Genomic DNA, 123,768 nt, shown 5'->3' with positions numbered 1-123,768 from the left:
CAAACCAACACAAAGGTGTTCTACATTTTCTCCCATATAATGCCTCATAAGGTGTCATACCTATGCTACAATGAAAACTATTATTATAAGTGAACTCAATCAAAGGCAGACATCGATCCCAACTACCAGAATCTTCTAATACACAAACTCTCAATAAATCTTCTAAAGATTGGATTGTTCTTTCTGATTGTCCATCAGTTTGGGGATGATATGTTGAGTTATGATGGAGTTTAGTCCCCTAGGCCTGATATAAGCTTCCCTAAAACTTAGAAGTAAATCTAGGATCCCTATCAGATACAATACTTGTTGGAACTCCATGCAACCTCACAATTTCTCTTATGTACAATTCAATCAATTTCTCCAATGAATACCTGATGTTAATGGGTAAGAAGTGAGCAGACTTGGTTAATCTATCCACAATAACCCATATGGAATCAAATTTTTGAATGGTTCGTGGCAAGCCAACTGCAAAATCCATTGTTATACTCTCCCATTTCCATTCAGGTATATCTAAGGATTATAGCATTCTCATTGGCTTTTGATGTTCTATTTTAGCTTTTTGACACACTAGACATTTTGCTACATATTGTGCCACTTCCCTTTTCATTTTGGGCCACCAATACATTTTCTTGAGATCTTGATACATTTTTGTTGTGCCCGGATCCATGCTTAATTTGCTTTTATGTGCTTCCTCTAGAATAATTTTCTTAATCCCTTCATTGTTGGGTACACACATTCTATCCTTAAATCTCAAATTTCTTATTTTATCTATGCCAAAATTCTCCCCACCCCTCTGACCTATCAATTTCTTTTTCTTATTAATGAACTCATCACTTTCTTATGCCTCATGGATTTGCTTTTGTAAATTGTTAGTTATCTGAATGGAGTTTAATTGCATTTTATCATGGCTTAAGGTGACCGATAAATTCATGTCTCTAATTTTTTCTAACAAATTCATCTTATGAATCATCAGTGAGGAGATATGTAATGCTTAAAGCATCTGCCGCTACATTTTCCTTACCTGGATGATACTGTAATTCAAAATCATAATCTTTCAGAAATTCATCCATCTCCTTTGTCACATATTTAATTCCTTTTGGTCAAATTAAGTATTTGAGACTCTTATGATCACTAAAAACTTCGAACTTACCACCATAAACATAATGTCTCCATATCTTAAGTGCAAAAACAATGGCAGCTAGTTCTAAATCATGGGTTGGGTAATTTTTCTCATGTGTTCTTAATTGTCTAGAAGCATATGCCACTACCCTTCTATCTTGCATAAGAACACAACCTAATCTCATTTTGGAAGCACCACAAAATATAACAAAGTGCCCAATAGGATCAGGTAATGGTAAAACAAGAGAAGTGGTTAATCTTTTCTTGAGTTCTTGAAAACTATTCTCACATTTTTCCGTCTACATAAAAGATTAGCCCTTTTTGGTGAATTGAGTTAAAGGCACAACTATTTTAGAAAATCCCTCAATGAATCTTCTATAAGATCCTGCCAAACCGAGAAAACTGCAAATCTCAGTCACTGCTTTTGGTGGCTCCCATTGTAGAACTGCTTCTACTTTGGCCGGATCTACTGACACTCCCTTATTGGAAATCACATGTCCTAAGAATTTTACTTTCTCTAACCAGAATTCACACTTAGACAATTTAGCATAAAATTTCTTTTCTCTCAAGATTTTCAAGACAATCTGAAGGTGTTCCTCATGTTCCTCAAGAGTCTTAGAATAAATAAGAATGTCATCTATAAAAACAACCACAAATTGATCTAAAAGGGATGGAAGATCCTATTCATATAATCCATAAATATTTTAGGAGCATTGGTCACACTAAAAGGCATCACTTGATATTCATAATGGCCATACCTAGTTCTAAAAGCAATTTTTTGTATGTCTTCTGCTTTTACTCTAATTTGATGATATCCTGGCCTTAAATATATCTTAGAAAATACAGAGGCTCCTCTCAATTGGTCCATCAAGTCATCTATTCTAGGAAGAGGGTATTTAATCTTTATGGTGAATTTATTTAATTGACGGTAATCTATGCACAACCTAAAACTTCCATCTTTCTTTTTAACTAACAAAACTGGGGCTCCCCAAGGTGACACACTAGGACAAATGAACTGTTTTTCAAGTAACTCTTCTAATTGTTTCTTCAATTCTGTTAATTCAGAGGGTGACATCCTATATGGTGCCATAGAGATTGGTCCAACTCTAGGCATCAGATATATGGAAAATTCAATCTCTGTGTTAGGTGGTAAACCAGGGATATCATTGGGAAAGACTTCAGGAAAATTTTGAACAACTGCAATATTTTTCAACTCAACTTCCTCTTTTATTTCCATAGAAGATAATAACAATTACCCTTGAATTTCATTCCTTAAAGGTTCAATTTTTTAATTGGTAGATGATTTTAGAAGATTATCAGAGTTTGGAAATATCACTGATTTCTTAGCACAATTCAAAAGGACTTGATTGGAAGATAGCCAGTCCATACCTAAGATTACATCTAATTGAGATAAAGGTAGACATATTAAATTTACAAGGAATTTTCTATTCTCAATGAACAGTGGACAGTCTAAACAAACTCTATTGGTGATTACCGAGTCATTTGTGGGAGTTGAAACGACCAAACTAGTTTTTAGAAAAGAAGTCAACATATTAAGATGTTGAACACAATAATTACAAATGAATGAGTGAGTTGCACTTGAGTCATACAATACATTTAAAGTTTTTCCTTTAATAAAACACATACCTTGAATTAGATCATGGTTTTCAGCAGCTTTAGCTCCAGTCATGGTGTACACTCTTCCTGTTGTGGTAGGTCTTGTCTTGGTTGCAATTGGATTGAAATGTGGCTTCTGTCCACACTCAGAGAATAGGTGACCAGGTTTCCCACACTTGAAACAGACTGGTCCCTTAAGATGACAATCTTTAGCAGGATGACCTTGTCCGCATTTAAGGCATATGATATGATCATATACAAGTCTCCTAGAATTTCTTGATGAAGATTGGTTGGATTGGGTCCTCCATTGTGGGCGATTGTAAGGTTTTCCCTCAATACGTTTATTTTTATTTGTCTGGGGTCCAAAATACTTTGGTTTGATATTTTGGTTGTTCTCAAAATCTTCCAAAAATCTACACTTGTGAATAAGCGTATGAAAATCAGCAATTTCTAGTATTCCTACTGCTTTTCTCAGTTCATCCCTAAGCCCATTTTCAAATTTTATACATTTCATCCTTTCTTCTGGGTGATAAAAGAAGGTAGAGTATTTTCCTAATTCTGCAAACTTGGAAGCGTATTCCCCTACTGTCTTACACATACTTCCTTACTTCAACTGTATAAACTCTATTTCTTTTGCTCTCCTTACATCATTAGGGAAATATTTTTCTAAAAACTTTGTTCTAAATACATCCTAGGTAATAATTATTCTTCCTCCTTCAAGTAATCTCCTAGTACCATCCCACCAATATTCAGCTTCTCCTATTAACATAAATACAACATAATTCACCTTTTGGTTGTCAACACAGTTCATAACTTATGGATTATATTTTCTTCATCTCCTTAATCCATAATTCAACCTTTTCTGGATTATATCCTCCAGAAAATTGTGGGGGTTTGTTTCTCCTAAATTCAGCTAAACCTTGTGATTCAAGGCTTCCTTCATATCTTTGATTCTTTATTAGAGCAGTAGCCATGTCTCTGATAGCTTACATTGCTTCAGTTAATTCATGGTTCCTCCTATTGTTTGCCATTTGAAATCGTATGAGTTAGTAAAAAAAATATATAATGAGCACATTTCACAGATCTCGCATGAAACATCGCTCTGATACCATCTAATGTGACGAAAAAAAATTCTTTTTATTTAATTATTATTATTATTATTTCCTACAATAAAATTTAAAGGCAAAATTATACGATGATATCTAATTATTAATTATACTTAAAATATTCACACACACACACACACACACACACACATATATATATATATATATATATATATATATATATATATATACATATTTACAATACTGTATGCATCTTATATCTACACTGTTTAATACCTCTTATATTTCCTACACTAGAAGAGGAAAGAGTGTTATTTATTTACAGTTTCCCCCTCATATACTAGTTTTCAAATAGGTGGAGGGAAAAAGTTATGGATGGGGTTTACTTGGACTGTTGGGGGTAAATAGAAGGTAACTCCGATTTGTCCTTCGATGATAATCAGTGCGTTTGGAGCAAAGAGAAAAGTAATGGTGAAGTTTCCGGTTCCCTGAAATGTTACAGAATTATTCACTGCATTGGTTTGTCATGCATTCCCCGGAAAAACAGTCACAATGTCGGCGAAGAAGGGATCAGGCATGTTGGGAGCAACCATCTATGATGAGGTTATACATTTTGTTTTTCGCACGTAATCATAAAATAGGGAAGTGAGACAATGATCAAAAAAATATACAACATATCATAATAAGATAAAATGAAATGAAAATTCTCCCAAATCCATAAAACTGATTTTATCATACTTTATATTGATTAATTTTGTAGTGACTAGTCAGGATAAATGAGCTCATGGCCAACAAAGTAACTCAAGAGCATCTCATCTTGAGTAATACTAACTCATTTAAATCCCCAAGGTCATATCTCCAACTACAATAATCAAATTTTTATTTGTCATAAATTTTATTTAAATATTAAATCATATAATTATATAAATAAATAGATAGGATCAATGAATAATTAAAATAAATATAAACTAATAAAAAGAACCAGTACGAAACTGGAGATAAATATAAATTGAATAAATAGGACCAGTGCATAACTGGAGCTGAATATAATTAAATAAATAAATAGGAACGAGAAATAAATATAAATTAGAATGAGGTTAGGGAGGTAAGTATAAAAAAATAATTATGAGGAGATAAGAAAAATAAAAGTCAAAAGATAGAATGATAAATGTCTCCTTCCCTTACCTTAGATATTGAAAAAGGTATGAATAAATGCACGATTCAACTCTTATTTCTCCTTTGAGTCTCACGGTTTCGTTTCCCTTTTTCTGATGTGTCTCTCTAACTCTCAAATTTCTCTTTTTTTTTTCTCTCGTTGCTTTTCTTAGCATGGCTTTCAGTGCACCATCTCTTTATATAGAGGCTTGAAAATTCACTCATTAAATTCATCTAATCTTTTCTTAGATTTGCAGTACATGAATAAATTATTATTAATTGAAACTCTATCTCCTTCTGAATGTTGTACTTGCACTATTTATTTTAAAGATAAACTTGTATTATACTTGTAAACATAATCTATTATTATATAATGTTTATCTGATATATGATATTTATAATATTATGATATTAAATAATATATATATATATATATATATATATATATTTAAATATTACGTACATATATTTAAATATATTTAAATATTACGTACACATGTTCTTATATATAATATTTATAACATTATGATATTAAATAATATATATATATATATATATATATATATATATATATTTATAACTTAAAAAAATTATTATAACTATTTAATTTTTTTTATACCAAAAATATTGTGGTATAAATTTTGAGATGTTACAATAAGTAGAATGAATTATTGGATATTATTTTCAAACTAAGTAGAATGAATTATATTACGGTTAAGTATGTTTTTAGTCCCTGAACTTTGACCCAAAATTGGAATTCGTCCCTAGCCGAAACTTGGATAAATTTTGGTCCCTAAACTTTAAAAATAAATGAATATAGTCATTTTAACCCAATTTTGTTAATTTTTTTTTAAGTTTCGAACGCATTTCTCAGTAAATATTGAGCCGAGAATGTGTCAAACGGGATAAACAACTCCAATATTAACATTAAACACATTCGACATGTTGAAAAAAGTTAACATAATTGGGTTAAAAGGACTATATTCATTCCTTTTTAAAGTTTAGGGACCAAAATTTATCAAAGTTTCGACTAGGGACGAATTTCAATTTTTGACCAAAGTTCAGGGACTAAAAACATACTTAACCCATTATATTATTTAAGTAAACAAATGAAATTTGCTAGTTTTGCATAATACCATAGCATACACTTATGCTACTAAATTCCATACTTCCCATTCCATCATCCACAGAATAAATAGTTAAAATAAATACTAGTTGCCTATATCAAATGACAAAAAAAGGTAAAATGTGATTTCCAAGCAAAACACACTTGATAAATAGTTTGTAAATGAAACTTACTGAACTGGGAAGAAATAATTCGTCGCATATGATTCTGTAAGAGCTTTGGAATCTTCACAAAAAGACCTCATAGCAAAACAATTTACTACTTTCAATGTTTGCAGGGACGGAAATTCACACATGGAAGGAAAGACAACAAAGAGCTTCGATATATTTGCACGAGAAATAGCCTTCAATTCAAGAAAATATAATAATATAACTTATAAATTAAATGAAGTTGGAGTTGTTAATATATTATTTTCTTTTTAAACGTGTGTGTAATAATGTGTAAGCTGTTTGGGTAATGACAAATTCTCACATTTAAATTAACCTTGGTCTTCCCGTCGAAGCCAATTTTTGCCAGTGCATAGTCTCTCTGGAAAAATGAAGATAAGCCATCCTCACTTCAAATCAAACAATAAAAGTTTAGTTAGTAATTTAGTTTTTATATCATAAAGTTTTCATTTGTTTTTATTTTTATATTTCTTTAGTCAGTGAATTTAGTTAGTGAAGGTAAGCCATCATGAATTTAGTTAGAAATTCATTGTGATTCTCCCGTTCAATTCACGTGTATAATGATGGATCTTGATAAAAAAAATAGTAAGAGGTCAAAATAATATACTTAAATTTTATATATTTAATTATTATTACTAATATAATAAAAATATATATATAATTTAGTATTGAAATTCTCGTATATTTTTTTCTTAAAAAAATTATAGTTTTGAAATTATATTTGATATGAAACTTATTTTAAATAAATTTTTCTAATTTCATCTCTTTTCCATGAATATTTCCATATTTGATAACGTTTTCTTATAATATAAGTTCCAAAAAATTAATATAAAACATTTTGTTTATAATTCAAAAGAATTAATATGAAACTTTCCACTTATAAGTCTTTGAATATTAAGAAATAGTTCTCTAATTCAACAATTGAATCCTACTATCATGCTTGAAAATAGGTGTAGAAGTAAATCTGTATTGTTTTTATCTTCAAGGTATCTTCCGTTTTATCACTTTAAAAAAGAATGAATTTGTTCCTGCGGAGAACAAATAAGAGATGTCAGACACAAACGTTACCTTAACTCAATCCGCAATCTCCTCAGTAGGTTTCCTTTCGGCTGAGGATGAGAAGTGTTAGTGTGTTTTGTTACGCCGGCTAAGTGTATTACAAAATCTATTATTTTATTTTTCATCAATATACCTATTTAAAAAACAATTAAGACTAAAAAATAATTTATCAAAATCTAATAAAAAATTTAAAAACATAATTACTAAAAAAAATATGATAATCAGGTCACATTTAAGAAATGATTATGAGAAAACATACAGTACATAACTTTTCTTTTTATATTTATAAAAAAATAAATATACAAAAAAACTCAAAAGATGGAAAAGAAACTAAATATCAAACTAAGATTTATCTATTAACAATTATTTATGTCTAACTTTCTATTTATTTTTTAAAACAAAAAACAAAAGAAGTGATGCAAGAGTGAAAAAAAATTAAAATAAATATATATGAAAGATGATAATTTTAAAATTGTAAAGCTTAAAAATATTAAAAGTTGTAATTTCCTGGAGTATATCACTACAAAAAAAACACTAATTACCGACGGACACATTCCCTTCGTAAAGCATAATATCCGTCGGTAATTTAGTTTTACCGACGGAATTTCGACGGACAAATATCTGTCAGTAAAAGGTCTAATGGTTATCGACGAATTTTACATCTGTCGGTAATTACCGACGGACACAAATCCGTCGGTAAAGATTACCGAAGGATATTCCGTCGGTAATTCCTTCGGAAATGGACTCATGAAAATGTTGTATTGTGCACATTACCGACAGATATATCCGTCGGTATATTCTCCGAATATTACCGACGGATATATCCATCGGTAAATCCTTCGATTAGAAAAGACCAGCACTGTAGTGTCATTTGTATAATCCGATTTACCACACCAATTTAACTAATCAGACCTGCTAATTCAACACAATTAGACCTGCCAATTCAACACAATCAAACCTACCAATTCAGTACAAACCTGCATATTTACAAATCACTCATATAGACTATATAAATTCATACAAGATGTCTAATGAGAAACTTCCAAATTCAAAATAAACAATCAAACATAACCTCTGGTCCACAACACAGTGTCAAATGTACACTAACTTTAAACATAAATGTCAGAAGTCATAAACTCTAATAATCTACATAGTCATCAGAATCAGTAGGGTCTTCAGGGTCTGGAATTAGGTTGGGTTGCACTTGGCTGGGGTGCACTTGGTCGGGCTGCTCAGTGCTTGGTTGGATTGTTGTAGGTTGTACAGGTGCAGGTGCATGTTGTTGCTGAGACTGTGTTAGGTTGGATACAGCCTGTCGAAGGACTTGTTGGTCAGGAGGTAGAAGTGTGAGGAGTATATTCTGTAACGACTAAAATTGACCCTTCAATTCTGCATAAGCCTGATCATTTGCTTGCAATCGTTGATCAGTTGCTTTTAGTTTTTCATCAGTCTCTTATAGTCGTTGTTTGAGGAAGGTAACTTCTTCAGCACTGGAAGTGGATGCAGTACATTGGGGCTTCATGCCACTGCTTCCACCTGCAAGTTGTCTTGTCCCATATATTCTTCCTTTATTCTTACCCCCGAAAACCTCAACCCAACACTTTGTCCTAATCGTATCATCTGCAGCAGGATCATCAATGATATCTTTTGATCCACCAGCACATGAGCCTTGTTCTAATCTGACCTGTGAAAGTCTATTCTCAAATTGTTCCTATATTAAATAAAATAATGAGAAGTTAGTTAAATAAGATAAAAATTAAAGTTTTGTTATAATAAATTTGAAGTGTTTGCTTACATATGTCCTCCGAGATCTTTCATCAACAAACTGGTCAGTTCCTTTGCGCATATGAGTTTGTTGAAACACCTCATCAATAGGAGCAGCTCGTCCTAACTCCTTTGCCTGTAACAAAAAAGATACATATACAGAAATTCTAAAAATGATACAATTCCAATAACTTAAGAATGGAGGTTTGTTTACCATACGAATGGCATGCTCATGGGTGGTAATGGAACCCCCAGTGTGTAGGCTTCCACCCTTTTCGGAACCTCGGTTCCTTTGGGCTGTCACACACTTATTGCGGTACGCAGGAGAATTCCAATGTGCCAGCAAATTATTCCAAACATCATCCCCAAGCCAGTAAGGCCGTTGACCTGCATTTCTAGTCTCTCTAAACATCTCAGATAGTCTCTGAGATGCTTTACTGTGAAAATTTTTATGAATTTTTGCTTCATGCTCCGGTTTCCACTGCACCTTCCTCTATGACAATGAATAAAGTGCAAATCACCAATAATAGTGAAAAGACAGTTCAATGTTAACCTACATAAGGAATGAGAAGAGAATAAGTGTGATGATGTGTTACCTTAAAACGTTGCCAGAAATGTTCTTTGTCTTTTGGAGGTATTGCTCCCCATGACGGCCAAGCTATCATAAATTGTTGCTTAATAGACCGTGTGATTGCCTGGGAAGAAACTCTAGAAGGAAGAAACCTGCATATTCATTAAACAAAAGTCATACAAAAGAACACAAGTTGTAATGAAATAAATCTTTAACTTGATAGAAAGTATTACCCTCGATTAAACGGTTCAATCATAGTTCGCTCATGAAGAGGAGGGTCAACATCAACAGCATCAATAGTATTTGAGGTGCCAACAATATTAGGAGAAGGGATTGATGATGGGGAAGGTATAGCAATATTGTGCAAAGCACCAGACAATGAGGGAGAAGGTTGTTGTAGATGAAAGGTGGGTGGTGGTGTGGGTACCACAGGAGGAGGTGGTGTGGGTACCACAGGAGGGGGTGGTGTGGGTACCATTAGAGGGGGTGGTTTGGGTACCACAGGAGGGGGTGATGTGGGTACCACAGGAGGGGGTGGTGTGGGTAACACAAGAGGTGTAGATGGGGATGGTGATGGTACAACAGCTGGAGAGGGGGACTGTATGGGTGCACTATGGGTCCCAGTGGCAGGGGGTGGAATGGATGTGATCCTACAATGCCAGGAATCCTCAGAACATAGCGGGCCTTTTTTGGTGCCCTCTTTTCTTTACGTTTAACTATCTCCTTACCTTTATCAGGATTAGATGAACCTCCGGATGTCATTGAAAACTAAGTGAAATTTAAACTATGAGAATATGCTAAAGAAGTGAAAAGCTTAATAATGTATCAATAAAATTATAATCTAAAATTTGCAAGAAAATGAAAAGCATCATAAATATTTAACTAATACACTTGTCATTAAATTGTCATAATACAACTCTAATTTTCAATGCAAATGGCTTTAATCACTTCTTTAATCATCACCTTCATCATAATTTTCATCATCATCATCATTGTCTTCTTCTTCATCATCATCATCTTCTTCTTCCTCTTCTTCTTCTTCTTCATCATCATCTTCTTCTTCTTCTTCTCCATCTTCATTATCATATTCGTCTTCATCTTCTTGTTTAGGTCCTTCCAATTCTTCAGGATCACCATCAAAGTCATGCAACCCAAACACACCTTCTACTTGAATTATTTCATTGGCATGTGACATTTGATCAACTTGGTAGGCGATATCCTCTTCTACCTCATTTGAATCAATTCGACACCTAGGTTTGGTTTGTATTGCAACACACCACCCACGTTTATCAATGCGAAATGCTGGATATGGCACATAATACACTTGTCTAACATTATTTGCAAGAATGAATGGATCAAATGGTTGGTATCTTGAACTTATTTGAAGTTCAACAATATTATACCTAGGATCTACTCTTGTACCTCTTCTTGAAGGATCAAACCATTCACAATAAAAAACAACAACTCTCTTTGGAGAAGTACAAGTGTTGTACTCTAACTCATATATTTTAAGAATGGTCCCATAAAAATCATCACAACCACCCTCAGTGAGGCCCTTGACGTACACACCACAATTAATTGTTTTCTTTCCGTTCGACCACGCTTTAGTGTGGAACTTGTACCCATTGACAAAGTATGTGTGCCATTCTTTGACGCATCTCATGGGCCAATTTTCCAAATCCCTTAGCTCTTGATTTCTTAGACTTAATGGCTCGTTATAAACCTACAAATATTTGACAATAGAGAGTTAAATCAAGTTAACCAAGTTGGTTTCATTAATTAACAGGACCATACTAACTTGATTTCTGAACCAATGAGGAAACTTTGAATGTATGTTGGCAGGAGCATTTGCTTAAGGTATTTGCTCAGCCACAAGGAAAGAACTGTTAAGAGGAATCATTACAATACGTATACAAGTTGCTTAAAATCATTACAAAACTGGTGACGTTGTAAAAAATTAGATTAGAACATACTCAAGATAAGATTTAACTTCAGTGCAATTGATCAACACATGAACATGAGCAGAGTTCAATTCAACATCAGTTAACCAATGAGTGGCCTCCTTGCCTGCGTGACGACCAAATTGTTGAAACACTGATAATGTTGATTCAGATGTTTCACTTTGCCATTGTGTATCATTCCTACGATTTCTTGGTAACAACATGAAGTTTTTAAAATAATGAGAACAAAAGTATGTGGTCTCACGATGCAAGTAAGCTGCACAAATTGATCCTTCTACTCTGGCTTCGTTTTTTACAGAACATTTTGATTCCCCCATAAATCTATATGAACAAAAGGAATACGTTAGGGAAAGACATGAACACGATATACAAAATATAGTAATCATATCACCTTTCAAACGGATACATCCACCTATATTGCACTGGTCCGCCAAGCCATGCTTCGTATAGAAGATGAATAGGTAGATGCTCCATTGAATCAAAGAATCCTGGAGGGAATATTCTTTCCAATTTACAAAGAATAAGTGGAATATTTTCCTCCAATCTTCTTATTGAATCCCCTTTTAATACCGTTGAGCACAAATCTTTAAGGAAGTGACTAATTTCTATTAGAGGATTTAACACATGCATTGGTAATGAGCTAAACGCAATAGGAAGTAATGTCTCCATGAAGACATGACAATCATGACTTTTCATACCATGAATACTACCTTTTTCAGTATCTACACATCTAGCCAAGTTAGAACAATAACCATCTGGCATTCTAAGCTCTTTGATCCAACGACAAACTATTTTAGCTTCATCTTTTGTTAAGGTGTAATTTGCTTTTGGCTTCAGCAACTTCCCGTTAGTATGTGATTGCAACTGCAAGTCTCTCCGCCGACAATACAAAGCTATATCTCTTCTTGCCTTGTCATTATCTTTTGTCTTGCCACTTACATTCATCACCGTGTTGAAGATGCTGTCAAAAAAAAAAATTCTATGTGCATCACATCAAGATTATGTCTTAGCAAGTTATCTTTCCAATAAGGAAGATCCCAGAAGATGCTTCTTTTAGTTCAATTATGCCATTCTCCATACCCATCCATCCTTGTCACACCACTTTCAGTCACTTTTGGAAAATCTTTGACTCTTCGCCATACTTGTGATGGGGTCAACTTCGGAGGTGGCCCATCCTTTTCAACTTCCCCTTTCCGAAATGCCTTATTGTTTCTCCTAAACTGATGCTCTATGGGTAAGAATCGACGATGACAATCAAACCAACAACTTTTCCGACCATATATTAATGTGAATGACTTAGTGTGCTCCATACAATGCGGACAAGCTAATCTACCGTGTGTGCTCCAACCGGATAACATCCCATATGCAGGGAAATCATTAATAGTCCACATCAAAGTTGCCCTCATTAGAAAATTTTGCTTCCTTGAAACATCATACGTCCAAATACCACTCCACAACTTATTCAAACCATCAATCAAGGGCTCTAGATAAACATCTATAGATGTCTTTGGATTAGATGGACCTGGTATAAGACATGTTAAAAACATATAAGGCTTAGTCATACACATCTCAGGTGGAAGATTATATGGAGTAACAATCACTGGCCAACAAGAATAAGGAGATGACGATGCCTGAATGTATGGATTAAATCCATCCGTACATAGACCAAGTCGAACATTACAGGGATCACTAGTGAAAGATGGATGCTTTCGATCAAAGTGATTCCAAGCTTCCCCATCAGATGGATGACGCAACATGCCTTCTGTTTTGTTCTCATAATGCCATGTCCTATGTTGTGCTGTTTGTATTGAAGCAAACATTCTTTGCAGTCTTGGAATTATAGGCAAGTAAAACATGGACTTCAATGGTATTGGGTTTTTTTTGCCTTTATTCTGGATGTTTTGTGCGGTATCGTGGTTGCCCACAATATTTGCATTGTAGCAAGGATGCATCATTTTTTCCATTATCATTATCATAAAAAAGCATACAGTCATTCACACAACAATCAATCTTCTTAGATTCCAATCCCAACTTTGAAACTAATTTCTTTGCTTCATAATAATTGTTGGGCAAAGGATTATTTGGTGGTGTTAGATCTAAAATTAATTTTGCCATTTGGTCCAATGCTTGGTTGGGAATGTTCCAGTTCGATTTGAAGGCCAGAAGTCTAATGCATACAGACAACTTTGACTCCCTTACCCCTTCAAAGACAGGTTCATTTGCCTCTGCCAATAAATTGTAAAACCTCTGAGTAAGTTCATTTAGAGTTTCTTCTAAACAACTATCGTTATATTGTTCAAATGAAGCATGTTGGCCAGGAGCATTATGCAACATCTCTTGCATATACATTACTTGATTCATCTCAGAGGTAAGTACAACCGTGCTTGAACTAGGAAGACGTCTTTCATGTTCACCCAAATAAACAGATGGCACCTCTTCACCGTGAAATGTCCAAATCCAATAATCTAGCATGAATCCTTTTTTGTATAGATGAACTTTAACTTCTTCGTCTTTCAAAATTCAAGTACATTCACACTTGATGCATGGACATCGAATCCCTCCCTCAAGAGCATAATATTTATATTGACGAGCCGTCTGGATAAACTCTTCAACTCCTATCACAAAAGATTCCTTCAAGCCTCTCCTACCACTGTAACAACGATCATACACCCAACGACGGTGGTTGGGAACTTCGCCCATGTCCTGTGACAAGGCAAAGATAGACAGTGTTACATTTGTGATAGTGGAGACATATATGTCCCCATCTATTGCTTATGATCATGACATTGTGGGGATATATCTCACTAATTAAGTAAGATATCCAAATACTAACCAAACTACAATGTCCTAATTGGAATGCAATTCCCATGACTATGCAGACCATTTGCTTGTTACTGTGAAATTAAAATCTGCCTACTCAAACCCTCCAAAATGAACTACAAATTGTCAAAATGAGCTAATACATCCCAAATCAGCAAAGGAAATATGAAACAATTGAACAAACACATTGTAATTGGTATATGAATGATGAAAATAAATGTAAAAGTTTGGAATAACATGTTGCACGAAAATTGATGTGTGGAGACCCAAAATTTAACAATTCCAAATAGAAAATGTGCATGAAACAAGCATGGGTAGAACTACCACTAAACTACCTAGACAGGGTTAAAATGAGATAAGAAAATTTCAACCTCTATAAGTCACTTTTTATGGAGAGTTGACCCAATGGTTTACTTTTCAAATCAAAGCTCCAACTCAAGGTTTGAGCATCCTAACATCTTGGTTTAGTGATTTGAAACATGTTTGAGCCATCAATTATTTGATTCCAAACATTTTATAAGTTTTGAGTGTGATATGCTCATTTTAGGTTTTCTAGACTACTTACAATTAGGATTTTTAATCTCCACTAGTTCTTTAGGAAATTCACTGTTTTACTAACTCATTACCATCATATTAACCATGTCTAGATGGTAGAATTATGCATTTGCACACTGCTACACGTTTTGACCCTTCATCACACAAGCATGTGCATGATTACCTTACTTTTCTTACTTGAAAGTGGGGTTTGGATAGTGATTTCGTGAACCTATGATTGTTGCTTTCCATTTACTAACAACTAACCCTTAATATGCTTTTTTAGACACTTACTTAACATTTTCATTGACTACATTAATATAGTTCTTAGTTTTTGGCCTGGTTTAGTTTTTAATTGTTCTAATTCTTAGCATCTAGCTTAGTTGATAATTAGAGTCAGTTTTTATATATTGTAACATGCCTGTATAGTTTTAAATTTGCATAGTTCTAGATAGATAACTTAAAGATATAGTGCAGGCTGCAATCAAAATGAAAGTTCAATTGAAAGTACAAAATTCAATTTCATATGTTTTTCAGGCAGGTTTATTGGTGCAGCCATGGTTTTCTTTCTTCTTTTCCCTCATTTTATGGTGAATATGTAACTTCTCTTTCTTTTAGGTGCAGATGTACACGATTGACACCCACTTCTCTCTGTCTTTCCCTATTAGACTGATCAACTAATATATTTTAGGTGTTGGTTATCTTTTACAAGAGTTTTTATTGTCTTGCGGTCTTTCACTTTGGTGTTTTCTTAAGCATTTAAGTGTTTTAGACCTTCAAGGACATTAGAATGGACTTGTACGATGTTGATTCAATGTAGAGGATTAACCAATTCTACCAAATTCAAGATCTGAATCATTGGAGCCAAGTGGAAATGTTGAAAGTTGACCAAAGTTTGACTTTTTGTTTTGAAGCTCACATACAAATACAAGTGGATGGAGACTATTTAAGGCACTTAATCACACGTGTTAAAGCCAAAATTGACCATTGGAATGGATCTAACAAGTTTCATAGTGTTCTAGGTGGAAAATCCTTGAGTTGGAGAAGTTTTTATTTAAGCTTTTTGTTCATGTTGGGGGCTAGTCCAACAAGGCATAACCAATTTATATTCTTTTCCTAATGGTGTTAAAACCTAGTAGCTTTTAATGGGATAGGAATTAATGTCAGGCCTGACAATTGAAACTGCAAAGTGCAAAATGCTTTGCTAAAAATCATAATGGAAATAGGAATACAGAAAGACAACATCATTTCATAATCAGCAGCACTTTTTATACCATGACAACAATAAAACATCACTTAAATCAGAAGCATGATAATACTTAGTCAAAACCACATCAGGTGGAAAGAAATTATACCTCACAAAAGGTACTACGCAACCTTTTAGGGAAATCCTTCCTTGCTACTGTGATTTACCTCCAGATCCACCCTCACCCTTTCCTCCCCCTATCATAGTGCACAAATAAATATTAGACTTCATGCAAATGAATATATCAAAACAAGCATAACATCTACCCAAATTTTACAACTTTAGAAATGCAAATAAACAAGCATAAGCAATAACATGAGTGTGTGTGTGTGTGTGTGTGTGTTGAACAACATAGAAGTAATTTAGAACGTGTTTTCTGTTTCCCTCTCACTCAACACAACGTTAATAAACATTCTAAAGCAAAAACTAATAAAGTTTGTAAGCCAAACTAAATACTAAGGAACTGTAATATAACTATTCTAACCAGTTTATAATGGTAAAAAATGACTACAAAACACCTCACACTGCTAAAAATAAGTAGAACTAAAAATCTAGGTACCTATACAGTTTAAGTAAATATAATTATGCTAAAACTGACCAAATATAGACTTGAAGTAAAGTACTACATAAAACTTTTATAAACACCCTTGGACAACTTTTAATTACCAAAAGAAATGTGGAGAAGACATCACAAAACAGAATTTGGAAGGAAATTCCAATCTGCCTAGTGAAAACCCACAAAATCAACTACAAATTGGTCATCACCAAAGGAAATGTTGAGGAATGATACAAAAACAATGTATTCAGTATATGAAAGATGAAAACTAAGCTAAAAGTGAGCAATATCAAGGAAAACGAAAACTGATGTGGAGACTTACTTGTATGGCTAGTTTATGAATCTCTAGTCTAGTTAAATACCTAACTTAATTATTTTTTCATTGAATTAGTATGACTAAGTTGTGTGGCCTATTTTTATGCAGAAAAAGTAAACTAAGGACAGAAAAACTAACAAAAAAAAAGAAAGAATGTAGTAACTTGACTGAAAAGATGAAAAGTTGACCAAGAGTTTACTTTTTGCCATTTTCCTATAATGTGAAATCTATGATGCGAAATTGGTATAAAGAGCACCAAGGAACTACTCAACACTGAAATCCTACCTAAAACTCACAATTTCACTACCTAAAACCTCTAAAAACACACTAAAGCTAGGTTAAAACTAAGTTTATGCTAAAGCATGGCTAGAACTACCACTACACTACCTAGACAAGGTTCAAATGACTTAAGAAAACTTAATCCTAAGTCACAAACTATCTCCTAAATGATATACCAAAAATCACTACCTAAAACCAAAACTAGTCTATAAAATTAACCCAAATGCATATGCATGTACTAAGCTAACCTATGCAATTGTAATCCAACTATCCTAACAAGTTTCTATTGGCAAAAGATGACTACAAAACAGCTTTCACTGAGGAAACTAACTAGAATTGAAAATGTAGCTACCTAAGACCTTAAAGTACCACTAAAGTACACTAAAACTGCAAAAATTTAGAACTAGGGATAACTACTACATAAAAATGTTATAAAACTACTTGGAGAACAAATCACAAATCAAGATTAACATGGGAATTAAACAGAATCAAACATAATCAAGAGATGCAATTGTTTGGGTAAATTGAAGGGATGCAATTGTTTGTTGTATTTGTTGTATTGGGCGCCAAGGAACGCTATGTCAGAATCAAACAAAATCACGAAAGCACAAAACATCATTCTCCTAATACAACAGAATCAAACAAAATCAAGGGATGCAATTCGTACCTCTCCACCTCGACGGAGTGGCACTGAAACCGGTAGACCTCCGATGGCCCGTGCTTCCACTACACACGGCGGCGTCCCTCCACGACAGAATTGAATCTTCCGCTACCCACGACGGCGAGCTCCCGCAGCGACACTCAGGCGATGAACCATACGACAGGCGACAAACCACGACTCTGATCGGACTCGCTGGGCAGTGGAAATGGCAAGGTCGTTGATTGGCACGGTGGGGGGGAGTGGACCGGCGAAGAGAGCAAAGAAGAGAAGAGAGAACTGAGACGAGAAGGGGGAAATGAAAACGGGAAAAAGGGAATCCCAATTCTTATTTCATCGACTACATTACCGACGTCGCATATCCGTCGGTAAATCCGTCGGTGCACTTGAAAAGGATATTACCGACGGCTCAGATCCGTCGGTAAATTACCAAATGAACATCTGTCGATAAACACATCCAACAACTTAATTGTCTACTTTATCGACGGAATACGTCCGTCAGTAAGTTCAACATTAATATCCGTCAAAAATTTCGTCGGTAATTGATAATTACCGACGGATCTGTATCCGTCGAAATATATCTATCAGTAATTAACATTTTTCTGGTAGTGTATGAGCACCATTTCCTTTGCTTTTGAACTGCAGAAGAAAGATAATTAGACACATGCAGAAGAAAAAGTGAACATTTATTAACATCCACTTAAGAATGAAAGATATATTATTTTCTTTATCCTTTCAAAATGCTTTGAATGTTAGTGTTCCTCTCATCTAGAAAAGTGAAAAAGTAAGTTCCCTTAAATTCTTTCCTAAAAATCTAGGTTTTAGTAATTCTTTACTTAAATCTAACGCTAGAATAAAAATGTCACAAACTTTGTAGACAAATCTAATGTGAGCATTCCACACAAGAAAAGTAAGACAAATCTAATGTATACAAACATTATACTTCTTTTAAAAATGTTATTCTTTTTCTTCTATTATATATATATATATATATATATATATATATATATATATATATATATATATATATATATATATATATAGAATGAGACCAACATAATCTAACATTTTATCAATTTCAAAGTTTACAAGTTTATATACACAATTATTTGGTTCACAAAAAAAAACTGAGTAACTTTATAAGTTTCATAATATTACAATTCTTCATGTATCTACATCAGTTCAAGATATCTCAGTAGTCAAAATAACACTCATAATTTTAACGTATAAAGAATTTTGAATTTTCATATAAAAAGTGAAAATAATTGATAAAATTATATTGAAAAAGAGGTAATTATATATTGATAAAGTTAGTATTCTACAGTTCTCAAAAGTTTTTGATGTGATCTTGTATTTTTTTTTCTTTCTGATTGTAAGATTGGGTAGGATTTCCAAGTTGATTATGTGATAGGGTTTCACATTCACTAGTCTAAGGTCTTGTAGGGTTTTAGATCCTAGTTCTTAATTACGTGTTTTCTTTCTTATTTTTTAATAGATTTATAAAAATACCAGAAAATTTAGTGGATAAGTCAATCTTTGAACAAGAAACCGAAACAAAAAACAAGCCCATCACTATGGTGTAAACATTTTCTGAACAAAACAACAATAAACTTATGACCTGCCTGTTTTTAAAATAACTGTTATAATTTATTTTTAAAAATTCATTCATTTGCATGTTTATACCAACTTTAAAACAAATATTGTAATGTCCCATTTAATAAATAAACTTATTTAAATGACAAGTTACACAATATAATATTATGAGTAAATATTCGGATTATAGAATCACTCCTTAAAGATATTCAAGAATTCATAAAAGGAAATTCTAAGGCACACCAAGATGCCAATACAAGACAGGGTACAAAATCCAACAGCGATCAAACTAAGATTAAAAGGCAAGCCAAATACATGGGCCATAGCCCAAAAAGAAAAGTCCAATAAGTGGAATCCAGCCCAGGTGGGCTACGCAGCGGAGTCACCATTCCCCTGTTGACCACGAGTGTTTCTCACATCTGCTCACATCAATAAATTGATGATTATCGCAAAAAGAAAAAGCCACACCAGACAGAACATACAATAACAAAAGGGTAAGCTAGAGCCGAAAAGTGGTTTATCATACAGTTACATACAATTTCATAGTTCAAGATACAAATGTCAACCAATAATGTTATAACTTGCAAACAATACACTAAGACTCAGACACGACTCATCCGGATACATATAATTAGTCAGATTCAGCAGATGTTTGCACTTGTGGTGGACTTCCCTGCTCTACCGAGCTAATTGTTACAATGTCACATCCCTCACACACAAGGTTAGCCCTTAATGAGTTTCAGGCCTCTTGCTACTCTCACCACTAGAGTCAGTAAACTCTATGTGAGACTAACTGACTCTTTAGAGTGTCAGGATGCAACTTTATCTTGAATCCTTACTAAATTATATAGATGGGGCACCACCATGAACTTCCACTAACAGGGGTCATGGAATTACGTCCCGACCAACTGGAGGCACCACCATGAGGTCTCACCTAGAGGCTCATGGAATTACGTCCTAACCACATACAAATCATATCCCACATCCAATTATGTAATCGTTACGCATACCGATCTCTTATCAACATTTATAACCAACCTTTATCTGTGTCCCATACCAAAACCATACCAACAACATGTTCCATTTATCAATAATAACATTCATTCTCATACCAATCTCATGTCACTTTAATAACCAACCATTCCATACTTAGTTCATGCCAAAATCATATTAACTCCACATTTCAGTCTATAAAATCATATCTCACATGTATATTCATATACTTCATACTTAAAATAGGGTAACACAAGCCAAGCATATAATTAACAACCAAGAACATGGAAAGAACAGTCATGGAGTAAAACCTCGCACCAGTCTCGCTCAAGCTAAGAAGCCTCGCTCAGGCGAAAAGGATCTCTCACTCAAGCTACAGGTTCTCGTTTAGGCGAGACTACCAATAGAGAACCATGCAAGAGTCGCGAGTTCTCGCTTAGGCGAGCCCTCCTCGCCTGAGCGAGGCCATCCCTCGCCCAAAGGTGAGGTTCCTTGCCTGAGCCACACTTGTAGTGACTTGCCTCAAACTACCACGCATCCTCGCTTAGGCGAGCCCCTCTCGCCTGAGCAAGATAGTACCTCGCTCAAAACGAGAGCTCTTCTCCTGAGCGAGAGCTCGAGTGTGAGTCTGGGCCTGTTCTTGCAAGTCTCACCTAGGCGAGACAGGTTCGCTTGGGCAAAAACATCGGGTCTCGCCACTGTTCTCCCTGCAACAGCCATACATACATATCCAAACAATAAAACCAGACATCCCAAGCATTCACAGGAGCACTCAAGCTTAGAAATCGTGAAACAATAGCAATACAAGCAACAATCGCGTTAACCAAATAAGTTCTAGCTTCCCTTACCTGGAAGGAGCTAGTACAGAACCTCGACACCGAACTATGTAGCACAGAAGCTTTAGGAATAGGCTTAGAAGCTGGAAAACAGCGAAATATTAAAGGAACGGGGTTACTATGGAACCCTAACTGTAAAGGCGAAAGTATGCTTTAAGGAAGATTGGTATAAGCTTGAGAATCACTTACATGGAGTGAAAAACGAAACTGAGCTTGAACAACCCTGACCAAGATCGGAGTTAAACCCTAGCAGAAAGTTCGCAGCTGCTCTAGGAGGAAGTAAGGGAAACTATTTTCTGAAAAGTGAATGAAATGAGGGTGTTAGGGCAGATTAGGGTCTGGATTCCCTTTGGGCCAACTCTAGGCCCAACTAATTTGGGACAAACCTTTTAAAATAAGGGCAACAATGTAAGTGAGCCTTACAAATATAGGGAACGTGGTCTATATTTGATTTGATTGATTTTCAGTTGATTTAACAATATAAATAACAAGAAAAAAAATATAAAATGTATTCACAGTACTTCATTCTTGATGTCAATGAAGTTATTAAAATTGAAAAAAATACATCATAAGTGTAACATGAAGGAATAAGTTGTTTAAGAAATTATATTTGAAAAATACATCACAATTCTACTATTTTATGAAGGACGAGATTCACTCAATATCAATTTCTTGATAAAAGTTTTTTTCCTACAGCGTCAGCTTCCTGCAAATTCAAAAAGGAAAAACTTAAATAAGAAGAACTTAGAGTCACCATATATTTAAACATGTTGTATAATTATTACATTATAATATTTAAATATTTGTGTACAATAGAAATATTTAGTACCTGGATTGTGATGCATATACGATATGGTGTTGTTCAAGCTTCCAAACCATATTTTTTTAACAAATGTTACATAAATTGATCTTAAAAGTGATGTGACGAGTATGCCTCTTGAAAATGATTTCATTTTTGGAAGATTACTCATCCTCACTATTTTCAACTTAGACAAAGATAAAGTTGAACTTTGGTTGTAGAAACAAGCCAACATTGGAAGATCCTTCATTACAAGACATTCTAGTTTGGGAAAAATGATGGACACATTTTCATCTTCAGATATATCACTAGATATGACCTCTTCCATTTTTTCACATTTACACAATCTGAGTATTTTGAGTTTCCGAAGATTTTTGACCGAAGAAAGTGAGAATAAACTTTGGAGGTTGTCACATTGGAAAATGTAAATTGACACCAAATTTGAGAAAAATGAAACTTGAGGTTCCTTATTCCAAACATACTTCAATTTGATTAGATTAATCAATGCTAACGCCTCGAGTTGAGGAAGTATTTCATGAATTTTATGATCAAGATTGTCATCTTCAAAATCAAATACCTCTGTCAATAATTCACATTTGCTCAAAGTTAATTTTCTCAAATTCTTGAATCTCATGATCATGCTTGAGGAGATAGCACTCAACAATTTGTTGTTGTTGGCCAAAATTAGATTTTCCAGTTCACAAAATGATTTGGACGGATAATTCCAGTGCCAAAGCTTCTCTACATTCATATTGATCACATAAAGTATCTTCAATTTTTCCACCAACAACTGCAAGAAGCAAGTGGTAATTTAAGCTTGTAGGCCTATGCATGAATTCAAAACTAAGTAGAATGAAGTACATGTTGATAGTTTTTCATAATACCATGTTATGCACTTATATTATTGAATTCCATACTTTTATTCCATCATCAGTACAATAAGGAATTAAAATAAATACTAGTTAACTATATCAAACTATATCAAATGACAAGAAAGAAAACATGTGATTTCCATGCAAAATACACTTGATAAATAGTTTGTAATGGAAACTTACTGAACTTGGGAAGAAGCAATTTGTTGTAGATGATTCTTCAAGAGCTTTGGAATCTTCAATAAAAGAAATCATGGTACAACAATTTGCTACTTTTAATGTTTGTAGGGAAGGAAATTCAGATATAGAGGGAAAGACAACACAGAGACTTGGTAGATTTTCAAGAGAAACATCCTTCAATTCATGAAAGGTGAGTTTCCCTCTCATGCCCTCCACTTCTTCTTCTTCTTCTTCTTCGGAGATAATAATTGTATCCAACACATCACAATCATAAATTTCCAGATTTGTTAGTTTCAGAGGAACTTGAAGCATATTAAGAGACTTACATTGCTTGACTTGTAGGAGTTTTAGGTTTTGATAGAACCTGGAAATATCTTTGTTAATAATGCAAGTTAACTTTGGAAGATCAATCAAAGTTAGTTCACACAGTTGTTGTAAAAGATGTGTGGAACAAGATATTTCTTTATGAATGTTGAATATGGTTTTTAATTCCTTACAATGACTCACAAAGAGTTTCTTCAAGCTGGTCAACTCTTGTAATGTCTCAGAGGAAATGACACAAACCAAGTTGTCATAACTGTCAAACACAATCTCATTCAATTCAAAGAAAGACTTCCCATCAGTTGTAAGCATTTCATGTGAATCTGCAAATCCGGTTGTGAATTTTTCCAATAATGGACATTTTTCTATGATCAAAGATTTTAGATTTGGAAATTCCAAATGACCACTATAGATTTGTCTCAAGTTTGGGAGAGATTTAAACTCCACCTTTCTCAATAATGGGAGCTTAGTTCTTGGTCTAACTTTATCAAGATAGTCCTTAAAGATGGTAGATAATGCCTCACATGCCTCTATAATTAATTCCTTTAGTTGGTTTAACTTCTCTGCTTGATCAAAAGAAACTATGTATTCGAGAGAGGGAACATCTTTGATGTGTAAAATTTGAAGGTTTCCAAGGTCAATAACATTTGGACGATCATCGTACCATAAATATCGTATGCCATATACTTTTGATAATTTTACTTCCTTTAACTGAGTGAAATTTATGAAACCTCCACCTCCCTTTGCAGAAAAGTAAGAGTTGTGAAATAGGTTAAAAATTAACGATTCCCATTGCTCAATGTTGATAACTTCAAGTTTGTGTGACCTCCTAATCAAGTTAAACAAAAAAATATCCAACGAATCCTTACAGTTTTTTGCTCGAAGAATTTGAAGGTTAGTGAAGTGGGAAAGGTGAAGATTAGCCAGTGTCTTGCGTATTTCTTCATCACTATTGATAGTGTACTCGGTAATTTTTGATAATTTGTCATCCTACATTAATATTCTGCCCTTGTTATCCCATCGTACAAATAATGAATACATAATAACATCACACATTTTTTTATTTATTATCTATTGCGATGAAAAATGTTTGAGAACTAACCCGGAAAAGATATGCAAGGTTGGTGTGAGGGTGAATATGCACTTCATCATTTTGTGTTATTAGTATCGATTTTAACTGTGATTCTTTTATCATTCCCAACCCAAACTTCTTGATGTTGGGACAATGGTTGAGCACCAAGTTCTCTAAAGATGGCCATTCAACAATGTCTCCCGAGGAAAAACTTCTTAGATTGGGTAAGTCTTCAACATGCATTCTCTTCATTTCACAATATTCAATTGCAACTGTGGCGTTTCCCTCATTAACAAGATCACTACTTATATACTGTCCATAAATAAAATCTCCACAAAGTTTCAGTTGTAAATAGAAATACTAAAAACTAAATACTACTTTTTGAGGAGCACCCTCTGTTAAAATTATTATTATATATGTCAAAAATATTTATTCTATCCGCTTAATTTTATATATTTGAACTTACTGGGTGCTTCTTTATAACAAATCTGCATGTAGTTAAAAGTATACAAATACATTTTTTAACTTTTTCCATTAACTTAGTTCTTAAATTATTCATCACTAATAGTGATTAATTATTTTTTATTACTAATTATTATTTAAGAATTTTTTATAATCAATTGTATAATAATTTTATTATAAAAATATAATAATATATAACTTATAAATTAAATGAAGTTGGAGTTGTTAATATATTATTTTCTTTTTAAACGTGTGTGTAATAATGTGTAAGCTGTTTGGGTAATGACAAATTCTCACATTTAAATTATCCTTGGTCTTCCCGTCGAAGCCAATTTTTGCCAGTGCATCGTCTCTCTGGAAAAATGAAGAGAAGCCATCCTCACTTCAAATCAAACAATCAAAATTTAGTTAACAATTTAGTTTTTATATCATAAAGTTTTTATTTGTTTTTATTTTTATATCTTTTTTATGACTAGAGTTTATATTTTCTTTAAGAAATACATTGTGTTTCTTCCGTTCAATTCATGTGTACAAAGGCAAATCTTGATCAAAAAGTTTTAAGAGATTAAAATAATATACTCAAATTTTATATATTTAATTATTATTATTATTATTAATATAACAAAACAATATATAATTTAGTATTGAAATCCTTGTATGTTTTTTTCTTAAAAAAATTATAGTTTTGAAATTAGATTTGATATGAAAGTCATTTTAAATAAATTTTTCTAATTTCATCTCTTTTCCTAAATATTTTCATATTTGATAACATTTTTTTGTAATAAGCTCAAAAGAATTAATATGAAACATTTCGCCTATAAAAGAATTAATATGAAATTTCTCACTTATAATTCTTTGAATATTAAGAAATAGTTCTCTAATTCAACAATTGAATTCCTATTATCATGTTTGAAAGTGTAGAAGTAAATGTGATTGTTTTCATCTTCAAGGTATCTTCCTTTTATCACTTTAGAAAAATAATGAATCTATTATTTTATTTTTCATCAATATACCTATTTAAAAAAATTAAGACTAAAAAATATTTATAAAAATCTAATCGAAAATTGAGAAACGTAATTATTAAAAAAAAATTGTGATAATCAAGCTACATTTAAGAAATGATTATGAGGAAACATATAATACATAACTTTTCTTTTTATATTCATAAAAAGTTAAATATACAAAAAATTCAGAAGATGAAATAAAAACTAAATATCAAACTAATATTTACCTATGAGAAAGAATGGATGAGAACTCAGAGTGAGAAAACGAATTTATGTCTAACTTTCTATTTATTTTTTAAAACAAAAAACAAAAGAAATGATGCAAGAGTGATAAATGAATATAGTACGGGAGAAACTTAGAAGAAAAAAGAAAAAAAAATATCTCAATAAATTTTATTATTCTTTAATATGTTTAATTCTTTTTTATTATTTATTAATATTAAATATTATATTTTATAAAAAATAAAAATCAATCTAAATTCTTTTAAAAAAAATTAAAAATATTTTAAAAATCTTAGGCCATGATCCGCCACTTCATGTGTATGCCGTATAAAAGGTTATCTCTTTTACTTTATCAAATGTCAAAATCAGAAAAAAAAAATATATCTAAATTTTAATATGTGACCGTTAATATCAATTTTGGCAAAAATTATCACACTAGCTCCTTTTTAAAAAAAACCCTATTAAATGAAAAATAAAAACTATAAAAGCAGACCAACTAAACAACTAAAAGTCCTAATAGAAAAACAAAATCATTAACTAAATCAGCGGCAGATCTTCGACCAATATTTTGAGAATGTCAAAATTTTGGTTAAATTACTCTTTTGTTTCATTTTTTGTTAAAAATGTCAAGTTGGTCTTCAATTTTTTTAGCCTCAATTTTGTCTGATTTTTTTAAAATTGATGCAATTTAATTATTTTCGTTAATTTTCTTGAAGCGGAACAATGATTTTTTATCATCACTGACTCTAAGATTAGGTTAGTTACACAAACAAAGTAAGTCATCTTTATTCACAACTTCAATTTTGATTAAAAAATCTTAATCTGATTCAGAAATTTAACAAAAAATGACCAAATTGTATCATTTTTTCAAAAATCGAGATCAAATTAGGACTAAAAAATATTAGAAGACTAACTTCACATTTTTGAAAGAAAAAAAAAATAAAAATTAAAAGATTAATTTCAAAATATTTATATAAACTGATAAAAACATTGTATTTACTTTTTTTAAGATAATAAAAAATAATAAAATTATAATTATTGTTATCATTATAATTATAAAATAAATACAAATAATTTTTATAATTTTACTATAATTAATTTTCATTTATAATAGTTAAGTTTCAAATAAAAATAGTCAAATAAAAAATGATTAAATTAAATAAGTGATCACTTGAAAGATAATGTTAATAAAATAATTAGTTTTATTTTTAAAAATATTAAAAAGGTAAAATTGAAAATGTGAAAAAAAAAGAATAGAAATATATTAAATATAGATATATAAAAAATTTTAAAATATTAAATATATTAAAAATATTAATTTTTAAATAAATATTTAAAATTATATATTAATTAAATTACGTAGATATAAAAATTTTGGGGACTATGGCCCCTATGTCTCTTCATAGATCCGTTTCTAAACTAAATCAATGGCAAATGAATGATGTAACATACTCTCATTCGAGTTCTGATTTCTCGGCTTTTCATTTAATAATTTTTTTAGGAATATATTTTTAACAAATTATTTCAATGCACTCCTTTTCATAATTTTGTTTTATTTTCTTATTGTTAGAAAAAGATTGTGTTTCGTATAACTTCTTTTATGCTATACATGTAACACGAAATACTCTTGACACCTAAACACTTGTTTTATTTAAAAATCACATAAGACCTTATATGTCATTTATTGCACACTTTACTTTTAGAAATGCATATTAATGATATCAATTTTATATAATTTCTAAAATAAAAAGTATTATTAAATTTATAAAAATATGATCATAAATAATTATTTTTAAAATTTTATTGTGGATAGCTTTTTCTTTATGGTGAATAGTTAATTATGTTTTAGAAATAGCTCCAAAACCTAGAAGTTAAACAGAAAGATTTGTCTACACCAAAAATAACTAAAGGAAAAGTCTCTTTATGAAGGGTAGAAATAAGTTTCACTATATTCTTTCATGTCCTTCAATTAAAAATGTCATACACGTTTTTTGGTTAATTTAAATAAGAAATTTGTGCTTTATTCCTATTTTCCTATTCTAAATATTAATTAAATATATTTTTTATAAAAAAATTAAAACATGATATTATTAATGATTCAATGTACAAATGGTAAATTTTATTTTCAATAACAAATATTAAAAAATTTACATAAATATTTAAATAAAGTAAAAGATAATAATTGCATAAATATCAAAATAATTATAAAAAATCATTAAATAATCAAACACAATTAAAATTTTATAACAACTACATAGATATTATTGTGCAAATATTGAGAGGAATAATACATTTAAAATTCCAGTGAACTTGATGGATATCATGTGGAATAATTAAGAAAAAAACGAAAAGAATTTTTTGAATGAAATAAAACTAATAACTAAAAATAACAACGTGAATAAGTTTTTTATTACTTAATAAATAAAAGTATATATTAATAATTTAAATTAAAATTGGATATGAGATTAAACATGCATATACATATATGTTTCTGTCTTTGTATGAAATTTTAAAAAAAAATATTATTTGTAGTTGTACCAATTTTGTTAAGGCTTATTTAAAATGATTGAAAATTTTAATTATAGTTTACTTGTTATCATTGTTAGCATTGAAATTGAGCATTGTAATAAGATATGATGACACTATTCTGTCAGGTATGGATAATGTCTATTTACTACTCAATCTATAAAAGAAATTTAATATGTTATCTCATTGTCTACTTGTTGGATACCTATTTAAAAAATATCAATCGATTTTTTTAAAGTCCACATGTATTCATGGATATCTGTGAATATTTAAAAAAAATATATAATTTTTTGAAATAAAATATAAAGAAAATTACAAAAAAAATATATAATATAATATAAATTGAATTAAATTAAATATAAATTGAATTTAACTAAATAAAATATAAATTAAATTTAACTTAATAAAATATAATTCTATTTTTATTTTTATTTTTTTGTAGATAACGAATATCTGCGAGTATAGATAATATGATAGCTGCATTCAATTTGTTTATAAATGGATATTAAAATACTCGTTGCGGGTAACAACACTTCACTTGTGATTTTATGTGCAAATACCCGCAAGTTCATGTATTTTTGTTACCTAATTATAAGGAAGATAAAGAAGTCATTTCATAATTATTTGTTATGGGGAAATATAAATATGTATGAAAGATGATAATTTTAAAATTGCAAAGCTTAGAAATATTAAATGTTGTAATTACCTTGGGATTATTATGACCACCATTTCCTTTGCTTTTGAACTGCAGAAGAAAGATAACTGGACACATGCAGAAGAAAATGAACATCTATTAATATCCACTTAAGAATGAAAGTTATATTCTTTTCTTTATCCCTTCAAAATGCTTTGAATGTTAGTGCTCCTCTCATCTAGGAAAGTAAAAAAGTAAGATTCTTGGAGTTCCCCTAAATTCTTTCCTAAAAATCTAGGTTTTAGTAATTTCTTACTTAAATCTAACGCCAGAATAAGAATGTCACAAACTATAACATGTAGACAAATCTAATGTGAGCATTCCACACAAGGAAAGTAAGGCATTTTTTCTTAATGAGACTCACTTTTTTGTTAAATAATTATCTAATGAAGTACAAAAACATAAGTGAAAACTATAGATGGCCTATAGCACTTATTTGTGAAAGACACTTAGCGATTTGTGAAAGACACCTAGTAATATACACATCTTATTGAGCATTGGTTAATCTTTGCCTTAGTAAAAAAAAGCAAAGAATAAATGAAAAGCTCATCTAATCTTTTTTTTCTCTCTCTCTCCCACCGCCTTAACAAGGCATCTCCTACCCTCTCTTCTCTTAAATTCACTTTCAATCTTAGTCTATTTTAGAATTTGAATGCACTCTATCATAGTAGATGAGTTGAGGAACATTTTGAACAAGTTGTGATAAGAGTTAATTTTGTAGCTTTTAGAAAGCAAGGTGTTTGTATCTATGTTGTTTAAGAAAGTCTCAAGAAAATTTCCATTGAACATTAAAATAACATGGTTATCATGTGAAAGTCCATTTCATAGAGACTCCAAAAGAAAGAAGAGATGATAGATTCTAATTAACAAGAGAAAACAACTAAACAAAAGAACACATAACAAAAATATAAGTTTAAAATGGAAGCAAAAGATGAGAAGAGAAGGGGATGTAAGAAATATGGAGGTGGCACGCCACTTGGGGATGGTCCATCCCAAGATGAGTTGTGGTTACCGCTAGTAAAACCAAGGTTCAAGATAAGACTAAAGAAAAACACACTTTAGAAAAGAGAGACTCACAAATACACACAGTGTTTTAAATTCAACATTTAGCAATCCTTTACAAATGAAGAGGAGAATTTCTTAAATAGGTGACATCCTAACAATAAAACAAAGATGAAGGATACATTAGCAAAATCACAAATATCTTCCATATTATTATACGCTAGGTTTTTTGAAGTAGAAAAATATAAAGGCTACATCAGACTTATATCTTACAACTAAGAACAAAAAGAATTGTAATTTGGGAGGTGTGAAAAATTTATTCTATACCAAAACTCGGTAATGCTAAAATAGAAATTGGTAAAAAAGAGGAACATTTGTGTTCTTGCTCACCATCCTTTCCTATTTCATATGCAAACTTATTTTCTACCCTTAATAACTTATTTTTCTCGGTTTGTATTGTATGATTAATATCCTTTTAACTCCCCATACTTTTTTAGTTTCAAACTTGAAATAAATCATGTCTTAAACTTTTAATATATTTTATTCTAATTTAAAAAAAATATATAATAATTTTAACCTAATTGGCACAATTCATTTTAAATGTGGGTCCATAAAATCTTTTAACACCTACAGAAAATATATTCAGTTTTTTTTAAGTTTAATACCAAAATATACTAAAATTATAGATGAATTTTAATTTTACTTTAAAGATTAAGAAGTAAAAATATTTTTAATCCCATTCTTTACAACTTAGTTATTGAATGACGTTTAAGATATAGATTAATCGCTTTGAGTGCGAGGATTATCTATAATTTTGAATGTACAAACAAATTGACCTTTCAAAAAGCACATTTACCAAATCCAAAACCTAAATCCCCAATCAGGTGAGCCCCATTGTCGTCGATGGTGAAGGAGGTGAATAGTGGTGCCATGTAACCAAAGCTTTGAAGAATTGCTCCATTGTGGCGCCTTGAAGCAGTTACCTCCTGTTCTCCTACTAGAAAAACGAAGTTAACTAGGTTTGAGGGTGTGGGAATGTAAACTTGAGTTTACGAGTTGATTAGTGATTTTGATAAACATGCTCTCACTTCCTTTTTTATTTGGTAATTCTGGTTTTCAATTCAATGATGAATGCACTCATTTGTATGTTTTTAAGTGTGTTAGTGAATGTAGTTATCGGTACCTGTTATGGTTGAATGTGATATTAAAAGAAACAGAGTATGCATTTTTCTAGAGCATTTGTTATCAGTTTAACTGTATTTGAAGGAACGCGACATGGAAAGTCCCCACTCTGTGAACAGTTCAAGAAGAACTCTCCGTCTGTCAAAGCAGCGAAGGGCAACTGTGTCCTTTTTTTGACCCTGATGACAAAACCTCTGGCTTTGGATGTCTGGCGATCATGGCCCTAAGCCATCTGAAGTTTATGGTTTTTTAGGTTCTATTATTACCACTGTTGTTGCCACAGGTCTTCTTCCCCCTTTTATTCTGCTCTTCAGAATTTTAACCCTTTTCTGTCTTTTTTCTATTATAAGTGCCTTTCCATGCGCAATATTATATTTGATGATTGTAACTTTTAGTTAGCCACCAAGTTTTTCGTGACGCTCATATGGGAATTTTGACATATTGTATTTTAATATTTTCCTTTGTGAATAGTTATTTTCTTCATATGGGCATGTGTTCCAGAATCATGGCAACAATCTGCTGGCATCTCGTACTATCCTAGAGGTTAGATATCTTTGAACCTATGGAAAGTATCAGATGTAATTGTTTGGGTGCACAAAACAAGAATTTTTTGTCGAGAATACCTGAAGTGAGAATTTATGGAGTGTTAATTTTAAGGTTTACAAATGTAAACTCAGTCATGGTGCATGAAGTGTATTGATTTTGTCAATTTAGGTGTTAAGTAGGGCTTTTGGGAAGGGATGGAGGTTTTTAAGCCAAACTTCTTCCTTTAGAGACTTTAATTGTGAATATATATAGAAAGAGGATTTCAAATCAACAGTTTATGTAAACAATGTTAGCATCAGTTTTTGCTTTCAAGATAATGGAATGGAGAACGCAGTTCGCATATGTAGGAAAACAAATTATTTTCAGATATTGGGCTTTTCAGACTGTTTGTGTGACAAAAGGTTAGCAAAACAACTTCTGACTTTTCAGATATTGGGCTCTAGCAGTACCAACATATGTGATGGTGGCCATTCTTCTGATGCTGGGATTCTACATTGGCCATAACTTCATATCAACCCCTTCCCCTGCTCATTTAAACGCAGTTTTTGGTGAGTTTGATGCCAAATTCTCCAGTTACACGTGTGCTTAATTTTGATTGCTACATGTTAGTAAACAACACAAGTTTGATGCCAAATTCATTTGGATTTTCCTTTTCTTGATGCTGTGCTATAAGTTATGATCCAAAATCGAAAGCATTGCTTTTAAGTTCTGTTAACTGATATGGACTTCTCTTTGTTCAGATGAAGTCAGCAGAAATCCTTCGAGTAGCGAGTGTTCTCTAGAAGATGAGAAACCCATAGATCCCATTTCAGATATTGGCCTTGACAGAATCAATGATATCATATTCATTAATCCAATGTTGTCACGGTGGGAATTGCTGCCAAACAAGTGCTGCTAATTTTGGTTGTTGTCGGGGAGGTTATAGCTACGCAGGTAAAATTTCAATCGAGAATATAATGACAAATTTTAATTGAGAATGAGGATTTATATAATTTACGCCCAACAAATTTATTACAGTTTTCTGCGATAACATTCTTTACTATATAATTATAAACAAGAAGACTCTCTTGATAGTTAAAGCAAGTAGTTTAGTGAAGTGGAAACAAGCCTAAAAAGCGAATCATGCATATAAGTATGGTATAATTTTTTTTTTTCATTAAAGTAGTGTTTTGTGAAGAACAGGAGTGGAGTTTCTTTTCTCTTGTTAAGCTATGTCTAAGATTTGTCCAAAATGGTTTGTCTAATTACAAAAATGAATATTTTATTATATATAAATGGACAATTCTCCCTATTATAACCTTTGTTTTTGACAATAAGAACATTTTCTTTTAGTAATTTTTGCTATGAGTGATTCCTTTTATTATGAATATAATTAGTAATTGGTATTTTTGATCATTTGGGGTCAGGGATGAAATTTGGTCTCGGTAAACCAATAATCTTCATTTCGATCAATATGAAATTGATCTTTTTGTAGATGTTGTATAGATTATGCACTTGGTCAACATCATCAATTGTAAAATACAGCGGTAACAAACCATAATAATGTGACAAAAGTTTGAAACTTTCCGCAATCACATCACTAATAATTTAATTTATGCATGACATTTCAATCAAGTCAGAGAGTGGATATCTCCAGAGCATTGAAATCCAAAATTTTCACAATTATACTTTTTGACATGACATATGACTCATTATTGTTTACTTTTTTCGAAAAAGACAATAATATCTCCAGGATAGTGAAGGTGGGTCGTATCATGCACTAATTGAATTAGTTTAACAGACAAAATTTTGTGGAAAAGGTAGGAGGCTATCAATTATATATGTTTTAATCAAGTTGATGTTCTATAAGTTTAGTGTCATAGAGATATTTCCAATTCATTTAGTGAAGAGGGTATGATGGTTATTATTTTGAAACCTTAGTGTGTAGTTTTCATATGATTATCTTTCTGTGATGTTTTATTTGTATATTGGTTAAAACAGTATTCTTTTTATATCTATAGTTCTTTTTAATAAAAAAACTAAATTTAAACATTTATTTTTCATATAAAACACAGGCTATTTCATGATGATTGTAAAAAAAGAAGAAAGAAATAGACTTCATGTAAAGATTTTTATATTTCCAAAATTATGAAATGACAACCCAAATCAATGTTCAGAAATATTACATATCTAAAAGTCAATTATATGTTTTTTTTTTTCACTTTTTTTTTAGTGTTTGTATAAATTTTAAGGTATTCCTTATACCGTAGTTTATGTAATGTCTTTTCCTTGTAAAAGAATGGGAGATATTTTTAATAACTAATAATTAATTTCAAATAAAAATAACCACAACATTTTTGTATATGGGAAATCACTTCAGCAACCTTTACACGGACAATGAAAATTCAAATTCATACATACACAACTTTAGTTTGAAGTTAAGAACGAATGAAATTTACAAGTTAAGGTTGATACTATTGTTCAAGCACCTACATATTCAAATATTCTTCCAAATATTTTTTCATTTTTCTTCCGTGTTCAATACGTGCGTTACCTGATAATCCAGGAAGGCCAGCATACCATTCTTCCTCGAATTTTTTCTTCAAGGCTTCAAATCCTGTGGTAACACACACATACTCCAATTTGGGAAGACCAGTTAAAGTTATTTCGATCATTGGAAAGCTCAATTGAAGCCCTGGTTTTGTGCTATCTTGCCTCATCACAGTGAAAATGCTTGTCATTGAACTACAATTTCTAACCTCTAACATCTTCAAATTATCAAGATTTTTGGAAAGATTAACTGGAAAAACAGTTCTCAATTTCTCACAACCTTTGATATTTACGTTTTTCAGTTTCCAAAATGAATTTTCAGCATCATACTCCTCATTCCATATTGTTGTCAATTCACTAACCTGGGAAATCACCATTGTCTCCAGATTAGGGCAAGAAACCTGCATAAATCATATGACATTAATCAATACTATTAGCAGTTTTTTATCACATGATTGTTACTGCTGTAATTATCTAAGGGTTTCTGTATTTGTTTGGTTTTTTATACTTACATCATTGCTATGCTTTGGTTAAGTATTTATAAAAAGGTTTAAGTACTATACTTAATCTTGCTATGTTTTGGTTGATAAACTACATGATTTAATACCTTGTCATGGAAAAGTGTAGCTGTATTATCAGTGGAAGAAGAGGATCCTTCACTTGAGCAGAAACTGATTAATGCTGGGAGTCCTTGTAAGGTTAGAGAGCATAATTCAGGAAATTCTATGGGATGATTCTCTGCACCTTCAAATAGCACAATTGTCTTTATGGATGTGCACTGTGAAACTTTCAAAGTAGCAATATGAGGAAGACCATTGATCATTGATTTTGAGAAGAGACAGCCCATTGCATTGCACTTCTCTACTTTGATGACTCTCAGTTTGAAGAAAGATTTCTCAGATAAAGGACCACCATGGCATATGTACTCCAAATTGCTTAGAATGGTGAGAGACAGTGACTCCAAGTTCGGAAAAGTATCAAGAGAATCATTACCTGACCCTGTGGATAAGCATTTGACTTCAGCATTGTGTTGAATGAAGAGAGACTGCACTTGTGGAAAGCCATCACACTCCATATCATTAACAACATTCTGGACACCATTCAGTGTATCCAAGTACAAAACCTGAACTTCTTTCAGCATCTTTTTTATTCCATTCTCTGATTGAAACCTCCTGTTCAGCTTCAGTTTCAATGTCTTCAATTCATGATCACCATAATGTGCTCGGTCCCACCCGTTACCAATGAAAATTGTATATGATCTTAGGTTTCCAAAGAACAAGTCCACAGGCCATGCCTGCGGATCAGGAACATACATGTCTTCTATGTATGCCAAGTGTTCCAAGTCTGTAAGCTCTTTCAAGCTTGCGTTCTTGTTTTCACTGCTAGACATTTCAATCTTCCAATTACAGAAGGAGTTTCTCAAATATAATTCTTCCAAGCTTGTCAATTTGGATAGGACATTGGGTGGAATCACTTGGAGATTTGTGTCTCTTAAATCCAAGAATAGCAACTTCTCAAGCTTTACAATTTGCGCAGGTAATTGTTGGATCCTACTTTCAAGGAGGCCTAGCATTCGTAGATTTGTGAGCTCACAAACTTCTGTAATGTCTTCCAATCCACATTGATACATGGATAATGCTTCAAGGTCCTTTAAAACAACAAAACTAAGTGGCAGATTTGGGCAATGAAAGGAAACAAAATCTAGCACTTTCAGAAGTTTAGTCTCCTCAAAAAAGGAATCTGGAACATCTATTGTGGAATTTTCCCTACTTATCAGAAGATGTTTCAAGTTTGGACACTGCAACCTTACGGGAAGCTTCAAATCACCAACAGGATGTAAGTTGCAGAAGTAAAGATCTTTTAGCAATTCTTCAGGTGGCCATTCTCTGGAAATCACTGAAGCTCTTCGATCATGTTGGGCCATTCGATAAGCAGTCTGATGTATGTAGTCATCTACTTTGACCCAGTCCTTTCCATTTTCAACCACAAGACCATAGGCCTTCAGATCACTAATCAATGACTCACGCTTTTTTCTTGCAGAATCTGCTGTTTCCAGATTTTTGAATACACCTGCCCACATGTCTATGTAGATGCTATAACTGTTAATAAACCTTCTTCCCCTAATAGTAAGAAGATACAACAATGATTTGAGTTCCTCATTTTCTTCCAAACAATAGGACAATAGTTTTGCTGGTGAAATATTTTCCTTCAACTGCATCAAGGCATCTGGGCCCTTATTTTGTAATGCCTTTGCTAGGGCATAAATTAAAGAAATGGAACCTTCACAACTTCTCACTATTTCTTCTACAATGGAACTTTCCTGATCTTCATCAACACTTCCAACCATCTTCTCAAACAACATCTGAGCCTCTTCTTTTTGTAATTCTTGTAATTGAAACACTTTAGTAAGCTTAGAGGCACCCTTCAAATATTGTATGAAGTTCAAATTTCCTGATGTCAACAGTACTTTGCACCCTTCATGTTCATTACCAGGAGGAACTCCAAATTCCTCTAAGTCAAATTCTTGTGGGTTCAATTCCCCCCACGTATCATCAACTATGATGAGAGTCCTTTGCTCCCTTTTTATTCTCTGACGCAGTTTGTTTCTTCTTTTCACAAGACTTTCTCCATTGGTAAACTGCACGCCCAATTCATCTGCAATAGCATTTTGAACTTGCTCCTGATTTGGCTTATCAGTTACAGGTATGAAAACCATTACATCAAACAAATTCTGGTCTTTTGCTTTCCCTCTAATGTGTTGGGCTACGGAGGTTGTGCCTAAACCACCCAGCCCCCATACACCAACTGCTTGGATACTAGGGGTCTTTAGGGCTTCCATAATATCTTCTATCGTTTCATCTCTTGATTCTGGTCTTTCGTAATCTTTTGCTGTTTTCGCCGATACATGAGAATGTCCTTCTGCAATTAATGTTGAAATAACTGGTTGCATCTTTCTTGATTGTTTACCAACCTTGTACCGCAACAAAATATTTGTGCAAGTACTTTTGCCTTCATAGGAGTTCAATAATTTATCCCCTTGTCCAAGAATCTCTTCCACTCTTTTGAGCCAGTCACTTTGAGTCTGGAATTCTTCATCTTCCCAAATAAGATTTTCTCTCACTTTTTGCCTTTGATCTTCAAGAGTCTTGAGGCCAGTTTTGAGATTCTCCAAAATGCTTTTGTTGGAAATTAGGTTGCCAAGTTGTTGTGCAACCACTGCTGCTTTCATCTTTTGAAACAATGTTCCAATTGATCTTTCTTTCCTTTGTTCTTGTGTTGGTTGCTGCAAAAGGAGTTGATACAAGTTTAACCTAGAGGCAACAACTTTAATGAAGCAACACAAAATTTGAAGTAAATGGCTCACCCTCTTTTAAATAATGGCGAAAACAGAAAGGATGTGACTTTAAGAGCAATTTATCTTCAACTGTACTCCCTGTCATGAACAAAACAAATTGAACAGTGTTTGAAATACTAATGGAGTAGGATTATTTAATTTATTACTGGCATAAAAATAGTATAGCACACAAACTTCATAATTTTACGTTTAACTGGTATCGAAGGTACACGATGGTGTTTTTTTGTAAATAAAAAGTAATGTTATCGTTTTTCTTTTTCTATATAAAAGTTAGGCATGAGTATGCATTATGACAACTCATATTAAAAACATGACTTAATATTATGTTATTTATAATGAATTTTTATTTTTTAATTCTAAAGAGGCCAACTTATTTATAAAACGACTTTTTTTTTTAATTTCGAGAATATTTAAACTTTATTTTTTTTATATATCTTTTAAGCACTTTTTTTTATCTTCCTCAAAGAAACCACGTAAAATTTTTGTGAAACTGAAAAAGCCTCCCATAATAGTACATAATTACTTTGTAATCAAACATGTCTAAATCATGTTTAAATAAAAGCTAGTGGTGTTTGGTCATTTGGAGAACCAACTCTTATTAGGTAAAATTTAATTAATTGGAATGCAATGGTTTTGGTGATTGAACGTATAAATTCTTACTCAGTGAGTTTCTTTCTTTCTTTTAATATAATCTCTCACTATTTTAGTCATTGGGTGTTGGACGAGTAAATTATAGTCATACTAACTCCTTTGACTCGGTGAGCATAACCCTTACTGGACGAATTACAAAGCGTGCTTAATTCACTAGGTGATTCAAGTGTTGGTTAGGTGAGAGAGTATTTTCTAAACTTTTGAAAAAACTAATTTTTAAATGTTTCCACTTGCAAAAATTTGTGTTTTTTAAATGTGTTTTTATATTTTTATTAATATATTGCATTTGAATATTATTTTAATGTAATGAATAATTAATTAAAATCTATTGGCATTAAATCTAGTAGGATGTATATATGTGAAGGAAAACTTCTGATGGTTATGTTGTGATATGATATGTAATATTTTGTAAACAGTTATTTTTAGGGAGGTAATAATATGCATGTTTAGGTTATATATTGAATTTGAGATTCTGAAGGAGATTATTCTAACTCTGCTAATAATGAACTTGCATAGAAGAAAATAATAGAGGATGAGAGTTGAAGGAGATTCTTTTGACCTAGTTTATGATATGAAAACATCATAAATCATAGATATTTATCCTGTCACATAAATGAACTGAGTTCCTATTATGTGGTGACAACCACTACAAGAAAAACACTTATTACCGACGGTTCGAATTCGTCGATAACGGCCATAATCCATCGATAATAATACTTTACAAACGAACTTTCGATAAAAAAAATTCTGCAGGTAAACATATCGTGGGTAATACTTTATCGACGGGTTACAAAAGTCCATCAATAATTACCGATAGACACATCCGTCGTTCATGCCGTCGATTATTATCGAAGGATCTGTCCATCGAACGACCATATCTGTCAGAAAATTTATTCGTGCAGGCACTGTCATTATCGACAGATGCTTCCTTCGGTAATTACCGATGAACATATCCGTCAGTAATGCCAGTGCATGCACGAATGAATTTTTCGACGGATGTGACTGTCGATAATCCATCAGTAAGTGTAAAAATCACTCAAATGTAGGTTCAAACACTATATGGAAACAATAAATTAGCAACATAGCTACAACCGGCACCAAACAAGCAGACTAAAATAACCCAAAATCACATTAGATTTAAATATGTATGAATATGAAGTGTGAATAGAAATGCAGATTGAGTATTCAACTCACAATAGTTAAGTCCCAGCAGAACACATTCAGATGCAAGGAAAATTCAAAAACAAATTTCTAATGAATTGGCAAGCATAAGCATAGGCATAACTATTAATGAAATAGTGAGTTTTAGTGAAAGTAAGTTTGGTCAAAACTTTAGTTAACCCACCAGGGACTACTATGCAAAAAGAAAAAAAAATTAGAGTACATTTTGCACTCTGAAAATTAGTTTGGATGGAGAGTTGACCTATAGGTTGCTTAAGTGAAATACAACTTAGTGGGTTCCTTAGTCATGTTTCTTTAGCTAGATTTGTTAGCATGAATAACATTAACTTAAGTTTTATGGTTGTAATGCAGCCAAAAAATGCAAAGTCAGCAGTGAAATATTGATTGAAAGAAACCAATGCATGCAAATCAGCCAAAGACTCATAAAATTATGCAGAGTTAACGTTTTCAATTAGAGTTTACCAGAGAGGATAACTTCAAGCACATCAAAATGTTTAATTTTAATATTCCTTTATCTACTTGGTAGCTTGTGCTTAACTTTCACATAAAAAACCTAACAGAAAAATGAAGCTTAGTGAAGTCACATAAGATATAGTGGGGTTGTCTCAACTACAGATCACTTGAGTCACAATTCCCTTCAATCAATTCTAGTGGTAACAATTTTTCTATGACTCAAAAACAGGGATTAAGCTTGTGTAGCTATATGATTATGTGTGCCCATTAAATTCAAATCTTATACATAATATACTCACACTAAAAACTTCATAAAATTGATTTTTTTTATCATAAACTTGTGATTGAAGAAAACTGTCATATTTCTATCTTTTCTTTAAATTTGTGACCATGCTTTCTTAGTCATGTACATGTAAGCACAAATAGCTTAATAAATAAATAATTAACAAAATAAAAAACTTACTTGGCTAAAACTTTGCAAAAATTGATGTAGAGCAGGCTTTCACAATTACTTATGCATCTTTCTCTTAGATTACCTATTCACGAAAAGTTGAAGGTTTATAATCATACATGGCAGATTGACAGATTAAGAAACTCAACAAAGTCAACAAAAGCAGTGAAATAGTAATTCTAAAGAACTTGTAAAAGATTAACAAAAAAGCAAGTAAGAAATCAAAAGTAATCACACGTATTATATAGTCTAGTGTTGGCTTGGTGAATTGTTAAGTGCAAGAAAATATTTATAGTGTATATGTGTTAAGTGCAAGCAATAGTTATAGTTTTCTCAAAGGAGGTAGGCCATGGCTATATCATATTAGTGTATATATGTGTGCATAAGTAAAATTTCAAATTAGAAATGTGAACCATGTTCAACGTTGTGATAAATTTGTTGAAAGATTGGCAAACCACAACTTAAAGTTAGCTATACCATAGATCAAACTTGTCAATCAAACTATGAATGATATTTAGAACACAATTTTTAAGGAATCTATTGTGTATTTTAGTTACAGTGGTGGAATAAAAAATCAGCAGCACCAAAAGACCCTGCAACAAAACTTGTCACACACCAAACACTACAACATCATCATCAAAAACATACACCAAACACAGAGTGGAAACCCAACCAATTCACAACGAATTCACAATCATACCCATTTTTTATTTCCATGAGCTAAACCCATAAAACCCCATCCAATTAACAATGAATCAAGCTGCTTACCTCAACAACTGTTGAAACAGTACCACACCAAGGACTCACGACGGCCGAAGCACCAACAACTTCAAAATCTCCCTCGATAGCAAGCCACCCTCAACCAACAAAGACTCCACTAATGAAAGCACAAGACAAATTGCAAAAATGATTACACAATTGGAAAAAACGAATTGCGACAAAGGAAAAGAGAAAAGAAGAAAAAACCCTTACCAAGATTCCCTTCAAGGCCGAAACAAGAGACGCTTGATGGTAGCAACCGGAGACACTACGGTGGGTGCCGGAAAAACACGTGGACAACGGCAACGCCCTATACAGGAGGAGATTTTCAGAGTTGTAGTGTGGTTCTGTTTTTGGTGAGAATGAAAAGAAAAGGGGGAAACCGAAAACGAAATTGGATATTATCGAGCCATTACCGACAAATCATATCCTTCGGTAAATGAGAAGGTAACTTACCGACGAAATTACCGACGACCATCACAGTTTCTACTTCAGTTGATGACCTTACCGACGGATATGTACGTTGGTAATTTCAACTAAGGTAATCCATTGGTAAGTCCGTCGAAAATTCAACTATTTTTTGTTTATTGTTACCGACGCTCCCTATCGTCGGTTTATTTGTCGATAAACCATGTTTTTCGATGAAAAATTATTCGTCAATTTTTATCCGTCGATAAACAGTGTTTTTCTTCTATGAACTTAGTGAATATAATATGACAAATTTTAATTTCTGCTTCTAACTCAATATACAAGTCTTTGGAAAGTAGAATCAAGTGTATGATGGTAATAACGCATAACATGAGATGTTGACTTTTGACCGAGAGAGGAACATTTGATTTATAATAGATGTTTAATAAATGCATTGATATTATATTTATTATAATATACGGGTGAAATGTGATTCTAAAAAATTGACTAAAATTTGAATTGTTTATCTTGTTTGACATATTTTTGTTTCAATGTCAATTGAGAAAATTTGGTACATAATTTTTTTAAAATAATTAGATTAAAAATATTATATTCATTATTATTTTTTAATTTTGAAAACCAAAATCTATCAAAATTTTGGACATGATCGCCCGAGAACTAAAGATGTATTTAAGATATAAGAACAAAATATAATTAAAAAGATTATAACTTTTTTTTGGGGTTGAAGTGAAAAGAAAAAGTAGTATACAGAATCAGTGATGAAAAATAAACAGATAAGTTTTTCGTTTAAATTATAAAAAATTGTGATGTTATCTTGCGAAGTATTTGAGTATTGGGTAAAGTTCCAACACAAATTTGATTAAATAGTACTCCTCAATGAATATTGAAATTGCATTTTCAAAACTATTAAAAATATGACTACATATAACTCAGGAATTGGGAAAGTTGAAATTAGAGAAATCAATTAGAAGGAAAGTCTTAACCATTAAAATTTAAAATAAGAACCAAGGCAAAATTTATTAATTTAATTATAGAGAAAAGAGAATAAGTACCTGAGGTGAATGACTTTTTCAAAGTGCCTGAAATAATATGGATATCATGTTGAAATGAATTCATTTGTGATAGAACACGTCAATGATTTAAAAGGAGATTAAAATAACAAAATTTAGAATATATATATATATATAAAGGTACCTGAATGAGAAGAGAAGAAGAAAAACAAACTTGGGGGCTGAAAGACAAAAGAAAAACAACACCTATATATGGGAAAACAGATAATCTTCTTATAAGCTTGGATAAAACTACGAAATTTCCAATATTAATGAAGAGAACTATCACTAACAATATTTAATTAAATGAAAATATTAAGAACATCTTTTCAATTTTATTTTGTGTTGAATTCCAAAATCTCTTGAAATTTAATGGAGTGACATATTGTGGATATTGCAGCAATGTTTTTTTAAATGTTTCAAATAATAAATAGATCATGAGAAAGATACACACAAAAGCTACCTGTAAAAGTTTCTATCATGAATTCATTTGCATAGATTTCTTCTGAAATTTCCTGCAAAATATAAATTTGTAGGAAAATAATAAAATAGATAAATTTACAGAAAATATGAGTGAAGGTACTACCTGGTTTATTGGTACAAAAATTGTGGTGGTCGTATCTCTTTATCAAGTGTAATGTCTCTGATGTAAACAAAAATTCTTACTTGAAAGAACTATATTTATCACTTTTTTCCCCTTTCTCTCAATCTCCTTTCTCCCTTTCTACACCCTACATAACAGGTTATTCGTTGCTTATTCTTTCACTTCTTCTATATTCGTTCAATAACCATGAAGTTCTACTCATTCTTTGCTTAAAACTAATGTCAGAACAAGAATATTACAATTTCTTTTTAAAGTTTATGGAATATGAATAAAAAAGGAATTTCTATACTTTCACAATTGTTTTGTGTAAGATGTTTCTTATGTGTTTTGTATGTGATGAAAAACATTTAACATGGTCACTACAACAAAAAATGTTTTAGCAAGGGTTTTATTTGGCGTTTTTAGAGGTTTTAATTCTCGCTAAAATCAGCGTAGTTAATAAATTATCGACGTTTTAGAGTAATCCCTTCCTAGAGGTTTCAATGGGTTTCAAACACCCGCTACTTCCTAGAGGTTTCAAACTCCTACTATGCGAGTCATCATTTTAGTGCTTTTCCTTGGAGTTTCAAACCTCCGTTAATTTCATTTGTATTTTTCTATTGCACGTAAATTGATTTCTTTTAATCCACATAAATACGTGAGATTTTTTTTATCAGCAAAAAATAATGTATTGAATATGGACAATTGGGTTGTCCCAACACATAGACAAAGTAATATATACACAAAGAAAAATAAAATGCAACAATATAACTCCCCCTCTCTAAATGATGCTGCAAAAAATATTGTCATGACAACAACCCCATTGAAGACTAAACTTTACATTGTAGTTTGTTTTCTATAACAATCCCAAAAACTTGTGTTCAAAAAATGCTTCTGCATATATACTTGAATCAAGCATAGTCTCAATTCTTTTTATTGTAGACTTTGTGATCTTCGGTGGAACATCCAAAAAATTCTATAACCATGCAAAAAAAAAAATACAATCAAGAATCCCACAACAAAAAGCCACAACATTATACAAAACAAAACACATAAAGACACGTAATGGTGACACTCACTCATTGCGTTTTTCAAAGCATACATACAAGAGCAATGGAGTGTTAGATGTTAAGATTAGAGTCGTATTGATTTTAGACACATGGTTGGACATAAGAACCAATCTGAATACGAAAAAGATGCTTTTGAGTACTTATTTGTGATCCAGACCCATGTTTTAATTTGTGCCAAAGAAAACATTTTCTCAACATCTACTTTTACATTCCTAAATATGTTATTGTTCCTCAACATAAATACACGAGATAATGAAAAAGACAAGACAAATATTCTAAAATGATACATTATCCCGAATATAACATTCATTAAAAAAAAAAGAAAGTACATTATTTACAACTTAAGGTAAAATAATGTAAAACAACACAATTTCAAATACTAATTTCTAGCATATATAAGTTTCTTCTTGGTTCTTTCATTAGTCCTTCTTGGTACACACCACCAAAGGGGGCTAATACCAACATCAAAATTTACAGTAGCAATAAAAAAAAACAATTATTACAATGGTATTCCTCACTTTAGTATTTCCTCTCTGTTACTCTAATATCCAATCAGGGAAAAACAAAAATAAAAATTAATTGGAATAAAAACTTGTGAATATTTTTGTGACTTGCTTGGTATGTGTATGTCTTGTACACACATATACATTTATATAGTCAACCATGGGAGAATGACATGGTGTCAACTACCCTTCCATTGTAGTAATCCTCACTAGCAAATTTTATATACACAATAATTCTACGCATTACCTACGATAGTTTTAGGTTAGATCAAGTAGCAAACCTGCAAAGCAATTGCAAACACGTGAAATAACTATGAAGCAAACAAATTACCGAACCCTCAACGACCAAACCAAAGCCATTAAACTTGCAACTGCACAACGCAGAACAAATTTGATGAAAGGGGGAAAGTGAGAAATTACCATGAAAGGCTGAAAGTGAGAAATTAACATAAAAGTGAAAAAAAATCGAAAGCCATTACCAATTCGAAGTAGCGATTAATCGATTCGAGAAGAGAAATGCAAAGAAATTGGAAGCTAAGATTGAGAGAGGACCATGTTTGCTGATTGAGAGAGGGCAAACAGAAATTTTTTACTTGAGCTCAAGAGATGAAGAGAAGAAAATGTATTCTGTTAGGTCACGCGAGCAAGAGACTGTTAGGTCACACAAACGAGAGGATAGATTATACTGTATCTTTAAAAAGTGAGGAAAGAGGGATTGCAAAAAAAAGAGAGGAAAATGAAATTTATTATGGTTCATTTAAAAAATCTCTAGCACTTACTAGGAGTTTAAAAAACTTCTACTATTTGTAAAAATTACTTGAGGTTATACTAACCTCTTTTAATAAACTCCCACGAAAATTCAAGATTATTGTAGTGAGTGTAACTAATTAGTAGAAGATATTAAAAAATTAACTTGGATCAGATATCGAAAAATTCATATTTTATCAATAAATATATATATATATATACATATATATATATATACATATATATATATATATACATATATATATATATATATATATATATAATCTTGGCTATATTATATATCACCACTTATTATATTTATCATAACAAATATGATAAACGATAGTTATTATATTATGTGGACGAGAGTGACAACGTTCACAACTATATAAAAGAAGATAGAAGACCCTAAAATCATTCACAAACAACATAAGAGAGAGCTACAAGTACTAGACTAGTAGAAACTCCAAAAAATTGGTTCAAAAATCACATGAAGTACCACAACCATAAATAAACATATTCATATCATTTGAAACGTGGAAGAAAAAATATCAACCTTCCGTTATTAGTGTCGTTCGATTGCTTACTTACTTCTGCTTTTTGAATTCGTATTCTCATTACAAAATAATCTTTATAAAATATTTGATCATGAATTAAATCAACACTCAATAATAACAACTATGTTAGAACCAAATTTAAATTGAAGTCTTTGATAAAAAAAACTATCATTTATATATAACTATGTAAATTTAGTTTTAATTCAAGTACATTTAGTTTTAGTTTTGAAGCAATATGAAACATCTTCATAATATCATCTTGATGTTTTCTTTATCTATATATTTATTTTAGGTTAAAATACTCAGTTGGTTCTTGATCTCCGTTTTTGTATCAAAATTTCAATTTGGTCCTCATATTTTTATTAGTCTCAATTTGGTCCACATTTTTGTAAATCAGTAACAATTAGGTCATTTCTGTTAGTATGAAACTAAAATCATTAAGTAAGTGTCACGTGTCAGTTCCTCGTTTTTTTGATCTTTTTTTTAATTTTTGAATTTTTTGAATTTTGAATTTTTTTTAAATATTTATGCCACGTGTGACGTTTGTAATGTATCACGTGTCAATCTAATATGGTGACACATGTCAAATTATTGTATGAATTTCAATTTAATCCTTAGATTTGTTGATTTGATTTGATTTCAGTTCAAAATTTTTTTTAAAAATTTCAATTTCATCCAAATTTAGACAAAATTTAACTTTTATATAATGTTATGAATATTTTTATTAAAATTGATATTTTTATTAAATATTAAGTTTATTTAATATTAAATTTTTAAATATATTTATTTTAATTTGTTATAAAATTCGTTTTAAAAATTTACATTTGAATTTATAAAATTGTTATTTTTAAGCCAACTCTAAGAAATTGTTGATATATAATGTTATACAAATATTTCAAATATAAATTCATCCATCTATATATTTATAATTTTAAAATAAAATTTAAATAAAGTTTAATGTAAAATATAAATTTAAATAAACTTAATATTATTAAAAATATGTAATAGAAATATCACTTGTAACAAAAGTATCATCATAACATTTATATAAAAATTAAATTTGGTTTAAATTTGGTGCACATGAAATTGTAAATTTTAAAAACAATTTGGGACTGAAATTAAATCAAATTAACAAATATAAGAACCAAATTAAAATTTACAGAATAATTTAACATGTGTCATCATATTAGATTAGCATGTGGCACACTACAAACGTGACACGTGGCATAAATATTTTTTTAAAAAAATTTCAAAAAATTTCAAAAAAAATTCAAAAAAACGAGAAACTGACACGTGACACCTACTTAACGGTGTTAGTTTATATTAATGGAAATGACCTAATTGTTACTTATTTACAAAAATGTAGATCTAATTGACACTAATAAAAAATATGAGGATCAATTAAATATTTTAACCTTTATTTTATATTAGGTTTGTCAAGTTGACTCATGCAACTTGATTTTTTTTCAAATATTCATTTCTCTCTTACTTTTAGAGGTCTATTATTCCAATAAATATTAAGACATTGTCTTTCCAAGACTTTGAGTTATCTAAAATAAGATTATTAAAGTTTGAGTTATCTAAAATAAGATTAAAATTGATATTGATAGTATAGTATCGGTACTAGGATGACAAATAAACTGAACTTACGAGTATTATTTGAACTTCTCAATGTTTTGACAGGAAGTTTTATTGATTGAGTATGAATATGAATATTATTTGATTTTTTACATTTTGATATGTAGACGTGGATGGGCATATATATATATATATAATAATTAGTTTTGTAATACTTTTTTTTTATTTTTTTTCCTTCACACTTTTTTTTTGTCATCTCTCATCTCTCAATTTTTTTTATTCACAAGATTCACTTACATTTCTAACATATTTGTTCTCATAATACAACATTGATTAAACATTTATTTCTTTTTCTAACAATCATGTTAAAATGGTGTATTTTTAATTTTATTGAATCAAATACGAACTAAATTACACATTTTATTATTTATACTAATTTTTAATATATATATATATATATATATATTATTGTTTATTTTGTTGTTTGATTATCATTTTGTGTTTAATTACATAAAATTTTAATTGATTGGGTAACATAAAATAATATGTCATTTGATTTCTTTAATCCTTAATTTTTATCTTATTTGAATAATCTTTGTTTTTTTAAAATAATTTTATTATCTCTTATTGATTTGACCGGTTTGATATCTAATAAATTTTCGTATATCTTTCTCTCGTCATACTCGTCAGTTTTTTTTTCTTTCTGTCATTTCAGTCTCATAATCCTTTTACCTTATAAAATAAATTAATCCAAATCAATCGTGTTAGGAGAAAAAAATAGAGTAGGTGGCATAATAATAATAATATGGAAAGAATAATATTTTGATAATTAAATTTTAATAATTTTTTATTATATATTTTTTAAATAGTTTTAAAATATAAAAAAAATATAAAAAATAAAAAAAAAAACTTAAAAAATATTATCTTAAGTTATAAAAAAATTATCAAAATTTAATTATTAAAATATTATTTTCCATTTGGAAGTGATAATCCCGGTATACTCTGTATACTCAGGGATAATTGTTACATATCAAATCAAATATCTCTTATATATTCATTAGAATTTGACATTCATTAATACTTAAATATACGTTTATTAATCTTTGTCTTTTATCACCATGTACACTATTAGAAGTCTTAGCTATAATGGCGGAAGAAGGTTATGACATAGGGAAGTCATGGCTTCCAACCATTTTTTTTTTCTTTTTTTTATTTAAAAAGTAATATTTATATATTATTATTTTATTTATATTAATTGATTTTTATTTTATTTTATTTTTACATATTTTTAAAAAATATATTTATATATTATTATTTTATTTATATATTATTATTTTATTTATATTAATTTAATTTAGATTTTTTTTAATTTAAAAATCACGTTTTTTTTCTATTATAATTTCTTATACTTTTTTATTTGGTTTTTCTCTTTCGTGCTTCCATTTCTTTCTTTTGTTTTATTTTTATCTTAATTTTCATCATCATTTCCTTATTATTTTTAAAATTAAATTGTACTACGACAAAATTGAAGAGTTAATGAACATTTTGGATTGAGCAATTTCTTCTTGTGAGTAAGTTCATTTTTTCCCTTCCTTTTTTAAGCAATTTGTTTTCCTTTTGTATGTGGCTTTTCTATGCTCTAGGCATATCTCTATCTGTTAGAGATCATAAAATCATGTTTTAATTATTGATCAAACTCTTCTTTGTGTAGATAGAGCTATTTTAGGCTTTGAAGTTGTGTAAGGAAAGAGCAAGATTAGGAATCTACTCTCTAAGGTAAGGGAAGCTAATCATTTAGAAGTTATTAATTTTCTTAAAATATTGAGTCTTGCTTTTAAGATTTAATTTGAGGTATTCATAATTTTATTTTTTTTGTAAAAGAAATGACAAATTTATATTAGAAAAAATATGATAAAGAGTAAAAGAATTGATTCTTTTTTCAAGAGGAAGACTTGTGATGAAGATGAAAAATGCATCTACATCGTCTAAAATTGAGAAACTTCATGATAATCCAAATATTGAAGAAAACGAAAAACAACTCTCTAAGGTTCCTAAAGTTACATATAATGAATTTGAAAATACTTTAGAACATGATCCGGGGAAGCGTCTTCAAATCTGACAATACCCACCAAACAAATTGATGAGGTACGAATGACTTATCTAAAATGGGGTCCATATCAAATGCATCTAGAAAATTATCCGTTGTCTGGAAAGATGATCATCCAAGAAGATTTCAGTACACATGGTTTAGCTTATTTCCTTCATGGTTAGAGTATTCACCATTAAAAGATGCTGCATATTGCTTACCGTGCTATCTTTTTAGTAAAAAACCAAGCGGAGGACCTGACTCAGATGTTTTCATTGTTACATGTAATTGAGTTTATTTTTATTGAACTCTTATTGGCAATAAGTTGATTCTCGTTAACATGTTTTAACTTTTTGAATGTTTTTTTATAGGTTTTAAAAGTTGGAGGAGCATTTTGACTAAATGTAACTTTTGTTTTTTTTTTTTATATATTATTGTTGATGATAAACTTTATATTACTCTTTCATATATATTATTGTTTGGATTATATTGTCATGAGTGCTTATTTTGAATAAAAAATGATGTAAAAAATTATTATTTTTTAATTAAAAAATAATTTATATATAACAAATATAATTTGGCCCCCTAAATTTTTTATCAAGTTGATGTAGGATTGTTAGCATTTATGCTTTGTCCCCTCCTCTCTCGGACTCTTTATTGATTCAATGAGATCATGATATATTTAGCCAAGGTTTTAGCTCCAGATGCTATCTACATTAAGGTTCTTTGCTACACATGAATCTGAAAGTCGTAAATATTAATACCCGATTTCAATTTCCTGAATATATCAATAATGTATTTATCATTCATGTATTTTTCACAATAATTACATCATTTTTGTTAGGTGGGTCACCAATTTTTTAGGTCCACACTAATTTAATTAAGAAAAATAAAAGTAAGTATTTTTTATGAATTTCTGGTCCATTATGCAATTATTTAAATATACAACCATTGCATTAGGTTTGTTATGAGAAAAAATAGAGTGAGAGACAAAGACAAAGAAATTGTGAGTGTCTCTGGTGAGAAACCATCAAAAAGAGTAACAAGTTTATCTTGTAAGTCTTAGCAGAAAAATTACCTTAAAACAAATATTTTATTTCATATCTCATATATTGGGGTTCTCTCTGTTGTTTATTTAAAGTACCATTGGATTTGTTATTCATCTTGTTAGTGTTATATTGATATTTCAAATGTTCAAGAGAACTTGTGGTGTACGTATTAGTTAGGTTAAAATACATTTTTTGTCCCAATTTTTGTCAAGTTTTTTCAAATAAGCCATAATTTTGGTTTTGTGTTCAAATAGGTCTCAATTTTTGTCAATTTTGTTCATTTGGGTCCTTTTTTGCTAACACGTTTAAATCATTAACGGTCATGAACAATGACTGCCACGTGCACTTCGTAGTTTTTTTGAATTTTTTTATTTTCAATTTATTTTTAAATTTTTTAAATTTTTTTTAAATGTACATGTGTCAACCCAGTAGCGTGCCACGTGTCACTCCGTGCATTTTTTGAATTTTTTTTAAATTTTTATACATGTCCACGTGTCAACTCAGTAGTGTACCATGTGTCAAAGTCAATGTTCTATATTCAATTTGGTCCCTATATTTGTTATTTTTGTTCAATTAGGTCCCCATTTTTGTTAACATTAACCAATTTGGTCCCTCTCCAAATTAAATCCAAATTTAATTTTTATATTAAAATTCACATTTTTTATTAAATATTTTTATGTAATATATTAAAATTCACATCATTATAACTTTGATATAAAAATTAAATTTGGTCACATCTTCGATAGGAACCAAATTGGTTAATGTTAACAAAAATTGGGACCTAATTAAACAAAAATAACAAATATAGGAACCAAATTGAATATAGAACATTGATTTTGACATGTGACACGCTACTCGTTTGACACGTGGATATTTATAAAAATTCAAAAAAACCAGAAGTGACACGTGGCACGCTACTGGGTTGACACGTGTACATTTAAAAAAAAATTAAAAATTTAAAAAATTAAAAAATAAAAATATAAAAAAAATCACGAAATGACACGTAGTAATCATTGTTCATGGTCGTTAATGATTTAAACGGTGTTAACAAAAACGAGCCTAATTGAACAAAATTGACGAAAATTAGAACTTATTTGAACACAAAACCAAAATTAAGGACTTATTTGAAAAAATTTGACGAAAATTGAGAAAAAAAAATATTTTAACCTATTAATTATTATTAAGTCCCGTAAATTTTTTCTCCATATCGAAGTTTTCACGATTTTGGTGATTGCTAATTCTTCCTTTCTATGTTTTATACATTTTATTATTTTGTATATTAAATATTTAGAAAAGATTTGATTTAAATTTTATTTCCGATTGTTTCTCCGTTAATTTTTTTAGATCTTTCCAACAATGTCTTACTCAGATGAGATGGAAAGAATGTAAGATATGAAAAGCAATCTGCGAATCTGCATCAATCGCTTCAAGAATCTTGGGATTAGTGAAAAGTTTTGTCGGCCGATGTGAAATCAATAGAATCAACTAAATCAATTTTAAAATATTGAAGATCCAAATTAAACTGAATTTAGAAATATTAATTTCTCAAAATATATTTTGTTCTAACATTTGATAACAAATAGAGACTTTTTAAGTTGTCGAAGTTTACTATTTCAGCGACCTTGCAAGTCATAGCTTTATATATATATATATATATATATATATATATATATATATATATATATATATATATATATATTTCATAAGAAGCAATTACACTTCACGAAAATAAAAATAAATGTAACTTGAAGTGCGTGTGTTGAAAGAAAACATGGGTTCTAATTGAGGCGCAAAGTTATGTTCCTCTATCGTGCTTTCTCTTTCAGGACATGTAACTTGTCTGGAGCCAAAGTAAAAGGGAAGCATTTTCTCCCAAAGAATAGGACTATAAAGCAAAAGAAACAAAGCAGAGCACAACACATGTAGTTTTTTCATACCCCACTTAATTGCCAACTACATAAAGATAGAGAATGAAAAGGAAGAGTGTATCGGAAGAGCTGAACCTTCAGCTTTTGTTTCCTTAGTGATGATGAAGAGCTACATCACAACCACTCCAAACCTGAACTGTAACAAAAGAGAAAAAGAAGAAAGAATAATCTGTCAGAAAAAGTAAATCAAAGAGAAACTACCTCTTTTGTATACATCTCATGAATCCTTCTTTAAGAATAACTGCGTGAAGAACGTTTTCATGTGTAGTTCTTACGGTTTTAAATATGTTACTTAACTACTATACATTTTTTTTTTCTTTTTTTCATTTGAGTTTCTTAGTTATTAAGGTGAATATTAAGCAAAAAAAAAATAAGTCATATCATCCATGCATGCATGGTGTTCTATTTAAAACGATGAAACACGAGAGAAAAAAGAGAGAGATCTGGTCGGGGAGGGAAGAAGAAAGAAGGTAAAGGGAAATGGTAAACCCTATCCCAAACTTTGCGAGGAACATTTGGGGAAAATGGAACATTCAGGGTGTTGTTCTTGTGAGTCTGACCATGCAGATAGTTCTGATCTTCATAGCTCCTTTCAGAAAACGCTCGAGAAATACGTTGTTGGTGTCGTTGCTTTGGTTCACGTATCTTGTTGCAGATGTCACTGCGGACTTCTGTGTTGGCCTCATCTCCAACAAATACGGTGATAAAGACACGGCAGTTTCCACCATCGATGATTACTTGCGCGCGTTCTGGACACCGTTTCTGCTGCTGCACTTGGGTGGCCCTGACACCATTACTGCTTTTTCTCTCGAGGACAATGAACTTTGGCTCAGGCACATGCTTGGACTCACGGTGCAGGTAAACCTAATTTACTTGTTTTTTCTTAAAAGTATAAGTCTGAGTCAACATTGAGTATAAGTGAGAAGATTGAACTGTTGTTCCACTGAAAATCAACATAGATCTTAACATACTTCAATTCAGATGTACATAACTAGAAAGTATTTGATTTCAATATGTTAAAAGACTTTACAAGCAACATAACAACCTTAAAGATTTCATCACCTTGTATACTTATATTTTTCTTTTACTCTTCTAAGGTTTCAAGGACTCAAATTTATATATTCACTCATGTTTGACAATCTCAATTTCTTATTAATTCGGTAAACACTATTAAAAGAATTGATATTTTCTGTTAATTTTGTTTTAAATTTTTTTTAGGAAATATTTATAAATTTGGTTATGTTAAAGAATTTGCAGGTAATTGTTATTAATTTCTTGCAAATTATTTTGTATAAAATATTTTTTACAATAAATTTTGTAAGAAGTATTTATGAATTTTATAATATTGTAAAAAATAATTACTCCTAAATGATACTTGCTGATTAAAATTCTCAGAGAAAATAACAAAATATTTTTTTTATAATTTTTTTTTAACAAATTTACAAAAAAAAAAAATCTCATTTATTACAAAAAAAATTTAGTAATAAAATAAGCTTCTCTTATCTGTCTTTTATATATTTATTCTATAGGAGGAGACTCGAGGTAGTCAACTAAGAAAGCAATAAACATGTCATATATCAGGTAGAAGGAAGCAGTGGAAAATTTAGTCAACATGATATACTATTACATTTTCTTGCATATCTATTAAGTAAAAAATATAATATTTAAAAAAAAAAAACATCATCAACACACAGTAAAAAAACAAAATAATACGACATGTTTCCACTGTTAACTTAGAAAGATGAGTCCAAATTATGATCTGGCTTTGAAAGAATAAAGTGTAGCTTCTCTCTCTTCCTTTAATTTCTCATGAAAAGAGTAGTGTGTTGGAAGCATACTAGTATGACAAAAATAATTTTTTATTTTGGCCTTTTTTTCTCTTCTGTTATTATTAACTTTAAATTCATTTATTAAATATTTAGTACTTGTATTAATTTTTTATGTATTATCATATGACATTCGAACTAAGCTAATTTTGATAGCCAGACTTTAAAAGCTTATATTTGATGCGTTTCGAAGATGAATTTAAATTTCACATCATTAAATAATTCAAGTATGACGTTTTACATATTCATTTAAATTTTATTTTTAAGTATAAAAATTTGTTAAAAAAAGATACTGTTTGTATAATGTTAATATATTATTCTTTTAAATACTCACAATACATTACCATTGTATTACATTTCTCAATCTTATTTCGTAATTACTGGACAATGATAAGACTAATTCGATTTCAAGAAAATCATATTAATAATTACAAAATTAATAGAAATAAAAAAAGGGTTTTGAAATCCATCCTATATATGAGATGAAAACATGAAAAACGACATTAGTTTATTTTGAGTAGATATGTGTATATAAATATGTGACCTTTTTATATTCACAGGTATGCCTAACAGGTTACGTGTTCCTGCTGACACTTCCTGAAAACACGTTATGGATCCCTACAGCCCTAGTTTTCATGGCAGGGGTCATAAAATTTGCAGAAAGAACTCGTTCTCTGCAACTTGCAAGTGCTGACAACTTCCGACAATCTATGATTCAAAATGCTGATCCAGGTCCCAACTATGCAAAGCTCATGGAGGAGCTCAAATCTAGACAGGAAGCAGGACTTCCAGCACAAATAGTAACCATGCCAGAAATCTCAGATCAATTTATGGAGTTTGATGAGCTAGACCAAATTCCTGCCAAACCAGATGATCCACACACCAAGACACCTTCTACAGACGAAACTGATGGCCAAACTGATGGCAATAACCCTTTCAAACAACCTCAACTCAAAGAAGCACCCAATAGTGCCAACTCACAACCAGACACTCCCCGGAGTAAGGCATCTAAAGCTTAATCTCAGCAACATCAACAAAATAGTATTCATTGTTATAACCACTTTCAAACTTTGTTTTAGGTCTCCCTCCTGAAGAGGGAAATTCTTCACCTCAGAGCGATTTCGACGAAAAGCTATCGGATTTGGAAGTAATGAAGGGTGCTTATGACTACTTCAACAAATTCAAAGGGCTCGTTGTTGACATGATCTTCAGCTTCCAGGAACGCAATGAGAGTCGAACTTATTTGGTCCAAAGAACAGCAGTGGATGCTTTGAGGGTGATAGAGGTTGAACTCAACTTCCTCTACCAAACTTTCTACACCAAGACAACCATCATAGAGAGCTGGTTAGGGCTTTCCTTTCGATTTCTGTCCATTGCTTCAGTCGTTGCAGCTTTGGTTGTTTTTATTTATGAGCAAAAGAGGGGTTGCGAACCCTTTGATGTTACAGTCACCTACATATTGTTGTATGGTGCTGTATCCTTGGAAGTCGTCTCCATTATCATGTTCATTTTCTCTGACTACTCATTTGCAGTATTGTACTCTCACGCCTCTCAGAAAACCAGTGATCCAGATAGTGGCACTGGAGTTGCCAAGGTAACAACCAAACTAGCCAACAATTTCAGTTGGGTTCTGAAGCTTAAGAAACCCAAATGGACAAAACACAAGGATAACAAGCCAAAATGGTTCAAAAATAAGGAATATGAAGTGTTGAAAAGATTCGTACTGTTTCGTAGATGGTCTGAAACCATCTCGGCATTCAACTTGATATCGCATTGCTTACAGAAGAAGAAAAAATGGTGGGATTGGGTGATCGACAAAATTGGAGTCGAAGAGTTTGTGGAAAAATGGAAGTATGAGAAGAAGAGGCCAATGCTTCAGAAGCTTTGGATTTTTATATTTAACGAGTTGAAAAGAAAATCTTGGGATGCAGAAGATGTTGAAACTATTCAAAGAATATGTTCCTCCAGAGGTGAGTGGGTTATCCAGGAAGGTGATCTATCACGAAAAGATCTGAACAAGTTGATGCGTTATGTGGAACGCAACGAAGTCACCTTTGATGAGTGCCTAATTCTGTGGCACATTGCCACTGACCTCTTGTTCTTTGAAGATGAAGATGAGAAGCGAGAAAAGAAAGAGGGGCAACACGAAAATGATGAGAAGCTAAAGAAAGAGAATAATGATCAAGATCTGGAGCAAGGAAATCGTGATGATGATGATGATGAAAATGGTGATAAAGAGGGGCAAAACGAAAATGATGAGCAGAAAAAGAAAGAAAACAATGGTCAAGATATAGAGACAGGGAATCATGATGATGGTGAATATGGTAGAAAGAAAGAAAATAATGGTGAAGATCTCAAGCAAGGAAATGATGGTGATTGTGAATATGATGATACTGAACTGAGGCATTTTAGCAAGCTTTTGTCGGATTACATGTTGTACCTCTTGATCATGCAACCTAGCATGATGTCTGCTGTTAGGGGAATTGGGCAGAAAAGATTCCTAGACACGCGTGAAGAAGCCACTAACTTCTTTAGCAAGAGGAAAAGTATTGCTGCTGGAGAAATGAGAATGAAAATGAAAGAAGAGGGAGAAAAAGAAAGAAAGAGACGGCTTGAAAAAAGGAACACTATGAGGACCAGATCGAATTGGCTTCTCTATCAGGCAAGGGTGAAGTGCGAGAAGCTTGGAGAATTCATTCAGTTCATCAAAAGGGTAATAATATATAATCCCCTCTCAAATTTTATGAGCCCTAATTATGTTGTTAGAGTTTCAATCATGTTGAATCATTCATTACATTTATACTTTTTTCTGCCTAGGTGTTAAGTGGCACTCGGTTTGGTCGAATTCTTTGCAAAGAAAAAGAGGAGAATGAAGATTCAGAGAGTAAAATGCAGGAGGCATGCGAGGCACTGGCCAGTGTGTCTGTTGAATATGAACCCTCTGCTGTGAAGGGAGATAGGAGCAAATCTTTGTTATTCGATGCGTGTAAATTGGCGACAGTTATAAACGGTTTGAAAGGGACGAACAAATGGAAACTGATGGCACAAGTATGGGTGGAATTATTATCATATGCAGCAGCAAATTGCATACCAATCACTCATGTCCAACAACTTAGTAAAGGTGGAGAATTCCTTTCCCTTGTTTGGCTATTGATGACTCATTTAGGGCTAGCCAAGCAGTTTCAGATCAAGGAAGGCCATGCAAGGGCAAAATTGGTCGTAAGTGAAGAATATGAGGAGAAAAAAAATGAGACCAAAAGTACCTAAAGCAATAACTTCACTGTAACTTGTTGCTTCTTTTTTCTTATTCTAAGACTAGAACATGTAAGCCCTTCTTTATTTTTTTACTTTCATTTTTTACTTCGTAGTTTAGTGTGATTTATTGATTCTTTAAAAAAAATATAGTTATTTATTAATCAATGGTCCACACTAAACTATGTCAAAAAGTAAAATATGAGAGTAAAAAATAGGAATCATAGTGTCATTATCCTATTTTCTTTGTGTATGTGGTATCAAACAGTTACTTTTTTTCTTTGAATTACGTAGTCATTTTTGGTAGATAAATAAAGTCACAATAGAAAGAATGATTTTATAGAACTACAAGTTCTGGAGTAAAATTTGTAATATAAATGTGTTTGGGATTCATAATATATATATAGAGTTGTTTTGTTGTACATATTTTTTTATCATTAAATATTTTCTTACAATTGTTTAGAATATGTCAGTTCTCTGTTAATTCTCCTTAGACAACAAGAATGTGATTTGGTGTTGGAAGGAGAGTCAAAGTTATTAGATGATCTTACTTATGCGCGGAGTGTGTTACATAATGTAATACTATTATCAGGTGATGAAGTTTTAAGAAAAACTAGAATGTCATCAGTATCTACAATCATCTCTATTTGAAGTGTAAATGACGTAACAAATAAGAACAAAATGTTATAATTATTAAAGTGAAGGACATTTGTAAGAGAAGTGACTAGAATTTAGAAAAACAAATTAGATAGTTCAGAATTTGGAGGAGCAATTAATGTCTCGAGAATCAAATGATGGAAATGCTCTATTTGTTTTGTCTGATTGATTATGAGCTGAACATTAATTCTTGATTCAACATGTACATTTCACATAACGATAATAGAAATTGATTTCTCACATTTCAAGAGATTAGGGGTGCCAAAGTTATGACGAGGAATGATCACGTAGAAAACAAAAAAATATATGAAGAAGTGAATTGTGTATGATTGATTGTCTAAAAAAAAATATTACAAGAGGTTTGTTATATATAATATACACAAAGTTAATTATAGAAGCCACAAGTAAATGGGCTTAAAACATGGACCTATGTTAACATTTTCCTCAAACTCACAATTATAAGACTAAATGCATTGAGAGTTTGTCAAATAAAAAATGAGAGCCTAAAAGGGAGTACATTTTGGTAAACATATACACAACTTGTAGAGCTGAATGAATAACAAATGGTAAAAATATAATATCAAATTAAAGATGATGACGAGTAAAATGACAATCTGTTTCAATATATTTTGTTAGTACTTTTATTGTCACAATGTAGAGACATATGATCTTTCAAATAGGCACCTATATTCACAAGTAACCAATGAAGCTAACTAATCTCAAAGGTAGTTAAAGCCATGGTGTGATACTAAACTTTTGTGGACAATCAAGATGTAACATCTTGTTTCTTACTCTTCCATGATATAAGTGAATCCCCAAGAAAAATTATCCACCCAGTAGTGGATTTTCGATCCTTAGGATCACCATTCCAATTCGCATAACAATAGACATGCAAGTCTAAAGACGACGTAGAAGGAAGCTAAAGAGACTAAAATTGAATGTCCCGAAGATGGGATAATGTATTGTTTAAAGATGCAATTCCATCAAAATTATCACCAATAGTAATCATATCAAAATACGTCTTGCATTAATTTTGTTGACAAATAGTAAAATCATGATAAGTAGCAAAAAGAGAATTTGGATTCTCTGTTCGTTTTTTTTTTTTTTGTGTTGTTCCTCTACTGTGACTTCATAATACACTAATTAACACTAATTTTGATGTTTTAAAATATATTAAAAAGATATTTAAAATATCAATACAATGTATTTTTAATGCTCAGTAGAGGACATCACAAAAAAAGTTAGCAGAGAATCTGAACTCAGTAAAAAGAACTAGGGAAACAATCACGGTAGAAAACTTTTGAAACCATGTGCGAGGTGCATTTCATAATAGTATTTGAATTGTTTACACCGTTTGACACATTTTCGCTTCAATGTTAACTCAAATATTATCATAAAATACGTTTAAAATGTCAAATAAATCTAAAAAATTTTGATAAAAAGGACTAAATCCACGCATTTCTAAAAATAAAGGACTAAATTGGTATAAAGTTTTGAAAAGTGACTAATTCCAAAATTCACTGAAACTTGAGGAACTAAAAACATATTTAACCCTTATTATAAATTTCTAAATTAATATATATTGAATTAATTTCTTATAGTGTTAGTGACATTTTGTTGAAATAATATTACACAGTAAATTAATTTATCTACGGTAATATGTTTTTTAAAATATTATAATATTGCTATGGTAACATTTTTAATAAATACAATCATGAAAATATTCCTAAAAAGGTAAAAAATCCTATAGCGAGAATCTTTCTACCGCTTGTTTCAGTTTGGTTTGGTTTTCAAAAGTTGAAACGGAATCATTCTTTTCCCTCAAAGAAAAAAAAAATTATATATCTATTACATCGTTCCAAGAAAAGAATCTAATTCCAAGCTTATAGTTCTTGGAGATAGATCTGAGACAAACAAACAATACTATTGGCTTTTTCATTTCAACACCACAAGTTTGAAACAAAAGTGAAAAAAAATAAAAACACATTTCATCAGTGTTTGTATTCTCAATCATCATCACCATTCTAGATTCCTAGCTCCCTCCTTCAATCATGGCCTCAGACACTGCTGAAATCCTTAAACAAAACTTCTTGGAATTTTTCAAAGATATTGAGCTTTTCAACCTATCACCACCCATCACTTCCCTATTGACTGAAATAAACAAAGAATTCGTAGAGAACACGGGATTCTGGTCACCTCCACCTGTTGAATCCCTCTGTCATTTCTACCAACTGGATCATGCAATTGGCGAGTGTCGAATAAACAAGAAAACCTTCTCCATATTCTCGCGTTTTGATCCAGTAGAACGTACCAACGACGTGTTGAAAGATATCAAGAAAAACCTCCAAGTCGTGAGGGAGTCCAAAAATAATATCAATGAATACTCAACCTCCCCCTTGTTCTCTTCATGCAGGTACCCCACAAGAAATGATGCACCAGACCTTTCAGTATTCGACGGAGAAATCGAAAAGATCGTGAAACGGCTTGAATCCAATGATGGGTTCAAGGCCATTGGTGTTCATGGAATGTGCGGCACGGGAAAGACCACTCTTGCCAAAATGGTTCTGAGTGATCCACGAGTGAGAGAGAAGTACAAGAAGCCCATATGGGTGTGTTTGTACGACATGCAATCGGAAGAAGAAATGGATATCAGGATCGTTAAGGAGATGTTGGCACTTTTGGATGATGACCCTGATCTATTGGCGGAGGAACCTGAAGATAAGTGGCTGCTGAAGAATCTTCACGATAAACTCTTGCATCAGGAGAAGTACTTGATTGTGTTGGATAGTGTGTGGCATTGCAATGATTGGTTTAATGATTTGTTCTGTGTTGATCAGAATGATGGTGATGCGAGCAAAGAACTGTTTTCCCAAGCCTTGCCCAAGGACACTGGTGGTGCTGTTATTGTCACCAGCAGACAAAAGGCAGTGACCACTACATTGGTGCATGAAGAGAATTTGATTCATGTTAAGCCTTGGGATGATGAAAAATTGAAGAAGCTTGTGAAGCAGTGTTTGAAAAGACAAGAGAAGAGTTATGTGGAGATAACTGAGGAAAACATAAACTGTGTTGCTTATCATTGTCATGGTATTCCTTTTGTTGCTGCAACCCTCTCGGGTTGGATAGCTGAGCAAATCATCAAAAAGTCAGATTCTAATTGATTTATGATCTTGATGTTTTGTTTTCAGATTTACTTTTAACAGAAGCATCAGTTTCCATGTCCTTTGAACGAGTTTAATTATGCCATTGTTATGATCAATGAATGTAAAGATGTAAAAACATAGGGAAGTTCATCCTCTCGTCTTGCAACTGTACTTTAGTTTGATATTCGTGGGAATCTAATGTATCTTTTAATTTGGTTTGTGGTTCTTGATATTGGGATAACCAAGTAATTGATATATGTTTTCTACTCTTATTTTTAAAATTTGGATACATAATTTATTAGATTGGCTTCTTATTTAATATTGTCAAATTCAACATTAATTTTTAGTTTGTACAGCAAAGCTTATAATGTTGAATTCGGTGGTACCTAAACAAAATGGATTCAAAATCTATTTTGTTTTTACCAATACACTTTTTTGGGTTGTTTGGAGTGCTAGTTCTAGACAAAATCAAATAATTCTTAGTATTTTTATGGGTAATGGTATTTTTTTTAATGAAGATATCTTTATAACAATCTACAACTTTTGTTTTTCTATTTTAATTGACAAAACTTACATGTTTTAATTATTTATCTCATACTCTAGTACTTATTATTAGGTTTCAATTAAGTATGGGAAAAATAGTTTATTTAATTAAAATAATTTATCAACATGTACAGAATTTAAAACTAGATAAAATTACATTTAAAAGTATATAATGATTTAAATAAATTATTATGAGTGGCAATGTGGGCCGGCCGTTTAGGCCCTGCCCGCATAAGGCTCGCACAACGCGGGCTGGCTCGCCCCGCGTATTCCTTAGCCCGCGAGCCTGCAGACTGGTCCGCTTTTTTTAGTTTTTTTTAATTTTTTTTTAATTTTTATGATAAATTTTTAATGTTTAAAAATTGGAAAACTTTAAGAAGTTCACAAAATTAAGTAAAGACTTTGGGAAATTATATGATAAATTGATATTTCAACATTTTCATCATATTCATACTATGACATACACAATGTATTGTTTAAATTTTAGCACATTAAAAATACATAATACATGTCTTTTCCAGTTATACAAGAATTTGAAACGTTAATGCAAGAATCCATAAAAGAAGTAATTAATATACACAAGTGCAAGTTTTTTTTGTTTTTTTTTTAAATTTTATGCGGACTTGTGGGTCGGTCCGTGCAGGCCGCAGACCTATGTAGGCCGGACTTATGCGGGCCTACAAGCTCACTACCCTGGCCCGCCCCGCATTTTTTTTGCGGGCATGCGGGCCAACCTGACAGGCCAGACCCTAATTGTCACCTCTAATTATTAATAGACAAAATATGCCTATAAATTAATTTTCGTAGAAAAGCTTGAAAATGTTTTTGCAAGAAATTACTTCCGTATTTAAAAACGCAAGAAAAATATTTGCAAATTTAAAACACACATAAAAGTTATATAAAGATGAAAACGATGATTTGTTATGAGTTTTTTTCATATAAATAGACTAACAGGCTAACAGGCTCAATTTAGGAGTGAATCAAGTTAATAAATCTCTATTGATTCTTCTCTAATTAGGTGTCCAATATATTTACAAATTTGAATAATTAAAGATATTTTGAAATTAATTATTATGATTAATATCTCCCCCACAAGTTGTGTAATTTGGAGAGAGATGCAACTTGGACGACAAGGACTCGAATCGGGGCCAAAACAGAGGCTTTGTGAAAATATTAGCAAGTTAATCATTAATAGACACAAAAGACACTCGAAATTTGCCATGTACATTTTTTCGGACTAAGTGATAGGCTAAGGTAATATGTTTTGTTCAAGAGTGGAAGACATGATTAGTATCTAGATTTGTGGCACCGAGATTATCACTTTGAATAGATACTCGTTATTAATGAAATTTTTTAGATAAGTTACTTAACAGACTAAATATAACCTCGTGTGAAGGTGAATCAATATAAATTTGTTGTGTGTATTTTTTATCCCTACACTTTTAATTTCATTAGTTAATTCATTTGTATTTGTATATTTGTGTGCATAATTTTTAATTTGTTTGCAAGGTCCATTCACCGTTCCATCTAAAGTTACATCACACCAAATAAGTAGTACCCTTGTTATAATTATTAAATATTGATAATAAAACATCTCAAACAATAAATCTTTCTTTAGATTAATTTATCACAATTGTGCATGTAATTCGATCGAGTAATCTTTCTTTAGACCAATTAACACTTTTATAATTAATTATAAACATAAACATTTAATATTTTTTAAGATAATATAACAGAGTTCACGTCTTTATTCAATTAACTCATTAAATTTTAGTGCAAAATATACAAATAACGACCATAATTTGAACATTTAAAAACCAAAATTAAAAAAGAAGAATTAAAAGAAAATCAAATGAACTACATTTGCATACATAAGGGGTTTCACACTTAAATTTTAGAAAATTTACGTAAGAAAATTGAATTTTAATACTTTCAAAATCACTCATGAATATGAGTTGATTTGATACGAAGCGAAGTGATTTATATCAAATAATAATTATGTTCAACTACATGCTTCTATTTATATAGATCCAAAATTTATCACATAATTATATTAATTATTAATGAATTGATACATTAATTCATGATAAAAATAAAATATTAAATACCTAAATTTTCCATTAGGGATCGGATGAACTATGATATGAATACCGGGTATGTGATCTTGCAATACAGGAATAGGTAGGTACTTCTGGTTTTTTTTTTTTTTTCTCTCCTAAAAGAAACAAAAAGAAAATAATAGAAATAGAGTCTTTAAATATTACCTTATTTTATAATAGAAATAAGAATTATAACTTAATTTTTGTCAATTACATATTAAATTTTACACTATAAAGATTTAGCTTTCACAAGTGGTTTTTTTCTATAAGGGTACAATTTACTTTTGTAATTACCAAAAGATGCAAAAACTTTAAAAATTTTAGCGAAGGGTAAGTTGTGGCAAGATGACACGATTTCACATCAAAGAAGTTGTGTCAATATAAGACGACTTTAATTAAAATAATATGAAGTTATATCAGCATGGAAAAACTTTCTTGTTGTTAAGAAGTCGTGCCAAATTGAGACGACTTTAATTAACTGTTTAAGCAAAGTCGTGCCAATAAGGGGAGATTTCAATATTAAATTTTTAATGAAGAAGTCGTGTCATATTAGAGAAACTTCACTATTATATTGGTAATGAAGAAGTCGTATCATATTCAGACGACTTCAGTTGGGCAAATTAAAAAATAAATATCTTTTTAGTGATATTAATTAATTAAATAATATTGCGTATAAGTAGTTGAAAATTTCATGATGATTTTGTCCATTATAATAGGATGTGAAAGCTATTTAGACTATGTGCCACAATGAAGTCTTCTTCGTTGTCGTTTACTGGTCCAAATTTAATGCCTGACTCGCACATGTGACACCAAAAACCAAGAAGACGAATTACAACTAGGGATGTCAACGGGGCGGGTAGGGTACGGGTAGTAGCTCCCCCGTACCCTATCCGCTGGATAAATATTCATCCCGTATCCGTACCCATATCCGTCGGGTATCCGTTATGCGGGTACCCGTCTATTTTTTTCATATCTGCGGGTATCCATGGGTACCCGCGGGTATTTACAAAAATATTTTAAAAAATAAATATTTAACCATAATTAGTGCTTGGATCAACAAGTCCCCTTTCTCCGATTGATTCTTGAAAAACAAACAAATAAAAAATCACTAACAATTTATATAGTAGTTTATTTTTGAATAAAATATTAAAGAAATTACTAACATCATCAATGTCCACCTCTTGCAACATTGGATAAAGTTTCATGTTGTCCATAACCAGTCTTAGAGACACATCAATGTCTCCACAGTATATGGAAGTAATTTACTCATTTGTGGGGTAAGAATCTGACCACCATTATTGAATGAAGACTCATAATATTTTTTACTAATATATATATATATATAAGGGTATTTTTCTGAATTAAAGTTTAGCGGGTACGGGTATCCACGGGTACGGATACTATGATACCCGTACCCACCCCGTTAACATACGGGTATCAAAAATACCCATACCCACGGGTAGCGGATATCCATTTTTAATATCCATTTCCTACCCGTTGCGGGTTTTATGCGCGGATACCCTCGGGTACGGATTTTTTTGACATTCCTAATTACAACTCGTATCCACAACGAAATGGACTAGTCACTATCAAATAAACCAAAGAAATGTTCCTTTTGTAGAAGTATTGGTCATAAATAACTGAAGCAACTGCCCAAATAGACAATGAAATTTTATTTTTTTTAACTCTCATAACTTCAATTTATCGACTTTGTTGTTCACTTTTATTTTAATATATATCATCCAAAAAATTATTGGATTTCATATATTTGTTATTAAAAACACTTTTTCTTTTCTTTACATTTTTATATCTATTTTATTCTTCTATAATTTATTATATACAATAAAATTTTAATTTTTTATTCAATTTAATATTATTAGAACCAAATAATTTTTTTACAATAATACGATTCAATTGAAGTCTTGCCATTATGGAAAGACTTTGCTACAAATTCACATGGAAGTCGTGCCGTTATGGCAAGACTTCTCTTGAAGCCCAATACATTGAAGTAGTGCCATTATAGCAAGACTTCTTTGTAAATGAAGTTGTCCCATTTTGACAAGACTTTACTTGTCTAATGTTATATCAGATAATGAGGCAAGGGTAGAATTGGAAAAAAAATGAAGTCTGAGAAGTTTGTTGAGAAAGTGGGACAACTGGCAATTAACAAACCCAAAGGACAACAGAGGAGCAGCAAGAAGGAGAGAATAACGAATTCACGTTTGCAGGATTTTGTGTGGGGCCTCAAGTAAATATAGGGCCAAAATGTTAGAAGGGGGGGGGGGGGGGGGGGGGGGGGGGTTTCTGGTTCTGCAATCTTTCTTCTCTGTAATTGCTGATATCAACTTCTTCTTCTTCTTTTACAAACAATTTCCCACGTTACGTAAATAATACAAAGAGAGTTATTCAGTCTTTTGATTGTGTTTTGGTCTTGCTGTTGTTCGGCCCCCATTATATCTTACCGTTCAAGCACGACTTTAATTATTCTCATAAATAACTTAAGTGAAGTCGTTTCAATCTCTTAGAACTTCTACTGAATATATTAAAGTCTTTTTAATTTGAAACAACTTCAACTATGCTTAACTGAATTCGTTCCATTTTTGCACTACTTTTTTCGGATGAAACCGATCTATTTTGACACAACTTCCCTCTCTCCGAAAATTTAATAAAAAGTGCATTAGGAAATAAGGTTTCAAATTGCACGATTCGAACAAACAAAGAAACCTCCACAGGTAACCGATGGGCTTTTAGTGACAGAAAATTGCGTCGGTGAAAGCAAGGCAAACAGACGACGACGCTACTAACTAATGAATTTTAAAAATAAAATAATTGGATTAATGTTGGTTCCGTTAGTACTACAAGATTAATTTTGAATTTAAAAAATGAAAATGAAACGTGGATGAAACCGACATTACCGATTAATAAATTATAAAAAAAAAAAAAATTAGATTAAAGCGGCCTTTATTCACACTAAAAGATTAATAATAGGATCGGTAAAACCGACTCTAATGTTTAATAAAGATTTAAAATTTAATTAGATATAATTTAAAATTCGAAATAAAGAATAGTTTCCATCAGATTGACACTGACATTTAATAAAAGAATAGGTGGAAAATGTGTTTATAAAATTTCAAAATTCAGAAAGAAAAGTAAAGTAATTTATCCTATATTTCATTTTCTCTCCCTCAGGAAGGAATGAGAACTGGCGCTCGAAGTAATACATAAGCTCCCATCTCCTAATTTTTTGTTATGGATGTCGAAGGGAAGATATAAGGTTGAATTATCGATTCAAAAACCTTTCCGAACACTGGTATGTGTACACTGACCTAAGTCTAAGACTGATGGTTCAGAGGCCAGATCTGGAGCCCTGTCGACGGGGGAGGCAAGACAAAGCGCGATGACGACCTACAAGTGGGGTCCTGCTCTGTGAAGAGCACCTTCGCCAACGGCTTAAGGAAGGAGGAGAACGACTGCTGAGTTATTACACACGCCTATAGCGCACCCATGGAGTCTGGGTCGCGGAGGCAGCGCACGAAGTTCGCCAGTATTCTGGAGACGAAGGGTGAAAGCGCAGCCTCGTGCGCGTGGGTTTTGTTGGAGGCATCAGCTGAGTGAATGCAGGAGAGGATGGGGAGGACCGCGATGACGGCAACGACGTTCAATGAGCGAAGGATCTCCGGCGAGCGTCGATCGGTGGTGTTGCTGCTGCTGTGACCTTCGTAGGTGGTGGCGATCGGAAGGATATGTTTTCTAGTGGCTGGCGCGTTCAGATTTGTGAGGGAGAAGCTTCTGATAGCGCCTCCAACCTTTAATGACGGGCGGGGACGCGTCTGATGGCTTCGGCTCGCCGGCTAAGGCACTGGCGTGGCGTGGTGACCGCGTCAACTACAACGGAGAGTACTAGAGTGTCTCACGTTGAAGAAGGGAATAGGGAGATGGTGTTCGACGTTACCGATGATGACACTGTGGGCTTTGGCTGGCGGAGGAAGTCATAACAATGGCTGGGTTTAGGAGCGCAGGGCAATCTGGAGAGAGCAGCCACGAGATGGAGATTTTACGAAATCGAATACTGTTTTAGCTTGCCAGTCTGCACCAAGGGCAAATAAGAGATAAGGAGGCAGAGACTGAGCACGTGGTCTGTCTCCCAACATGAGGTTTTCAACCCATTTTTACTTTGGTGGTTATTTAAGGCTGTGGGTGCAGGTAATATTACTCATTTACGAGGAGGAAAGTTTTTTTTTTTTAAGTGAATTTAATTATTTTTAAGGAAAAGAAAATAATTAGTTGTTATGGCTTTTCACCCAGTGAAATAAGATATTGATAGTATTCTAAATTTGGATGACATGCTAATGATTGATATAAGCAATGAAATAGTCTCTTGAACTAAGATGTTTTTGGAATTTTATTTTTAAATATAAAGTTTTTTCTAGGTGAAATTAATGTGATTTTAGAAGTTAGAATCATAAAGAAGGCAGATAGTATATAAAAAACTTCTTAGAAAGTTTAGAGAATCACTTCAATTAAGTGATATTTTTTATGATACTAATTCTAAATTAAAATAAACGAGAATTATTTTTCTTGATCTTAGTATGTTAAGATAATTGAAAACTTACTACTTTTGACGGGTTCTTTTAGATCAAATATTACTTATGTAGTAAGTAGACTGAGAATGTGCACTTAATATTCTATTTAGGAATATTGAGTTTTGTGAAATACTTAAGATATTCAATGGATTATACCATTGAATAGTGGATTTTCCATTGTATTAGAAGAGTTGATGTTAATTGGATCTTTAATTAAGATGAGACAAAACCCACCGCTAGTTAAGTATTCACACTTGGGGTGGTGTGATTTTGTGGAGATCAACCAGGTAAACATTATTGCTAGATCAATAATGATATGAGTTAGTTACCCTTGAGATGTCTTATATTGAAGCTGAGTAGTTGATGAACTTCTTAGTTAACATTCCACTATGAATGAAATGTGTCAATGTCAATCGGCAATAGTTAGCTAAAGAGTGGAACAATTTCCATTGATTGTGTGAAATCAAAATGGAATTTTGCAAATCCTCTAACAAAACCCTAGGAAGAAATATGATTAATGAAACATCGAGAGGAATGAGACTTAAGCCACTTGAAACAAACAAGTGATGGTAACCCAACCTTTGTAATTCGAGAACCTATGAATAAGGTTTATATGGGTAAAAACAAGTTACTTGTTAGTTCTGATAGCACTAAATTGATTTTAAATCAATTATGTCCATTCCTATGGTGTGTGAAAGTGCTAGAGATTGCATTGTTGAGAAGTTAAACTTTGTAATTAAAATTCTCTATGGTGTAACAATTTTAGTGGAAACAAAGTGTAATGATTTTCATATCTCTTATGGGTGGTGTATGATTTGCAAGATATTTGATGAAATCACCTATATGAGTGTCGAGTGAAGCCGCTTGTATGAGATTTTGGCATGATCTCTAGAGTACTCATAAATATTGGGCACGTGCATGACCTAGTAAGCGCAACACAGCGATAATGACAAAAATTGTGGAGGTATACTGTGATTGATAAACTGCTAACACACAACAAGTGTCTTTGGTTCATATAGCTTGTTACACCAACTATAATGTGTGTTAAGTTTCTTAGTTTAAGACTGGTTCATATAACTTGCTATACCATATGATGCATTACATCTTATATGAGACCTAGGTTCTTCTTTTTCTTTCTATCTTTGACCTTTTGGAATATGTGGGGGATTGTTGTAAAATTGGGTATTCCAAAAAGATCCCTATTCTTCTCATCTGCATCTGAAATATCCTTTTCCCACATATCGCAGAAAAGTAGGAGTTTGTTAATGAATGTTATGCACAACCTTGACCATTTCCAGAATAATTTCACTCCTAACTGAATCTTCTCTCTTTTCTTCTTTATTATCCTGGATATTTATTCACTCTGCTCAAAGATTATCTTGCTAGATTCTGAATACCACGAAATTAATCAAGAAATTCCTGTTATATCCTGAAAAATTTGCGAATATGGCGAATAAATCTTAAGGATAGTGTTTTTCCACGGCTTAGAAAATCCATTTATTTTGTGTTCTTAACTCTTTTCTATGCAGGTTTGACAGCAGTCCAAACATATATTAAAATATATAAATGTGACTCAAAAGTACTAGCGTATAGTAATATGTTACAAAGACTAATCTAGCCCAACACATCATATAGCCCCACCACTATCTACCTATAAGGTCCCAAACTCCCTAGGTTTCTATCTAGATTTTTCTCCATGTGGAGTGACAAATGATCATACCTTGTTGTTTGTTGTTCCATATACAAGTTATATAAGATTTTGGTGTACTAAGATGCCTTGTTGGTAGTATGATTAATTCATTTGGTTTTAATTATAATATGATGAGATTATGAGGTGTGGCTAGAAATGAAATATCATTCATTAATTCAAACTGAAAAATAAAAATGATTAATATATAAAAGAAAATAAGAAATAACAACTAATGCATCAGATACACAACATAAGTTTAGTTACAATAATCACTAACCCACCACAGAACTTATTTATATTTTCTGAACTTTTTCATCACTCAGTCTTGGAACACACAGAACAAATAAATATACATGGTTTGGAATCATATGTACAAACAATTATTCGTGTGAACTAAATTTCCCTTCAAATAACATACATTGAACATTTTATGAATTGGGTGTACTTTAACCATCCATGATGCTCCATTCATCGTAAAGATTTGAGACTTGTTTCACCTCGGCATACCTCAGTGAAGGAAACAACTCTCTCAAATGCTCCATATCAATTTGAAGATTCTTTAGGTATTTCAGACGCAAGATCTCCACCTTACAATATTCTAATGCTCTATTATTTTCATTATGTATGCTCCTGAGTTTGCCTCCTATTATGTATAGTTTTTTCAATGCAAGAGGTAGGTGGTTTATCATCAACCATGTTGGAGTTTGCTCACTAGGAAAGCCTTCAATGTTTAACTTTTCCAAACCTTGTGGGAGAACGATTTCAATATCTTTGTACTTCGTGTTAGATGACACACCCCATGATATTTTGAGACATTTAACTTGTGAGTTGCTCAGGCTTTCAAACTCTTTATCTTGGATCACAGCCTCACTTCCAATGTGTATGCTCAATCGTTTCAACTTTTTAAAGTTTGCAAGATCCGATACTGTAGGAGTCTTGTTGGAACTGCCTACTACAAATCCCTTCAGTACTTGAAGCTCAGAGAGCTTCCCAATCCCCTTTGGCATACTCTCCAACAAGTAGCACTGTGACACATCCAAGTGTGTGAGCTTTTTCAATGAAGTAATTTCATTAGGTAAGGTTTCGAGATTATGACAAGCCTTGAGGTCAAGAATTTCTAGGCTAACAAGTTGAGCAATGGAGGGTGGCAAAGCTGATATTCTTGATATACCACGAAGACTGAGATATTTCAGATGCTTTTGAGCTTTTGAGTCTGTCATGAATTCTGTACCAGCAACTTCAATGTGATGTTTAGGAGACTCTTGCCAACGACCAAGCTGAAGCACCACCAACTTCTTCATTTTAGCCATCCATTGAGGTTCAATAGTGAGATAACTAGCATGAAGATTGAAAACACTTCTCCAATGGTCAGATTTCGAAGCAAAGTCACCACCTATTTGAACTTTTGTCTGGTCAAGTACTAGGCAACCATAATCAGCATGATTTTGGTGGGAAGAGGTTGTTATTTGTGAATAAAATCTAAAGGGTTGTTTATTTTCTGCCAGCACAGATGATACCAACATGTGGCGGATCCAAGGATTAAGTTTGAATTTGTTCACAATAGGACACTTTCCCGTACCATGTGGCACAATCAGCTTAGAATTCAGAAGCTCGTCAAAAACATCCTCGCCTTCTTCTTCAGATGTTTTCTCTGTTGACTTCTTTACAAACCCCTCGCCAATCCACCAGTAAATTACATTTCTTTTCATCATAACAAAATTTTCTGGGAAAATTGAGAGAGACAAACAGCAAACTTTTGAATGAGGATTAAGGGCATCATAACTGGCTTGGAACCTTTTCAAGACTAGCTCCACATCCTCATGGCGTCGGCTTAAAGACAGTATGGGGTAATGCACTGTCTTGGATGTTTTTCCTTTTTCTGATGATTCATTAGCCTTTGTTTCAGTTTCACTAACACCGAGCTTTTTAGTTGATTTCTTGATCTTTTTATTAATGGCCTCCACCACTTTATCTACCACCTCCTCCTTCGAAACTTTACGCTCGACATTCTCATCCGAGACTGTTTTGTTGGTGTTTCTGAGAAGATTTTCCTCATTTTCCTCCAATTTTTTTGAATCTGCCTTCTTGTTGTCTATCTCAGACTTCAAACTCTCCACCTTTTCATCATCATCTGATACGTCTTTTTCCAAATTACGGACTGAAACAACAATTATAATTGAAAAATGTAAGTTTTTCAAGCTATTGTAATATGTCGTGTCGTGATTGTAGTCATATTTTTCTCTAGTTTTTCATCATGTCAAACGATGAAAGTTTTGCTATTACATTTCTGGGCAACTTTTCACTGTATAAAGGATTAAGATAAAAATCGCAATCGCAGCCATAACCTAAAACCAAGGTTATTACTAATTATATGACTGATGTTTATACAAATAAATACCTTTAAGGACTTGATCCTCCAACTCTCCCCTTGATATTTGGCTTGTTAGCTCTGAACCTTTTGTTCCACTTGGGTTTGCATCTTCTGCGGGAATATCAAAGCTTTGAAGATGATCTTCTAGGGTTCTTAACGTTTTACGCATTTCTTCATTTTCCTTCACTGGGGAAAACTTGGCCTTCATGTTGTCTAGTTCCAACTTCAAACTCTCCAACTTTTCATCAATGGGTACATATTTTTCCGGCAAAGTTTCTTCTTTTGACTCTAGGGTTGAAGATAGTATATCCACACCTATGATCACAAATAAAATATGGAATTTCAAGACATAACAGATAAAAAATGCAAGAACATTGTACCACACAAATCATTTTTTGAATATTCACTTTTTTGAACATGCTAGAACATTCTTACCAGTGGCTTTGAGGCCTTGGTCCATCGACTCATCATCACTTTTCCTTTGTGTTGGTAGCTCTAAATTTTTTGTTTCACTTTGATTAGAATTGAATTTCCGAATAAGATCTTCCACGTCTCTTAATTTTTGCTTAAGTTCTTCACTTTCCTTTGTTGTGGAAGGCATCCCCTTTATTTTGTCTAGCTTGGACATAAAACTTTCAAACTTTTCTTCTATCGTTTTATCTTTTTCTACATTACTCTTCTTGTCTTGTGTCTCTTGGCTTGAAGGTGGCTTTTCAATACCTATGAGCACAAATAAAATACAGATATCAATATATGCGGAAATTATCTATAGGAGAAAAAAAATAAGTTTTTTCATAAACTTAGACCAATTTATACATTAATTAAAAATTATATTTTAGATAAATTAATATGAAATAGGTTTTACAAAACCTATACATAAGATGATTTTAGTTTATAGATTGACTTGGCATTTTTTTATTTTTCTCACTTAGAGATGTTTAAGGTTAAATTTTGTCCAAATACATCAATTATATTTATTACTAAAATAAATAAGTAATTGATGGTTTTATAAATAACATACCATTGGCATTTAGGTCTTGATCCACCAACTCATCCCTTGATGTCTGGTTTGGTTGTTCTGAACCTTTTGTTTCACTTTGGTTTGCATCTTCTGCAGACTTAACAATCTCCTCCAAGTTCTGAAAAAGATCTTCAAGGGTTCTTAACCTGTCACGTTGTTCTTCATTTTCCTTCACTGATGAAAACCTGGTCATCATGGTTTTTAGCTCCGACTTCAAAACCTCCAACTTTTCATCAATGGGTACATCCTTTTCCAAATTCGTTTTGCCTTCTGACTCTTGCGTTGAAGATGACTTATCAACACCTATGAGCACAAATAAAGTATCAAATGAGATATATATATGTTTCATGTCATATTAGAAAAATATACAAAAATACAAAAAGCAAGCATCACTATTTTCTCTGATATCACATGCTGAAAATGAAATTTATCATTAGTTAAAATCTATATAAAACAACAAAAATTTAATTATATTTTTATTTAATTTTACATGTGAAGCAAGTATGATTGCAAGTTGGCAACATATAGTGTTATTTTACCATCGGTTTTCAGGTTTTGATCTACCAATTCATCCCTTGATGTTTGGCTTCGTAGCTCTGAACTTTTCTTTTCACTTTGATTAGAATCCTCTATGGAACTTAAAGTCTCTTCTAAATTTTTAGCATTGAAGTTTCGAAGAAGATCTTCCATGACTCTTAGTTTTTCCCTGAGTTCTTTGTCCTCCTTGGCCGTGGAAGACATGGCCTTCATTTTGTCTAGCTTAAACTTCAAACTCTCAAACCTCTCATCAATCCCTACATCTTTTTCTACAATACTCTTCTTGTCTTCTTCCTCTTCGCTTGGAGGTGACTTACCAATACCTATGAGCACAGATAAAATATATTATAAAGATATCAATGTCATAAAATTTTTCAAAGAAAATCTTTTAGAAGAAAATAAAAAATAAAATAAATTTCTTCCCTAATTTAAATTAATTTCTACGTTAACACAAAATAAATTTTACAAAATAATTTATATATAATCTGATTTCAGTTTAAAAGAGGTTTTTTTTCTCTCTATTAGATATGCTTGGAGAACATTTATGTCCAAATGTCAAGCTGAGAGGTTGATCCCATCTCAGGTTTATAAGTGAATTTAATATAAATTTAATCCAATTTAAATTGGATTGGAAAAATTCAAATAAAGTTGATCTTGTTAAAATATATCTGATTTATAAATTTAATCTCTTTTATTTAATTAGTATTGGATTTAGAACTGAATTTTCAAAAATCTAATTCATAATTACCCTTAACTAACATCTATACATATAGCAACATTTGTCTCTCACATCATCTTTTGAATACTCACTTCATTATTGGTTAAAATCTATTGGAAACAATAAAAAAATTGTGAGTCTTATTTTATATAGAGATGAAATTTCACATATAATTTTCTTGTTTTCAGCATATTTTAAATAAAGAATATATTACATTTATGTTAATGAGAGACTTTGTTCTATAAAAAATAAATTTATGTTCTTACCAGTGGCTTTCAAGTCTTGATCTGACTCATCCCTTGATTTTTGTCTTGGTAGCTCTGAACTTTTTGTTTCACTTTGTTTAGAATCTTCTGATGAAATCGCAGATGAACTTTTAACTTTTCCTACGATCTTCTTGTCTCTTGACTCTTGGCTTGAAGATGGCTTATCAGTTCCTATACACAAATAGGATATGAATATCAATGTGATAGGTAGAGAAGTTTTTCTATAAACAATTTTAGGAGACAAAAAATAAGTTTCTTAACAAAAATAAAATTCATTTATACATTAGTTAAAATTTATATTTTAAAAGTATCAATACAAGTTAAGTTTGTTTTTCTTTATTTTTTCACCAAATATGATTTAATATATATTGTATAAGAAAATGGTATGTTACGCACCTCCAGTGAGGTCTTGATTCATCTCCTCCCTTGATGTTTGGGTTGGTTGTTCTAATCCTTTTGTTTCATTTTCATTTGCATCTTCTGCAAGCTTAGAGTTGAAGTTCTGAAGGAAATTTTCCACTTCTCTTAACTTTCTTCGTAGTTCTTCGTTTTTCTTCAGTGTCGACAAATTGGCCTTCAAGTTCTCTAACGTGTACTCCAAATTCTCCATCTTTTCATCAATCGTTTCATCTCTTTTTCCACTCTTTTCTTCTGCCTTTTGACTTGAAGATGGCTCATTAATCCCTACAAGTCCATATAAAATAATAATATCAAATAATATGATAACATTTCCCTAACAATACTTTCCTTTGGAAAAAAATATATATATCAGTACATGCCAATTTGCATAGTATGTTTTTCTATTATATATAATCTCACAAAAACAAAATAGACAATGAAATTCTCTAGTCTTCTCAGAAATTTTAAGGATTTTAATGTTGAGATGCATCTAACTAAATTGATATATTACATTTGAATTACTTGTAATTATTTTTTTTTAAATTTGAGTTATTTTATTTTATTTTTTATTTTGATAAAGTAATTGAAATTTTCTTTTAAGATAATTTTTTTTAAAATATATATTTTAAAATTTAAAATTTAAAAATATTAGCCAAATTTAAATATTCAAATAATATTTAATAATTTAATTTTTTTAGTACATATATGTATAATTTGTATAAAGAAATGTAAGAAGGGAATGATTAGTTGTCAAATTTCAATTTTTTTATTTTTTTTAAATGGAGTTCAAATTTTTTTTATTATTTTAACTAGCAAAAACATAAATCCTTTAATTTTTTAAAAAGGTGGAAGTGATTAATTTTTTGAAGATCAAAATATACAATTAAATTTTAAAATAGTTATTAAATATAAAATTAAAAAAATAAAATATGTACATAAAACAAAATTTAAAATAATTGTTAAAGATAAAAGATATTTTTAAAATAATAAAAAAAATTATAATAAGATTAAAGATAAATTATTTATAAAATAATTAAATTTTTAAATAATAATTAAAAATAAAATTGAAAAAATAAGATATGAACACAAAAAAAAAGTATCTTTTATATATTTTTATAGATTTGTTTTAAAGTACCTTTTCAATTTTAAATTTAATTATTTTTTTTAAATTTCTCATCCAAACAATTCAGGTTATCTAAAAGAAATTGATAAATAAATTACTCTAATAATAAATTACCTCTTTCGGATCCATTAAATAAATCAATGTCTCCAAACATACTATTCAATGGCTGTAATAGCAACCAAAACCCTAATAAATCATAAGCAAAAATAGAGAAATGTACAGCATGCAGTCATCAAATTGGAACTGGTAAGGGCAAATCAAATTACTCAAATATATAAATGAATATCAGACACCATGATCTCATTCCAAACTAACATCATATTTGTAATGGTAAAGAATATTAAACATAATATACAAAAGACTTTAATATTTAAACAAATGAATTTAGCAGGAGCTCACCCTTTTGTGGATCAGCATTTGTGAGTTTATCTGTTTCCAAAATTCGCTTGGAAATGTCGAAGAATTTATCTGTTTTGAAGTTGCGAAGAAGATCATCGACAAGTTTTAACGTGTCAAGGAGTTCGTCTTCGTTACTTTTGACTGTTGAAAACAAATCTTTAATGGCTGTTAGATCCGCCATTAACTTGTCCAGTTTATCAGAAATATTAGGTTCCTCTCTGCTCTTAACTGATGTTAACCTTCTCTGCAGTGATGGTACTGCTTTCATGCGGTTTGTTCTGATAGACATTTTTCCTCACAACACAAAATTTCTTGCTTTATCATAAATTCAACAAGAAACAATGAAATCATATATATACACACACAAACTGTGGCATCAGATTAAACATTATACACAAGCAAGTGAAGGAACCAAACTGCAAAACTTCCACGTTATTCTTTCTCTTTCACTTTCTAAATCCTTGTCTTTATCTTTACATTCTTTAATATTCTTCTTTTCATGTATCTTGAATTTCAAATTTAGAATATTGGACATTGTTTTGATGTAAAATATAATTAGATAATATTTAAATACATAAAAATTATATGATGAAGTCTTAAAATATAAAAACGAAAAAAAGTAAAACTCAAATGATTATTCAAATTTAATGAACCTGAAACAAAATTAAGAAAACTATAAAAGCCCGTAAATGTAAACATCAACGAAAATTATTTGTTTTCCCTTGATGTTCCTTAATTGATTAGAATTTTAATCTCTTTCGTTTCTTCAAATTTAAAATTCCATTGCTTACATGAAATTATATGATTTCTAATAAAAAAAGAAAAAAGAACATCCTCTTTTTAGAACATTTGAAAATACATGATAAAGTTTTGTCTATAAAATCAAGCTAAGCTTTTGTCTCTTCTCATGTCATGTGAGAGAGATCCATTCAATGTTAGTATCACTTCATTAGTTTATAATATCCACATTTTATTCAGTTATAGAATATTATAAAAGAGTCTATATTATTATTATTATTATTAGCATTTCTCTTTTATCCTTTATTGGTTTCCTTTTCCAAAATTCAAATTAAATTGTTCATTCCTTTTATTCCCTTTTTTTTTTCGTATTGACCAAGCATCCCAAATGAGTGTGTACATCTCTTTTATAACTTAAATAAAAAACAAGTTGGGTGGGTCCTTTTTCAATCGTGTAGATCAAAGCTACCGAAACACCTTTTTTTTTTGACACCAAAACATAATAGTAGCAAATTGATCTTTACAATTTCAAATTATAGGTTTTAACTTATTTTTCAAGGACATCGTTGTCATACTCAATTTAATTTCATTTATAGTTGCATTTCATGCACACTATTTTAGAATTGAGGATGAACATCGATCATAAATACTTAATGGGAAAGTGACAAAAGTAGAATAACTAAAATACGCATCCTTTAGTTTGGCCTTTTCTGAGCCATGTTGCACCCGTGACATGCCACCATTCAATTGATACCTTACATTTTTTTTTTCAGATAAATTAACGAAAAGTGATATTATAAAATGGATATAATTATTAATTTAGTCCTTTATTCATTTAATTTATTTTGGTTTCTTTATTATTATTTTCTTTAATTTTTTTTAAAAGTTTAATTTGATATTTTCGTTAATTAACATTAGTATCGCATCGATACATAACATCTATCAATTCATAGAATTTTAATTTTTTTTTAATTCTTTTAAATTTACAAAAGTCCACGTTTTAGACTATAGTTATATCACGTGATAGTGGTTATTTTCAATTTAATTTCTCTATATATATTACTGTAAACACATATGTGATAGTACATGTATGTACTATATTTTAAATATATGTAAATTATTTAAATTTTAAAAGTAGTAATTAAAATAATAAAATTGAAAAAAAATAAATGAAAAGGTGTATATAAGTATAGATATAGCTATGCATAAAATAACTTCTAGTTAATAAAATATAAAATATTATAATGTAAATAATATTGTGAGTAATTATTTAAAATTGAAAAAGTAGTTATTAAAATATAAATGAATAAAGAATCCTTTTGTAGTGAGTAATTATTTGAATTAAAAAAAAGTAGTTCTAAAATAATAAAACTGAAAAATAGTTTTTTATTTTATTTTAAATAATTATTTAAATTAAAAAAATAAGAATTAAGAGAGTAAAATTGGAAAATAAAAGAGAACATCAAAGATGTATGTTCTCTTTATATATAACTAGTAGAAACACGTGTGTTCTCCCATCAATATGTTTGTATTTTTTAAGTCTTAAAAAATAGATATTGAAAGTAATAGCAAGAAGTATATATCAGTTTAGAAACTACAAATATGATGAAAAAATAAAAATGAAAATAAAACCCGTGACAACTTAAAAAAAATAAGAAAAATAGCAATTACTATAAAAAGTCAATTAACAATATTATAAAGGATAAATTAAATTAAATAATATGTAAAAAAAAAAATGAATCATCTTTACATGTATTAACATACCCAAAGATATAACAACACTTGTATACATTAACATATACGTAGATGTGACAACATCTTTGTGTATAATTTTTTAAGTTTTAAGAACTAATAAATCAGAAATAATAATAAGAAATACATGAATACTAAAAAAATTAAAGAAAATAAAACCCATAGATAGAAGTTAAAAAAAAAGAAAAGAAAAGTAATATATATAAATAGAAATCTTCTTTTTCTTTTGCGTCTACTTTTTATTTTTTAATTTTATTTTTAATTATTATTTTAAAAATTAATTATTTTATAATTAATTTATTTTTAATCATTTTTTTCAAATCTCTTTTATTTTAATTATTATTTTAAAATACTTTTTTCTAATAATTATTTTATTTAATAACTATTTTAAAATTTATTATATATATTTTAAAAACAAATATTATTCATCTTAACTCAAATTCTTATAAAAATTAAAAAATACCTCAACAAAAACGTTACCAGCTACGTTTTCCCTATTATATAAATAACGACAGAACGAATTTTTGTTGTACCATATTAACTCTGTACCAGGTATTTTCTCTGCAAAAATAAAACTCTGTAGCATTAATGAATGATAAACTGGTGGTTTATTTAAAGAAAAATTCAAAACGAAACAAACACTACTTGAGTGAATATTATAAACTAATTAGTCACACTACACAGTGACAAAACAAAAAGTGGTGCACACTATTGCCAAAATCCACGGACCTGAATCACGGCGTGGTGAACAGTGATGATGATGATAGATTCCTGAAGTACATTGTTGTCGTGCTGATCCAACGTTGTTGCCAGAGGTTTGTGTTGACACACAAATGGAACTGAAACTTCTTCTAACCGTTTTATTGATTCATTCTGCAACTGTTGCTGCTGATTACATTCGACCTCCGCCTCGAAAAGCCTTGCATCTTCCATGGCATTCTCAACCCTCCTCTTACCCTCAACAGGTCACAATCTTCATCACTCTGTATTCTTCAATTAAATCACTTTTTTTATATACCCTTTTGCTTATGGCTGATCAATGTTACTATTTTCCATTCTTTGTTTTCTTGTGCTTTTGGTTTCAGAATCTGGGTTTTTGTAAGGAAAGAAAAAGAAAAATTAATATGGGTATGTTTCATTTTTATTTTCAAAACTGTTATTAACTTTGAACATGCAAGTAAACAAGGTTGTTCAACCAAGAAGATCACGCTTAAAACTGGGTGGAATGGACTTGATGCCTTTTAAGTATAATCTCGGTTCTATGTTTTGCAGTCGGAATGAGAGAGTCCAGTGACCTAACCAGATTTTTCGATAAAGATTAGTCACTGACAATCTAATGGAATAATCTATACCAGTAGAATGTTTAGCGGACGAAAAGGTTGTTCAGAAAGTTGGTGCAGAGTGGTGTTAAGCACATGGCTGTGTAGAATTGAGCGGAGATAGGTTGAAAACATGAAAATTAAAGAAAAATGAGAGAAAGCATCTAAGTGTTTGTATTTTTAGGATTTTAGATCACTTGTTTTGGATATAATTTTCAAAACATAATAGAATTTTCATGAGAGATTAATTAGTAAGTAGTGTGAAATTGTGGTAGAAAATAGTTTTTAATCTCATAAAAACCGACACTAAGTGTTTATGTTTCTGGTGTGTCTTAATTTAGAATGTTTTCCCTTTACTTTGTGAATTACATATATGAATGAGGTATTTCAAGGTTCGTCCCTTTTGATCTCACAATTCTTTGTTCTTCTTCGTTTTCGGCCCTGCTACTGTAATGTTTTCTTTGATATTTTTTCCCTTTGGGATTTTAGGTAATAGAAATTGTGATATAGGGAGAGTTGTGAAGTGAAATTCAGTAAAGCCCCACTAGTTTGATTTGTGACTTTACTTGGTTCAGGTCCGTGACATTAGACTAGTTCATTAGCAGCATTTTGTAATTGGAGTCATGTTTGATTTTCATTATGTTATGATGAAAATTTCTTTGGGAGGTTGGCGCTGCAATGTGGAAGGTATTCAATGTGCACCCTCAATATGTTTGTGATTATACTTCTCATTAAAACAGGGTGTCTTATAAGTTGTGAGGAATCATTACATGATATCTGTTTGTAGTGATTGTTTGTTTGTTGTAATGCTTGTACTCTGCAAGACACTTCCATTGAATGTTCCTTATTTGAACTTAAACTTCCCTCCTTTACTTTGGTGAAATTTATGCTAATTCTTGAACAATTTCCTGTGAAATGTGAACCAAGAATCTTTACTTAAGCAATCATATCTATCCTTTTTTAAGCATGTTAGTGTTACTTTGTGGTACTCAATTAGTTTCAGTTGATTCAGATTCTGATCATCAAAGCTTATATTCCAGGTACACATTTCTTTAGCAGGAGACCAGCACATGAGAGTTACTTGGATCACTGATGATAATTCTGCACCTTCAATTGTAGAATATGGAACACTGCCAGGGCAATATGGCTCTGTAGCTGAAGGAGAGACCACCTCTTACAGTTATGTGCTCTATAACTCAGGAAAGATACACCATGCCGTTATTGGTCCTTTAGAACATGATTCTGTGTACTATTATCGATGCGGTGGACAAGGTCCCGAGTTCCAGCTCAGAACTCCTCCAGCTCAACTTCCAATCACTTTTGCTGTGGCTGGGGATTTGGGTCAAACTGAATGGACTAAATCAACATTGGATCACATTGACCAATGCAAGTATAATGTTCACCTACTTCCAGGAGATCTTGCATATGCTGATTATATCCAGCATCGCTGGGACTCGTTTGGTAGGCTAGTGCAGCCACTTGCTAGTGCAAGACCATGGATGGTAACACAAGGGAACCATGAAGTAGAGAGCATACCTTTGTTAAAGGATGGGTTTGTGTCCTATAATTCCAGATGGAAAATGCCATTTGAGGAAAGCGGATCCAATTCAAATCTCTTTTATTCATTTGAAGTTGCAGGTGCTCACATTATCATGCTTGGGTCCTATGCAGATTATGATGAATACTCTGAACAATATAGATGGCTCAAGGTTTGTTGGTTTCTCTAATTGATTAGTAGTTACTATATTCTAACAATTGTTGCTTGATCTATTGCCACTATTGAGTAGTAAGTGCTTGGAGAGAATAAATGTGGAAAACAAAAGCTTCTTCTGTCCTAGGTTATCATTTTCTAGTTTTTGGTTTTACTCTGCACTTTCTTAACCTGTCTTGCTGAAATATCTTTGTGGACACAGACCTAATGTTCTTGTCTATGATCTGTAGGAAGATCTTTCAAAGGTGGACAGGAAAAGGACACCTTGGTTGCTTGTGTTATTTCATGTGCCATGGTATAATAGTAACAAGGCTCATCAAGGTGAAGGGGCTGATATGATGGCAGCTATGGAGCCATTGCTTAATGCTGCTAGCGTCGATTTAGTTCTTGCTGGTCATGTGCATGCTTATGAACGCTCGGTATGCCTACAGAGTTTTGTTTCTTTAAGTTTGATTGTGTTAGGATTTTCAACTGTACTTTGTCTCATTGACAGAAACGTGTATACAATGGAAGAGTTGACCCTTGTGGTTCAGTCCATATAACTATTGGTGATGGAGGAAACAACGAAGGCTTAGCTCATAGGTAAATCTGATTCACCATAAACCAAGTATATCTTTCTCTTAACCATTTGTTATCCCAAACAATCTATGTAAACTCAATTTGTAAAAACTCAACATGCATGCTTCTTGTATATATCTTCTGTCATTCTTATGATTTTTGTGGTCACATCACCTTATTGTTTGTTGACAGATATATAAATCCACAGCCAATATGGTCAGAATTCCGTGAAGCCAGTTTTGGTCACGGTGAGCTAAAGATTGTAAACTCTACACATGCTTTCTGGAGTTGGCACAGGAATGACGATGATGAGCCGGTAAAATCTGATGATATCTGGATAACCTCTTTGATCAGCTCAGGATGTGTTGATCAGAAGAGAAATGAACTCAGGAATAAACTTATGACACCTTAAAAGTCCCTGATCCTTTTATTCCTCAACAACATATTGGCAGGTCTTGAATGCAAATCATGAGACAATGCCTCATATTAGTAAATGGCACTAAAGTAGCAGCTTGAATGGTTTGACCTTGTTTTGTCCTGGGAGTGAGTAAACTGTCATATTTCAGTACTTGTCTTTTCTTCTTTCCCTGTATTTAATCTAAGTCCATATTATATAAATTAAGTATAAGGCTAGTTGTCTGTTTTTATGGTATTGTTTGTTATGACATGAGTAACTCTATAGTGATAGCAGCTTGAGTGAGTTGCCATTGTGTGGTTGGAGTGAGTAGAGACTGATATATCAATACTTTGCTCTTGTATTTACTATAAAATACATGGTCTAGAATTACATATAAAGATAATTTTGGCTTTTATCACTCTCTCTGTAGCACAGTGCTGTTGTTTGTTATGGGAAAATAGTATACTTTCTTTAATATTTTGGATTATGAAGAATGCTGGCTAGAACCTTTTCATTTTAAAAACTGGCCAAGATTGTGATGTCCAAGGAGGGAATGAACCTGTGGTTTGCATTTGGGAAGTTGATGAAACTTTTTTCCATGGATAAGTTAAAGCAGTATTTTAAAACTGATAACCAGAGATCATTTTGTGCTTGTGGAGCATGGAAAGTTGGTGAAGTTTCTTATCTATAAATTCGAGTGTTAACAAATTTTAAAAATTGGTAATCTTCTAATTCACAATCAAGAAAGGGACATCCTTGGTGAAAGAAAAGAACTTTCTACCATGCCGACATTTCATGTGTAAGAATAAATGTGGTTTAAGTAGGAATGTAATGTAAATAATTATTATAAAATAATATGTCAATCAATTTAAGTTGAGAGCATGTTTGTTACAATAAAAAAACTAAAATGAAATATTATATATTATTAAAATTGAATATATAAGAATTTGTAAGAAATTGATTTTTGAATTATAAACTAAAATATGAATTTTTGGAGACTAACCTCAAACCTAATATATGTAAAGTGTAACCAATCATGCTGTTTAAAGGATCAAGAGACCAATATAAAGAAACTGAACCAATGAGCAACCTAGAAATATTCTGATCATATAATTATATTTGAAAAATAGATAACCAAGACATTTAACTAAAGTTATCGGAACTTAAATATCAAAGGCACTGCAAATAAGAACTCTCAGAAGATTAATTAATGTCTTTATGTAGTGTCTTCATAAATTGAGATTTTTATCCCTATATACATATATGTTTAGCTGTAGTTCTTGCTACTAAACTATTTTTATAAACTGAAAATACCTTTTTATAAAAGTTAAAAAAAAATTAGTTTTTGTATAAACTAATAAAAAAACTTCTAGATATTACTATTTCATTATTCATTATTAAATACGTGCATTAATTAAGTTTATCTTAATTATGAAATATTTTTTTTCTTATTTTCTTCTTACAAAATGAACAAATTGAAAACAAGATTCTGATCAAATTGCAAAGAAATAGAATTCACTTGTGAAAGAAAGGACAGGTTTCGACAACTTTGATGGAAGAAAAGAATAATGAGAAACTTTTATTATTGGATTCTTTGCTTGACATGGATGTAATTCAATTTAAAATTTAAACAAATTAAACGAAATAGCCCTCCTTCCAACCATTTTCTAAAGCAGAAAAATGCCCCAATTCAAACCATATCTATTAAGAAATTCACTATTCAATATTCAGTTATTAATTATTAAATTTAACCTCTCAATTTTTTACCATTAAATCAAGAGAATTTACTTAACTTTGCAAATGACCTAACTTTTGTTGGAAGCATATGCAGAATACATAAAGTAATTGAGCCCTATAGAGAATGACGTGAAGCTCTTGTTTATTTATTCCTTCCTTGCAAAGTATACAAAGTTTATGTTCATCACATGGTTAATCAAACCTGACATGACTATTCTTTTTTCTTTCTTTCTACATATACAACAATGCTCATTCATCCAACACTTTGTTAAAACTCGTTTACTATAAACACTTCATCGAACACTTTTCAGTGTCTCTCTCTGATTAATGTTCTCTCTTCTGTCTCTTTGTCTTGTTTGGTGTCAAATACATTTGTAGCTGTCACAGTCATTTTTACACACAAAACATCAACTTGAAGCTACAAAATCTGGCAACACTGCTCCTTGTTTCATTGCTGAAAAATGTCTTTTCGAACAAACCCTAAGAAAGCAATCCCTTTTGTGCTGAAGCGTCTGAGGATGACCAGGACCACCTGCAAGACACTGGACAAATCATGTGATGACAAGTTGGAAAAGTTGACTTCCCAAATAGACCAAATCAAGGATTTGTTCATGGCAGTGAAGGGGAATGAAGATGAACTCCTTGACACTTTAGCACTCCTAGATCGCCATCTTCGCACCATAGGTAACATAGACAAGGAGAAGTTTCAGTCTGACATGGAAACTATTTCCCAAAGAATCAAGGACTCAACTGAGAAGTTGCTGCCAAAGGGTTGGGCTAGTCAAGGAGAAACACAAGCATCTGTTTCACCAAAAGTAACAACATCATCATCTCAGGATCACAAGACTGCAGAGTTGCACTCAATTCCCTCTTCAAGCCAACACAAGGATGAGTTGCATGAAGAAAACTTGAGTCAGAAAGTTGAGGTCAGTTTTGAAAAACTTGAAACACATCTAAAACCTTGCTTGCTGTCTCTCCTAGTTTTCCCTGAAGATGCTGTCATAAACAAAAGACACACAATTTACTGGTGGATTGGAGAGGGTTTTGTGAGAAGTTCGGGAGAGAAAACAGCAGAGGAAGTAGGTGAGGGAGTGGTTGAAGAGCTTCTGAATTGTCAAATGATTGTAGCTTATGGTAATGGTTTGAATCCCGTTGTGAAAAAGTTCAAAATCAATCCTCGTATCCGTGTTGAGTTGATGACATTAGATTCAGAAAAAACGTTGTCTTTCCAAGAATTCTCAAATCAACGAGCTTGGTTAGAGCAACGTAAAGTTGTACTAGGTGGTGATGATAAGGATAATTTAAAACCTAAGCAGTGGAAAACTATATTCAATGTTGGTGCGAGCTATCTGAGTTTTGAGCCTGAATGGTTGGCTAAAATGAAGAGTTTAGAAGTGCTTCAACTTGGTCGGTGGCAAGATTCACCTTCACATCACATTGAAGTGGCGAGTGAAGAATTTCTGAATGAGTTGAGGGTTCATAAGAGATTGAAGTATCTTAGTCTGAGAGGGATATCAAGAATACCCGAGTTGCCACCCTCCATTGCACAGCTTGAGAACTTAGAAATCCTTGACCTCAAAGCATGCCACAGTTTGGAAGCACTTCCAACAAACATTGCATCAATGAAAAGTCTGACACATTTGGATGTATCAGAATGTTACTTGCTGGACAGCATGCCAAAGGGGATTGAGAAGCTCACTCAGCTGGAAGTACTGAAAGGATTTGTGATAGGAAGTTCTAGCAAGACACCATGCAGAATCTCAGATCTTGCAAATCTGAAGAAACTGAAGAGATTCAGTGTACATATTGGAAGTGAGGCTGTGATACAAGAGATGGAATTTGAAAGCCTGAAGGAGTTGAGTGCAGTTAAGTGTGTAAAAATATCATGGGGTGTGTCTGGAGAAAAGTACAGTGATATTCAGGTTCTTTTCCCATCAAGTTTGGAGAAGTTGGACCTTGAAGGGTTTCCCGGATCAGCAATTCCGGAGTGGTTGAAGCCTAGCAGGGTACCGGGGGCAATGAGGAAGCTGTATATAAAGGGAGGAAAACTGAAAAGTTTGGATCATGGTGAGATTTGCCATAAGTGGCATGTGGAGATTTTGCGTCTCAGGTACCTAAAGCAACTTCAGATTGAGGAGCGAAAATTGCACAAGTTGTTTCCTTCACTAAGGTATGTTGAAAGAACAAAGGTCCTGAATCATTCTTTCCCGGAATGGAGACTTGAAGAGTGAGGGTGAAAGCAACTCCATGCATAAAACGATTCATTTATGTTACATTTCAATTATACCTTGCAATTACGCACCTTGTTGTAGATATTCTTGATTTCTTGTATCATTAAGTGTATATGATCATAAGAAGGTGATGATGGTTGAAAATTGTAGAAACAGAGAGAGTATTGGTGCATTGTTGTCTCCTTTTAGTCTTCTATTTCCAAAATGGTTGGTATGTTTCCTCATTGAATCAATAATATGCTATATCTTCATCAATAACTTGGAAGAAACCAAGATAGTATATTTAAATTCAACGTAATTTTAGTATATACTTTCCATACAAAGGTAAGAGTCCCTTCATGTGTTTTTGTGCATAGTATGTTCTTATAACATCTTATTTTAACATATCCGAATTAAATTAAGAAAATTTGGACATAAAATATTTTATATAATCGTACAAATCTACAATATCTACAGCTTTACATTTCTCCTAGTAAATGGATGTTATACATTTCTAACTTGTTTAATAATCTCCTAAAAACCTATATTGTCATAGCTTTGTTAAAAATATTGCTAGGTGATTTTCGGATCGAATATGTGACAATGCCATAATATTATTATCAAGATTCTCCACATGCTTCATATGATTATGTTAGACAGAATTGTGAGTTATGTCACATACAACTTTATTATCACAATTCAATCGAATAAAAAGTGCATGTGCATATCCTAAATCCTCAAGAAGTAGTCTGAACCATAAACCTTCACAAAGTTCAACTTTTGAAGTGAATCTAACTATAACTTTCTACCTCTTACTTCTCCATAGGGCAAGGTTATCTTTCACAAATCTAAGTATCCAGAGATTGATTTTCTATCATCAAGAGCACCTACACAATCTGCATCATTATAAATCATCGCATCTTTTGTAAGTGAAGTTCCTTGAACATAACTTCTTTACTAGGAGTAGTTTTTATATGTACCTTAAAATCCCTATGATAAAATCAGTATTTTTCACATGAATTATGCATGAATTGATTATCCACACCAATTAACTTATGCTAAATATGGTCTAATGTGAGAGATGCATCAATCTCCCTATAAAGATATGGTATCTCTCCATGTTAGTTGGAGTTTTGATCTTCTTCGATACACAACTTCAATCCTCCTTTAATTGGAAAACTTTGTTGGTTTGCAAGTTGTCATCCCAATTTCTTCCAATAAATTCAATGAATATTTTCTCTAAGAGGGATAAATACTAAAAATACCTAATCTTGATTTTAAGACCTCAATTCCAAGAAAGAGATCCTCACCAACACATCACTTATCCACTTCACAACTTTCATGTCAGGTGGTGTAAAAGTTTTTGTGAATAATTTTAAGAGGTTAATGTCAAACATAGTCTCAACAAAGGTTAATTTCAAAATTTATGTACATAAATTTATATCGGCCCATAAGGGGTTTGACGTAAATATTTTCTTATATTTACATGTTCTTTTCTCATTCTTATTGCGAAAAAGCACACCAAAACACTATTTCGGCTTAGGGTTTCATCTCTGGTGACGAAATGTTGCTGGTTTAGTGGTACTTTTTGAACAAGTCTTTGTCTTTAGTGATGAGCATCTCATGGGTAATACTTTTGTCTAATGGGTTTCATCGTTGAGGTTTGTTTACTAAAGTTTCATATTTTTTTTTGTGACTATGATTGTTTTTGGGGAACTCAATCATGATTTTGCATGAATGTCCTTTTTTTGTTGTACTCCATGTTTATCAAAATCGAACATTGGTTTATCTTTTTACCAATGAAAAAAACTATAATGGAATGGATTTTTTTAACGTGTTTCAATTTTTTGTGTTGTGTATCATGTGAATGGTTTTTTTCATCAAGTTGAAGAAGAGTTAGTCATTACCAAAGTCAAATTTGAAACAGAGGTTGGATCACTTAGGAGAAGATTGAGTTGTATAGGTTGAAGAGGGTACTTAAGTGAAGGATGAAATTCTGCTTCAATATCATTGAACATATACAAATCAATCTTCTTTCGGGATGATCCAATCTCTATCTTAAGTTTGGTTTCTCTATTCACCAACTCTTCTTCAACTTGGTCAAAATCCTTTGTTTCATAAGAACACGCAAAAGTGTAATGTTCAAAAAGTGTTCATTTCATTGTAGCTTTTTTATTGGATGTAGAACTTTTTATGTTGATCCTCCTAAAAAACTAACATAAATTTATGTTGATCTTTGATAAGATTTGATGTAAATTTACATTAGTTAGTAGTAGAGTGTGACATAAATTTACATTCTTTTTTTAACATCACACCTTCGTCGTGAAACCCTAAAATAACAAACATAAAAAATAATTTTTGTACTAATACCTCCATCTCGAATTCTTTTATATGTGTTCATTTAAATCTTTGTAACTATTATATCATCAACATAAACAATATATGCAATTCAATATTAAGTTTAAATAAAAGAACAATTTTTTAAAAGTTACAAGCATACGGATAAATCATATTTGAAAGCATAACTTCAAAATGAAGAAATTGTGCTTCTAGATATTACTTCACTTTGAAATTTCTTTTTTTTTTCTTTCGTATTCAAATCGAGCTTCATATTATGATATTGTGTTTTTCTTAAATCATTATATGAAGTACAAAAATGCAGTACTAAAAATTCTACATGATATTTTCTTACAAATTTGTTAAATAAATTTTTAGGAAAAGACTTTTTTCTGTTATTTTTTTTAAGAATCATAATTGATAAGTAATTTTTTTGTGGATAATTATTTCTTACAAAATTATAAAATTCGTAAGTATTTCTTACAAAATTTATTGTAAAAAGTGTTTTATACAAAATATTTTACAAAAACAAATTGATAGCAATTTCCTACAAATTTTTTTTTTCATAACAAAATTTATAAGTACTTATTATGAAAAAAAAATTCAAAAACATGTTTATTTGTGAATAATTTTTATTATGTGTTGCATATACATCAATTCTTTCATGTGACGTAGGTCGATGCAATCAAGTTAGAATCAAATTATTATAAAAGTTTATGGCTAGGCCTTAATGTTGTAAGAAGAGTTGTGAGTCTTTTTTTGTGTTAGAATTTTATATGTTTCATAAATAAAATTAAAAAAAAGTTCTAAATAAGAAAAGAATTCACATATAAGCACAAACAAAAATTCAAAATAAAAAATTAATAAACTAAAAGTAAAAACGTGCATATATGCATAATTAAAAATAAATAAAAATGGAAACTTGCACATATGCCCAAGCTTAAAAGAGCACATTTTGTAAAAAAAATCATGTTTTGGGCAACGATTTCTAAAAGAAATACACAGCTTCAACAACACAAAAATAAATAAAAATTCAAACCGAAGTTTGAAATACAATTTATCCATATTTCTGTAATTCTTAAAAATTTATCCATTTACATAGATTTAACATTAAATTGCACCATTTTAATAAAGTTATACATGGTGTATATCTTCTTCTTCTTTTTCTAACTGCACAAACTTTTCATTTGTGCTAAGTTGCCAGTTCCAAGCAAATCAAATGTTATATAAACTAAGAAAAATAAATAAATAAAATGTTGTAATGATTGGATTAGGCTTATTTATTTAGATAACTTCTCTCTATAAGTTTTTTTTTTAAATCAATCTTTTTAAGAACTTTTACATATTCATCAAAAGTTAATTTTAGGCTAAAATATATATTTGGTTCTTATTTTTATTGTGTTTGTTTAATTCGTTCTTTATTTTCAAATTTAAAAGATAATTATAATAATATCAATTTTAAAAATAAATATATAATATTTATAAAAAATTAAATTTGCTCTCAATTTGACACGGACAAAATTGTTCCGTTCTAACAAAAACTGAAACTAAATTGAACAAAAATAACAAATATAAGGACTGAATTGAATAAAAATAACGAATATCGAGACTAAATTGAACAAAAAAAAATTATACAACCACAAATTGATACTTGACACTGACATTAACATGTGACATAAAAATGATTTGACACATGGACAATTTCTTTGAAATTAAAAAAAAATTTAAAAAAAAACAAGAGCTGACACATGGCATGTACGGTTCAAAAATGTTAACTATTTAAACACCCTTAGTGAAAAAGATCAAAATGACCAAAATTTGACGAAAATGAGAATTTAATTGAATGTAGAACAAAAATGAAGACCAAATTGAACAAACACAACGAAAAATAGGAACCAAATGTGTATTTAAGCTTTAATTTTATTTTTTTCCTTTTATTTTACTTTAAAATAGTTAAGTAAAAAGCCACTCAAACATCTCCTTCACGAATTATTGAAACAGCGAAGTGAAGGTCCTCTATTTTTCTTTGACTAATTTAGTATAAGAAGATGCTCGTACAAAGTTTTATTCGTGGAAGAAACCATCCTCACATGTCTATCTTTATTTCTAAGTTATCCTCAAAAGAAAGTTTTGTAAGTGGACAAAATGGTGTACATGTAATGTTCCACACACTTCAAATTTTCCACTTGTGTTAGCCACCCAACCACACCATCTAATCAAATAAATGGACCACCAAAAAATAGCAATTCTTTTAGTCCAAAGCATCGGAAATTGCTCTACCAAGCTTTTTGGCTCACAACAAACGTAGAGGGAAAATTCATGGCCAAATATGTGACACAAATTTTATGTAAGTTTCTTTGAGAATTCAACAACACCACGAATCCTTCTTTCCCACCACATCATTTAGTCTTCTCCTACTTCCACAAAACCAGAATTTCTTCCCACAACCACTATTGAGTACCTCCAATTTTTTTATATCTTGCTCTTTCCCACTGAACAATTTGACTCTTCTTCATTCTTCAACACTTCCAATGTATTCCTTACCCCAACACAAGCATACACCAAACTTGCACCTTAAAGTTTGCAAGAATAACTCACCATTTCACCCATTTCGGGTGTATTGTTCCGCCACTTCTACCCCCAAATCCAATGTCAAGCCATTGGTCATTGAGCCTAGACTCGTGCCTGTGGTACCAAGGGTCATCACCACCATCGATGAACATCGTCCAATGAACAATGACACTGGTTTGCAATCAACATGGTCTCATAGAGCATGGGTGACAATTGGGTGCACAACTTTGCTCATTTCCTTGGGAGAGTCTATAAAGGGTGCAATGGATTCGAACATGTGGGTTGAACCGATTATAGCAAGTTGGGTTGGTTACATTTTAGCTGATCTTGGATCTGGGGTTTACCATTGGGCTATTGACAATTATGGTGATGGCTCCACCCCAGTTGTTGGAGCTCAAATTGAAGCCTTTCAAGGTCATCACAAGTGGCCTTGGACTATTACCAGACGTGAATTTGCTAACAATTTGCATGCTTTGGCACGTGCAGTGACCTTCGCTGTGCTTCCTATAGCTATATTTTGTCATGACCCCGTTGTTCAAGGATTTGTTGGAGTGTGCTCAGGCTGCATCATGTTCAGCCAACAGTTTCATGCGTGGGCACATGGCACGAAGAGCCGGCTTCCGCCACTCGTGGTGGCGCTGCAAGAGGCCGGCGTGCTCGTGTCACGGTCCCAGCATGGTGCACACCACCGGCCACCGTATAACAACAACTACTGTATAGTGAGTGGAGTGTGGAATGAGTTTTTGGACAAGCATAAGGTGTTTGAAGCCATGGAAATGGTATTGTATTTTAAAACTGGGGTTAGGCCTAGGTCATGGACTGAACCTGCCCCGGAGTGGATTGAGGAGATTCAGACCTCTTCTCAAATTCAAACCCAATGATGTTTATTCTCTTCTCCATTAATTTCTAAATGATTTATTGTACACATGTGTCTGAATGTGTAGCTTTTGGCTCGTGTAATTTACACTATATTTGAAAGGTTAAATATATGAAACAAGGGGATGTTTATGTTGTTTCTTTGTGTCAGTTTATTTTAACGTGTGATCTCTGGTTGCAGGTTGAGCCAATGGTATTAAGTATAAATTGTTTTAGTTATTGAGAATGTTTTGATGCTTCTTAGTTACAGAAGTAATATGTTTCACTTTGTTTTATTTTCAAAAACTTGTACTAAAAGTAACAATTGTTTTTCACTCTGTTTCACTCTAGTATAAAAGGGGCTTTAGATAAAAACAGAACTATTTTGAATTGAGGTTAGTAAAATTAAATGATACCAATTAACTATCGCAATTATTATGAAATTAATTATTTATTTATAGTTAACTTGAGAGATAATAAAAATCAAACTCACTCGATTCTATTATATCATTGCGCATTATAAAACATATTAGGTTCCATTTGCAATGCTTTACAATAGCATGGAGTTATTTGTCATGGAATAAACGAAGAATATATTAAACAAAACTAATCATCATACTGGTTTGCAAACCAGACATTCTAAGCACAAGTGGGTCATAGATTATTGTGCTGGAACTGGATATAGGTATGCACATGATCAATGCTTCCATAATTTTAATAAGTGGGAAAAATGGGGAAAGAAACTGAACATAATCCAATTAATTGTACTGCATTTATGCAAGCACCGTTACAGAAAATGAAGTATATATTTCCAGTTCCCAATCACCATACATACAAGTGTACACTAGATTAACATACAACTAATCACATTTTAGGACAGAATTCAAGAAAGCAAAAGAAATGATAAAGCCAATTTTGAAACAATCTAAACATACACCGGCCTCTAAAAATCAGACCAAAGTTTCCTTTCCACTAAATTTATTAGGAATCAACTGCTGTTGAAGATGAGATAGGAGACACACAAGGAAACCAGTACCTCCGTCTACCATCTCTATGGCCATCATCAATCATAGCAAGTCCTTCCTGCATCAGCTAACAGTGTTTCTTTATTGTATATGATTTGAAATTGGAGTGTGTTAATAAGTTAAGAGAAAGGAAAAGATTTTTCTTGTATAGTTTTTGGTTATCTTACATCAAGTAATGTATCGAGGGCATCAATGGCTCGGCCAGAACTCCAAGATAATCGTCTCTCTACTTCATCGACTGTCACAAATCCTTGAGCCTGCAGTAAAGAAAATGTTATGTTCAAATAGCAAATGATGCATAGCTACTTTTGCTACATTAGATAAATGAACAGAGGAAGTCTTTTCTTCACAAGTAGGAAACCAAGTGCTAACTAATGTCTAACAAATTAAACCACACCATGCGTCAAGTTTCTTGACTACATGATAAATTTTGGTAACAAAATTAAAATTAAATCATATAACCCCTCACCATTGAAAACATAGATTGAAATTTGAAATAAAGGATCATATATAAATTATTAGGGATTAAACCTATATTCGCCGAGTGACAACTTCTTTCTTCTATTAATAGTAAGCCACAGATAATTACATGTTACCAGACAGAGTAAAGATGAAGTCCATAAGCAACTTGCTCTTTTGTAAGCCAAAAGAGAACATCAACCAACTAGTTTGGTATCATCCTATTTGATTAAGCCACTCAAAATATTCAGTCTTATCCTCAACAAGCAATTAAAACGCAAGATCAAGTAAGTTCACAGGCTCACGGCTCTTAGAAAACATGAAAGAACAAGTAAACAGTGATAACACCTTAAAAATTAAACCAAGGTCATAGACGTGAGGATCCAATGAAAAAACATATACATAATCCAAAAAAGAAGAAATAGTTGTTACCTGGGCAAGTTCTAGAATTTCGTTGTGGTCTTTGTTCAACTCAGTTGGAACTGAACGAACAAGTTTTTTCTTTCCAACAGTAATTACTTCAAACCCACTACCCAACACCTGAAATTTTGGTTACACATCAGTGTGAAACACCGTGGGCTCCAAAAGGACACATGTAATAAATCTCTCAACAAGTAGTGTGTATCAAAGGTGTTCCAGAAAAATTATAAAAAAGGAAAATATACAGCTCAAACAGACATGCACTCCACAATTCAAATGCTCTTCCAACATACACATGCAAGTTAGGTTCACTGTGTATAATTTAGTTAACCAACCATAAGAATAGTCATCTTTTACTGAAAAAGACACAATAAAGATAAAGATTGGTTAATTATAACGCTGGCGTCTTTAGATAAGCACCGTGATCCATTATGGGATATTCAGTAAATAGTGTGGTTGCACAGATGCTAAGACCTTGTAAATATAGTTTTTTTCTTTTTCCAAAATGACTTATTATCTAAGAAATACTTGGAAACATAAAGACCAATAAACAATAGTTGTTTATCTTCTATTCACAATTCACACATTTAAGGAAGAGTTTTGTCCTATAAAGTTTCCCTATTTTACTCAAAGAAAACAGAAGGTCATTCTTACAACTTTGGGCCATATTTCCAGCAAATCCAAAATTATTAAAATAAGAGGATTCCTCCCACAAGTAACCCTTTCACATCCCAAAATCTCAATTTCCCTGTTTACCCCGAGCATTATGAAGTTTCTTATGCTTTCCTGATACACGTGTTTGACCATTACCATTTGTGATTTCTGCTCATACCATCATCGAGTTGTCCCAAACTGAAATGTTGTAAGGCGTGACAACAGTTAAAAGAAATCAAGTTATGGTCAATCCTGCTCTAAAATTAGTAGCATGTTTACATTGAAAAATGCATTGATGTGCATACATATGGGATAACAGAAACCTTAAACACAACGATTTTTGAGTTAAGCATACATTATCTATACAAAACTCATAAAAAGTGATAGTCATAATCTAGTTTATAGGCAACCACCTTCAGCTTACTAATAGCTCGCAGGCAATCATCCTCTGAAACAACTCCTCGATCACTTTTTCGTCTCTGGCGAAGGAGATGGCAGAGTTCCTGCAGGTTGATCAATCCTCCATTATGCACTCTAGTAGCCAAGCAAATATCCACTATTTGAACTCCTGTCTAGTCAAGTAGCTTGTCTTAGCATACATACTAAGAAAATGGTGAAGATAACAAACTTGGATTTAAAGTTAATTAAAAGTATAAAATCAGTACCAATTTATAAAATATAAAAGATAAACACTTCAATAATCATAAGTTTGTCACACGGTGAATTAAAATGTTTTGTGAATAAAACCATAATAGCAACCACCAGGAGATAAATGGGCATATGCTAAATACAATTCAGATCAATCAAAGTAACGTGTTCATGTGCACTGCTAAGTATGATATGTTTGCATATATCAGATAGCAGTTTTGATAACAATCTTCCTGATGCTAAGTCTGCTTCCCTAAAAGTGAACTTGGTAAATAGGATGACAAATTCAGGCAATCCTATTGTTCAAAATTCTGAATAGATTCAGACACTACAAACTCTAGCATTGGGGCTCTTATCTATTATTTTTTTTCCTCAGGTATTCTATGCTAATTATCATAATATAATAGAATACTTGTACATACAAGATCCATACATACATATCAAACTTATTTCAAACAAGGTTAAGAAATATATCACTAACCCAGTTCATAATAGAAGTCACCAATTCCTAACAGCTCTGCCCAGAAACCCTTGTTTGAGGCCAAGGGATCCACTCCAACTTTAGCACACATCTCATGAAACTGTGATCTGAATGCAGGGTTCTTGCGTATGTCATTCTAAAAAAATAATTCACCCATTAGAAACATTAAATTTAATCTAATTGCAAAATAAGTGACAATTAAAGTGATATTTCATTATAAGGCCCACACTAGAAACCATGAACAATGTGTGTTGGTACTCATTAGGTAACCACAGCCCCAAAGTTTCAAGGCTATCATATTAGTCAAAAACGCCCTTTAAAAGAACTCCAGCGACAGCTAAGTCAGCAATCAGCAAGCAACATAGCTAAAATATTTCGAATTCCTCTTATTCCTACGTCCCCCTATTAGAGGATGAGTTATTAGCATTTCTCAACTTTTATAAAAGACAGTCAACAAAGTCAATGCATTTTATAAAAGCGAATTTACTAAGAGTGTTGGTCCTATTAGAGGTCTACATACTGTTATCCTAACCGAAGAACAGAACCAACAACATTTAAGTTTGTCCTCTATTAAGTACCTAAAAACATCAAAAGTAACTCCTTTTCCACTTAAACCATCCAGCTCTAAAAACCCAAATGAAACAATCTGACACACAAATGACAAATAACTTGATAACATATCAGACAAATTATACAATTCAGAAACTATACCAATTATATCAAGACAAAAATGAAAAATAAGCACCATGTGCAGCATAAAAAACCAAGTCATCATAGCACCACAACATGGCTTTCATTGTCCACAATAAAAACCAAGGGTAAAAAAGGTGGGGTGAAGAAAAAAAAAAGAGGACCTTGTGTTTGCGAGCGAAATCTTCGAGCTGAGAGCGAAAGGTGGCAAGCTGCTCTTTCATCAAATCCGTTCGGATCTTCGCGACATTTTCACCCAACAAACGGAATTGGTCCCTTGCAGCAGCATGCGTCTGCAACCCTCCAATTCCTGGTCTTCTTCTCATCTCCCTTTATCCTTCGCCGAATCGTGATTCCAATTTTATGGCTTCTAACAAATTGGGTTTTCTGGGTGCAGATTTCGTTGATCAAATTTAGAAGGAAGTAACGAATCTGCTTAGAGAAAGAATCATAATAACAATTGAATATATTTTTATTTCTTTATATTGAAAACGGAGAGTTTTATTTTTATGTAATACATTTTTTCTTTAAACTTTTATTCATGTAAAGTTTGAAATAATAAGTTTTAAATATTTATAAAATATATAATTTTTTTCTTTCTTTCTTTCTTTCTTTACAATTTAAATTAGAGATTTTAAGTCCTAATATTCATTTTAAAATGTATAAAATGATACATATTTTAAGAGTATCACATTAATAATCAATATTATTAAAACCAGGGAAAATAGTGCGCTTCACTTTTTTTTTCTAATAAAGATAAAAAAAATTATTATTATTATTATAATTTTTATAATTTTATTGTGAATAGTTTTTGTTTATTTTAAAGGTAATTTTTTAATTAAATAAATAGTTAAGTTTTGAAAAGGATTAAATAAATAAAAAAATTAATGAAATAATTACTTTAATTTAAAATAAAATTATTTAAAGAGTAAAATTGAAAAGTAAATATTTACCGTAAAAAGGGAAATTAAGGTAATTCAATGTATATATAATTAACAAGTATCAATAGATTAAAACAAAAAGTAACACTTTTTTCGTTTTAGAACAATTAGGAAGAAAGGAAAATCTTATATGAGAACTAAAACTAAAATATTTTTATTTTATAAAAGCTAAAAACATATATGAAACTTAAAACTAATTATCATTAGAAAAATATTTCAAAACCATATAAATTAATTTACAATAATACATATGATGCATAGTAAAATTAAAGCTTAAATACCTTTTTGTCCTCATTTTCGTAGGGTTTGTTGCGGATGGTCCTCATTTTGAGAGAATGTTTAAAATCGTTCTCATTTTTACCTAATGTTTAAAATGGTCCTCATATTCAAAATTGGTGTTTTATTTGGTACTTTTCTATAACGCCCTTTAAATCATTAACGGAGCATTGTGAAATGATTTAAACGGCGTTACAAAAAGGACCAAATAAAACCGGAATTACGAAAATAATGATCATTTTAAACATTCCGTAAAAATGAGGACTATTTAAAACATTATGTCAAAATGAGGATTATCCACAATAAACACTACGAAAATGAGGATCAAAAAGGTATTTAAGCATAAAATTAATTCCTAAATATAAACCAGTAATGTTTTTTCTATTTTTTTAGTTAACTTTTATATCTAATTATGCAATAATATATAAAAATAGTGTTTTTTATACTCTATAGTTTCATATATTTTATGAACTTCTTTGACTTTCTCACAATATTTTTAAAGATAAAAATACAAAGACATTTTAAGCTCATATGCAGATAATACTTGGTTAAAACATTAACGTTAACAATAAGGACGAAAACGAAATTTAAAATATAACCTTAACTTTATCTTCCGACGAGAAATTTAACGATCTCATATTTAATAGTTGAATTATTTGGAATTGATTTCTCTTATTTTTAAATAATTAGTTTTTTTTAAATAATTATTTTTTTTAAATAATTAGTTTTTCTTAAATAATTAGTTTTTCTTAAATAATTAGTTTGTATGAATTAATTAAAATATCTTAAATTTTAATTTTCTGGTTTGGATAAAACAATTTAATTTCTATTTTGAGAGAACTTAATTTTATTTTTAAATCTAACTTAAATTAGTTCGACATTCAATTTAGTACGACTCGTCTTGACTTTTGATTCAAGTCAACTCAAGTTGATTTGACCTTAAATTTTTGACCTGGGTTGATTCGATTTCGACACAAGTTGAATAAATTCAACCATAGTCAATTTGACACAAGTTGAATCGACTCAACCTTAAAGTAGGCCAACTCGACTCGATCTCCGATCCATGACGACCAAGTTGTACCTTTAGCCAAGGCCGACTCAGCTCAAAGCCATATTGTCTAGACCTTCTGTCTGGGTTGACTCGACTCATACCAACTCTAGTAGACCTGCGACACGGGCTGACTAGACTCAACTGGGCCAACTCAGTTTAGAGCCATAGTCTCAACCTTCGGCCAGGCCAATTTAGTTCGACCTTCGGTCCAAACCAACTCGGTTGTCCTTAGATCCGGGTGCACTCAGCTCGACCTTTGGCCCGAACTGACTCGACCTTTTGTTTGGGTAGAATCAATTGTACCTTCGACTTAAACAGACTAGGATCAACCTTCAATCAAGGCCAACTAGTCTTTTCCTTTGGTTAGACCGACTCGACTCGACCTTTTGTCAAGTCGACTCAACTTGACCTTAGTCTCGGGCTGACTTGGATCGACCTGTTGTCTAGTCTGACTCTGCTTGACCTTCGACTAGGCCGACCCAACTCAACCACCAAATTCAGCTCAAAGCAATCTAGTCCCAACCTTCGGCTAGGGCCAACTAGATTGCATTTGGGGCTCGGGCAGAATTGGTTTGACCTTCGATTCAAGTTGACTCGTCTCGACCTTCGTCCCAGGTTGGCTTGATTTGACCAAACTCTACCTTGGTCTCAAGCTAACACGACTTGACCTTCTGCTCGGGCTGGCCCAACTCGATCTTTGGCTTGGGCTGACCCGATTCGACTTTCGACTCAGATTGGCCTGACTTGACTTGGGGCCTAGGCTGGCTAGGCTTGACCTTCCTCATAGGCCCAATACAAATAGAAACCAAAATCACAAAAATATTATGTTTGCATTTGTCAACCCAATATGTTGGCTAAAAAAAAAGCCCAACCAAATCCAAATACAAAAAAAATGTGTAATTCTTTATTTGTGGTTGGGTTGGTGAGCCAACCCGACTCTCCACGGATTCAACCTGGATAAGCCGGGTTCTTAGTAGACCGAGTCAAAAATTAACTAGTACTGAACCCAAAATAAACTAGATTAACTCACGAGTTCTGACCAACTTTGACAGTTTCTCATAAATATTCTAAATATCGAAAAACTAGTCCTTAACCCAACTAAATGAATATTTTGTTTAATAAATCTCTTTCGAATTTTGTCCGAATATTCTAAGTATTAATTAAAATAATACATTATGTAAATGAAATATAGTGTATTGACTAATAACATTCATTTATCTAATAAAACAATATATTATTTTGCAATAAGTTCTTTAATATTTACATTTAAAGTCATTATATTTAAAAATTAAAAGAAATATATGTATTTCAAATTAAAAGTGTAGAAATAAATATGTGATTTAAAAATCATAAAAACAGAACATATGTATAAAACTGTTATAAAAAATGATGTGAAATATTTAAAACTTACACTCCATGCTCTTATAACTTAGTCTTAACACTGATCTATGAATTTATTAAAGTATTGATAACTTATATCAACAAATCAGAGTGGCGCAGCGGAAGCGTGGTGGGCCCATAACCCACAGGTCCCTGGATCGAAACCAGGCTCTGATAAAAACGAGTGGCTTCTGCTATTTTTTTTATTTTTTTCATTTTTTTCTTGATTTTTCACACTACTGAACTGTTTAACCTATTTCACACTTCTGATAATACCTACCTGTTGTGGTGCATATAATGTGCATGTTTTATCAATTCAATTGTTGAATTATATATTATATTCATTGTTTGTTTTAAATTTTATGAAAATTGTTAAGAAAAATCATAAACTCATATTTCGTATTTGTATATATTTTAAGAACAAAAGTATATCTTCTTAACGGTGAGCTTTTGAGACTTGAACAAAAATGAGAAGTGTGTTTCAGCAAAATGCATTCAGATGAAAACCATTTTGACAGATTATTATCGAAAACCAAACTCATTATTCATCTACAAGCTTTTAGGTAAAATAACGAGTATGAGTATCAACCAATCACCTTTCCAAATTTTCATGTAAAATGGCCTTGCTGACCAAAATTGAAGTTCAATAGTATATACAATCACTATGACCCAAGTGTGTGTAAACCAGATTAACATGTTACCCTCATTTCTTCTGAAACTTCTCCGTTTACATGTGTAAACTATCAACTATGGTAGTCCTAGAATGTCTAATGAAGTTAAGCAAATGGTCATAATCTATGTTGATGAACCAGTAGCTTCTTTTGGTATAAGAAACAGAAAAGCAACTGGGATGAAATTGCACAAGGAACGAATTATGATGCCCAAGAGAAGATTGTCAAATGATCCTGAATCAATGTTCAACACAGAAGCCAAACCAGCACCCAAAAAAGACCCTAGTGTGCTTCCCAAGTTGTTTATTGACATGAAAAGGGCAAATAAAGTCCCTTCAATTCCTGGAGGACATAGTTGTCCAGATAAGATCAGGAAAGGCATAAACCTGCAGTTTTTTCCAGAAAAAATTATGGTTAGGAATTGAAACTAAGTTTGTAACTCAAAAAATGGTTCAATTCATTGTGACTCCAGCAGAAAAAACATTTACACTATCAGTGTACTATAGCAGTTGAATACCCTTTCAGATCCTTAAAGTGTATGTCGTCTTTTGTCTAATATAAAATCTATTATTCACATTAGTCCCTTGAATGGATGGAGTTAATTAACTCTTAATTTTTTGGCATGGGATGTTATATGGCATGTCACCTTCCACCATGTCTTTCACACGAGTGTCAAGTTTGCAAGGACCAAACTAAATTATAATTAAAATTAATATTTAATGATCAAACAAGCTTCTCTTTTTCTTTGTCTTGAAACTAGACCTTCTTCTTCCTTTTTCTTCTGTATATTCTCCCATTTTTTCTTCTTTCTTCTTCTTCTTCTTCTTAATGTTCTTGTTCTTCTTAAAATCTTAATAAAGCACACTCATTTTCTTCTTGCCCCTTCCTTTTTCTTCATTAACGAATCTTATTTTCAGACACTGATTTTGAATTTCAACACATTGAGGGACTAAACAGAAAGCCCACACTACTTAGGATCTGAAAGGGTATTCAATATACTCAAACTATATGCATATAATAACAAGTTTTTCAAGTTTATAATGTTTTTCTTGGACATAATTTTCACATATACAGCCATATGCATAAATAAAAAGTGAAGCAATAACTAACTTGAATTGATTGACACCATCCGCAAGAGCTGAGCCAAAAAGCACCATAATCTTGTCTGAGATGCCAAAGGCAATATTTTTCCTAGAAACCACCACAATCTGCAGAAGACTCAAGAAGGCCAACGCAATATGGGCACACCTGTTATCAGGAATGAAACCATATCAGTATGTTAAATATTCATAAGTTAGCCATCCACAAAAGAAAAATAATCCTTAGTTTCTTACATGAGGATTTTTCGAAGGGTCATATACTTTAGGAAACGATTATAGACGAAGGTTCCCAGCATAAGTCCCATCCAACCAACAACCTTTGCAGTCCCAAGGAAAGATGCTTCTAACTTTAAAACCTCCGTTTCAAAGTAGAAGATGACAGTTGAAAGATCCGGAATGGTAATGTGAGCAAGGAAAAACCAAGACATAGGTCTGCCCTCAACAACATACGACAAAGATTATTAGTGACCAATGACCATGGCATGACATAAATTAGCTTCACTAGGTAAGGCCTTACACACAAACACACACATGCAGAGGACTATAAAAATGTAGAGCATAAATATCTCATGTTTTTATTAGTGTTCTGTTAAATTACTTGTTAGTTTGTGTAGAAAAAAATTCAGGTTACCAAGTGCAGATTACTTGGTTCATTAAATATTGTGGAGTTATTAGGTTCTCCGTTTCCTAGATTCTTTCCCATGCATTTCTGTATATAATTCAGGGTACCTTATATTAGACATTTAGGATAAAAATGGTATCAAATGTTCAGTGTTCTTCAACAAATCATTCACCCAAACTAATTCATTCACAGTTCTGAACCATTGCAGAAAATCATTTGATGGTAACATCTCTTTGTTTGTAGAGTCAATAGGAAAAAGTGTGCTAGAGAATTTGTAAATAGTACTCCACTTCTTTTAAAGATATAAAGGTCATGCATGATCTGAAGAAAGATGGAGATAATTATTTTAATAGGCTGCAGTTTACATAAGTAACCTTCCGTGTCTATGTAGTTAGATGGTTGCAGAAACTAGGGTGAACATATTTAATATCCGAAGTACCATTTTTAAGAAAGAGGTAAGAGGATTCAGGTTGTAGATTTACTCAAACCATACAAATAAATAAACCACTCAAAGAATTGAAAATATTCACACCAGACAAAAACTATAAAATATTACGTTAGTTACCTCCAAATCATTGGCTGTCTAAATGCACGACACAAATCATAAATAGCTTCTTTCAAAGAATGGAACCACTTTGATACCAAGGAGTCCTCTTTTTTCGAAGTCCTTGAATTTCTGCTATTTACTGATCTCCCCTTTGGGTTCTTTTTGCCCTTCTTTCTTCTTCTTGTGTTGCTGTGGGACTTTTTCGTTAAAGGAATATCTTCATCTAGAGTATTCATATGTGAATCTGTTACAATTGAATCCTCTTGTGAAACTTTGCTGTTTAGTGAGTTCTCATCCACAAAACAGCATGATAATAACTGTATGCATGGTAGCACACAAAATAGAAGAAAAATAACATCTATCCGCAAATTGGATAATGCATATCCTCCTAACAAACTCCCACATATTCCTCCCAAAGCCATAGAAAACCATGATATTGACTGGAGATCTCCTGCAAAGGAGGCCCTGACCAACAAAGCATGAACTTAATCAGGCTGCAAGAAAAGCATTCAGAAATATTACATGAACAAAGATCATACTCCAGAGTCAAACCGAAGGTTATATACCAATATAAGATATAGAATATCCACCATTAGGGTTCAGAAACCCTCTAGGTCAAACCTTATCTATGGGTCTGATAACTGAACTAAGGCTAAGTTAAAGGTAAGGAACAAAAGTTACAAAATTAACTATGTACTGGTAACAGCCTTGATTAATCCATTATATTGAAAGATTGGAAATTTGTGTGTTCACAAAAAGAACTAACTATATATAATTCAGTTTCAGTGAGATGGATGACCTTCTAGTATAAAATCAATATAAAAGTTTCTTGCAAAAGAATACAAAATATTTCATTGTCTATTAACTTGAACAGGGTAGCAAACAATACGGAGTATAAAAAAATATGAAAAGCAAACACTCATTCCCTGTTCCTTTACAAAATTTCATTGCTTTCAAGTGATCAAGAATCAACACGCACACCATTGACATTAACATGTTCACCATTGATCACACAGTATTTGATTTTATCCTTCATCCTTGTTCTGAAGATTGAAAATTTTGAAAATAGGCAACAAATTTTGAACTGCAATTCTAATGTTCTGTGCATCTTTTTGTTTCTGCATTGTTGTTAATTTGTTGTTCCATATTTTGAATTACCAATACGTCTATAGGTTGGAATACTATTCAATATGAAGTTTGTCTGCAGAAAATGAGAATCAGGAACCTGTGATACAAAACATACCGGTCAAATCTTACTGCCTCGGCTATCATTGCATCAACAACAACATCCGCCATGGCTGAGCCCAAGTTTTGTGCAGTCAACAATACCATCAGGTGCCATGTTGAATCCCTCAAGCTTGAATTTAAGCCTAAAACCAACCATGGCACTAGGGAAAGCACAGTAGCAATCACTAAGTAGGGACTCCGTTTTCTTCCTTTAATTGGAATGCAATCAGAAAGTATTCTGTGTATCAGTAGCCAAATCAGATTGCAAGGAGATAGTGTAAAATTGATTCAGTAAACCAAAAAGGCTAATTAAACTGCAGCATTTAACAGTCAACACACTTCTGTAGATTGGAGAGGTACATAAAAACAATAGTAAAATTTCTAATGATGAAGTTACTCTTCACTTCACTCTGAATTAAAAGGTTACTCTCATTCATCCATAGTTTAGGATATTGCATTGTGCATCTATGTCACATTTTTTCCATTTGATGTAAATATCTTTCATTTTTGAAAACCTCAAGTTCTTGTTTTAATGAAATGAAAAAAAAAAAATACAAAATCTACTCTAAGATAGAGAATACATTAGTTTTGTAATTACTAATTTCTATGCATGACAAACCTTCCTCTGTGTATTGGTGTTTCTAATCAATTTGAAAAAGCAATGATCCATACCCATATAATGGTTTAATGCTCCATGGAAAAAACGCTACTGAAAACACAAATTGGGAAGCTGAAGGTGACAACTTCAGATTATCTTTAAGCTGGTAGGAAATCGCTGTCCACACAAAAGACCTAAAACCCTGCTTTAGTTAATTGAAAGGACAAAACAAAAACGCAAGACATTAGTTACCCTTATATAATACTATGTCATCATGTCACTCCAGCAATCCAATATCAGCTGGTAAAATCATAAAATAATCATTTCTCAGAAAACGTACAAAAAAACCCTGGTTCAGAGAAACTTTGTCCACAGAAAAAAGGACAAAAATGAATTGACCAATAATACCCATTTTAACAAAACCACAACCAAAACGATCAGAATGCAGATCTTACAGAAAAGGGGAAAGTAAAATAAAACCACATCAAATCCACGCAAAATTAAAAATTTAGATGAAAAGCAGACAAAGGGTGGAGAATTGAGACCTGGGTGAAGTAAATCAAGCAAATCAACCAAAGAAAGGCAGCCCCAAATGCAGCATTCAACTGCTTCGTCCATTGGATCATTGTCGACACAAAACCTCACTCTTCGGAACACTTTTTTGCTTGTGTTTTCTTGTGTGTTCTCAGTTCTCACTACGAAGATGGTGCTGATTCATTCGAGTGTTGTGTTTCAAAGCAGGAACAAGACAACAATTTCCGTTTTCCCTCCCAACGGTTTCAACAGGTCTGGGAGTTATTTATTTTGACGGTTTTGTCCCTTCCTATGACGGTTTGAATACGGCTTCAACGGGGTTATCTCCGTAATTTCGCTGTATGACTTCCACGTCCATGAATCGAACCAGATTTTGCCACGTTTACAACAGGGACCCACTGAAAATGACAGTGACAGTTTGACTTTTTTCTTAAAATGGCCTTTGATCCAATGTATTTGTATTGACTTTTCTTTTAACGTGTAAAAGTCAACTTCTCTCACTTTGACATGTTTTTTATTTTTCATTTGCACTGAATAAATTTTATTGATTTTTTTCTCTATAAGTTCATCTCAAAACAAAATTTCTTCAATTAAACATATGTTAATATTATTTACTAAAATAAATACGTTCATGTAAGAATTCAGTTATAAAAAATCAAATTCATAACGTGAAATAGTATAATTAATACTAAAAAATAAACTGAAATTCAACTTTTGAAAAACTGAATTTTCAACCGTGAATAATTTAGTTAAATGTTAGAAACCTATTTGGATTTCGGTTTTCAAAAAGTTGAATTTCCAATTATAATCAATGTCGTCTAACTCATAAAATTTACTCAGAATTTGATCATGACAAATTTTAGTGAAATTTTTCATTTTTTTTTCAAAAATCAATGAAATAAGAACTAAAAAAAATTGGAAAAAAAATAAATAAAAACCTCATGTTAACTTCGACCAATTTTTCAACAATGTTAACATTCTTTCATAATGCAAATTTGGCTTGTTGGAACCGAATTAATTGGGGAAAATTTTGTTTGAATCATAAAATTGTGTATTTTTTTCAGAGATATACACTCTTTTCTAAAAAGGTATTATCCACTTTATTTACCTCATTAAACATGTTTATTGCTCAATGTCGGAATCATGGAGCAGAATTTATGATCATTCTAAGATTAGTCAGAATTTAATTTTCGAAAAATTGAATATTGATATGGTCTTTCACCTTATTTTTTCCAAAGAAAACCGAAAGAAGGAATTTCTTAAATATGATTAATAAAATATAAAATAATTAATACAAAAAAATTTTAAATGACAATAAAATTAAATTCATATAATAATTTATTTAAATTATTCTATGAATATGTTTGATGAATAATATAAGGTAATAATTTGAAATATTAAATTCATGCAATAATTTATTAATTGTGACAAATTATAAAAACTTTACTTGTCTTGTTCGCATGTATCTATTGGTCAATTTATGAGGTCAATTTTTTCCTAAATTAAAAAAATAAAAGGACCGTTAAATGATTAATCAAAATTAAGTTACATAAAACTGAAATCAACACTGCACAATAAGAAAGTTCATATTTGGTCACACTTGAATAAACAAAGTAACGTCCCATTTAATTATTAAACGAAATTAAAAGACACGTCACACAAAAATAGTAATGTAGAGTAGTCATCTGGTCCTTAACACCACCTCTACAAACTGGACACACCACGATGTCAAAGGAAACCACATAAAAGTTTAACAAAATGATAGTAGGATAGTAAGACAGAGCAATACATGGGTCGTAGCCCTAAAGGAAACCCATGAAGAAAAGAAACATAAAGTCCAGCCCAGATGGTTAAGCAGCGGAATCGCCATTTCCTTGCTGACCGCGGGAACCTCGCCCATATGCTCCCATCAATTAAATTGATGATCATCGCAAGAAAGAAGAGCCACATACAAGACAACCATACAACAAACAGGGTAAGCTAGAGCCAACAACATTTTCATCATACAGTCAAATATACTTTCACCATCCAATATCCATAAAACAACCAAGCATGTTATGACTCTTCAATCAATACACTACGACTCGACTCGACTCATCCGAATACGTATAACCTGGTCGGATTCAGCGGATGCTTGCACTTGTGGTGGATACCTCTGTTCACCCCCGAGCTATGTGTTACGAGTGTTACGATGGATCAATTTTCCCTCACCACAAGGTTAGTCCTTAATGAATTTCAGGCCTCCTGCTACTCTCACCACATAAGTCAGTCCGCTCTAGGTGAGACTAATTGACTCCTTAAAGTGTCAGGATGCAACCGTACCTTGAATCCTTACTTAGTTATACAAATGGGGCACCACCATGGACACCCACTAACAGGGGCCATGGAATTACGTTCCGACCACTGAAGCGCGACCCTGAAAGTCTCACCTAGAGACCCCAAGGAATTATGCACTGACACAAACAAAACATGATCACACAATCAATTAGTATTCATCATGCAAGAATATATTCATTATGTCAACCTTTAAAGCCAATACCTTTCATGTTTCCAAATCCAACTCATTCCAACTCATCATAACCCATCTGCACATAGAATTCAACTCATCTCGTTATCATGCCTCTTTAATAATAACCACCTAATTTAGTTCACATGCCAAGTTCATACCAAACCCATCATCTACAAACCATGAATCATACCATGCATACATAACACTCTAATATATATATATATATATATATATATATATATATATATATATATATATATATATATATATATATATATATTCTCATCATAGACTTTATACTTAAACAAATACCAACCATCCGAGAGCAACAAAACAAACCAACCGCACACTGTCTCGCCCAGCCCCTCGCTCAGGCTGAAGGGTCTCGCCCAGGCGAGCCCCCCTTCGCCTAGGCGAGGGCTCGAAAAAGGGGCAGGAGCACACGCGGGATCTCGCTTAGGCGAGACCCCTCTCGCCTGGGCGAGGTGCTCGCTCGCTCAAAAGCCGAGCTGGTCACCTAGGCGATCTTTCGCGCAAAAAGGTTTTAGGCGAGTCCCTGTTCATCTTGCCTAAGCGAGACTGGCTCGCTTGGGCGAGATTAACAGGTCTCGCCATTGTTCTCCTGCAACAGTCGCACCCACCAATCCCAAAACCACACGCCAAAACATTTCAAGCACTCAGAACCTCGAATCAGCCAAAGACCCTCAACACGACCATAAAACAGTAGTAAAATGAAGTATACGAGTGGGTTCTAGCTTCCCTTACCTGGAAAGGGGATAAAAGGACTTTGGCAGCCAAGCGTGAGGAACACAACAGCTCTAGGAACGAACTACAGGGCTGAGATGAGAGTGGAACAGAACCAGAAAATGGAGTTAACCAAGACTCTTAACTGCAGATTACGAAAAAGTGATAAAAGGGAACTAGCATGAACTCGAAGGACACTTACATGGAGCAACGAAATCTCCTGGCTCAACGTAACAACGAAAGCAAAAACCCTAGCAGAGGGAGTTTGACTGCTGCGACTCAAGGTTCACTGAAAAGAGTGGAAGTATGAGTTAGGGCAACTAGGAGTGGCTTTATCTGCTGGGCCAGCCCTTAGGTCCACTTATAAGGGTAGCCCCTTTAACTTAAGGCAGAAAAGAAACATCAGATTTTTAATGGTCTTACAAACAACATTTCACATTATTATCAAGTGTTATTTTAAATTAAATGACTTTCTCCACAATAAGCCTATCAATACAGTTTTATTTTATATTTTTCATACAAAATATACTTGCAGATTATTTATTATTTTTTAACTCAATCCATGTAAACAAAAGTATAATTTGTACTTTATGCAAATAATTTAAAATTAAAATTAATTGTTTAAATAACGAAGAATTTTACATTTTTTATTTAACATTAACGCAGCGTTTGATAATATTTCAAAAACTATTAAACATAATTTATATGATATTTTAAAACTCGCAACTTGACTAACTTTTTAACGTTTATTAAATATTTTAATGATATTAAAAATATAAATCAATTATTTCATGTGCTACAATTGTTTCATGTTACATTTTAAAGTGTCAACTTGCTTTACATCAATCGAAGCATAAATAAATAAATGTATATGATGATGACCACTTTGCACATTGATTAAGAGTTTTATTTTTTAGTTTGTGAACAATCTTTTCTTTAAGTATGGGTTGAATAAGCGTTCATTATATTTAAGAAGGCCAATGGATCACGGGTATCTATCATTCAATAATGTTACTATAAAATAAAATATTTGGTATGATAGTAATTTATTTAATTTAAAAGAAAGAATGTGCATTATTTAAGTCCTTTGACAATACACATTTTGACAAGTTGTGTTATCATTAATCTAAAGTCATAAATGGTGTTCTAATTTTGTGTGATGCTACCAAAATATTAATTGATGTTCATGTATTGTAAATAATTGCTTGGAAGTTTCAATTGTTTTTCAATATCATGATTGAATTAATTAACTGTACATTTATGTTTGAAATATCTATTATATTATATTATGATGTTTCCAAACAAGTTTTTTAATAAATCTTAATTATATTTTCTTTAAAGTAGTAAATTACTTTATTAGACTAATCTAATGTGTGATCATAATAAAAAGTCCAAATAATTACAATTTTAGACACAAAATGTTATAACCGTACAAGAATAGTATTCCAACACACTTGATCTTTTGCTCATGTGTTAATTAAGATGACTGAAATAAGCCATAAAAATCAACTATCAATATTCAATTGGAGCTATAAATCAAAAGATCGTACATATAACTCAAGACAAATTAAAATTAACACTAATTTCGCATAAATGATCAAGAATTTTAAAAAAATAATAAAACATAAGTTTCTTCGTACAAGTGTTTTGTATGGCAAAAATTAATGGTAGCAAAGTGGGATAGATCATACGGACCGACTCACTAGGAAAAATGTGGGATTAACATTTTAAGCTTCCTGGCCTACTAAAGTCGAACCGCATAACTCATAGCTCGTGTGAGTCCAAAGCGAGACGGGGTGGGCTGCCACCTTCCGCATGGAGGCATCCTCCTTCTTTGTCAGTTCTCCATTCAACAGGGTTTCATTTTCCTCCTTTAACAATGCACAACTCTTTTTCTCGATCTCTTTAACCACATTCATTTAATTCTTCCATTTTTGTGTTTAGGTATGCAAGTCTTTGTTAAATTTGGAGAATATACATGATGATTATATATATTTGAAGTGACAAAACTTAATCTTAGATTAAGAAAGGGTTGCGATGGTGCAAGAAAAGTACAAAATTTGGAAATCGTGGGAGAACATTCAAATTGTTGTCAATATTTACCATGCATTTCAAATGTCAATCCCGATAAATTTTATGAATAAAACTCCTTCAGGTACATAAATTCAAATATTGGTATTTTTTTATTCTTTAAATTGCAAATGTGGAAAGTTTTGACTTTTATTTGTTAGATTTGTGCACTAGTACTACCACCTCTATATAGAACACAAACACCTTCAATATAGAATCGAAGTCTAAAATAAGGATAGATAGTGAAGCAAAATGTGAACTAACTTGCGAGCCTAAACGTATGCGGGACAGACCATAACATTCAACTCGCTTTTTAAAAGTGAGACAAACCAATCCAACTCATTTTGCGGATCAAGTGCAAGATGGACCTAAACAAGTCGGACCAGTCCATATTATCACCTCAATGAACAACCGTGGAACTAGACTCGATCGTTTTCATCTAATCAAAGTATACACAACTTACAAAGCAACAACTATACTAACAACTACAACATACTCAATATGAAAACAAATCCAATCATGTTTTATCATATTTGGATTTCCTTTCCGTGCATATATATTTAATTTAAATTATGTTTTTACCATTTTAATCCTATTTGTTCCTATCGCACCAATAGTTTTATATTGTTTAGAAAACGAGGTCTGAGACGGTTTAAATACTCCTCCCTCCTTTCATCTCCTAAAATGTCTTTTAAAGACAAAACTGTAACAGAAGACTCCAAAGCGAACAATACCTCGTATCATATCCCGTAGGATGACAATACCTCATATCCGGTGGGACTAATAACGAAAATTAGCCATGTAAAAAAATTTAAATTTCTCTAGACTTATATGTTTCATATTAATAAATTAAACATCATGTATATGTTTTCAAATTAATACTTTTTTTTTCATATTATTAGTTTAATCTAATATATTTCAAATACATATTTTATATAATAAATAACTCTTTTATAGTAATTAAATTTAATTTTTTTAAATATAATATTTTCATATTTAATAAAATTCTCAATTACATGGTTTATTTTACCCTATTACTAGTTTATTTTTTCTTTCTTTTTTAATTGCATTATAACTTGTCAAAGTTGTTTTTTTACCCTATAACTTGTTTAATTTTAAGTTTTACTAATAAAAAAATATATTATTTTTAATAAATATATATAGTTAAACTACAATGTTTGAAATTATTTCTTAATTTGTAAGAATTTTATACTTTATACTGGTTTTTTAAAAATATGTGAGATGTTCATTTTAAATTTTTATCACAAATGATTAAAGTGTAATATAATTTTTGTCTTTTTAGTTTATGTTTTTTATTTTTTTAATGTCAAACATTAATAATAATAATAGTTTATTTTATAAATTAAATTAAACTACAATAATTAATATTAATTTATATCAAATTTTTTTATTTTATTACTTAAATTAATTTAATTTAACTCATTATTTAAAAAACTGAAAACACAATAAAGAATACTTTTTATTTATTATTTAAATAAATTCTTTTTAGATTAAAAAAAGAAGAAAAACCAGTTAGTATTTAGTTTTCCAAAAATAAAATTACGTCTCTCTTGAGTCATATTTCCATTAACCTTGTTTAAAAGAAGAATGAATGGTTGTTTTCACTGCTTCCATTCCACTTTACACAGCTATTTCTCTATGACACAGATAAGCCTGATTTAATCTATTAAAAAAATAAGAAATTAATTAACCTTTAAATTAGTTTCTAGATACCAGTTAGGCACAGGCAGATCTAGCATGGACCACAAGAAATCTGAATAAGGCATAGATATTCTTCATTTTGGAAAAACTGAACAACATCTATATTCATCTGTAATGCATACTTTTACTACATGACTGCACTCATTTTTCTTCCTTTTTTTGTAACAAATATACAACAACAACAACATCCCTTAGTTCCTTGTAGCATTTTCAAAATTTCTAAATCACATGTTGGCAGCTTCCACAAAGTGAAATATTCCCAGATCAATTGTTTTCACAAATCAGTTCCTTCACAAGAAATTGGCCTCAAACTCTTCATAACAATCTCAACAAGAAAGAAAACCACTGAAGAAGTTGTTGAGCTATGCTGGAGACTCAATCATCTCACAGCAATGCAGAAATGTAGCAGAACATGACCCCTACTTTCAAATTAATGCAGGTAGCTGAGAGCAGTTTGAACATCCTTATCCCCTCTGCCACTGCAATTAACCACAACCTTAGTTCCATTTGGAAGGGTAGGGCAGAGTGTCTCCAAATATGCAAGAGCATGAGATGTCTCCAAAGCTGGAATAATACCTTCCAGCCGAGATAATCTCTGAAAGGCTGCAGATTACAGAACACCCCAACATGAGACACAGAAACTACATACAAGGATTAAAGCAACTTCAGCTTCTGATCTTGGAAAGTATAAGATACTAATAGCTCAACTGGCTCTATATAGCAGATCAGACAAATAATGGAAACAATAAATTAAGAATTTTGTAATGGAATAATGAAAATAATAGTTAACCAGGAATTGATTCATAACAAGTTAACAATGACCACTATTAACATATATTTGTATCTAAGCTAACAAAATGTTATCATGATAAAGGTAGAGAATATGTATAAGATCACTTGTTACAACTCTTTCTTAGACATCAAGACACGTCATTCTTCTCTTTCTCACTTCTGTCACATTTTGTTTTAGTTAAACCCTTATCCTGTGTATTTGAAGATTTGTAGAGAGTGAAAAGTGACAAAATCAAAGAAAAGAAAACCATGACAAACCAAATTTTAGTGTGACTAATTTTCTGCCAAAGATATATTATGATACATTTGACAAGACAATAAATGTACCTTCCAGTGCTTCTTCATCAGTAACACTATAGTATTCAGCACGCCCTTCATCTTTCAAGAAGCTGTGCTCTGGTCCAACTCCAGGGTAGTCCAACCTATACAATGGAAAAGGAAAACTCGAATGAACAAAACCTGGATAAACAGAAGAAAAAATAGACAAATATTAATCAGATGAATTACCCTGCACTGATAGAGTGAGGCTCAATTATTTGCCCATCGTCATCCTGCAAAACATAGCTCATAGCTCCATGCAAAACCCCAACTTCTCCTTTTGTTAATGTAGCTGCATGCTTACCACTTTCTAGGCCTAACCCTGCAGCCTCCACACCAATCAGTCTAACCTCTTCATCATCGATAAATTCATGGAAAAGTCCCATAGCATTTGAACCACCGCCAACACATGCTACAAGAACATCTGGCTTCCCACCCCACTTTTCCAATGCTTGTTTTCTTGTTTCTTTACCAATCACCGCTTGAAACTCTCTTACCATCATTGGATAGGGATGTGGCCCAGCAACAGAACCCAAAATATAATGTGTTGTCTCCACATTGGTCACCCAATCCCTTATAGCTTCTGATGTAGCATCCTTCAGTGTAGCAGTCCCTGAATGAACTTCTCTAACCTACAACACAAAATTACCTAACTAATGAGAAAACACATTGACAAACTAATAGCTGCTCTATGAAAAACCAAATTTATGTTAAAAATTGACAGAAATGGTATTAAATTAACTAGTAGTAAGATAATTTCTTGCATCGGATAAACCCTGCATCCTCAATAAGATGTCTTTTCAGAAATCAAGACCCCCATTTTGTTTCCTGTTTTAACTTTTTAACCACAAAATTTTCACCTTGTTTTCAATCAGATTCTTGTTCTCAAAGATTTGAGCAGGAAACACTTAAAATAACTTTTCCTTTTTTGTTTCCTCTGTTTCCTAAACAAATCTTTGAAAACATTAAAAATAAGGGGGCAGTTTTGTAACTAAAAAGTGGAAACAGATAATAAAAGTACAAATAAACACCCCCAAATGTATGAACATCTTTCTCTTCGTTCCCCACGTCGTAGGGCACTAGCCCCATTTACTAGACTCAACCAATGATTGCATTAAAACACCAACCTATAAAAGATAGAGAAGTACTGGTACCAAAGTTATCAACATACGATCGTTTTCTCATAAACATTCCCATTCCCCACCGAACAAAAACCAAGAACAAGCTAAGAACAACCAAGAAGCCATTAACGAACACACCTCAGCACCAAGAAGCCGCATTCTGAACACATTAAGAGCCTGTCTCTCCATATCCCTCGCCCCCATATATACCACACACTCCAACTCAAACCTCGCACACACAGTAGCAGTAGCCACCCCATGCTGCCCTGCACCAGTTTCGGCAACGACCCTTTTCTTCCCCAACCTCTTCGCCAGCAAAGCCTGAGCAACCGCATTATTGATCTTGTGCGCGCCGGTGTGGTTCAGGTCCTCCCTCTTCAGATACACCTCAGGTCCTTCCCCGTCACGCGCGTAGTGGCGCGTGAGCCTTTCCGCGAAGTAGAGGGGGCTCTCGCGACCCACGTAGTCCCGCAGAATTTCCGCGAGCTCCTTCTGCGAAAGACAGAAACTTTATCTTTTCGGGGATACCATTTTGCAGGTTCGGAGAAAATCGAGGTGGGACTTGGTAATTGAAGTGAGAGTGAGAAAGAGAGAAGAGAACCTGAAAATGTTCGTCGGAAGCGACGGAGTCGAATGCGGCCTCGAGTTCAGTGAGGGCGGACATGAGGGTTTCAGGGACGTACTTGCCACCGAACCGGCCGAATCGGCCAAATGAGTCGGGTTGCTGAGAGTGAACCGAACCGGTGTGTTGGTTCGCCATTGGAAGAACTGAAATGGGGATGAGAGAACGAATGAAGGAAGAAAATATATGGTCAAGAAGAAGCAAAGTTGTAAATTGCAATATACAATATAAGTTTACGGTGACATCTATATAAATTATTGATTAACATACTCACTTCGTCCATATTTTAAAAATCTCAAATATGTCATAAGATTTTTTTTAGTCTCAATTAATTTTATATTTTTTAAAATGTATAACAATTATGTCCATTCCGTTAGTATAGAGTTAACGGAGTTAAGGATATGTCACTTGCTTCTCATTTTTTTGAATTTTTGAATTTTTTTTAATTTTTTTTTTAATTTTTATTAAATTTTTTTAATTTCTTTTGAAAATTATTCATACCACGTGTCACATCAATATTGTGCCACGTGTCAAGTTATTGTTTGAATCTCAATTTGGTCCATATATTTGTTATTTTAATTATATTTCAGTCCATTTTTTTTTTTAATTTTCAATTTCACAGAGATCAAATTTAACTTTTATATAAATTTTATAATGATATTTTTATTAAACATTTTAATAATATTAAGTTTATTTTATATTTTGTTTTAAAATTTTAAAATATTTATTTTAACTTGTTACAAAATTGTTTTAAATAATTTATATACAAATGTTAGAGTTGGTTTAAAATTAACAATTTTATAAATTTAAATATAAAATTTTAAAACAATTTTGTAAAAAGTTAAAATAAATATATTTAAAAAATTTTTAAAAAATGGACTGAAATGTAATAAAAATAACAAATATATGGACCAAATTGAGATTCAGACAATGATTTGACACGTGTCACCTTATTGACTTGACACGTGGCACAATACTGACGTGACACGTGGCATGAATAATTTTCAAAAAAAAAATTCAAAAAATTCAAAAAAAAAAAATTTAAAAAAATTCAAAAAAAATGTGGAGCTGACACGTGGCACATCTTTAACACCGTTAACTCTATACTAACGGAATGGGCCTAATTGTTACACATTTTCAAAAATATGGACCTAATTGAGACTAAAAAAAATCTTAGGACCTATTTGAGATTTTTCAACAAAAACATGGACCAAAGGAGTATTTTAACCTATATTATTTTGCGTAACTGCTTTTGTAATGGATAGTAAATATTTTGTTATAATTTTATTCTTCCTCTAACACCCACTTTCTTATTTAAAAAGGATTGAGCCGGGTTTTATGAGAGGCATAGAGTTAGTCCATTTGTTTTCCAGGATTCTTTTTGGCTGTCCATATACTTTCACTTTGCACTCTCAAATCAAAACATCTCACTTATTTCTCTTTTGTGTGAATTAGGAGTTGTGCTAGGGCAGGTGTAAAACTATCCTCCCTCTCCATTTCAGTTGTTTTGGTTTTGTCCAGGGTTCCTCTTTAGAGCCTTATTCTCGTTCTTGTGTGCATGCTTTTCTAGCAAGTCATTTTTCTAGTATTGAGGGAAGGAAAACTAGAATTTTTCATGTTTTTAAGTATTTGTCTGTTTTTAGTTCTATTTCATGCTTATAATGCTCGCTTGTCATTGTGATTGTCTGGAAATGTTGAAATGTTGTTTGGTTTTGAATGTCTGATGTTGCATGCGTGACCAGGGGAGGAACATGTTGTTTTCGTCCAAGTGAGCAACCCTCGTTTAAGCGAGAACATCAGAAAATTCTTCAGGTTTTTGCTCGAGTTGTCGCTTAAGCGACGTGCCTCAGTTTTGAGCGAAGAGAAATCTCGCCTAGGCGAGAAGTTCTCACTTAAGCAAGAACTCGTAAAACCTCACTGTGTTCCTTGTTTGCAATCTCGCCCAAACAAGAGCTTTTAGCTTGAGGTGAGAGGCTCGTGTCGCCTGAGTGTGAACTCTTTAGGTTGAGCGAGATTGACAACAAAATTGCCTTAATTACTTGGTTGTTTCCATGATTGATTGATTTACTCCTTAAAACATATAGTTTGATGTTATGTATGTTTAATGCTATGCAATGGGACTGAAATATGTTGTGCATTGGCATATGAGATTATAATGCTTGAGGTGACATATGAATTTGGTGTGTAAACATAGTTTTGGTATGAGTTAGACGTAATTCTATGAGTCTCTTGGTAAGATTTCATGATGGTATTGTAGTGTATATAATTAGGTAATGATTCAAGCAAGGTTGCATCTTGAAGCTCTAAAGAATCGGTTAGACTCACATAGAGTAGACTGATTCAAGTGGTGAGAGTAGTAGGAGGTTCTAGTCTTTGGCAAGATAATGGCCCTAGACAATCATGGACTAACCTTGTGGGTGGTAGGGTGAAACTCATTGACAATGGCTCTGCAGGGCAGTAGAGGCCACCACAAGTGCAAGCATCTAGTGAATCAGATCTTTTTATATTTATCCGGATAATTGAGTTTGACATTGTTTACCTTCATATGTCTTATGTACTTACTAAAATGCATGTTTAAAAATATGCTTGTATAGATATATGATGAAAATTATTTTTATCTTTAACTTACCCTTTACTTTTGTGTCTGTGTTTATGTTTGGTTTTCTTTTTGGGATGATTATCAAATCTTAGTGTGAGCAGATGTGGAAACTCTTGGTGATCAGCTTCCTGAATCCTTTATTACTCATGGTTTTCTTTGGTTATTGCTCATTGTTGAACCTTTCTCCTTGTGAATTGTTATTTTAATTTCATTGTTTTGTGAGCAACTTTTTTGTTGAGCCTTTCTCCTTGTGAATTATTTTAATTTCTTTGGTATTGCTCATTGTTGAACCTTTCTCCTTGTGAACTGTTATTTTAATCTCATCGCTCTGGGAGCAACTTTTTTAACTGTTTCATGTTTAGTTTATGTTCAAGTCATTATGTTGTGACTTTGGATATTCCTTTGAATATATCATGGATAATTGTAATGATTCATTCTTGTATACTTTAGGTTTATTGTTCTATTTTATACTATTAACATGCGACATTTTATTTATTAGAATTATTCTATCAAATTGGGACGTTACACTTGCAATACAAATTATTTTATTTTTTAGATTTTACAATTGTTTTTAATTGAATTAACTATATGTAATAATATTATAAAAAGTATTTATTTTTTAACTTATATATTTTTTAAATCTAATAATATTCATTTTTTTATCTTCTTATTATCATAATAAAAAATATTATATATATATATACATATATTTCCACTAATAAAAGATTAATATGATTTATCTAAGATTTTTTATTATCATAATAAAAGATTTATTATTTAATATTATTTTATGGATAAATAAAATAATAGTAAAACTACATATTCAAAAATATGAATTTATCTAAAATTTAAATATAAATAATATTAAAAGTATATAATATATTTTATATCAAATTTTAAATTTAAATAATAGTATTTAATACTTTGTTATGCTAAATTTTATCGAATGAATTTTCTTTTGTAATACAAGCTTGCGACGAACAGGTGAATTCCAATATTTATTAAACTTCCATTTTTAATATTTTATAACATTCACTTACTTAGAAGAGTTAACTAAATTGGCTAGTTTAGTTAAAGGTAATAAATTTTTTAAGAAACTTAAATGCATTTTTTTTTTCAAATTATCAATAATATTAGAGTGATATATTTTAGTTTTAATTCTTTTCAACTATTTTACGAGCTCTTAAAAAAAAACTTTCTTACCGATACTATAATGTGAATTTTATTGATATGTCATGTAAAAATTGACAAAGACAAAGTTAAATTAAACTGGCAAAAAAAGTTTAAGGCATAAATAAATGTAAGAAAAACTAAATGAAATGTGAGAAGTCTAAAATAATAATTTGATTATATACATATAGAGAAAGTTGGTGGAATGGGTTTGATTTGTAGAATATGTTTGATTGAATTGACTGTTCCAATATTTTTTAAATGGATTAAATCAAATTAAAAAATAATGATATAAATTAAAGTGTGTTAATTTTAACCTGACCTAATTGACATTTGATTTAAATGAACTTATGATTTACATATAATTTCATTTAAAAATATCATTATATCTTAAATGACTTCATTTGCTCTGATAAGAATTAACGGATACCTAACAAGTTTAACATTCTTTATCAACATGTAAGAAGTGAAAGTAATTCTCATATCAATTAGAGGAATTTTACCACATTCAACAAAATCTTCTTCATACATAAATTCAAGAGATCCAAACCCTTGTCTTATCATCATGTTTACACAAACAAGTTATATCAACTTTGTGAAACTTTAGTAATTAAAGTATAATAATCGTTAGAATAAACATGCATTTAAGCCATGAGATTCATTGCAATGTTCAATGGTGTTGAGAATATTACTTAATATCTTTTTTTATTTAAATTAGTTTTTAGAAAATATTTCAGTTTTAGAGATATGTTTCAGTTTTAGAAATTTGTTATTATTTTAGATCAGGAGTGAGATATTCTAAATATTCTATACTTATATTTGTTATATTTTGCTCTATATACAGAGTATATCAATAAAATACAAAAACATGTTCCTCCGTATAACATATCACATATATCTCTCATATATCTCATATTTTTCATATTTTCAAAAGCCCTGAAAATCCCAGCAACTAATGACAGTGCCATTTACTATGATTTTGCTTTGCTCTCTCTATAATATTATCATTTACAATTACTCAAACGTCTCATGCTTACTATTTCTAGGTTCTAAAGAAACACTGGAACACAACTTCACCTACATGTATAGTATAAAAAGAATATGTTCATATGATCATCAGTTTTGAACTAGTTCAACCAAAGCACAAGCACTCATAGATTCAGAGCAAGACCATACATATATCATATGCAGTAAGTTGGAACTTTGGTGGATCGATACACAAAGGTCCTGACATTGTGTGAATATCCTGATGGGTGATTGTAGCTGAATTTGACTCCCAAGTTGCCCTCACCAAGTTGAGTGCATTGTTCATGGAAACTACTGATCGGTCGAGCTAGACACGCGTCCCAACGATCACTCTCCGGCATTGTCTCGGCCACTGTGTATATCCCCTTGGCATCTGTGAATGCCTGATAGTTTAGAACTTCTCCAGACCTGGTAATGCAAAGAACAACAACCTCAGCACCTAAATCATAACACTAAAGTCAATTACTTTTTGTTAAGAAAAGGAAGTAATAGTCTGATAGTATGTCAGAATAAGTTAAAATTGATATGTGGAAATTGCATTTTGATTTGTGAGTTGCAGCAAGATTTTAAAATGCACCAGTAAAAGGAATCCTGTGTGAAAATCAACATAGATCGCATTGCAAGTTTAAATACTTCTGAGTGATAGATAATGAAGTAGTTAAGTTAGAAAATGGTGAAAATAACACTCATAAGAAAGGGAAATACAACAAGAAACTGTAAGGGAGAAATATGCATGAATATACTTCACCTTCTGTTAGAGACAACATTAAATTAGGTTGCACAGAACCAACATTAAATGTTGTCTTAAGTTTATTGCACAGAACCATGAGACATCAGTGCAAAAACAAAAGGATCTTCAGGATAAAAATAAGGGATTTTAGATCATCAAACTTTTGAGAAAACGAGTTTAAGAGACACATATTTGCTACAAAACCTAAAAAAGACAGCTAAGAGTTTATTCCTATGAGTTTGATCTTCATTCCTACAAAACCATAGAAACTTTGACTGCAAATATAAGGTTTTTGGGTCAGCCGCCACTGCAATTCAATTGTAACCATATATATCCATAATTTCCTACAATATCAAAGATCACAACAAAACTGCAACTGCAACTGCTACAGCAATTTAAAACCTTGGTGTTCTTTTGTTGTATGACAAATTTACTTCGCTGGGTCAAACAACCTGAAAATCAAGGAAACAATTTGAAGAGCTACACGGTTAAGACGCTAACAACTAACCACACCACTGATAACACGCACAAGTAAATTTTCAACCCAGTTAAACAATCGGTGGAGAGTGAAATGGCTTAATTACAACAACAAAAGACAAACAATTTTCATCAAAAAAGGAATACACCATTCCAGAAACTCAATCAAAACGCAAAAATTGAAACAAAACGCATATTAAAGAGAGAGAGTGAGAGGAAAACCTTCAACCACATGATCTTCAGGTCCAAGAGAAGAATCTCCACAAACATCACAAACAACTCTTCCATGGATTTCACCAGTCCAAGCACTCACACCCAAAACAAAAAGCAAAAGAATCAAACCCATCACCGTCTTCTGTGTTTCCATGGTTGAGATTGAGAAAAACAAAAAAAAAATGGCACCTTTCTCAGAGAAATGCTTTTGGGTTTAGGGGTAGTTTTCTTTTAACTCTAA

The 123,768-nt window shown here is 31.7% G+C and overlaps 15 protein-coding genes, 1 long non-coding RNA gene and 1 pseudogene across 29 annotated transcripts in view; 7 read left to right on the top strand and 10 right to left on the bottom strand.

Annotated features, from left to right (window-relative positions):
• Positions 1–1,430: 1,430 nt before the first annotated feature.
• Positions 1,431–3,334, bottom strand: LOC146885816 (uncharacterized). Its single transcript, XM_085675104.1, has 2 exons — positions 2,767–3,334; positions 1,431–1,756 (listed from the first exon to the last, which is right to left on the bottom strand). The coding sequence occupies exons 1-2, from the start codon at positions 3,332–3,334 to the stop codon at positions 1,431–1,433; spliced, it is 894 nt and encodes a 297-aa protein (XP_085531230.1).
• Positions 3,335–10,597: 7,263 nt separating this feature from the next.
• Positions 10,598–11,308, bottom strand: LOC146885815 (uncharacterized). The gene has a single exon (XM_085675102.1). It carries the CDS (start codon positions 11,306–11,308, stop codon positions 10,598–10,600), a length of 711 nt encoding a protein of 236 aa, XP_085531228.1.
• A 685-nt stretch (positions 11,309–11,993) lies between these two features.
• On the bottom strand, positions 11,994–14,306 carry LOC146885814 (uncharacterized; annotated as a pseudogene).
• A 6,612-nt stretch (positions 14,307–20,918) lies between these two features.
• On the bottom strand, positions 20,919–29,684 carry LOC146885813 (uncharacterized). Its single transcript, XM_085674655.1, has 7 exons — positions 29,602–29,684; positions 25,441–25,525; positions 24,712–24,993; positions 23,292–24,599; positions 22,267–23,026; positions 21,627–22,143; positions 20,919–21,520 (listed from the first exon to the last, which is right to left on the bottom strand). Exons 1-6 carry the CDS (start codon positions 29,622–29,624, stop codon positions 22,136–22,138), a joined length of 2,466 nt encoding a protein of 821 aa, XP_085530781.1. The 5' UTR covers positions 29,625–29,684; the 3' UTR covers positions 20,919–21,520; positions 21,627–22,135.
• A 1,716-nt stretch (positions 29,685–31,400) lies between these two features.
• LOC114187553 (phosphatidylinositol N-acetylglucosaminyltransferase subunit P-like) lies at positions 31,401–37,007 on the top strand. 9 transcript variants are annotated; one of them, XR_014995805.1, is made up of 6 exons: positions 31,401–32,056; positions 32,245–32,316; positions 32,763–32,867; positions 33,060–33,252; positions 34,865–36,789; positions 36,889–37,007. XR_014995805.1 is itself a non-coding variant. In XM_028075826.2 (6 exons), the coding sequence occupies exons 2-5, from the start codon at positions 31,978–31,980 to the stop codon at positions 33,215–33,217; spliced, it is 414 nt and encodes a 137-aa protein (XP_027931627.1). In that variant the 5' UTR covers positions 31,406–31,694; positions 31,858–31,977; the 3' UTR covers positions 33,218–33,252; positions 34,865–37,007. The 9 variants fall into 9 exon arrangements, 5 of the variants coding, with proteins under 5 accessions (XP_027931631.1, XP_027931629.1, XP_027931628.1 ...); XM_028075826.2 differs by having other exon boundaries at positions 31,406–31,694; positions 31,858–32,056; positions 34,865–37,007; XR_014995807.1 differs by having other exon boundaries at positions 32,749–32,867; positions 34,865–37,007.
• On the bottom strand, positions 34,625–43,839 carry LOC114188479 (disease resistance protein At4g27190-like). 3 transcript variants are annotated; one of them, XM_085674665.1, is made up of 10 exons: positions 43,764–43,839; positions 43,641–43,692; positions 43,323–43,384; positions 43,181–43,207; positions 41,913–42,009; positions 41,709–41,817; positions 40,953–41,025; positions 38,213–38,281; positions 35,456–38,131; positions 34,625–35,249 (listed from the first exon to the last, which is right to left on the bottom strand). In XM_085674665.1, exons 9-10 carry the CDS (start codon positions 38,075–38,077, stop codon positions 34,788–34,790), a joined length of 3,084 nt encoding a protein of 1,027 aa, XP_085530791.1. In that variant the 5' UTR covers positions 38,078–38,131; positions 38,213–38,281; positions 40,953–41,025; positions 41,709–41,817; positions 41,913–42,009; positions 43,181–43,207; positions 43,323–43,384; positions 43,641–43,692; positions 43,764–43,839; the 3' UTR covers positions 34,625–34,787. The 3 variants fall into 3 exon arrangements, with proteins under 3 accessions (XP_085530791.1, XP_085530792.1, XP_027932852.2); XM_085674666.1 differs by having other exon boundaries at positions 43,323–43,359; positions 43,641–43,817; XM_028077051.2 differs by lacking the exon at positions 43,323–43,384 and having other exon boundaries at positions 43,641–43,817.
• A 9,707-nt stretch (positions 43,840–53,546) lies between these two features.
• Positions 53,547–58,645, top strand: LOC114187352 (uncharacterized). The gene is made up of 4 exons (XM_028075588.2): positions 53,547–54,136; positions 55,665–56,103; positions 56,184–57,817; positions 57,922–58,645. Exons 1-4 carry the CDS (start codon positions 53,759–53,761, stop codon positions 58,369–58,371), a joined length of 2,901 nt encoding a protein of 966 aa, XP_027931389.1. The 5' UTR covers positions 53,547–53,758; the 3' UTR covers positions 58,372–58,645.
• Positions 58,646–61,064: 2,419 nt separating this feature from the next.
• On the top strand, positions 61,065–62,174 carry LOC114188478 (putative disease resistance protein At5g45440). The gene has a single exon (XM_028077049.1). The coding sequence runs from the start codon at positions 61,065–61,067 to the stop codon at positions 62,172–62,174; it is 1,110 nt and encodes a 369-aa protein (XP_027932850.1).
• A 5,721-nt stretch (positions 62,175–67,895) lies between these two features.
• LOC146885812 (uncharacterized) lies at positions 67,896–72,982 on the top strand. The gene is made up of 2 exons (XR_014995856.1): positions 67,896–69,001; positions 70,911–72,982. It is a non-coding gene; the product is annotated as an uncharacterized LOC146885812 (long non-coding RNA).
• Positions 71,292–78,215, bottom strand: LOC114188477 (uncharacterized). The gene is made up of 8 exons (XM_085674818.1): positions 77,906–78,215; positions 76,381–76,668; positions 75,985–76,155; positions 75,003–75,323; positions 74,464–74,766; positions 73,878–74,162; positions 73,470–73,757; positions 71,292–73,229 (listed from the first exon to the last, which is right to left on the bottom strand). The coding sequence occupies exons 1-8, from the start codon at positions 78,192–78,194 to the stop codon at positions 71,518–71,520; spliced, it is 3,657 nt and encodes a 1,218-aa protein (XP_085530944.1). The 5' UTR covers positions 78,195–78,215; the 3' UTR covers positions 71,292–71,517.
• A 2,843-nt stretch (positions 78,216–81,058) lies between these two features.
• Positions 81,059–84,798, top strand: LOC114188816 (purple acid phosphatase 18-like). The gene is made up of 5 exons (XM_028077459.2): positions 81,059–81,360; positions 82,755–83,423; positions 83,656–83,844; positions 83,919–84,007; positions 84,176–84,798. Exons 1-5 carry the CDS (start codon positions 81,229–81,231, stop codon positions 84,393–84,395), a joined length of 1,299 nt encoding a protein of 432 aa, XP_027933260.2. The 5' UTR covers positions 81,059–81,228; the 3' UTR covers positions 84,396–84,798.
• A 1,511-nt stretch (positions 84,799–86,309) lies between these two features.
• On the top strand, positions 86,310–88,603 carry LOC114188476 (disease resistance RPP13-like protein 4). Its single transcript, XM_028077047.2, has one exon. It carries the CDS (start codon positions 86,579–86,581, stop codon positions 88,346–88,348), a length of 1,770 nt encoding a protein of 589 aa, XP_027932848.1. The 5' UTR covers positions 86,310–86,578; the 3' UTR covers positions 88,349–88,603.
• Positions 88,604–92,977: 4,374 nt separating this feature from the next.
• Positions 92,978–94,250, top strand: FADA (fatty acid desaturase A). Its single transcript, XM_028075850.2, has one exon. It carries the CDS (start codon positions 93,196–93,198, stop codon positions 94,114–94,116), a length of 921 nt encoding a protein of 306 aa, XP_027931651.1. The 5' UTR covers positions 92,978–93,195; the 3' UTR covers positions 94,117–94,250.
• A 590-nt stretch (positions 94,251–94,840) lies between these two features.
• VPS22 (EAP30/Vps36 family protein) lies at positions 94,841–98,937 on the bottom strand. 2 transcript variants are annotated; one of them, XM_028075126.2, is made up of 6 exons: positions 98,632–98,937; positions 97,778–97,913; positions 97,062–97,216; positions 96,007–96,114; positions 95,283–95,372; positions 94,841–95,182 (listed from the first exon to the last, which is right to left on the bottom strand). In XM_028075126.2, exons 1-6 carry the CDS (start codon positions 98,791–98,793, stop codon positions 95,072–95,074), a joined length of 762 nt encoding a protein of 253 aa, XP_027930927.1. In that variant the 5' UTR covers positions 98,794–98,937; the 3' UTR covers positions 94,841–95,071. The 2 variants fall into 2 exon arrangements, with proteins under 2 accessions (XP_027930927.1, XP_027930928.1); XM_028075127.2 differs by having other exon boundaries at positions 94,841–95,173.
• A 3,760-nt stretch (positions 98,938–102,697) lies between these two features.
• LOC114187133 (Major facilitator superfamily protein) lies at positions 102,698–107,650 on the bottom strand. Its single transcript, XM_028075266.2, has 7 exons — positions 107,426–107,650; positions 106,955–107,082; positions 106,299–106,520; positions 105,074–105,520; positions 104,121–104,318; positions 103,897–104,034; positions 102,698–103,172 (listed from the first exon to the last, which is right to left on the bottom strand). The coding sequence occupies exons 1-7, from the start codon at positions 107,504–107,506 to the stop codon at positions 102,911–102,913; spliced, it is 1,476 nt and encodes a 491-aa protein (XP_027931067.1). The 5' UTR covers positions 107,507–107,650; the 3' UTR covers positions 102,698–102,910.
• A 6,862-nt stretch (positions 107,651–114,512) lies between these two features.
• On the bottom strand, positions 114,513–117,529 carry TSB2 (tryptophan synthase beta-subunit 2). The gene is made up of 5 exons (XM_028074476.2): positions 117,292–117,529; positions 116,829–117,182; positions 115,759–116,201; positions 115,579–115,673; positions 114,513–115,062 (listed from the first exon to the last, which is right to left on the bottom strand). The coding sequence occupies exons 1-5, from the start codon at positions 117,448–117,450 to the stop codon at positions 114,890–114,892; spliced, it is 1,224 nt and encodes a 407-aa protein (XP_027930277.1). The 5' UTR covers positions 117,451–117,529; the 3' UTR covers positions 114,513–114,889.
• A 4,519-nt stretch (positions 117,530–122,048) lies between these two features.
• LOC114186545 (uncharacterized) overlaps positions 122,049–123,768 on the bottom strand; it is a 1,780-nt gene continuing 60 nt past the window's right edge. Inside the window, exons 1-3 of one of the 3 annotated variants that reach the window (XM_028074481.2) lie at positions 123,537–123,768; positions 123,240–123,289; positions 122,306–122,515 (exon numbers count right to left, since the gene is read on the bottom strand). The exon at positions 123,537–123,768 is cut by the window's right edge and continues 60 nt beyond it. In XM_028074481.2, the coding sequence (XP_027930282.1) occupies positions 122,435–122,515; positions 123,240–123,289; positions 123,537–123,681 (276 nt within the window). In that variant the 5' untranslated portion in view covers positions 123,682–123,768 and the 3' untranslated portion in view covers positions 122,306–122,434. Of the gene's footprint in view, positions 122,547–123,239; positions 123,290–123,536 lie in introns of all 3 variants that reach the window. The other 2 variants (XR_003605109.2, XM_028074480.2) reach the window with 2 other exon arrangements.

This window comes from Vigna unguiculata, chromosome 6 (genome assembly GCF_037176805.1).
Source record: "Vigna unguiculata cultivar grain cowpea cultivar isolate G323 ecotype 2 chromosome 6, ASM3717680v1, whole genome shotgun sequence".
Lineage (NCBI taxonomy): Eukaryota > Viridiplantae > Streptophyta > Magnoliopsida > Fabales > Fabaceae > Vigna > Vigna unguiculata.
This window is presented reverse-complemented; position numbering and strand designations above follow the sequence as displayed.

Bases quoted from the DNA above. Each gene is read 5' to 3' on its own strand.
- VPS22 (XM_028075126.2), bottom strand. From the start codon at position 98,793: ATGAGAAGAAGACCAGGAATTGGAGGGTTGCAGACGCATGCTGCTGCA. The intron at 95,373-96,006 runs GTAACAACTATT...TCTTTACTGCAG, and splicing joins AAATTCTAGAACTTGCCCAG to GCTCAAGGATTTGTGACAGT. The intron at 95,183-95,282 runs GTAAGATAACCA...AAACACTGTTAG, and splicing joins CCCTCGATACATTACTTGAT to CTGATGCAGGAAGGACTTGC.
- LOC146885815 (XM_085675102.1), bottom strand. From the start codon at position 11,308: ATGAGATGCGTCAAAGAATGGCACACATACTTTGTCAATGGGTACAAG.
- LOC114188478 (XM_028077049.1), top strand. From the start codon at position 61,065: ATGGCCTCAGACACTGCTGAAATCCTTAAACAAAACTTCTTGGAATTT.
- LOC114187553 (XM_028075828.2), top strand. From the start codon at position 31,978: ATGTCTGGCGATCATGGCCCTAAGCCATCTGAAGTTTATGGTTTTTTA. The intron at 32,317-32,762 runs GTTAGATATCTT...ATTGGGCTCTAG, and splicing joins CATCTCGTACTATCCTAGAG to CAGTACCAACATATGTGATG. The intron at 32,868-33,059 runs GTGAGTTTGATG...CTCTTTGTTCAG, and splicing joins TCATTTAAACGCAGTTTTTG to ATGAAGTCAGCAGAAATCCT.
- LOC114188816 (XM_028077459.2), top strand. From the start codon at position 81,229: ATGGAACTGAAACTTCTTCTAACCGTTTTATTGATTCATTCTGCAACT. The intron at 83,845-83,918 runs GTATGCCTACAG...TCTCATTGACAG, and splicing joins TGCATGCTTATGAACGCTCG to AAACGTGTATACAATGGAAG. The intron at 84,008-84,175 runs GTAAATCTGATT...GTTTGTTGACAG, and splicing joins AACGAAGGCTTAGCTCATAG to ATATATAAATCCACAGCCAA.
- LOC114188479 (XM_085674665.1), bottom strand. From the start codon at position 38,077: ATGAAAGCAGCAGTGGTTGCACAACAACTTGGCAACCTAATTTCCAAC. The intron at 35,250-35,455 runs GTATTAAATCAT...TGATTTATGCAG, and splicing joins CTACACTTTTCCATGACAAG to GTTTCTTGCCCTAATCTGGA.
- LOC114187133 (XM_028075266.2), bottom strand. From the start codon at position 107,506: ATGATCCAATGGACGAAGCAGTTGAATGCTGCATTTGGGGCTGCCTTT. The intron at 107,083-107,425 runs GTCTCAATTCTC...TAACTAAAGCAG, and splicing joins GCTTGATTTACTTCACCCAG to GGTTTTAGGTCTTTTGTGTG. The intron at 105,521-106,298 runs GTATGTTTTGTA...TTTGTTGGTCAG, and splicing joins GAGGCAGTAAGATTTGACCG to GGCCTCCTTTGCAGGAGATC.
- LOC146885816 (XM_085675104.1), bottom strand. From the start codon at position 3,334: ATGTGTAAGACAGTAGGGGAATACGCTTCCAAGTTTGCAGAATTAGGA. The intron at 1,757-2,766 runs GTATGTGTTTTA...TTGTTTTTATAG, and splicing joins AAACCATGATCTAATTCAAG to ATGACATTCTTATTTATTCT.
- LOC114187352 (XM_028075588.2), top strand. From the start codon at position 53,759: ATGGTAAACCCTATCCCAAACTTTGCGAGGAACATTTGGGGAAAATGG. The intron at 56,104-56,183 runs GTAAGGCATCTA...ACTTTGTTTTAG, and splicing joins ACAACCAGACACTCCCCGGA to GTCTCCCTCCTGAAGAGGGA. The intron at 57,818-57,921 runs GTAATAATATAT...TTTTCTGCCTAG, and splicing joins TCATTCAGTTCATCAAAAGG to GTGTTAAGTGGCACTCGGTT.
- LOC146885813 (XM_085674655.1), bottom strand. From the start codon at position 29,624: ATGGTGGTCATAATAATCCCAAG. The intron at 25,526-29,601 runs GTAATTACAACA...TTTGATTTGAAG, and splicing joins GTGGTCATAATAATCCCAAG to TGAGGATGGCTTCTCTTCAT. The intron at 23,027-23,291 runs GTAAGTTTCCAT...TGCTTCTTGCAG, and splicing joins ATTGCTTCTTCCCAAGTTCA to TTGTTGGTGGAAAAATTGAA.
- LOC114188477 (XM_085674818.1), bottom strand. From the start codon at position 78,194: ATGTCTATCAGAACAAACCGCATGAAAGCAGTACCATCACTGCAGAGA. The intron at 75,324-75,984 runs GTAAGAACATAA...CTGTGCTCATAG, and splicing joins TCAAGACTTGAAAGCCACTG to GTATTGGTAAGTCACCTCCA. The intron at 74,163-74,463 runs GTATGTTATTTA...TTGTGCTCATAG, and splicing joins TCAAGACCTAAATGCCAATG to GTATTGAAAAGCCACCTTCA.
- LOC114188476 (XM_028077047.2), top strand. From the start codon at position 86,579: ATGTCTTTTCGAACAAACCCTAAGAAAGCAATCCCTTTTGTGCTGAAG.
- FADA (XM_028075850.2), top strand. From the start codon at position 93,196: ATGTATTCCTTACCCCAACACAAGCATACACCAAACTTGCACCTTAAA.
- TSB2 (XM_028074476.2), bottom strand. From the start codon at position 117,450: ATGGCGAACCAACACACCGGTTCGGTTCACTCTCAGCAACCCGACTCA. The intron at 117,183-117,291 runs GTTCTCTTCTCT...TGTCTTTCGCAG, and splicing joins CTTCCGACGAACATTTTCAG to AAGGAGCTCGCGGAAATTCT. The intron at 115,674-115,758 runs GTAATTCATCTG...TCCATTGTATAG, and splicing joins CCTCACTCTATCAGTGCAGG to GTTGGACTACCCTGGAGTTG.